This window comes from Pelmatolapia mariae, linkage group LG18, assembly GCF_036321145.2.
Source record: "Pelmatolapia mariae isolate MD_Pm_ZW linkage group LG18, Pm_UMD_F_2, whole genome shotgun sequence".
Lineage (NCBI taxonomy): Eukaryota > Metazoa > Chordata > Actinopteri > Cichliformes > Cichlidae > Pelmatolapia > Pelmatolapia mariae.
The window spans coordinates 12,003,601-12,125,496 of record NC_086243.1 but is presented as its reverse complement, the minus strand read 5'-3'; the positions used below and the strand labels follow the sequence as shown (position 1 = coordinate 12,125,496).

General features: G+C 40.4%; 5 protein-coding genes and 1 long non-coding RNA gene across 13 annotated transcripts; 3 read left to right on the top strand and 3 right to left on the bottom strand.

Annotated features, from left to right (window-relative positions):
• Positions 1–409: 409 nt before the first annotated feature.
• Positions 410–27,191, bottom strand: pik3r2 (phosphoinositide-3-kinase, regulatory subunit 2 (beta)). The gene is made up of 16 exons (XM_063461547.1): positions 27,075–27,191; positions 24,523–25,408; positions 16,086–16,178; positions 14,392–14,466; positions 13,772–13,921; positions 12,513–12,723; positions 12,306–12,391; positions 12,100–12,206; positions 10,874–10,968; positions 10,529–10,709; positions 10,213–10,332; positions 9,903–10,045; positions 9,616–9,792; positions 9,407–9,478; positions 9,097–9,267; positions 410–8,173 (listed from the first exon to the last, which is right to left on the bottom strand). Exons 2-16 carry the CDS (start codon positions 24,839–24,841, stop codon positions 7,966–7,968), a joined length of 2,208 nt encoding a protein of 735 aa, XP_063317617.1. The 5' UTR covers positions 24,842–25,408; positions 27,075–27,191; the 3' UTR covers positions 410–7,965.
• A 6,667-nt stretch (positions 27,192–33,858) lies between these two features.
• On the bottom strand, positions 33,859–67,932 carry mast3a (microtubule associated serine/threonine kinase 3a). Of its 6 annotated transcripts, XM_063461528.1 has the most exons (28): positions 67,779–67,932; positions 64,810–64,841; positions 60,404–60,492; positions 59,584–59,656; positions 56,518–56,538; positions 56,256–56,337; positions 52,254–52,411; positions 49,285–49,360; positions 48,955–49,164; positions 47,944–48,045; positions 47,372–47,504; positions 47,059–47,144; positions 45,116–45,201; positions 44,584–44,792; positions 44,301–44,442; positions 43,894–44,026; positions 43,615–43,780; positions 43,339–43,440; positions 42,253–42,375; positions 41,927–42,036; positions 41,570–41,751; positions 40,260–40,381; positions 39,966–40,154; positions 39,466–39,689; positions 38,139–38,261; positions 37,847–37,983; positions 37,312–37,496; positions 33,859–37,218 (listed from the first exon to the last, which is right to left on the bottom strand). In XM_063461528.1, exons 1-28 carry the CDS (start codon positions 67,815–67,817, stop codon positions 36,368–36,370), a joined length of 4,185 nt encoding a protein of 1,394 aa, XP_063317598.1. In that variant the 5' UTR covers positions 67,818–67,932; the 3' UTR covers positions 33,859–36,367. The 6 variants fall into 6 exon arrangements, with proteins under 6 accessions (XP_063317598.1, XP_063317595.1, XP_063317597.1 ...); XM_063461525.1 differs by lacking the exons at positions 64,810–64,841; positions 67,779–67,932 and adding an exon at positions 62,854–63,332; XM_063461527.1 differs by lacking the exons at positions 64,810–64,841; positions 67,779–67,932 and adding an exon at positions 62,854–63,332 and having other exon boundaries at positions 37,312–37,493.
• Positions 67,933–71,522: 3,590 nt separating this feature from the next.
• On the top strand, positions 71,523–73,153 carry LOC134617274 (growth/differentiation factor 8). The gene is made up of 2 exons (XM_063462482.1): positions 71,523–71,859; positions 72,378–73,153. The coding sequence occupies exons 1-2, from the start codon at positions 71,523–71,525 to the stop codon at positions 73,151–73,153; spliced, it is 1,113 nt and encodes a 370-aa protein (XP_063318552.1).
• Positions 73,154–76,974: 3,821 nt separating this feature from the next.
• LOC134617304 (uncharacterized) lies at positions 76,975–79,270 on the bottom strand. Its single transcript, XR_010091511.1, has 3 exons — positions 78,956–79,270; positions 78,305–78,639; positions 76,975–77,974 (listed from the first exon to the last, which is right to left on the bottom strand). It is a non-coding gene; the product is annotated as an uncharacterized LOC134617304 (long non-coding RNA).
• A 7,478-nt stretch (positions 79,271–86,748) lies between these two features.
• Positions 86,749–109,977, top strand: crtc1a (CREB regulated transcription coactivator 1a). 3 transcript variants are annotated; one of them, XM_063461430.1, is made up of 15 exons: positions 86,749–86,906; positions 90,002–90,118; positions 91,609–91,736; positions 93,108–93,167; positions 93,581–93,675; positions 94,535–94,620; positions 94,706–94,746; positions 95,216–95,406; positions 95,544–95,689; positions 95,822–95,914; positions 98,727–98,822; positions 100,245–100,349; positions 102,983–103,066; positions 103,183–103,360; positions 104,590–109,977. In XM_063461430.1, exons 1-15 carry the CDS (start codon positions 86,781–86,783, stop codon positions 104,793–104,795), a joined length of 1,752 nt encoding a protein of 583 aa, XP_063317500.1. In that variant the 5' UTR covers positions 86,749–86,780; the 3' UTR covers positions 104,796–109,977. The 3 variants fall into 3 exon arrangements, with proteins under 3 accessions (XP_063317500.1, XP_063317499.1, XP_063317501.1); XM_063461429.1 differs by having other exon boundaries at positions 98,724–98,822; XM_063461431.1 differs by lacking the exon at positions 100,245–100,349 and having other exon boundaries at positions 98,724–98,822.
• Positions 109,978–111,835: 1,858 nt separating this feature from the next.
• Positions 111,836–117,124, top strand: crsp7 (cofactor required for Sp1 transcriptional activation, subunit 7). Its single transcript, XM_063462552.1, has 3 exons — positions 111,836–112,281; positions 113,304–113,378; positions 113,470–117,124. The coding sequence occupies exons 1-3, from the start codon at positions 112,210–112,212 to the stop codon at positions 115,138–115,140; spliced, it is 1,818 nt and encodes a 605-aa protein (XP_063318622.1). The 5' UTR covers positions 111,836–112,209; the 3' UTR covers positions 115,141–117,124.
• The last annotated feature ends 4,772 nt before the right edge of the window (positions 117,125–121,896 follow it).

The window sequence follows — 121,896 nt, the reverse complement described above, 5'->3', positions numbered from 1 at the left end:
GACTAAATAACTGACTTATAACAACAAAACTGATTCTAAAAATCAAGCCCACCATATTTGATCCAACACAGATCAAACACAGCATTGTGACACACATCGATTTTCACCAATTGGAACTCTGCATCCTCCAAAAAATGATAAACATTTGTGTTTTAATAATAGCTAATAATTAACTTTTTTGGCATTTCCTTACCTGGATGATTGAGCAAACCTCTCATGTTGCCTCCTGCCTCATCACCTACTTTGTGCCAGTTCATGACATTTGTTTAGATATGTCATGAATAGCATACTTGGTACTTCTACAAATATGCAGTGCCATCACATTTTATGCCAAGCTGAATCAGGACACAGACATGTAAAAATGTACCAGGATAAAACGGGCAGGGAAAAAAGAAGAGGACAACACATGGCATTTTAGATATCTTTTATTGTCTTTTTAAAATCATTGCATTAACCTAAAGAAATAACTGTACAGATCAAAGAGTACCTGTCTGAGGACATACCACTCTGAAGCAAGCCGTACATGAGAGAGAAAGAAAGAAATGCCGCATCTGAGTTAAGACAGATAAACGGAGGGAGGATAACACAAGAGAAGAAGAATAACCATCTTTTCATGCATCTGGGTCGGGCACATTGCAACCAGTAGGACCCTACTGGCTGAAACAACAGTGCTCCCTCTGCCTTCAATTGCACTTTGGTGTAGAGTAGCTTTATCTGACGGTCCATCTGTTCACTGTTTTTGAGTGAGAGAGACGGCCACATCTTTACTAACTATAATTTTTAGCTGTATGTCTGCTGAAGCCGGTGATTCAAGAGGCAACTCGGTGGGCAACGCTGCAATGCAATGTGTGCTCTGATTAGGGTAAAGTTGTGGTGATGCCTCTTAAATTGTTGCTGCTGTGTAACATTGCCCAGCCTGTTGCAACATGGACCACCGTCAATGTTGCCTCCAACATGAAGAATGTGAGGCAATATAAACTACTGTACACCAGTGAACGATACTACAACATTCACATCAGGTTAATCAAACAAATGCCAACTTTCCACACGGAGGAGTGACAGTGTGATTTAAAAAACATAAAGGGAAAGGAAAGTGCTGCTCTTAGCATATATATAGACAAAGAGAATGATAAGATTTTTTTTTTAAGTGAAATAACACACAGGCGGAACAAGCTGCGACTATATTGGCTGAATTTTGGTCTTAAAAACTACTTAACTAACCAAAAGAGCAATCATTTCAGCTTTTTATTCGACTATCATTTGCTGCGTAGTGCAAAAAACAACAATAAGATGCCTTTAGATAGTTATTCCTGAATTCTAATCTTTGCTTATGTACTAATCCGTACTCAAGTATTTTTACCAAGTGGCGCTTTTGTTTTTCCTCTGTTTTTTACTAATACACAATATGAAATTCTTTGAATCCTTTACCGCAGATACATCAGTCAGATTCATAGTCGAATTCACCATACTGTGCACGACAGAAACAGCAAAAAATGCAACAGGGTATCAAGTTAGGATTCAGCACATACAAGGCTCAATGTAAGGTGAAGAAATCAGCAGGTAAAGAAAGACTGACAGACAAATAGTTCAACTACATTGCTGAGTAACTATTTTGCAATAGAGGGAGCACTGTTCACAGGAAGAAAAAAAAAAAAAAAGAGGAACAAAGTGAAATGTGGGGGGAAGAGAACAAGCAGTCATAACATTTTCAAGTTTAAAATGACAGAAGAAATAAAGAAATACAAATCAATCTATCACAGCCGCTTTGAGGGACAGACTGATTCTCAAACGCATATTTACTATTTGGTTAATTACATATTGTAAACATTTGTATTTGTGTTTTCTGTATAGAGGAAAAAAAATTCAAGCTAGCTTATTTTTTCTTTATAGGCTCTGTAAGGTTATCATTAAAGATATAAACAAACAAACAAAACAAAGAACACTTGGACAGACAAATCTATCAGCTTTTTTAAAAAGCCAAAATAGAAAGAATTATACTCAGGCACCATAAAAGATCACTTTCTAATGCCATCATTGTTCCAAGTAGAGGAGCAATCGTGAACCGTTGAGTCGTGTACCTTCCTCAGCGTCAGGTTTAGTTTTTTTTCTTTTTTTTCTCTTTCCTGGCTGTAAGTACATATCCACCCCCCACCCCCAAAAAACCTTCAGCAGCCACTGAGATCTGGCGCAGTAAGACCGAGTGGTAAGATGGATCACTTTGTTACAGCATCAGTGTCCAATCTGTGCCAGATCTCTGCAGCAGCATCGAGTGTATCTTTTGTGGTGCAACTTTTAACACTGCCTCTACTCACAAAAACAAACAAACAAACAAACAAACAAACAAACAAAAAAATCAAAAACAAACAAAAACTGTCTTCCAAAAGACAAAACAAGAAAAAAACAAAACAAAAAAAACCAACCAACAACTAATATTTTATAAAATGCAAAGCAGCCAGGACTGCATTTAACATATAGACTCAGCTCTGTAAATATTAACACATGTACATGAGCTTGCTTCATCCTCCGAACACACCTGATAATCATGCGTAAAAATCATGAATGTCGATCGACTGTAACCAAACCAAGTTTTAACTGGTGATCCTGATGAAGCTCGCTGCAGCGGGTAAGTAAATATGTCTGCATTTCAACAACTGCTCGATTGCAAAGCAGCCACGGAGCTAAAAGTGTTCACATCAAAGCCTCGTTCTGATTCGTTTCAAGCGCCAACCAAATCAGAATTAAATCATCCAAAAATATAGATATCTAAGTATATATTTGAAAATATTTATTCTCTAGTATCTCTCATTCTTCAAACCTTAATAGACAACAAATATGTGTTTCTTTGTAGTCAGTGAAAGATGTGCTTTGTGTATGAGGCCGTTTCAAGGTTTATCATTTACAGTGTACCAAAGAATGATGAAAAAATATTTAATTCCTTGAATGATTATGTCTCATATAGAAAAATGGTTTTTTGTTGCTTTTTTTTCTTTTCAAGAAGCTCCAAGATGCATATCTAATAGAGAAGCGGGATGAAAGCTTTGAGTTTGAGAGTTTCAACTCCATGTCAAAGCGCAATAAAGTCTTCATCGCCTGCTCTTCTCACGCCCGTCTCACTGTGCGACCACATTTCACTGCAGCTAGCATTGCTTCTAGCCAATAAACGTGTAAATAACATGGCGTACCAAAGTGTTTAAGCACACTGCAAAAATGTACATCATAACAAGTGATGCTGGAAGCTGTTCAGTTCTACATTTCTACTTTTCTTTCAGACACTAAAAAGTTGAGCAAAATGAAGCAGAACCACCTTTTTCATTAACTTGTGTCACGCTAACCAGTTCTGGGTTAAAGTTTGACTCCACTAGCATGACTTTCCCTAGAAATGCTTTACACAAAATCACCTTGAAAATCCCCGACACTGCTTTCACTGACTCCTTGTGGCATCAGCCATGCATGTAGTTTCACTTTTATGTCCTCACCCGAATGGAAACAATGTTCCATTGTATTCGTTAGGAAACGCTACAGTTGGCCACCTTTTCCATATCTCGTCCACAATGTAATGTTTTCTTGACCCATGCTTTGGAGAAAAATGGTTTAAGGAGGTTCGAAAATACCTCATTTGTAGTGCTCAGAGAACATTAAATAGGATCACTTTTCTAAAAAAGAAAGTTGTGGGTACTCTGGATAATGTATAGAGTCACTGCAAACTGAAATACACTGAGTTTGTGCTGATGTTAATGCCAGTGGAGGTTTGGAGCACCACAGTAACTGAGTCAGCAGAGTCTCGGTGACTTATGCACTCCATGTGACTCTGTAACTTTGCGTGATCTGACACTAACTTTGGAATAAAAACACAGCTGAATATCATGGACGGAAGAAATTTCACAAAGGTTGTTGGTGTTGTAACAGTGATATCCTCTTTTGGCACCATGGCCATATTCAGTGAGCTCTTTAGAACAACCCATTCTTTCACAAATGTTTGCAAAGGCACACTGATTGGTTGGTTGATTTTATACACCTGTGTCAATGAGACTGAAAACACCTGTGGTGTTGTGCAATACGCTTGTCCACACAGTGTAGAACCAAATAAAAAGGTAGAAAGAGTGACCTTGCAATTATTTGCATGTTTAAATACCACAAGGAATAAGTGAAAACCTGGATGAACTGAAGCTTCTTTTTTTTTTTAAGGAAGATTTATGTTTTTCATGTTTAGCTGGACACTTCTGCTGTGCGGATGAGAATTGCATAATGAGCTAGCAGCTCTCCTTAAAGTAGCTTTGAAAAGTACTACAGAGTTTACACAGTCCACATAGTAAAACTAATTCTATAACGAAAACATTGCAATCAGTCAAAAGCATCAGATTTACAAGACAGTTGTTGACTGCGAAACAACAAAAGCATATACTGTTCACTGTATACTCTGATATCATAATGAAAATGTCAATCATTCCTGATATACTGAATGAATAACTATCAACTAAAAACACTATAAACAACTCAGCATCACCATTGTCTGTTAGTTTACGGTAGTTGGGCGACACACTAGTCTGAGTGTGTGAAACAAAAACAAAAAAAAGTGCAGTCACAAAAGTGTTGGTCCAACAAACTGAATAACGGTGGATGATTTAATCAGATCATCTGTTTACTAACTTAATACAAAACACTGAGAACTGCTGCATGCATTAGCTTGAGAGCTTACCAAATGAGCTTTAAACAACTGGTCTGGGCCACGGATGTGTACTGTTCACATTTCTATATCTTTTCTGAGTTTTATTCAAACACACACCAGACACACAAACAAACAAACAAAACAAAAAAAACCACTGAAGTAGGCTAGCCTGGGTGCACCAAGCTACTGTACAGGCCCCACTACAGAAAGAAGGAATATGTAACAACTATAAATGCAATACCAAAGAGGCACAGCTAATATCTGCCACTCTCTTATCTATAACAAGCTCAGATTTGCTCTAACACGCACACACAGACACTCACAATCACACACAACAACTACACTCGTTTGCCAGATACACCTTTGTTTTGATAAATGACAAATGTGTGAACGGTGGGGCACAAGATGTGGTTGTGGTTGTGGCATCGTCTTACGCAGCAACGCTCCAATGAAAACAGGGAGACGACCACCTCATCGCAACGACTAAAGGCACTTCTAATCTTTCTCACTCGTACGTTTATTTTTTTTTTTTTAATAGCCCTCTAATCAGAAGCACCTCTGTGTCACCTCCACTTTAATTCTTGGGGTCCTTTACTTGCCAAGAACTGTGCAAAGTACAGTACAATAGATTCGTCCTGACTGAAATCAAAATGATTAAAACTTTTCAGGTCAAGGTAGGTTTGATCAGAAGACTGGGTTGGTATGTCTGGGAAAAATGTTGCTACCTGATGTCTGAAACTGAACATTTCAGAAATAGAAAAGCATTGCGTTTGTTTGAAGCTTGGGTCTAGCTCAGATGACTTTTAACTAATCACCAGCAGAGTAGACGAATATCTAATTTAAGAAGAACGTGTAAATTTTTCTCTCTCTCTCAACAAAAAGGAACCAAAATAAGACCAAGATTTTAAAACACATTTTTTTCCCATTTTCTATTGTTAATGACCCCTGACTCTTCTATACCCCACTACAAAAATAGTTTTTCTTCTTTTTGGCTTTCTCAGATTACTAAATGTAAAAATGTGAAAGATTCATATTAATATTTGTTCATCCGGGGAAAAAAACCACCAACTACATGAGTCAAGTTTAAAAGCAGCATCATTTGACGCCTCTTTTCAGCTCCACATTTTCATTGAGAACATCATAATAACTGAGTAACCCTGCATCTACGCCGCTGTGCTTTGAACGTGACATTGAACGGAGGCAGTACTATCTACACCTCGAGCCAACACGGAGAAACAAATAGGAGAAATTCATTGCCACATCACCGGGAGGGAACTGAACCCAAGTCTAAAACATATTATACGCATACAACCGTGTTGTGCATAGTAAGACCACATGCCAGTGAATACTGTATATTCACTACAAAAAGCACAATTTCAACCACTAATCCAAGTTAAAACAAACAAACAAAAAAAGATAAACAACAACCCAAATGAAGGACTCCATGCATAACATACCGGATAATCTCTTAGACCGCCAAGGTCATGCTAAATGGCAAAAAGGACTGTTTCTTTTTTCATTCTTGCTACATGAAAAGACATCCTTCATTTGGCTCACATTAAGATGGATAATTTGCATCCTTAAACAGAATCTAAAAGCATAGCAAATCTTCTGTGAAGGAACCGTATAAAGTCACATACACAGGCTGCATGTGTGTCTGAAATATACTGTACATGATTTATATTACTGCTTTCTTTCTTTCTTTTATCTTTTTGTACATAAATGTTCTACAGCTCTGTGAGTCAAGCTTGTGATGAAATGAACAGTTGAGCGCAAGGGAGAAGAAGTACCGTGAGTAAATTTGCATATAAAAAAAAAAAACCTCCAAAACAATAAACATCTGCAAGGACACTGTACCACGGAAACAGTCTAATCTAACTAGAGATGAAGCAAATACAGTACACGAGATACAATAATCACATAGGTCGATGCTCTGCAAGTGTCTTTAGCATATAGAAACAAGACACATAGGAGGAGCACTAACAGTGCCTTAAGTCAATGGCTACAGGTGCTACAGTATTACAGAGGATGAAGAAAGAAGTCTGAAACGAAGAGACGCAGGAGTATTTCCACCATTTCCATTTTAAAAGGAAACCTGAATCACGTGGAACTGCATTTATCAATGTACCTCTCCATCTAGTGTATTGTGATTAAAAACCAATTCTATATTCACAATACACCAAATATGTACCATGCATTTTTATCCTGTTATACAGCAATCACTGTACGTTGTACCTCGTCAGATCAAAAGGACACCCACTGAGAAAGAGAGCAACAAGCCAAAGCTGTTGGAAATAGAGATCATTTCATAAAAATATACCTATGTGTATGTATTTTTTTTGTTTAAAGCTGTAGCTTTGTCTATGTCGACAACCGTTTACTCCCCCCCCCCTTCTCTTTCGGTTTGTAACCTCGACGTGCCCCCTTATTCTAGTGACACAGGCTTGTGGTCATTCAAAGCTATTACTATGGCACTTGAGCAAGCTTTTAACTGAATCAATCTTTTTCTTTAAAAAAAAAAACCCTGAAACAGCAACCCTCTTCACCCCCTTCCCCCCCTCAGTCTCCAGTGACTACACTCCCAGCCCATTGTTTTTCTCAGCCACCTTTAGGTGTGAAACGAGCAGCCTGGTTTAGGCAAGCCAGTAATTTCCTCGGATGACAGCTCAGGCTTTTGTCTATGGAGAGTTTGCAGGCAGTCTGGGAATGACAGATCGGGCCTTTGTCTGTGGACATTTATCTCGCATTAAAGGCAAAAAAACCCCCAAAACCAACAAACCCAAAAAACCAAATGTAGCTCCTGTAATTTCTACCATCATCCCACCATCTGGTCTCTCCGCTTTTCAAAGATTTAGAAAAAGACCCATTGTGTGTGCCTTCCTTTGATGTATTTTAGTCTTATTTCCTGAATAAATGAATGTTCTTGTGAATTTCTCACTTTTTTCCATAACCGACACTGGACAGTGTGGCTGGCTAATGCACCACTCTCATCAGCTTTTAACTGACTGCATCAGCCAGGCTAACTGTACAGTGCTTCGTTATCAGTAGTAGTGTGCTTATTATGAAGCCATGCTGTTAGCAAGGAGTGCTCTTTGCTGGACTCGGGTCAGTGTGGGAAATTAGCATCAGCTTCTGGTCAAAAATACATGTTTTTTTCTTTTTTTTTTTAATCCTGGCAATTGAGTCTGTTTTACCTGCCACAGGAACAAGCATTGTCCAGAGTTCTTTTTTTTTACCCCCCCAATGCATGTGTCTAATTTTCCAACTCTGGCTGGTGTCCTATGCTGCTGGTGAATAATTCATCTGGGGTGCTGGTTCTGATTCTGGGAGCGGGCCAGGACTGGGTAGGCTAGATTTACATTCAGCTGGTCGTTGTGTTGGACCAAGGAGACATTTTTGTAGTGGAGCACCAGGTCTTTGAGGGACGAATACAGATTGTAGGGCTCGGCGAATCCATACCCCGTTGCTGTCTTGTAGATGACGCAGTGTTTGGAGTCACCGTCCACGCTAGAGACAAGGAGAGAGATCGTGTTTAGAGGTGATCTTAGTCTTAAAAGTCTTTCACAAACCCACCAGTAATGTAACTGTTAACTTCAGTGTCTGTAGAAAATTTACTTGAGTTATTCCTCCTTTTAAATTTTATTTTATAACTTAATGTATTTGAATTGAATTTCTGCATTTCGGTTTTATGAGACTGGATTAATCTTAAAATAGATTTTTCTTACCTTAAAACACTTTGGGTTGTGTATGAATTCAAATTTCTTAATAATTCACCTTTAGAGGTACTGCTCTTAACTACAAAAAAGAGCTACACTAGTGAATTTAGCCTTGTATTTGCAGTAGTGACAGAATAATTATTCTCACATAATTTCTTGAACACGTGGCAAAAACAAGTGTGAAGAAGAAGAAGTGATTTCCAGCCACATTTTTTGGTACAACCAAACATTTTCAATTATAAATAAAAATGTTTTAACTGCATGTTTTCACACCTGTGCTGTTTAGTCCATTTAAATCAAACTCTGGTTCATTTTCCCCCTCTGTGCTCCTCGTTTGTGAAAATAAGATCACAGTAAAAGCACTCGGGGGAGAATCAAAACAACACTGAGACCCTTCGGAGGAGGTGATATCGGTGCGGTTTGAAATAAACTCGGTTTGTTTATGGTGTGAATGTGATTTGACCTCTATTCGAACTATACCAGGCTATACCAGGTGTACGATGCAAGTTTGAGCTTAAAAAATGAGCAGACTGAACATTCTCACGTAGTTGGTAGTCACACATTTTGGTTCACTTGTATTCTTCTCTGTGTGAAAACAAACCAAATCACGGGGAAAAGCTACAAGTTTACAAGCTTGAATGATTCGGACCAGCATAAACAAACCACAGGTGTGAAAAAGCCCTTTAGACCTCACAGGGTTAAATACAAACTTACACTACGGAGCAGGCGTAAGAGCCCTTCTGTGACTGGCTCTCACGGATGAGAAAGGTTCCATCGCATTTGCCTCTCAGCATTTCCTCAGCCTGGGTGCGCTTGATGTCGCCCATGTACCAGGTACACTCGTCATGGTGGGGTGAGCCCTCATCTTCTTCCAGTGAGAAAGAGCTGAAGATGCAATGAACAAAAACTATCAAGCAGGAAAGAAACTCTGGACAGAACAATGAGCTTAACTACTGCCTTCATTACTGTCAGAGGTGCAGCTGCCTCCACTCATGACAGCACAAGCTGCGGAGCCGTCACTTACTCATCAGCATCGTTCTTTATACCGAGCCATTCATTGATCTTCTTCTGCCTCGTCCCCTTCTGCGTCAACCATCTGAAAAACCAGAGGACAACAGAATTAATGACCTACAGATTACTTCCTGTGCACATCTAAGGTTCTCACAACTGTATACAGAATAAATATATGAATGTGTAAAGTTCAATTTCATGCATGGATAAAAGTTTACTTACATTAAGTACTGGTCCCTGATCTTGCGAAGCTGCATGAGATCTGGCTTGAGGCTGTTCATCTTCTTGTCAATCTCTCTGTTATCAGACACCTGCTCTCTCAGGTCTTGCTCCAGCTTACGCTTGCTGTCGTGGATCTCCTTCACACGAGACTGCAAACGCTCCGAGTTGCTCTGGATTCTAATTTGCAAGAATTAGAACATTATACCTTCAAATCACCAAAATGTTGTTTAAATATAGCAGCTTTGTTTGCATCTGTGCTAAAAACAGAATTATGCATACAAACGTACTTTTGTATTTCCTTTTCGTTGCCCTCACGCTGGAATCTCTCTAAAGACTCTTTGCTGTACCTCTCCTGAGTCTCAAACTGCTCTTCAAAGATCTTGATGGTCTCGTTGAAGGCTTCAATGGCTGTGCGTTTCATCTGCAGCTCCTGAGACAGAGAGAGACGTTTCAATCCAGCTCCATTTTATCTTCAGGATAAACCGCATATTGTTACTGATCATATCAACAAACACTATGCACTATGCTAGTTTAGTATTTATAATACTCTGAAATACATCTCTTGTTTGTGGTTGTCAGTATGTGTGCTATTCAAACCTGCGAGGTGCGTGTGTACTCCTCGTACAGAGAGTCGTACTCGCGACTCTTCTCCTGGTACTGCTCATGATAGATCTTCAGTTGCTCTCCCACCTCCTCTATGCTGTTCTCCTTCACCAGCTGATTTTTTACCACATGAAACACAGATGACAGCAAGATCACCACTTACTGAAGATTCAGACCAACTACATTTGTCTTGTTATTAATGAACATCTTTCTCGATTTGTAAATGGAATGAGGGAAAATTATGAGCTGGATGATCCACATCTTGTGATGACAGCTGATTTATTTTAATGTAATGTGCAGCTTCACCCACCTGCTGGTATTTGGAGATGGGATACAGAAGCTTTGTGTCCAACTTGGCGTTGTACTGGGCCAGTGACTCGTGGCGGTAGTGATTGATGAGCTCCACTACAGACAGGAAGGTCAGAGGCTCTGAGAAACCGTACCGCGCATCTCTGTGATAAATCTTTATAAGCTTGTTGTTCCCCCCCTTCCTGCAGACGGAGACAGGAGCCAAGAGAACATGGTAGTAAATAAGACGATGTACTGTAATACATGTTGTCCGTCAAGTAGCAAAGGCCTGGTTTGTTTCTACTATATATCATTTTCTTATCGCTATACTAAATCTGAAGTCAGTATTATACAGCTGTTACTTCACCTGAGTGTAAGAGTGTACTCGCCCTCCAGTTTACTTGAAGCATCTCGGACCAGAAAGGTGCCGTCTGGAGTGTCTCGCATTTTCTCATTCACCTCCTCTCTGGAAATATAGCAGCATATTTAGATAGCTGCAAGAAGCAACGAGGAGGCCAAGCAGGAACTTGGTTTTGTGTGTTGCAGCACCCCCCAGTGGTCATTATTTTCTTGGCTGATCAGATGTCCCACTTTTTTCAGGATTTTGATTGACTCTAGTTTTTAAAGTTAACACTGCAAAACAGATACTTTAAATACTGTCATCATCAAAAGTACAGGTTTAAGCAACTACTGCAAAGAAATGAAAAGGTATGACAAAGTCTGGAAGACTATGGGTGAAGCTTGTGGAAGGAGAGTCTGGCTTTTTTGCTAAATGTTCTCCCCCAGGCTAAGAATATCACACTAAGTCACAAAGAACATAAGGTTAGGGAAAAAAAGATGGATGCTTAGTTACTAAATGAAAGATGATTAGCAGACACATCAGCAGCTGAAATGATACTTTTACTAGTTACTTTTCACCGTAAGCTTATAGGAGCTGCTGCAGACTGTATATAAACTGAGCACAAAAAATAAATTCGTCTATGGGCGACTATTTCTTTGTTGTAACAATACGAATTACACAAAGCCACAACTGCTGTGCGATGCCATCCTGCAGCAGTGTGTGACCAAGCTGGTGACCAGCAAGAGGAAGGGGTGCCAGGCAGCTGTGGCTGTGTATGGGTCTTCCACATGATACTGAGCACCCTGTTTGTTAAATCAATAAATTCTTAAATTACCAATATGTTTCTTCAGCGCTTTCTTCTAGACAACCTCAAACAAGAGTCAGTAGCAGAATAAGCTGTTTGCCATTGGCAGAGAAGATTTAGCAAGTCTGCCACATGCTCAACTCTGCTGCTCGACCCACAAATGTATTTTCATTATAAACGTGGCACCATTTAAGGGAAAATAAACAAGTTTCCAATGGTGTAATATTTATTGCCAAGAAGCATCATTACAACAAAGAAATAATAGACCAAACACAAATTAACTTACTTTTTGTGCTAAGTTTCTAGATGCAAAATACTAACATGATTTCACTAATTTTAAGTATTTTCAATAACATAGAAATCTTTATGGATCTGTCACAAGTGTCCATTTAATCAGACATTTCTTTAAACAATACATCAAACAAAATCAATATTACGAGCCCAAAACTTGCCTGGATATTTCGCCCCAGTACCACTCGGCATCATTCAGCAGGCTGCTCGTGTCTGTCATGGCTGATGGTGTCATTTTTGACTTCACAGGCTTCGCTGGGAGAACTGCAAACAGACACAAACACGTCAGAAACCCGGACCTCCTTCAGCAGTATTTTATAATAAAGGAATGGATCCAAGCAGTCTTAAAACAACATAACTTACCTGGAGGAGTGAGGTCTTGACCTGTAGTTCTCTCTATCAGCAGTTTCTCCACCACCAAGGCGGGGAACTCATCATCCATTGGAAACCTGCCATTCAACAGTTCAAATTTCCAACATGTAGATTTAGATTTGCTAACTCTTTATCATCATTTCACCTTTACATATTTGTTACACATTTGTTTCATGAAAGTAAAAAAACCCTACTTACCAAGCAGTAGAGGGGCCGGTCCAGATAAGCAGGGGGCCAAAGATCTTTCCCAGCGTGTTTGTATCCAGGCCATTGCTGGCCTGTGCCTGAGTGACCTTAGCCAGGTGTGTGAGGAGGTACTGCAGGGTGAGACGGTGATGGAGAGGGACGGTGGTGGAGTTCTCAAGCACCAGGCTGACTTCTCTGTTGTGGCTTCCAGCTACCGCACCATCTGAGAGAGGCATAAACGTTGTGAATAACTGTGTAGGCTTCAGTTGTGTATCTTTATTACAGCTGGCTGAATAAGGAGAATATAAGGAGTGCATTTGACTGTATTTGGTAGTTAAAATGCATGTGGTTAGTGCATTTCTCTGAAAACAGGACAAACATATATATCAAAAATGAAATCAGAGAGTCCTTTGTGTGGAGGAGAATCAGCTGAAGCATATCTAACATGCCTCAGGGAGCTTGCCCTCCTGCTTCCATTCTCTCAATGCTGACATCAGAGTGAACTCAAACAGCAGCGCACAAGGCTGAGTTTAGTCCTTGTGCAATTCTTTCGCTTAAATTATAGTCACTGAAGCACTGAAAGGTGCCTTTCTGTCCACAAAAACAATGGCAGCAGCAGCTCATTTGTGCGTGTGCTGTTCTATAACACTGTACTGCCATTTTGATTACACCCCATAAAATCTCCATCTTAATCAGTCATTCGGCGTATGTTTTTCCTATAGTTATATGTGAGCCCATTTCAATAAAACAAACAAGAATATACCCCAGTGTGAGATGGTTTCACCTTTTATTAATTATGTTCTTTTGCTGATAATAGAAAGAGATTTGGCACAATAAGGTCCTGAATGCAGCTCTTTTGTTCACGTTTAAGCCCATTAAGTACAAACTGTGTGTGCTGCAGATTTTCCGGTGAATACTCCGGGATTTTAGATTCATTTTTTAAAGCTTAAGGCAACACTCATTGTAAGTCATGCTGTCAATGTTTGAACGTCAACTTGTGCAAACTTGACTTTCTCTTGAAACGCCTAATTCATCACGCAGACACCAATGACTGTTTCAAACGGGTCCTAGGGTTGCTTTTCATACTGCACCTGCATAAACCTAACTCCCCTTAGCAGGCAGCTGCAGAATATTTAATATGTACTGTTAACATTATTGTAAAAAGAGAAAAAAAATGCACAAAAGATGACACGCTGTCCCTGTTGGAAAAACTACATGCTCAGTCAATACAAGCAGCAACTTTAAGATTTTTGATCTGTGATTTGATGTACCTGCTGACTGCTGTAGGACCTGCTGCTGCATGAGAGCAGTTTGTAGGTGAGGGTAGATACAGGCAGGGATGACAGGTGACGGAAGGTCTCTCAGGTACTGCAGGACGCTCTCAGACAGGAAACCTAGATCCCTCTGAACCACGTCACTCTCTGGATGATCAATACATAAAGCAAAAGACCAAAAGGTGCAGTTTGTTAGAATAAAAAACTCAAACAAGCATCGGGGAGAAGTTTAAGGAATAAAAAGGCAGTTTAATCAAGGAAAGTACACAAGAGCGAACATATCATGTCAGTGTTTGGTGTTTTTTTCCACTTCTAAGCTATGAAACTAGCCCTGAAGCCTAACACCAACTGTATCTTCTGGAGACCAACAAAAAGGATTTTTTTGGAGGAAATTAGTTAGATTAGTTTGGTATTTTCCAATTAGCTTTTATTTTTATTTTGTTCTGACTTTTTGTGTTATTTCAGTTATTTTCTGGAGTGGATTTTCTTATTTAAATCACTGAATTGGACCTGCTGAAGAGCATGCAGGCTGAGAAACCATCCCAAATATACCCAAGTTCTGTTAAAGAAAAGGATCAAATAATGTCTAAAACAGATAAATGAAAAATGTAACTCACCAGAGCACAGGCTGTACACCGGACTATCTGAACCTGAGGAGCTAGGTGTCCTGTACAATGTCTTGCAATCCAGACCTGAGACAGACAGAAAGAGCAATTTTAGTAAATGTGTTCAGAAGGAACGAAGAAGCAAAGAGGACACATTTAGATGGAAAACAGAGAAGTAGTGACAGATTGTTTTCTGACTCTATGGCTGTGGACTTGCACTAGATAATTTAACGCAGTGCAACAAGCTGGAAATGGAAAAAGAAGGCAAAGTGTAACTATGAAATCTAGAAGTAACAACAACAAGAACAATAATTAAAAATAATAATGATAATGTGTGTCATTACTAGCTGAATGTCTGTAAATACGTGACAGTTCAGTACTGTATCCAACAACAGAGAGAATGTGACCGGCCCACAAAGTTCGAAAGCAACATCTTAAAGACCGAAGAAGGGCTCACATGTTTGTAGTGGTGGACTTGAATTTTCAAGTTATCCATTGCTTTTTTAATTTTGGGGATTCAGAGACTTTTTTTCTTTCCAAACTGTGGTCATCTCATCTATTTCACTCTCAGCACTAATCATCACGTTTCAGTTCAACTCATTTTTGCCAAAATAAAATTTCTTTTTGGACAAACAGCTTATTGTAGATCCCTGTGAGTAGAAAATCTTGCTCTTGCTCCAGGATTTTGTGTTTTTCTTGCTGTGATGATGAAAAAAATTTAATTCATATTTTTTGTTAGTGATAATAACTCGCAAAGGATATATTCAAATTCTAAACATATTAGACTAGGTATAAAATATACTCTGCTCTATACTCTGATACTTTTTAAAAACAGAACAAGCCCGCTTATAAGAGTAAATATGATACAACGAAACTTAGTACTGATTGTATTGTGTGTGTGGATACACTGTTTAAAATTACATGTGAGACAAGTATGTTTTATTTTATTTATCTAGCCAAGAAAATAAATATTTGTTTGACTTTTAATTAGCTGTTTCGCTCTCAAGTCAGTGCATGCATCCCAGTATTTCTGTATAAAATTGTATATTATGTATTTCGGTATACTTATTATATTATTATAACCAGTATGCTGGATTTTTTTCAAGCATACACATAAATGTTGAGTAAATTAAATGCAGCTGTCTGGTTATCCAACACTATGTAACTCAATTCACAGACAAATTGTCTGATTTGTTCCTGCGCCTCCGCCGTCACAATTTAGCTTTTCTTTGTCTTACATGAGGGTAAACAGCTCGTCTTGGACAACAAAAAGCCGTAAGAAGCCGTGAAGCAGTTTTTTCACAACTTTTTAACATTCTGTACATGAAAGAGTTTGTGAAATGGTGTGAATGACACAGAAAGTTAGAAGGAAGAGAGAGAAAAAAAAGGCAAAACTGTGAATGGAGTCCCACCGAGCTCTATTTGTTAATAACACGGTGTGAATCAAACCCACTGCGCAGGACTCTTAGCGGGTCTGCTTGCAGTTAAACCACACTGAACTTATATGTACTGAATGTGAATGCGCATGAGCTTGTGAGAGCACTTGTACCTCTGTGCGACTGTCTGCATGTCTGCACATGTGCAAACGCTGGCATGAAAGCAAGAAGCAGATGGCGAGAGGGAGACAGTCGCACGTAGATGAAAAGACAGCAGAGGCAGCGTGACAGACAACAGATGAATATCTTGGCTGGTTTGTATGAATATACCTCTCTTTTCTATGGCTTGTATGAGGCCGACGAGGGCCGGGGGAGCCGTCTCTGGTGGTGTGAACTGCTCGCTCAGGTCCGGCACAGGAACAGCTGAAACAACAACACAAATCTCAGTCACACTGCTACATTGACAAACCCCGCTGTTAAGTACGAGCACTAAGAGAAGCAGAGCACGAAATATGTTCATAATATGTACAAAACCTATGAGGAACACAATAAAACATAACGGGAGTTTACACTGGGTATTTATTTCACAAGCTCAGCCATTTTCAAAAGCCCCGTAGGATTTATTTATTTTGCATTTGTTTGCACAGTATTTAATAAACAAAATAAAACACTTCTTATAAATAATTAAAAATGGACAGAAATGTCAAAGGCTGGGACACATTGTCCTCCTCAAATCTGAATGATGGGATATGACAATAACTGCAGAACAATTTACTGACTGTACTAAAGGAAGAAAGGGGATTTCATGCAGGAGTGAAAGTAAAAAGGGTCACCAGAAAAAAAGAGGCAGCTAGAAAAGAAAAAAAAAAACTTTATCTACTTTACAATTCCCCACAGACTAAATCAAACATCTTTTCAGTTGGAGAGAAAGAGGAAAGGAGAAAGCTAGAGGGAGAAAAAAAAGGGAGATCCCATTTCCCTCCCTCCCCCTCTTTTTTCTCCCTTTTCTTTTCTCCGTTCTCGTTCTCTCTCCTCCCCTTCACTCCGTCCTGCTCAGTGTTTCGCCTTAGCTCTTTGCGTGAGTGGAGCACAATAAAGGATTTAATCAAAACTCCTGAACAAGCAAAAGCCCTGTGGCAGTGTGCCAGGCTCGGCCCAGCTAGAACAGGCAGGCAGCGCCTCTTATTCGGCCCCAGAACAGGCCTGTGAGCTGGGTCTCTCTTTTTTTCTCCCCCTTCTCTTTCTTTCTTTTTTTAAGGAGGGGTAGTGGAGGGGGGTCTGGGAGCAGGGAGGGCCTGGCCTGGCCGGGGCTTGGCAGTAGGCTCCTGTTCCTGGCACGGCTCGGCTAAACCACTGCTGATTATTAATTTGGGGAGTTCAGACAAGAAACGCCGCGTCAGCACATTCCTTGCTCTCTCTCCCGCTCCTCCATGTCTCTTAGTCTCACTCGCTCTCTCTCATTTGCTCTCCTGTTAGTGGATTTTTTTTCTCTTGCTCCTTTTTGTTTTAACCCCCTTTAGGCCTCTTTAATTTAAGTTTTTATTTGACTTTTCTCTTTCTTGTTTTTTTCTTTCTCGCTGTTTCTTTCGCGCCACCATGTCGGCTTAAACGTGGAAACTCTGCCTAGCGGTGTCTCCAGCTCTCTCGCAGGCACCGACAGCCCTTCGTCTTCTTTATACTTGTTGGCCATTTTGGATTGCAGCCTTGTCCCCCTCTCATCGAGCTGGCTCTTTTTTATCTGGTTTGCAGTCGGGCTTTAGATGTGTGCAAGTGAGAAAAAAAACAAAAACAGTGTTGTGTGTAATGTAACCACCTTTCTATACACAAAGCTGACAATTTGAAGGTCAGATCAGTGTTGCAAATCCAGTATTTGTATGTTTGCACTGACTCACTCGCTCAGTCCGAGGTAAGCCTAAGACAGGCAAGAGTAGGCTGGAGAAAGCAAAGCTATGTGAAGCAAAATATTTGCTTGATATCTTCTCGATCAGTGTGCTTATGTAATATGTAGCTGGCTGTGCTGCGTTCTCCCTCTCAGAGCTCTGTGTCAGAAGCTGAGATTTCTCCGTGTACAGCATGAATTCCCAGGTCGAATTAAACCTCTGGAATTTCCTCGCTTTAGCCTAACACTCATGCAAAACACTTCATGCTGGTTTCAGGTTAATGTCTTCTTGAACAGTGCTTAAGTTAGGGTGTGGCTTTCAAGTACAACAGCAACAATAATATGTGATAAGCTTTACAAAAAAAAAAAAAAAAAAAAAAAAAAGAGAGAGAAAAAGCATTCATTATTTAAAAAAAACAAACAAATGTTATTTTATAACCATTTACATTAAACACAACATGGACAAAAGCACTGGGCCACCCACACGACCGCGAAGTTCCCAGTGCACAGTTCTTGTGCTGATCTTAATGTTAGAAGAGACTTGGAGCTCTGCGGTCATGGAGTCAGAAGAGCGTTGTTGACTTTGCAACTACACCTACTATCGCTATCAACCTGCAAGTAGAAAAGGCTGAACTGCTTCATCCTCGCTTATTGGTTTCAATAAAGTAAAACTGCTGGTTTCAATTAGCCATCGAAACACTAACTCTGCCTGTCTGAGTTTCCCAACATTAGTAAATGTCAAACCACAGATAAACACTGGCCTTTGGTCGGTATGGAAGCCTAACTTAAGTGTTTCCATTCCTATAAAAGGTTTGATTGCCCTCCAAATGCACTTAATATTTGAGGCTAAAATGAAAAAAAACTTTGGGATAGATTTTTGCTCGCATTTTGAACCATGGCAAGTGATACCATGAATGCGTATATTATGTGCAGTGGTGACAGGGCCAGTTGGCGTCTGGCTCACAGATGGTGGGTAACACTGTGTAAGTTGCTGGTCGGGTTTCACCGCTACATGTCTTCACTGCACTCCAACTATGTTGACAGGCAATGCATCATGACTGGGCACACCATCCACTCCTCTGTCACAACATATTTCAAAGCTACACGTGTTGTAGTGAGCCCCTGAAAACTCAACAAATGGAGGTGATCTGTTCTCAGTGCTCAGTCTGGTTTTACTGGCCTCCAGGTATTACTGGGAAGAATGACAAATGGCACTAAAGACACTTTCTGTGAAACCCGTAAGAGTAGGCTGACTGGGAGTTGTTTCATGCAAAATAAACATAGATAGCATAAAAGATGAACACAGCCACCTTCTCACCACTCAATCCTGGGTGTGATGCATTGTAGCTTCAATGTTAGGATCACACTGTTTATTTGGAGCTAGACGTTACCATATTTAGATAAGAGGATGGCGTTCTAAGTTATCAGGTAACGCCAGTTAGATTTGTTACCAAGCTGATTATAACCTTTACAGGTGTACTGCAACAGCACAGATAGGCATGCACAATTATTCAAATTTTAATCTCAATCACAATTTTGGTTTTTCACAAATAAATGAGCATGACTGTGCAATATTTACAATGCATGCTGAGCAAGTTAAAGGACAGCTGAAAGTTTGTACTCTGACACTACCTCAAACAGAGTACAACATCATGTACTAAGAGAAAAGAGACACTATCATCGGGTTACGTCAAATTTTATTGTAAGTGCACACTGCTACAGTTTCTAAAACTGAAAATTATATTTAATGCTTTAGTAAGATCATTTATTATTACATGGCTGTTAATTCATAAAGATACAATTAAACAGATCAATGATACAAAATCATTTATCATTATTAACACATTTTTAAAAAACTGCTAGAATCGACTACAAATACACACAAATTTTTTAACTTTCTATGTCAATCCATTTGCAGCCATCATCGATGTGGAGAGTGGGCACAGCTCGCCAGCTTTTCTTTTTCCTTTCACGTTTTTTATTTTTCCCACAGCACCTTGAGTGACTTCTTTTAGTCATTTACAAACACATTACCACAATTTGAACGACTTTATTATCTTCCTGTGCTTTCACTAGTCAACAAGGTCAATCAATACATGCTACAAAATAAACGAAGGCCCAACACTGAATACATAAATTAACATTTCATTTACTGAAGCCACTGAAGCTATTAATCGTCAATAACACAATTTCGCACCTAAATAAGTTCTCCTGTATGGCAGTAACATTTTCTCTAGCTGCAGAATGCCACAACGATCGGCAAAGAAAAGAAAGTACAGCTGGTTTTCTGTATCTGCAGTTGGATAGGGTGGCCTTGGCTTACCCTATAACCCGTGCCTCCCTCCCTTTCCAGCCTCTCCATAACTTTCCCATTGTCTTTTTCTACTGTCTCAACCCCCCTCCCACCCTTCTCGTGTGGGTTCTTTGAAAGTGTTTTCCTGGTAAGGCGCAGAGAAAGTGAGGAGGAGAGGCCTCTCCTTTCAGAGAACTGGCTTCGTGAACATGGTTTATAGCCGCTCAGAGACACTATCAGACGAGTATGTGAATCAGAGCTGCAGAAATGGAAGGAGGACGAGGGAGGAGAGAGGGGTGGGGGTGCGAGTAGGAGAACAAGGGAGGAGTTTGCAAAAATGCCAAGCCATGGTTCACTTCAGCAGGCAGTTAAAGTGAGGCCAGGGAGAGGAGAGAAGGAAGGCAAAGAGGCGGAAAAAAACCCTTTTTTCAGACTCATTACCGTCGCAGGTTGAGAAATATCTTGAGTCCATTTTTTCTCTGTTTACATTTAATTTCTATAAACTCAACAACAAAATGCAGAGCAGCACATCTGGAGTGTGAGTCAGTTAGTCTATCGAAGTCCCCCTGTTTCTTTTTGGGTACAAAATGCTTGCACTCTATATGACACCCTCTGCTAAGCCTACCCTCGCAATGTCACTTTAAAAAGCAGAAAAGCTGTTTGCATATTTTAGCCAGCAAGAAATCTCCGTTTTGCATTTCACTCGCTACTGCTGAAAAACAATGACGCAGTTTTTGCATGTACTTAAGCCAAGTTGTTGTCGACATTCTACGGTAACCCAATTTCTCAAATGCAAATGCGTAACCTGGTTTCTTTCACCAGATGGAGACGAAAATAATGGTTAACAGGAGGACTTCTGATAAAAGAAATACACTTGGGTTCTGAGAATTTTACAAGCTTTTGCATGAGGCTGAAACATTTCCTCTCCAGCTGCTGTGTGCAGTGTTCAAATTAATTAAATCCAAATATCTGAATAAAACCAAACAAAAAAATACCATACAAGTGTAAATGAACCACTTTGTACACACATGAGGAGAGCAAGGGAGACATATTACAGACTTAGTCCTAAAAAATAAAAGCATAAAAATACAAACATAGCTTTTAGAGCAGGGAAGCCAAACTCATTTTATATTGTGGATCACATACAGGCCAATTTGATCTTAAGTGAGCCAGACCAGTGTAAAATCTCCTTTCTGTCACTGTAACATAGTCTAACTGCATATTTAATTCCGTTTATAATACAGGAAATAGTAGAGCAATTACAACAGCACATCTCAGGTTTTCTACACCATAAACAAATGATGATGTAGTAAATGAAACACATCAACAGCATGAGTCTTTGGGCTTAATTTGTAAGAAATAAATGTGTAAAATTACTAAGACTGCCCTTTAACTATAAAGCAGAAAGCTTTTGTTAATTCACAGAAATTTCCCAGTCAAAAAATCTTATTTATTTTAGTGTGGATACATTGTGAAAACATACTGTGAAAACATGCATTCTATACTAGATAGATAAGAGTTCCTGTTTTTTCACTAAATTATTTGCTTACCTATTATTTAATTCCTTTGATGTAGTAAGAATGACCGTGGGGAAGGTCTTTATCAGTAGGATAAGTTGGAAAACTTATGAAAATACAATTTAAAGTCCATTAATTTATGCCCTTGTTAACATTTTCCAAAAACATCCAGTGAGCTGGACTGGAGTCTTTGCTGTGCCGATTCTGGCCCCGGGCCTTATGTTTGACACCCCTGTTTTAGAGTCTAAAATTATGCTCAAAAATGACTAGCTAGCCACTATAGTAAGTAAACAGCTGTAAAAGTAGGGATTACAGAGAAGAGGTGAGTGTATCGCATATAATAATTTTCACTTAAGCTATGACCTCTCTTGTTGTGCTCTACACAAATAAATTATAGTTTAACAGCTTGTAGTGAGGTTGAATTGTTCTTAGTTGCATTCAAGCCTGTAAAGCAGTCAACTCCCCTAACCACCAGGCCTGGTACTGGTAATGTTACCATCTCTGTGAATAGCAAATGGTGCCACAGCAACAATAGCTCTATTCACAGCAAGTCTAGGGCCTCTGTTCTTTCAAGGAAATGAAGATGATATTTGTAAAGTTTGGCCATTTCTAATGTACAATGCACTTTTGGTGCTGAGCCGAACTACCCCTCCTTGAGCCACTGCCCTGCCTCCCTCTCACCCACACCTCCCCCCTTTCTCTCCCCCTATTTCACTTGCTTCTTCTGCCCCTGTCTCTCCAAATCACAGACACAAGCGCCAGCTGCCCAACTGGTTTGTCTCACTGTCAGTCAAAGCACGGGGATACTTACAGTATGTCCTTACCTGCTTCTGCTTGAGAAAGCCCCCTGCTTATTCCCTAATTCATGTCCTTCACTCAGCCTTTATTTAAGTATCGGCATGAAAAAATATAATTTGATAATTCTGCAGACATTTGTGCTACAGCTATGATATAAAAAAGGAAAAATGAGAAATAAAATCACACTAGTTGAATGAGTCCCCCGTGTATTTGGCCATACACCATGATCAGCCAATTGGATACACCAGAGGTAATTCAGAGTTCACAGCCTACGTGCTCAGAGTGGTACTAGCACATCTGTCATTAAAAAAAAAAGAGCAAAAAGGAATTACAGAGAATAAGGAGAGGAATGTGTGGTTTTATGTGGAGAATGATATAAAATTTTTATTTATCTATTTTGGCTGTGTACACCTTTCTCTCTGGCGTCCCATACAAGGAAGCAATAAATTAACCAGCTGAAGCCAAAAGCAATGAAGTGCAAATTAGAAGAAATTGATGGAAATCTTGGGAGTGTGGAGGAACTTTGGTCACAAATCAAAGTTTTACTTGAACTTGAGCTTGCTAAGGTAGACCAGTGCATGCCAAGGCAATGTTTGACTTGGAAGCTGCTGCAGCTCAGAGCAGATTCTTAGCATTATTAATAAATGTCAGTACTTTAATAAAAGCCATGGGAGTGAAGAGGAGTGTGACAGAGCAGAGCATTATCCGTGAGTAAAAAAAGGCTATTGTATTCCTTTTACTGTTGAATAACTCCTCATTTGTACAAACTAAAAACACACCTATAAAAACGTCAGTTTGTCAAAAGTGCCAAAAATCCTCCCAGTATCCTTAACCCAGGCACGTCCAATTGAAAACAGCATCAACAGGCCCTCCAGCCTTTGTGATTCTTGATTACACTTGGAGGGGTCACAGCAAAAGAGAAGCATGCATTTTTGTGCACTGCAGAGACAAGTTTTCCTGCGTCAAGAGCCGCAAAGACAGACACCATCAATACCAGACCAGTAGAGTCTGATAGAGTCTTGTCAGTCGATGGATTAGCCCTTTATTATTCAACGCAGACTTAAGTTGGCTACGCTTACAAAGAGGTAAAGCTTACTTAGTATAGATTAAAGGGTCAACTGGCGGTCACTGCCAAATGTGAGAGCCTTATCAAAACATCAAGTACACCAAACTAGCTGATGCTAACAGCTGGGCATGCGAGAAGTTGTGGGGGTTTTTTAAAACTTTGGGAGGAAAAAAAAGCGATTTTAACTGTTAGACCTAAAAAAAAAAAAAAGAAAATCAAGAAATCTCTACACTGTAAGGCTAATGAAGGAGCACCAGGTTTGTGTGTCTCCCCCTGGTCTTTCTCCCAGTTTTCCTGTCTTCTCCCCACTGTCTCATCAAACAAAGACCAAAAAGCTCCCCACCTCAAAAAACAAAAACAAATGCAGAAAGCTCAAAATTACCAAACATCTCTTAAAAGGTAAAAGGGAGCAAAATAAACAAACTATTATTTAGCAAATTTCTGCATCAATATTTTCTGCACATTCAAGGCCAACTAACAAACTAACACTGAATATTTTGCTAACTAATTGGCTAGACATTTAAACAAGAAAAAATGAGACTAGCTGACTAAGAGGCAGAAAACCCTTCAGGAAACACTTAAAACTACTTTAAATGGACACATTTAAATTCAGGCCCAAAAAATTCTATATTTTAGGAGTTTAATGAAACCATTTATCATTTCCTCGTAAATTAAATCATATTTTAAATGTCGCCAAATTGTGCGCCCAACATACAGCCACTCATTTTTACATCAAACTACTGCAGAACAGCGCTCGTTAGCATCATCTGTTTATGTTCCACCTTTACTCGTTCACAACTTCTATTCAGAGAGCGCGCAGGATGCAGCAGTAACTGTCTGTCAGGGTGGAGGTCAGCAGCATTGTAACATCTTTGAAACAGTGGCTGTTGTACAGTAATAAAATAAGAATAATTTATTTAATCAGCTAGCATGTCTGGCACGTACGAGTAAGGGGATCAATGATTAAACGCCTACCCGACTAGTCGCTCACATCCCCGTATGTGCAAGTTAAATTACTCTGATATTTAAAAAATGCCACAAAGTAAAATTTAATGATATCTCACTCTTTTCTCATTGTTATTATATTATCTTTTTTACTTTAAAGGCCACCTTTAGTTTACAGTAGTGATGTGCCGTGAGCGTCTCACCACTGGCTGCTAGAAAACAAACAAAAAAACAGAAAAAAAGAAAATGATCTAAATAGTGCCCCCTACCTTGAGGTGACTCTGGTCTGGGAGCTGCAGGCAGGGGTCGCTGGGACCTTGGCTGACTCGATGGGAGTGCCATCTTGATGGGGCCCACATACTCAACATACGTCCCTGGGAAGTCGCCTCTCTGCTTAGTGCGCTCGTTGTACCCGAGGAGCCAGCCCAGACGCTCGGGGTGCTCCACGCAGCCCTCCTGGTAGTTCTCCATGGACATCAGAGAGGCCTTGCTGACTGTAAGGAGGTCTCCAGGCTGCAGATCCAAGTCCTCGTCCTGGTCCTTGGTGAAAGTGTAGAGGGCACGGTACTGGAAACCTTCCACCGCCATTTTGTGACAGAGGCAAAAAGTAAAATGGCCACCGCTTCGAGGATTTAGGATCGGCCTGAGTCCCGCTGTAACAACAGGGTTAGGCTAGACAGAAATCCACCTCCGAAACCAAAATTGTGGCTGAGTTACTAGAGTCTGGTGTTGGTACAGTGGCTTAGAGGGTCGGGGGGATGAAAGGAGGGGAAGTCAGCCGAAGCTCAGCAGCATTTTTAAAAGTTAATAACGAGGAGCTCTGCTGCTTTTGTGTCTGCAGTGGCAGCGGCTTTACACCTGACCGGTGTTGGTGGACTGGTGCACTTTCCTCAGCTTGATACCCCGGTTGAGCCAGATGATGGAGCAGAGGGAGATCGTTGGCAACATGCTTTTTCAAGCAGCAAAAACCTGCTGGCTGGGTGCTACTGGAACAGCCTGGAAAAGGGTTTTCCCAGTGACGGGCCCCGTGTCGTTGGCTCTCCACGGTCAAATCAAGTGGCCTGATTGGCGGACGAGTGCCAGGGTGGGAAGGTCTCTAATCCTCTCTGGCTCTTTCAGATATCCCACATGTTTGGGGCAGGAATAATGACCGACCTGTAAGAAATACAAAGCGCAAAAATTAAGAAAAAAATTAGTAAAAAGACTTAAAATTTAGTCGAAAAAATTAAAGTAAATAAAACTATTTAAAAAAAAACAATTCAAAAAAAGGATTAAAGGTCAAATCTATTCGATAAATGGCAATAATTAACGCGGCTTATATCTATGTGAAACGAAGCCTAAAGCGGTGCATGAAAATGGCGAACTGCGACAGCTCCATGCATTTGTGCAGTCTTCGGTTAGGACAGAGAGCTCGGATGATGCTGCTGCGTCATAACCAACAGCAGACTGGGTCCCTGGACAGGAGCCTCCATTCCCTCCACTCTACATTCACACACTCACAGCCTTAACTGACTCGTCACAGTTTCCACAGGAACAATAAGTTTTCCTGTGAAATGAACGTCCCTTCAACTCACACAACAGCACGTACGATTAACAGAACCCCAAAAAAGAGGTTTTAGCTGAACTGGCATGCAAAGGAAAATAAGGACTGCACCTCGACTGTAGGGCGACCAGAATTTTCTAAGACGTGCAGAACCCTCTGCAACAGTTCACTCTCCATCAGAGAGAAAAAAGGTAGCTCTGTGTTGCCTAAGAAATATTTCGACTTCTGTCAAATTTACTGTACCAAGCCTGCTTCAGATGGGAACGTTGAATGGACAGCCAACTGAGAAACCACAGTGAACCATCACAATTCATATTACACCCCTTGAAGTCACTTATCTCATAGCTTCCACATATAGCAAAAAGGTCAGTCCATGGAAATGTAACGAACATCCTCTGATAAAGCCGATTGCAAGGCCCAATTAAATGCCAAGCGCAAGTGCGCAATATATATCCTATAAAAGCGACACAACAGTCTTAAAATGCTAAATATTATCAGTATTAAAGGTTTGATTAAAGTAAATAAATGAAGTCTGTTGGTCAATCAACCAAAAATTTTAAAAAAAAATCTATATTTTTTGGGAGTACATGTTGGAAACACTTGATTATAAAATCCACAGTAAATCGTGGAAAAATTAATGGGCAATTTTGGCCGAGTTTCGAGCGGCTGAAATTTAAAAATGCTAAATGCTAAACTGCAACAATGCTGGAAGATGAGACGGGGCGGGCGAGAAAGAGAGATTATGGTTTCCAGATTAAGTACGACATCTGTGGTCTGTGGACCAATCAAGGACAATGGTCCTACTAACCTCCCTGGACGTGATGTCAAAGAGGAAAAGAAGCAGGTGGAGAGTGAAGGGGAAAGTGGCACAACGACTGATGGAAGTTTCATCGTGGTATGGCAGTAACAAGGCATTTGGGGCAATTTTCCAAAACGTCCAAATCTCAATAACCACAGGCCTAGTTTGCGAGGCCCGACGTTGTACCAGCGTTTCATAAATGTCCATAAATGGACAGTATTTTGAGTAATGTCCTGCAGACGCTTAAATACAGTTGGGTAAAAGCATAAAAAATTCACCGAAACGTCCAGTTTGCAGCCTTGAATGCCAAAGTGCATGCTTTTGAACCTTAGTCTAGATTATCCTCTCCACCCCCCCTCGACATTCCGAAAGCAAACGCACATTCACTGCAAAGCTTTGTGAATAAGGACATTGTGTTTTTAATAAAAAAGGTTCAAGAGTTACTGTGATAACAGAACGCTGCACAGTGCAAAACTCACCCCACTTTAGGTTCAGAGGGAAGCCGGACAGGCTCAGCCAGACTCTCGGTCCAACATCCTTCGAGTCGAGAAGCAAGAGGTGCCAGGCTAGACACGTGGCACTGGCATACCCAACCACAGCCCGCAATCCTCACACCACCATTACCCCCACCCACCCCCCCAACCCTAAACTCCCTCCCTCTTCTCTCCACCTGCTCTCCGCTCCCCCCCCAAACACACAGAGTCCTGCCTCCAACTGACCCCCCCTCCCGATCCTCAGCCAGCGACAAAGTCCAGCCGTTTTTCCAGTTGCTGTAATAATTTAGTTCTTTATAGTCCGAGTCCGGCTGCAGTAAAGCAGCAAAAACAAGAAGAATAGGAGGTAGAGGAAAAGGCAGAGCGCTCTTATTCACCAGTCCTCTTTTAGTATTTAGTTCCAGAGAAGAAAAAGTCGCACAAGGTGAGAGAGGAGTCATCTCTGTTCCCGTCCTACTCTGGCAGTGTTGTAGTAGCTCACAGTTCAGCACAGCAGCAGCAGCTGGAAAGCTCAGTGTCTGTGGATCCATTCGTTTTTTTAAGACTCTGCGTTCAGTCTGAGCAGACAGCGGCAAAAAGCAGCGAGAAAAGAGAGTGAGAGACGGAGCAGTTTGCTATCAGCAGAGTCCAAACGGCTGAGGGAGACCACAGGAAAATAATTAATGAATAGGCAGCGAGTAACTCACTGTTGCTAGAGAGAGGGAAAGCTAATCCCGGCCTCTGATTGGCTGCTGCTCTGGCCATGTGCTCCCCAGTCACCAGAGAAACCGGGCAAATCAAGGAAATGTTCTAATATTAGAAAATGTATCTAGGCAGTGATAAAACATCTGACCTAAACAACTCCACCTTTTCCAGCACCTTTGACTTTTTTCATCTTTGCAACTGTGATGACTGTTTGTAATATTTATTGAAGTGATGATTTAAATCAAGTGCAGCTACCCTGGGAGAAAGATGTAAAAGAAAACATGGAAAAACTCAAGACTAAGTGTGATTGGAGAAAACTCCATGAGTCACAGTGAAGTTGTGCAATGGGATGAAAGGAGATGATGTTTGTTTTTCTGAGTTCACAGGGAGAGGGATACAGTGAAAAAAAAAATACAATAAATAATACAAAATAAAATACTTATTAAAAACATGCCACTAATAATTTATTAGTCTTTCACTGTGTGGGTTGTTTGTTTGTTTTTGACGGTAACTGACATTTTATATATTGCATTTATTCTTGGTGTGATTAAATCGAGACCTACAAACTGAAGTCTGCTTTCTAAAGAAATCAAATGATGTGTTTAGTCAGCCAGCACAGCGCTGACCTGTTTATTGCACCAGCATGCGCACATAAAATGCCAAATAAGCTATTAAAGGCATCACTGACACTGCTCGAGGATCAAAATGCCACACATCTTACATCACCATTACTTGTAATATCGGTTTGTGTAACCGAATCAGTGGATTTTAAACAGATGTAATCTTTTATTTATTTACTGGTTGTTTTTTCTAATTTTTCTAATGTTTATATACAAGTGCAGAGGCATGTGCTAAAACTCTAATGTGAACAAATATTTATCTTTTTCATGTTATTATCATTGTTTTGGGTTTTTTTGGTCATCAGTTTTAACAAAAGTAAACAAACTTGATGTTCATCATGACTAATTTGCCAATTAAGAGAAAGTGTTTTTGAGGATGACATTTAGAATAGATATGTTCATGTAGAGTATTGCTGTAGCCAATTTTTCCTTAGGACCAATCCATGATGGTGATTTAAATATATATAATAATTGTTAGATTATTAGTAATTACACTGTTTGTAACTGGTAGATTAGTTTCTATGTAGATCTAGATGCTGGTGAGCTTCTTTACACTCAAAATGCAAATTTTGATCACTTCAGTCATAGCAAAGAAAAATGATGATTTCATGATGATTAAGAACTTTTTTATTTAACACAGTAAATAAATGCATGTAATAGGTAATCAGGTTATTTCAGTTGTGGTAAATAACAGACACATGAGGCTAACATTGCCATATGCCATTTTTAGTTTACTACTTTCACCTGAACAGCTCAGTGGTCATGTCTGAGAAAGTGTATTACATTCAAGAAGCTTAACTTTTAGAAGGTCCATCTTTTTGAACATTTAAACACTTCCACAGTGGACACAGTGCTTTAATACTGGATGTGCACATGTCCATGTCCCTTAGCTGGTTTAGTCCCCCCTCAAACAGCGGTGCAGTGTGACATTTTAAGCTGTTACACCAGATGTATAACACCATGTTGCATTTAGTTTCACCTGCAGTGTGCTGATTATGATTTTCTGTAGTATTAATCTTCTTGAGAGAATGAAAACAAAAAGGAAATTTAATGAGCAGTGCAATAAAAGCTCCTCAAAAAGTGATAACCCATCTAAAACTACTTGAGAGATTGTGCGTGAACAAAGAGTTGCTAACTGGCAAGATCCCTCACATCTCCATGTCACCAAAATAAGGAAACACTGATTACATCCATCTAGGCCAGAAAGAAAGTCATTACTACTGCATCTGAGAGTGGCAAGGGAAACCTGTCTGACCAAATAATTATTTTTCAAAAACAGCTAAGGAGTTTAGGATTTTAAGAATGCACCCTAAGCTTAACAAAACAAAACAAAAGATTAACACGTCACATTACAGATCACTCCCTGTTCCACAGACAAAATTCTGGGATTTTTTTATTCATAAGCATTACTATCATTTCTTCTCTTTAAAACTTTCATAATCACAACAATGCAACCAAAAGTTCAGACATTTATGTGAGCACAAACTGTATTTGTGTATGCATGTTTTGGCACTTCACGGCCCTGCTGGGGAAGTACTGACTACAGAACCACCATGCATGCAGTCTGGCCGCAGGCCATCTGTCCACATGGATCTGAAAAATCTGCTGCGCCACAGGCAGATAGGACAGGCCAAAAACACGGGCCTGCAAGGACTAACTTTTCAGACTAAAATTGGTTCTTACGAATTTTATGATTCCAGTTTCGTTCACCTGAATTCTATCTGTCGCAAATGAAGCCGAAAAGCTCACTTTGCTAAATAGAAACATCTGCTAGATTATTTAGCACCAAGACTGCACTGTTCAGGAAAGTCAACTATGCTGCAAGGCTCTAAAGTTAAAGAGGACTCGGTCTATTTATCAGAGGCAATAAATTCAATCCATCTGGTCAAGATTATGGATTTAAACATTTCCACTTCACCAAAGAAATCAAATCTGATAAACCTGCAAAGTCTGCATCACTTGAAAACACCAGACACAAACAAGATAATGTGTGCCTTTATCTCCTCCTCAACTCCTCAAAGAAAAAAAAAGCCCCCAAACCCTTTCATAACCAACTACATTTGACCGAAAATTGGTAATATGCAGGTAGCATACTGCAGCCAACATCTATAACACATTTATGACAACACATCTAATCAAATTCTAAAAGGAGCCACTTTTATTTGGTTGCTGATGCAATAACTCGCCGAACTCCACCTTCAGCAAATTGACTTTGCGGTGAGGGAGTGCAGTTATTCGACTATCATTGTTTAATCTGATACAATACAGAAGTTTTGATAATGCAAGTTATTCCTGGATTGCAGGAAAAAGCAAAAGTCCCAGATAATTGCAAGTGACCAATAAGATTTGTGTCTGGTGTGTTGTGGTCGGAGGGTAATAGATTAGGACTTTAAGTAGACTCATGATTGTCTCTGGGAAGTTAGAAAAAAATCACAACCCCACAAAGCACAGAATATGCAGTATTTCCAGGCAAGACATGACTAAACTGTCCTTAAAGACGAACTCTGCTGCTATTTTGATCAAACAGGACCATTTCACTTTAACTTCGACATCAAACAAAAATAACCACAGCTTTAGTGCCTCTGCTGGAACTTGAGGTTAGTTTAGGTTTTCTTCACCCCCTCTGAGAGGTGTCACTTGGCATTTCAAGAAGCACCACTATTTCCTCTCTCTTTTTATTTTGTGTGTGTGTTTGTGTATGTGTGTGTGGGTGGGGGGGCATTTAAATACAACAGCCCTGCCAGTCACTCAGAGCATTTCAAGACATTTGAGAGAAGAATGAAAGCTTTGCCACAAGTCATGCATCACACCGATAAAGCATATAATGGAGGACTGACATTTGGTTGCATAATGCTCGATTCATAATTACAAGACAGGGGGGTGCGGGGTCTCAGCACAGTTGAGTGGCTTGTCTCATTATGCAAGTGGCACAATTTCCATTAACTCCTCGATGGATGCCAAATCCTTAAACCAGGGATGTAAGAGACGCATCTAGTCAGGCCTTCAGCTACTTTAGGCCTCCCATAGTCTGCAGCCAAGGTAAAGACACTAGTAACACATACTAGCAATGGTATACACAGGGAGTACACTGCAAATATATTACAAATGGGTCTTTTTAGTAGCGTTAAAATACAACTAAACAGTACTAATGAGACACTGACATTACAGAATATTTTAGCACCAATTCTGGCAAACTTGACAACTTTAAGTCATTTTTAATCGTTTTCACGTCAACAAATAAGCCAGGGAAAACGGTTTAAACTTTGAAGCAGCTTAAAAAACTTGCTCGGCATTTGTACGTCAGCGAGCGCGAGCACCGAGCAGCGCGGCGCGAGGGCGAATTAAAGTTAACATTTCACCGCAAAGAGCACAGAAACGCACACGAGCGCGACAAAAAAAGTAGGTCTCCTTTAAACTTTAAAAGTAGGACACAAGTCACCAACGTGAAGCTGCGTGCGCGGGGCACACTTGCAGCGCTTCCACCATTTTCCAGTACAGTGGCTGCCGTACTGGAAATGTGCAATAACTTGGAAAAACTCACCGCGGATATTTCTTGACTCTTCGCACTTTTGGCTTCGGAGCAAAAGTCGCACACAAGATTCCGAGTGGTGGCTTGTCTGCAGACGACGGCTTCTCGGTGAGCTCTAAACTTCCAGCAAGCCTTTGGTTCACTTCTTAATTCGGCGTCTTTCTTTTCGCTCTTTCTTTCTTTTCCCGTTCATAACTCCTTGCTCCAACACACAGCCATTTTCCAGCTCAGCACGGTGCAGGGAAGGAGGGCGCGTGGGAACTATATAAGAGTGCGCGGAAAGTGACGAACGTGAGCGGAAACGTCCGAACCATCAGTGAGGGACTCGGAGACGAAAAAAAGAAACAAAAAAAAACGGAAATTTGAAGCAGACAGTCTCCAAATCGTGTTTTGAGCTGTGTTTAAACTAAAGAAATGTGTTCATGTGAAAAAAGAAAGCGGTGAACCACGCGCTAAATCCATGTCTAATCCCACGGTGGATTAAATAGGGACATATTCCCCCCGTCTCACTTTTTCTCAAAGCTTTCCTTTTCAACTCATCTGCTTGCTTAAACATTTGTAGCTTTGTGACTAGTTTATATTGAATTCATGGCCAGAAAATACTGCGCTATAGAAGTGCTGTAATGTGTTAATTAGCGTAAAATACTTGATCATCATCAAATATAAATTATTCTTCAGCACAGCCTTGACTCTCTTGAGCTGCTTTCTTGTAAGTTCTTGAAGTAGTCTTTAGGAATAGTTCTCCAGGATTCAGAGCTCTTCTTTGGATGTTGGCTGTCTAGATGATCCCACACTGCTTCAATAATGTTGAGGTCCGGGCTCTGGGGAGGCCGATCCATGACTGATAGTGTTCCACTGTTTGCTTTTCTTCCCAGGGATACTTTCACTTTGCATTGGCAGTAGGGGTGGAGGAAAAATCTATACAGTATGGTATCACAATATCTTGCATCCAGGTACACCAAATATTGATATTAAATAAATGAAAATACTCTGGAAATACTATGAACAAGAAGGCTCATCTCACCTTATAGGAGGCAACCTTTCCGCAAAGAGTTGCAGTCTGGCTTGGACGGACTGCAATCACTAAAGGAAGGTTGTTGGACGTTTGCAAAAAACTTCTAATTTATAAATACAGGCAGATTGCCAACATGCTGACATGACTGTGAAGGAGTCTTTATAGATTAGCGCAATTCAAGGGGATTCAACGCAACTCGCTGGCAGCTGGTTGCATACTGGTGATTCCTACCTGTAATTGGCAGGGTGTTTGGGATCATTGTCATGCTCGAAAACGAAGCTGTTGCTCATTAGATGCATTCCAAATGGTTGATTAAAATCTGAGGCTCCTTTTTGCATTCATAATTCCATCAATTTGATCTCTAACACAGCTTCTGATGAGGTTTCAGTGAACAGTGATGGATCAACTGAAGGGGATAGAGGTATCTGAGTCCTGTGTCAGGTCTTTGAGGAACTTTTTCCCGTTTTTAAGGACATGATTTTCAGGTTCATCTGCTGTAGTTTTTAGATTTGCTGCTTCTTATTTTGTCTCCCACTGTCCAGTTTCCTCAAATGTTTTAAGGACCTGCTGCATACCATGCTGAGATGTACAAAGTTTTCAGCTACACAACACTGGTTAGATGTCTTTTTTTTAAATTGGAAACAGAAAACAACCTTTTAAAATGGTCGGGTACAAGGACTGGACTGAAAATGATTTAAAAAAAAGGAGCCAACGCTCCCCCAAAAACTTTGAAAAGACCTTCAGAAATCATGGAGAACTATTGCTCCAGAGCACTTAAAGAATTACAAGAAAGTTTGTCTCCTTGGAAGCAAATAATTAAGAAATGTGTGCACGAAGTCAGAAAAACTATATGATTTTTTTGATACAGTACTATAAATGTGCAAATATTATTATATGAGGACAAATGACAAGTGCAACGTCTTGTAGTCTTGGACTTTCCAGTCCTCTGGAAATTCATTTATTTCAAGCACTGTTGAGACAAGAGAATAACAGACAATGTCACACCAGTCTGCACCAGATACCCACATGGTAGGCATTTCACAAAGGGCAGTTTGCCACGTAGAGACAAGGGGGATGAGTGGTGATGGTGGTGGGGCACACCAATACAAAAACACAAGTGAAAAATGTGAAGGGTGGGGGCTGTTACAGTGAATTTGTCATACACATGAACGCACAAGCCGATCAGAGACAAGGAGTTCACTCTGATGCTTCATTTGATGCAAAATGGGCTGCTGCTGAGACCTGCGCCTGATTTATAAAAGTTTAACAGGGTGACCCAACAAAAGTCATGGGATACTACAATGAAAAATACAACGATTCAACACTAAGAACATATTAAAATGTATATTGCATCAGAAATTTAGTGATAAAACCCACATACAGACATTTCTCCCTAAAGTACAGTGAAAAAAGGTCTACGTTTTCATTCACACAACATAACCTTTATTCAAGGTTCAATATGCTGAAATTCTTTGAGAAATCCCTTATTTAAATCTCCCTTGACTGCAAAACGTAGATGTGAGCCTTCACAAAAAGAGGAACAATCAACAAATTCCTTTTCTCTAACCACTTCGTTTGATTTTTTTTAGTTGCTAATCCAAACAGTTCTTGGAGTAAAACAATACTACTAATAAAAAAAAAAAAAAACAAGTACAGGATTAGATGTTTTTTTTTTTAAAGTAAAAACTAGTTAAAGAGTACATAATGGAAAACCAAATACCATTTGTTTATATCTCACCATACAAAACAAATTTTAAAGCTGAAAGCCTCAAATTCAAGAATTCAAGGCCTATCCAACAAAACTTCCAAGCTCTCAAAATCTAGAGTAAAACCGTGGAGATTTACTGGGATGTAAAAGACGCACAGCTCTTTAAAGTCAATCGCAACTTGGGATTAAAGCCATGCCACTTAACTCACATCTTACACGAGTCCATCCACCCTTACATTTCACTGAAAGCTGTTATAAGGTCCACCATTGTTTATATGATATACAACAGCATAGGTAATTAGTACTGCAACAAGACTGTTTCCATATCAAAATATACAAAAAGGAGATTACCACTGAATCATTCCTTCATCCACCCAGGGCCTCAGGTCTGCCTCTCCTGCGCCTTCCCTCTCTTTTTTCCCCATACAATAATTTAACAGATTCCACTGAAGTCCACCCACATATTTGCATTGAAATGTAAACATTCATCCATAAAACACATAAAAAAAAAAAAAAGAACAGCCAAGTCAGCCAGATTTGTTTGTTGCATCCACTTTACAATTTCTGAATCCCACAGAGAAAGAGATCACCCTGAAATATAAATGTACTCTCATTGTTACACGGCAGCTACGACTTGTGCAAACACTTCTGCTAGACTACGCTTGTAAGGAGCTGGACGGAGGTTAGATTCACAAAGGTATCGGAGGTCGGATGCAGCAGCCGGGAAGGTGGCCACAAAGCTTTATCTACACACCTGCGTGTTGATCAGGTTATAATTTAAACAACTTACAGACGGGTGGCAGCACGGATACAAAAACAAAACCAAAAAACAGGACAGCCAGTGGCGGTAGAGCCCAAGCATACATGAGGCTTCTTATGTACAACTACAGTACCTATTATTAAGCTAAACCACGCTTTGGCGCCACAGCTTAGCTGACAACTGTTGCAATGTTGTTATTTGTCTTTTTTTTGTCTTTTGTCCCGATTTGTACATGCCCTGCATCGAGAAACAATGACTCCGAATCGTCACGATCACAATCCGCATGATAGATTTCTTCAGAGAGGCAGCAAAAAACGTGTTATGGAACTTTTTAGCATATACAGTGCAGGATGAACACTACAGTCTGTATATGAAACAACACCCTGTTACACACATACACGCACGCACACACACACACAACAGTATAAAAAAAGAATCATATGAATATTGCAATATTGACTAATATTATCTTTGTTTTCCCTCCACACCTACTAAGACCACACTGAGAAGTTGTTGCCTGGCTTTTCTCCTGTGCACTTCCTAAAATTAGAACAGCTGAAGCGTCCGAGGCATTTTTAGCAACTTAAAAAAAAACAAAAAACAAACAAACTAAAAAACAACAAAACAAAAACAAATAATCATTAAAAAGTCATAAATAAGTTTCTTCATTTAAAACAACAAATATTTACAATTACATCTGTTAGAGGCGCCACAGTGATTTGAGAACCGAGAGAGAAATCGAGCAACTCTGAAGTAAACATCGTTTGGCAGTCATTAATCTGTTAACAGTGTTGGAGGATGCGTGTAGTACTGGGAAATGCAGACTCTTCTTTGTTTCTGTGATGATGTGGGACTTGGTCACAGTTTTCTGGACACATGCAAGGCCTTTAAATGCAAGTATGATAGCAGGTCAAAGCCTCATCTTCTCTGACCTGTGATCCCTGCAAAATAAAACTGAACAACTAACGCCCTTCTTTGTCTTTAGACTTGGTTTTCTGCGGTCTGGTACCCTGTGATCCCAGCTTGCCGCTGGGTTCCGACTGTGACGAGTTGATCCAGGATGCCTTGAACGCCTGTGACTGTGTGACAGGAAGCGTGGGGCTTAGAGCCGCCTCCTCCAAGTCGTCAAAGTTCACTTCCTGGACCGCCTCCTGTTTCTTGAAGGAGTCTCTGCGCTCTGATAGAGCCAGCTTCCTCATCACCACCATCTCTTTTGAGTGGTTGTTGGTGCTGCGGTGTTGTGGCAAGGCAGCAGAGCGGTGGTGATCGCTGCCTCCGCTGGCTGTGTCCTGGTGGCCTCTCTGCCCTCCAATGTGCAGGCCCTGCCGGCCGTGCTCGCCTACGCAAACAAACCCTGTAGCGGTGTCTCCCTCTAGGTCCTCCAGCCCCTCTCCCTCAGACAAGGGCACCTCCATAGTGTGACGTCGGGTGCTGTAAGCCTTCCTGTCTCCGTGGTAACCCCCAGTCATCTTGTCACCAGTCAGTTTCTCTGCTGACTGAACTCTCTTGAGCAGCGGTGAGCGCGGCGGTTCTGCGCTGCGAGGACGCACAGAATGACGAGCGATTGTAGGAGGTGACAAAGTCTTGCCGTGAAAACTGTGCAGGGACTTGGGGTGACTTGGGAGGCTAGATGGCGAGCATTGGGGAGAAAGAGATTGGGGTGGTGGGATACAGGCCAGAGGCGAAGGAGGGATGCTGCTGGTGGACTTGCAACGACCAGCTTTTGTGTAGCGACCCAAGACGTGAAGAGAACTGGGACGAGCCTGCGGTACGGGCGAGTTTGGAGAGCTGGAGCAAGGAGAAGAACTTGAATCTAACAGAAAAAAAGAGTTTAGATTTAGTGGATACACTTCCTCCAGAAAGAGACAACTACATCACTACAAGAACGATCGTCCTCTTCTCTCACCTCCAGAGTGGTCAGGGGCTGGGGAGCGACAAGGTGTTGAAGGCCCAGGAGAGAGGCTTTGTGTTGGTGAGCCAGAGAGGCTGTCACTAGATGATTGGTGGAACCCCGAAGAGAAGCTACGACTGCTCTGCATGGGTGGAGGCGGTGTATGCTTAGACAGCTTCTTCAAGATGCTGCGTCGTCTGCTACAAAAGTAAATTAATAAAAAAAAAGGAAAAAAAAAAGCAAATGTACATCATTTACATCTGAGACAAGGAGCCAACTCGTGTTACTATAATGCTGATCAAAGCTTCTCTAGGAGCATCACTCCGTCTCTCTTACAAAAAGCTTTTCGGAGGCTTTAAGGTTTTTAATGCAAGAATCAGACTTGCAGAATGAAAAAAAAAATATCACATTTTTTTTTCCATTTGCCGACTTTATAATTGCAAAATCAGCAAATAGGAACTCTGCTATTTATCTGAGATCTAACACGAGGCTTCAAGCAGGAGTAAAACATGTCCGATTCTTCAGTATGATTTCATTCTCGCCCGTGTACCTGTCTTGTCCGTCCTTCCTCTTGCTCTTTTTGCTCCGCCGGGCCATCTTGGCCTTGTAGCTCGCTTTTCTAGCAGGTCCAACCTTGATAGACGTGTTCTCCAGAGCAGTGGTTTGGAGAGTCACCTTGTTGCCACTCTGTCACAAAAAAATAAAATAAAATAAAAAATTGAAATTTCTATTTAAATTCTTTCTTTAATTTGACAGTTTTTATCTTCCATACATTATAATGATCATTTTAAAAAAGCAACAAAAAAAAGAAAAAGAAAAAAAAAAGCACGTTATACACATACCTTAAGCAAAAGCTCCACCACCTCAGTGTGTACGAGACCCTGGACCGACTCTCCGTTGACGTGAGTGATGAGGTCACCTGCCCTCAATCCTGCCTCGTGTGCAGGACTGCCCTCCTCAACGCACTAGATCCAAACAGACACAACCTCACAATTACTGGTAAAGCAACCATCTAAATGGCTGTTGCTGTGTTTCACCTATGCAATTAGTAAAACTAGTGTTTTTGGTTTACTTAGTTTAAAGTTGTTGTGTGAAAAAAATGCCACGTATAGCAACAAAGTATCACGGCAGCATAAAGGTTTCATGAATAAAGGTATGCTTCTTGAAGAAATTTAAGAGAGGTCGCCGAGTCTGCTGACTTGATTTCAGCAGGCAGCTTGTCCTACAGCTTCAGGGCTCTGACAGTGAGTGCACCTACAATTTTCAACCCCACCTCAGGACCAGATGAGAGTCAAGCGTTTGTGAATGTTAAGGTATATACAGACTCATATGAAACTAATTACAGCATCTCTGAACCTTGAAGCAGACCATAGTGGGTGCCACTCCTGTTCCTGAACAGAAAACTGAGGCTACAATTCACACAGGTTTACCAAAACTGGCCAACAGAAGATTGGAAAAATGTTGGGTGATGAGTCTCCATTTCTGCTGCAACGTTCAGATGGTAGGGTCAGAATATGGCCCCAACAAAGCATCGATCCATCATGCCTTATAATAACGGTTCAGTGTGGTGTAATGGTGTGGGGAATATTTTTTTGGTTGCTTGGGCCTCTTAGTACTGACTAAGCATCGTTTACATGCAGCAGCCTGTCTGAGTATTGTTGTTGACCATGTCCATCAAATTATGACCACAGAGTACCCATTCTCCTATAAAGTGAAAGGCTATGAAGAGGCTTTTATAAAAAAGAGTGAGGAGGGTCAATTTTTGGGGTTCTATGAGTCTGACTATTGGCTTTCTGGTTGAGTGAAGCAGCTGTTGTCAAATCACGAGAATGTAAAACGAATCATACCAAATTGCATAAGCTTTGTTTAAAACCTCAGTTCAGTAAAAGAAAAAGTTTGACATGTTCCAACAGGAAACCAGCAGATGGCACAATTTCTTTGCCATGTGTTGGAAACTATTTTCAGTCATTTGGTTTTAAATTATACCTACGCATACCTAAAAACTAGCAAACAGTCTCTCAGTGTTTGCATGTTGCAGAGTGTGGTGATGCTGATTTCACTCACTTTTAGGAGCAGCGCAGAAAATGAGGCCATAAAGTTATTTAAACATCTATGCTTTTGATTCCCAATATAGTATAAATCTAGTCAGAACCAGATAAGATCACATACCCAGACCATGTGATGAACGGTGTAGACGTCACTGTCTCCCATGTAGACTCTGATGGCTCGCAGCGCAAACCCAAACCTTTTCCCAGAGCTGTGGATAACCACCGGAGGCCTGAGGCAGCTGACATTGACGGACAGATCGCGGCTGGGAGACGAGTCTCTGGACGAGGGGTTGGATGATAGGGACAAAGAAGATTTGGGGCTCGTAGGAGGACCTCCTGAGTCATCTAGTTGAGGAGCAAAAGAGAAGCAGGAAGAAACACAGCTGAGTCTTTATAAAGTGTAAGCACTACTGTTTTTAAAATGCTGCATCCAGTAATTAAAACCAAACAAACACAGTTCTAATCTTCACTTCAATATAAATAATGTGTTTTACAATATTTACAATAATTACACAATATTAGGCTGTAGAGGGCACTGTGAACACATGAACACTCGTTTCTTGTCACCATTTTCTTTTAATTCCAAATACTTTCTATAATGCATTCATCCTGCAAAGATACCTGGGGTAATGATGAGTGAAAGGCCAGAGACTGACGCAGACTTGGGGACTTTTCCAGAGGGGGACCTGGGTTTCTCTGGGGTCTCTAACTGATGTGCGATGCGTCGAGATGCCCCCCTCCTGAAGGACGGCCTCGTACCTGTGCTGTTGCTCCGGAGACGGATGCGGCGCAGGTTGGAAACCATCCCATCTACAATAGTGGGTACAGTGTGTGAGTACTAGTGTTTCACAACAGCAAAAAAAAAAAAGTAGACAAGGTAGTTTCAGCATTTATTATACTCTATTATACTCTTACCCTCCTCATCAGCAGGGATGGCAACTCGAGGCATGATGTCAAAGCTCTGGGTGTTGTTCATTACCAGTGGGCTGGTGCTGCGTTCTGACTGTGAGGAGCTGGATGACGCACGTGGACGGAGACTGAGAAAGGTAAAGGTAAAATGCAGGTCCAATAAAAATGCAGATTTTAGTTAAGTTTCTCTTTTAGAAATTGGGCAGTAAGCAACAGTTTCCTTCCTAACTACACAATAAATGTCTTTCAACAATAAAAACAAGAAGAACTACCACTACTTTTTTTAAAAAGTGCATTACTTTTAGGGCTGCAACGAGTCACTGAGTAATGTGAATGATTCGATTATTTAAAAAAAAAAAAAATCCTTGACGCACATTCTTTGCTTCGATGCACACGGCTCTGTGGTAAACGATTTAACATTTAACAAAAGCGTTTAACATTAAGCCAACACAGGGCGCAGTTTTTCAACAAAAAGACTGATAACACAACAACAATAGTGATGATGACACAGTTTAACAGGCTGATACTGAGATGTAGAGCTCAGGTTTAGTGAAAGACAAAAGTGTTTCTAGTGTCCAAAACAGCAGCTCTGTTCCTGTAATCGCCATTAAAACCATTACTGGGAAACAGCTAGCGAGAGTCCTTCATTGAAGCACCTGATCAACAAACATTAAGAAAGGCCGCTTCATCCACCACCATTTATTTTACACAGCAAAAAATCAGCTCTAAAGCTACAGAAGTAAAGTTACATTAAAATAGGAAGATGAGCTGGAGGCTGACTCCAGCCGTCCTTTTATATGGAAGCAGTAAACATCGGCAAGTTTAAAGGGGGGCATGGGGTGTTCTTATGTCAAGGCTTTTACTAAATTAATAAAATAATCAATAGCTGCAGCCCTAAATATTTTATTCGAAAACTGCAGCAAAATGAGCTTATTTGGTATTTTGTGGTTTTTATCAATTTTCTTCTAAGATATCCTGTTTCTCTTTTATGGTTTAATGGTTCACTCCATTCAGCACCACACAGGGAGGCTTCAGTACACGCTGAATGAATATATCACTTGCGTTCACACCCGTGGGCAATGTAAAGGCCTCCATCTGACATGCATGCAAGAAAACATCCAACTGGGGGAACTTTAGAATGGCTCATTGGTTTAATACAAAACGACGTGAAAAGACCTCTATAAAAATTGCCCTTTTGAAATAGGAAACGCTTCAACCCAATACGAGAGAATATTATATTTTGTGAATACCGAGAGGGCTGTGATAGTTTTGTTCTCATAATAAGGACATCACTCTCCCTCGTTCCATGCTCTCACCTCCCCCTGTGTCCATCTGCCCTCTTGTCTCCACTCGCCAAATGTTTGTGTCCGTCGCCAGGGGAAAGAACTCCCCTGCCCTCCCATCGGTCCTCCTTCTCCTCGCTGTGGCTTCGGTCTGATGACGACAGGCTCAGGTTGGATGGAGTGGAGGTGGACAGGTGCTCTGTGCTGCTGTACACCTGGAGTTTAAGAGGAAAAAGGTGGCATGGATTAAAGAAGAAGGGATTTTTTTTTATCCTACAAACAACCAGAGGCATTTCATTAACCAAATTACAACACCAAAACAAAAAGTCTTGCTTTGTTCCATGAACCAGGTATTAATATTGATTATAATTCATGAGTAGAAACGAGTACCTTGCTGAAGCGGTGGGCTACAGAGGAGAACTGTCGTAGCTCCAGAGATGATTCATCATCATTTGTTTCATCGTCATCTGAGCCCAGATGACAGTATCGCTCTGATCGGGCTGGAGGGAAACATGGTGGCATGCAATAAATGATCACAAACTGGGAACAGTTTCCTATCCAAATTAAAACTACCACCATGCTGCACTGCTACAAATTTAGCTCATAAAAGCATTTATTTTCTGAGAGCTCATTTCCAAATGAACGTCTCCTCACAGGTTTTTAACAATGCAGTGCGTCTGCTTCATAAAAGGCCCACAGTCAGTAAATCCACATACTGTCAAAGTAGCTGGTGTCCTCCTCGCTCTCTAGCTGTGGGATGAATTCAGCTTTCTGCCTCAGGAGACCGTTCCAGTCCAGGCCAAGGAAGAAATTGTGCATCTTTACCTCAGTGGCCCCACCTGGAGAAAGAAGTTATTAAACTCAAATATGGGCATCGAGGTCCCCAGACTTGAGTCTGAGCTTGTCTGATCCCCAGCCAGACTCTTTGTTGCACTGAGGTGCCTTGAGACATCTGTTGTCATGATTTGGTGCTATATAAATAAAACTTAACTGAATTTCATTCCATTCTCCTGGTCTCTGGTTTTATGCTTATTGTGAAACTATTTTGCTGCTATTTTCCATAAATTCAAGTTAATTAATAAGAAAATTTAAAAACAAGCATTTAGTGCTGTGCAACATAGGATGCAATAAGACATTAAATGTCAAGTCTCAGTCAGGTTTAAATGTCAAGAGTAAAAATGAGTTTTCAAATAACTTAAGTGTAACGGACTGCTTCAAAGTTTACCTGCAGTTACAGCAAAGGCCTGATCTGTGGTTTAACCAGCTTCCCGGTACAACCAAAAGCATCTGGTCTTAATGATCTTTTGAAAGTGTGCATAATTAAAAGGCCTGAAAAGTAAAGAGGTGCTAACCCATACAGCGAACTAAACACAAACAAAGTATAAAGTGTAAAGAAGTCAAAACAGAGGAAATCTGAAGTCTAAAACATTCAAGTCAGAAAGCTCCGGAGAGCTTATTGATTACTGTGAACTAGTCAACCTCTCTGTCTCTATGGGAAGTCTATGGGAAACAATTTTATCAAGCCTGGTTAATGTAAAATTCTATTAATGAATAATCTGCCAAATAAACACACAGAAGACCTCAAATCCTTCCTTATTCCTGTGTCAACTTTATTTAAATTCTTAAAATTAAATTCCTCCACATGAGGCCTTGTGAAGACTATGACCTCCTGGTAAGACACCCAGTGACACATCTGTCACAAAAAGCATGTTTTTTTTGCCTTTTTCTGGCCACCTCAGAGTCACACTGTCCCGAGGCCCAGAGAAGGTTTTTCATCCATCAGCAATCATGCTGTCACCAACCTGTTCCCAGGCGCTCCAGAGGGTTCTGCCTCAAAAGTCTGGTGATAAGGTCCTGAGCATCAGCTGGCAGGGCATCCTCTCCATCCGGCCAGATAATATCATCTGAACACAGGAGTGAATGCAACGAAGGGAATTAAAGGTATCTACAAAGCCCAGGGGACTGATGTGCCAAAATACGGAGATCTATTGCAGAATTTTGAGCAAGAGGATGACAAATGGATTGGATTTACGTGTATAAAAATAACTAACTATGAGTTCAATTGAAACATTTCCTACCATTAACCACTTGACCAAAGAGCTGCTCTGGTGTGTCTCCAAAGAAAGGCACACAACCCACTAGGAACTCATAAAGGATGATCCCCATAGCCCACCAGTCCACAGGCTTCCCATAGCCCTGCCTCAGGATCACCTCTGGAGCGATATATTCTGGAGTACCACACACCTGTAGACAGGTTTAAAAAAAAAAAAAAAAAGAGTTAAAGAGAAAAGGTGGATTTTAGATAAGCTCAAAATCAGAGGAGATGAAAAAAAAAAGACAAGCGAGAAGAGACAAACCTGCTTGTCAATGAATTCTCTAGTATCCTTTTCAATGTGTCCTTCATACAAGTTGGTTGTCATGTTCATTAGGCCAATCTTTGAAAGTCCAAAGTCTGTCAGTTTAATATGCCCCATGGAGGTGATCAGCAAACTACAAAGGAAGTAAGCACAGAAATGTTTCATGTTACATCAAATGCTTGCCCTCAAAGCACTGGAATTTCATCTTTAGAGAAATAAAATATCAAAGACTCAAAGTTTGAGAATATTCTGCTCTATCTTCAGAAAGATTCCATCTCCCTACAGATCACTGCAAGTTTAAAAATGATGAAAACTTTTAAGTTATTTAGTGCTGCCTGAAGGCGTTCATAAGAAATATGGGGGGGGGATAAGAATATTCTCCTTGTTCATCCGTTTGCCTGACTCACTTGTCAGGTTTGAGGTCTCTGTGTACAATGCCGTAGTTGTGAAGGTACTCTAAAGCCAAGACAGTCTCAGCAAAATACATCCTGGCCATGTCCACAGGCAGAGGTCCACCGATATTCTTCAACAGATTGGCACAATCTCCACCTTAAAAAACACAAATGAGGCCACCATGAAAAACGCTGTCAGGTCAGATGATTTAGACTTAAAGGTGTACCTTGTATGGTAGATATATAAGAGTTTGGTGTGCATGTGTCTCTATGTGTCTACAGTCTGAGCCAACTGTACCTTCCACATATTCCATAACCATGCACAGGTGCCTCCGTGTCTCAAAAGAGCAGAACATGGAAACCACAAATGGGTTTTCAGCAAAGGTGAGGATGTCTCGCTCTACGAACACCTGTTGGATTTGATTTCTAAGGATCAGATTCTGCCTGTAGATCTTCTTCATAGCAAAACGCTGACGAGTCTCTTTGTGGCGCACCAGAAATACGGCCCTGTGTGAGAGAAGAGAGGCAAAAGGAAGGGGAGAGCAATTAATTCAGAGACAATGACAACACAAAGAGAGACGGAATAAAAAAATCAGCAATCATCAACGAAGAAAGCAGGGAGATAATACAAAGAAAATCAATTGTGGGAATCACATAGTGGTAAATATCAGTTCAGACTGGAAATGAAACTGCCCTGACTAATTCCAGCCTGAACACAAAAATACTACAAAAACACATCCACATTTTAGTTTCCGCTTTTATTTAGATCTCTGTGGTTCTCGGTGCGACTGACTCAGTCAAACGCAAACAAAGAAGTCTGTCTTACTCACCCATAGGCGCCGTTGCTAATGAGCTTTATAGTCTCAAAGTCGCTCTCCAGTGGTTTCCTACGAGGAGGGGTGCAGGCTGCACGGCTCTGAATCACGCAAATCCCAACGAGAGAGAAAGAGAAAGGGGGAGAGGAAAAAGAATTACAGCTGCTGTGTTACTTTTGGAGAAATTTTTTCGTATTAACGAGAGCTCCATTCACCACTTAAATAGCACTGAATCAAGAATAATCTGCATGCTCTGCCAAATGGCATTTAATATTTCTTTGGTGCATATGCCACAGCCTTCAAGTCCGTCATCCACCACAGTTAATCCTGTCACAGACACAATTCAGCTCTGCTTTATCAACTGGAGCATCTTTTATGCATGCATGCAACACAAAGTGCTAGAGAAAAATGATTATGAATGAAAAATGAATGAAACAAAAAAACAACAACAAGAATGATGCAGAGAGTATGCCAAATCCACACAGTGAAAGGCTGAAGGCTGGGATTTTGGGAACCTGCTAATACATCCAGTGCTCTGGAAAGGTATTTGCCTATTCCGAACTTCTTAGGTTTTTCACATATGCGTCACACTTCAATGTTTCAGATCAAACAAATTTTAACATTAAACAAAGACAACCCAAATTTTCTTAATTATGATTTCATTCATTCATTCATTCATTAAGAAGAAAAAAAACTATCCAAACTTGCCTGGCCCTGTATTTAATTTAAAAAAAAAAAAGGCAACCCCCCCCCCCAAAACAAACAAAAAACCAAGCACTTGCTCCCTAAACCTAATAACTGGTTGTGCCACCCCTGGCAGCAAGAACTGCAATCAAGTGTTTGCTATAAGTGGCAAAGAGTCTTTCACATTGTTGTGCAGGAATTTTGGCCCACTCTTCTTTGCAGAATTGTTTTATTTTAGCCACATTGGAGGGTTTGAGCATGAACCATCCAATGAACGGCCTGTTAAAGGTCATACCAAAGTATCTCAATCTGATTGAAGCCCAAACTTTGACTAAGCCACTCGAGAGCTTTTATTATGATTCAAGCACTACAAGTGCAAAGGTGCTATTGTATCTGCTCTGTTTATTATTTTGGTTTGGTTTTATTGAGCCATTCGGAGGTGGACCAGCTGGTGTGTTTTGAATCATTGTGCTGGTACATAACTCAGGTGATCTTTAGTTTAGGCCATGAACTAATGGCCAGACATCCTCCTTCAGAATTTCCTGGTAGAATCTCTTTCTTATTGTTGAATCATAACCTCTGACCTTAACTGAGGCAACTGAGGACTGCATGTCTTTAGATGATGTTCTAGTTTTTTTTGTGATAAGTCCTCAATGCAGGTCACTCCTGGGAACGTTCACCATTGTTCCAAGTTTTCTCCATTGTGGATAATGGCTCCCACTGTGGTTCACTTTGGCAAACTTTCCAAACTAGCAGATGTCAGTGACTTTTTTCCCCCTCGGCTGTTTCTTTAAATCGTGACATGACGTGCTACTTTTTGAGATCTTTAAGCCTGTCTCATTTTGATGGACAGCTTCTATTTAAGTGATTTTTTGATTCAGCAGGTCTGGCTGTAACCAGGCCTGAATGTAGCTTGTGAAATGAAATTCAGTTTTTCAAAAAAATGTGGTTAATCAGTTAATTTGTTATTTAAGGGGGCAATTACTTTTTCACACAGGGTTAGGTAGGTTTAGAAGTGTTTAGTAATAAAATTTCTTTGATGATCATTTATGTGTGACAGATATGGAAAAAAACCGTAAGAAATCAACACCGTATCAACAAAGGTTGCCACTCGGTGACTTAAAAACTAGTAAGAGAATCTTAAAGCAAATAAATCTAATCTAAAGGATCTGGAATATTTTTAAAATAGGTGAGACATGAGCGCCATCTGTTCTTCCTGGGTCACTTTAGAGTTCACTGTATGTATTTGATAACCGTTTAATGTAAGCTTATACCTGTGCAGATGTTGCCTCTCCAGTGTCATCAGACTCTCTGCTCGCTGATCTGTGAATCGGGCTAGTATGCTCCAAATGAACCATCTCTGTAACGGCAGCAGACAAAACAGATCCAACTTTATTAAACGCCAGTTCGAATCAAGTTAAAAATCACAAAACTGTCACTGTATCTTACAAGATTAGTTCACAATGATTTATTTAAGCTAACTGCATTAGGGTTTTCAAATTTATCTGAAGTAATCAAGAATGAGATAGAAAGTATAAAAAAAAAAATAAAATATACATTTTTTTTTTTTTTTTTTTAAATCTGCACCTTCCAGGGGGTCTCTGGTAAGGCCCAGCTGGCTGATTATGTATCTGGGAATATCAGTTTTGATGCCTTGTCCTACTTTGGCTTGACCCTCTGCAGCCTCCAAACGTTGGTAAAACTCCTCTGGATCAAACTCCTGGATTAAAAAATATAAAAAATAAAGGAAAGACATAGTTTAGGTTTCACTCAAATATACATTACTTTGTTGACATAATATGTAGAAAAGCTTCAACTATTACATCGGGAAACGATGGATCAAACATTGCAATACAATTAAAAATGCTGAAAAATGACAGAAAAATGTTTCTGCTCCAATCTGGGCTTTTTTTCTGGCCTGTAAAACTGGAGCATCACTGGCACCTTACTAACAACAGACCCAGGCTAGCAAGGTGAACTTGCTGTTGGCTTAGTAAACGGTAAGCTGGGTTATTATTACTGCACAAACTAATCGCTATTACAAGATGTCAACATCATGTATGAGTCAACTTTTACACATGCATCTAAGCTGATGGACATAGTGTTATTACGTCACTCGTAAACCTGTGATTATTACTGCGTCTGTCATTGAGTCTTACCAGACACTCCAACAGCCTGGCAGGCCTGGAGATGATGATGAGAATCTTCTTGACCAGTTTGGTGATGATGGTCACCTCCTCGCTCTCTGAGCGCTCATAGGCCTGAACAGAACAAATAGTGATGGGTTATTATAGTGACCTAATCCATTTGACACAAGCCATGAGCCACCACAACTCATCCAAAGAAGCTGTCTGCACTTGTCGGGTGATATTTTTAGCATCCATTTCATCCCCTTACATTGTCTGGAGGTGATTCAAGGGCTCGAGGGCTTGTATTTCAACATGTTGCATCAATACTCACTGCATGCTCTGCCAGGCTTATAAATAATGGAAAAACATTTGACTTTTTAACACTCATTCTCGCTTATCTAAATCCAACAGCGCCTTGCCTTGATCAAACAGCAGGTTCAGAAAGTGTATGATAGAGGTGGTGAAACAGTCAGGAGCGATTAGTCAGCAGTCAGCTTAAAACAAACTCTTGCCCTGCTAAACATAGAAAAATCCACTCTAAAAAATTGTAAACACCTTTATGGAAAAGCAACACTAGCAAGCAACTCAACATATGCATTTTAGCATGTGGAGAAGGGTCAAAACAATTTCTGTGGCCACAAAGAATATACTAATTAAAGAAATTATTATATGACAAAATAATAATTTAAACCACTGTTTTGCTGTAGAATACACAATCATTACACAACTGAACACTTGACCACTGCACACCCCTATGTAATAACACAAAATGACAGAACATTATTGACTGATGGAGTGGAATCAGCAGAATATTAACAAAGGAAGTGGGCATTTTCATTTCAATGTTCAGTGTCCTCAGTGCTCCTATAGTACAGCATGCAATGTCCCAGAGGGCAATCTGAGCTACCATCAATAACACCAGCTAGAAACATCTTAGAAAGAACCAATACTCCCTGCCTGTTTGAAAAAGAAAAGAAGAGAAAAAAAATTGTCTGTATGAAAAAGATGAAAAATCATTTACTAAAGATGAGAGACACCCACCTCATGCAACAGCTTCTCCAATTTCTCCTGCAGCTCCATGAAGTACCTGGAGGTCACCAGGCCATTCTGGGACTTGTCCAGACAGTCTCTGGCGAGCTCCACCAGCTGGTGCTGAATGAATCCAAGCACACCATCAGCCAGGGGCAGAGCGGTGTCCGGGGAACACTCTGCAATGATGTCGAGCAGCCGACCCTCCATCTGGGCCGTCGCCTGGGATACAAAAATGAAAGCCTTCGTTTAAACCAGTACTGCATACATTTCTAACCCATTTAGTGAGCAGTTGAAGATTTTAACTTTGATTATGAGACTTTCACACAGAAAGGGAGCTACCTTAGGAAAACGTTCTTTGTAGACGTGATTCATCATGACAATCTCATTGTCAAACACCCCACAGGTCCGTCCAGGGCTTCACAGGAAGAAGACAAAGGAGAGAAAAAACAACAACAAAAAAGAAAAACAGATACAAATATTACAAATGTCGATATTTTTTTGCACAAATGCCATTAAGAAATAATGGAGACCAAACTAAAATAAAATGAAAAACAACGGAACTAAGTGGCAAACTGAACTGATGAGAGACATTAGATTAAAAATCAACATTTATAGCTTTACTGAACAGCCATACACACAACAGGCTATAACATTTTATGACTACATTACCAAATAAAGTGTTGACTAACATTCTAGGTCATACAAACAGCGTGTTTGACACAATTCAGATTAGGCTCTCATGTGCACCATCCACAACCACACGTGTTGCACCCAGAGGGTTTCGGTTACACACAGGGGTCGTTTTAAACCTTCCTTACAAGTTCCAAATCAATGTACTGTCAGCACAAATGTTAAAAATAACAGTCCTGGGTGCTCCCTTACACTACGTTGCATACTAAAAATGACAATAATGTCAATATGCGACATGAACTTCACTCGTTCTGGGTAACCACAACAGTTGCACACGCGGTATGAATTTATTTCAGGGTAATGGCAACTGCTTAGACCACTCGGAACTATTTTGAGGCTGCAAGAAATCCTTTTACACAACTTGTAGAGCAAATTTAGAACAACGGCGACACATGTCAATCAGCTGCTGTTGATTTAGATGCATCATTAACAACTATGCAAAGGTCAGGTAAAACCCAAGGGGGAGTTTTCTCTCCGGTGTAATTGCTAGAGTTACCCAGATGTATTTATAGAGTATTAGTGTACTGAATTACTGCATGTGGCACAGGCATGGACACGTCACCAAAAAAGCAACCACATCAACAGGCTGCCAAAATCCTCCCCAGCCTGTCATAAAAACTCTACAGCAACCTCAAAACAGCCTGCCATTGCAGCTATTCAGAGGGATGGGTCCAGCAATGCCAAATGATGAGGAAAAGGTTTTATTCTAATCCAGGGGATCACGCACAAATGGCACAGAGGGTTTTTCCAGAGCCACATTAAATAATTATCCCAACATATTCTTTCCAGACAGTATTTAATTTATCTTTTTATAATCATGTGCGAAATATCTCCTGAAAAACCATTAAGCCTACTTTTGTTAGACTGGGGTGGAGTGGCAGCCTCACCAAACAGGGCAGTGCTCATTCACATACAACTTTACAATCTTCTAAAAAGAGCAACTACAACTACTTAAGGTGCGAGAGGTCGTGTGAGCTTAAACCTGAGCACAGTCTTCCCACATTTGCTGTATTACTGTTTAACAGGTAAAGTTATTTTATTTACTATAAGCTTTGATTACTTGGTGAGTATGTAGTAAAGCAGCAGGAACGGGTAGCATGTTAGCCACGCTAGTTACAAGTTTGAGGTTTTCATTTTATACCCCGTTAGCAGATCTTCTCATTCTGTTGTGAGAAAATGTGCATATTTAAAAAAAAAAACATACTTTTTTTTTTTAAAGGGAAAATTTAGAGCACAGTTCAGTTTAAATATGGCACATATGATCACACCAGTGAAGAGGAACCTTGATTTGAAACTACAATTTAGCAGCACAAGACCACAACACGTGGCACTCTTTTCAACTAAGATCAGGAAACTAAAGCTACAATTCAAATAAGCTCAACATCAGCCGATGAAAAATGATGCCTGATCTGATGAGTTTTGATTTCTGGTGCGAACATGATAAAGAGCTCACTGTATTCAAATGGCCTCCATAATTACCAAACCTCAACTAGGGATGGGTATTGTTTAGGTTTTATCCGATACCGGTGCCAAATCGGTACTTTTGAAACGGTGCCGGTGCTTAAAGAATAGAGAACACAAACGTTGTCCAAAAACCTCTTCTGTTTTTATTTTTAGCAATCTCTTTTTTTCTGCAAAATAATAAGCACCGTCCAGCCCCACACACGGGGCGATCCGCGCTAACTCGCTAATGGAGATTTACCACACCCGCAGCAGATGTGCTCGGTGTGAGGTCTTGCAGCAAGCTATCAAATACGGTGCATTTCTTGGCTTTTAAAAAAACGCTATGCGTCGACAGGTGTTTCATCAGATTCGAGGTGTTACCTCCTTTGCACAGTATTACCTTAAAGCACTTGTTGCAGGCTGCTGAGTTTGCATTTTTTGCTGTGAAGTACAGCCAGACTTTTGACCGCTTCACCTTGGGCATTTTTAATCTGTAGCTCTGCTCTAAAAGAACGTACGTACCTGGGCCCGCCTACTATCCTTGGACAGGTAAAATGATTGGCTAGAATCCAAAGTGTATGACATTGCAGGGGAAAAAAAAAAAAAAAAAAAAAAAAAAAAGAAAAAGCACAGAAATAAAGCAACGAAATGTGCGTTGCTTTTCGGTCTGGTTACTACTGTTTATGTCAGAACCGGTGCCATAATGGCACTGGATATTGGTACCCATGCCTAATCTCAACCCTTCTCAACAATCTCAAGCTTTGTATCATGGCACACAGCAGACAATTTTGCCGCAACGGAGTGATGCTGTCGTGTCAATATGGACACTAAACCATGAAAATTTTAAGGCAGTTGTGAAGGCAAAGAGGGTCCAATGAAGTACTATTAAGGTGTATCTAATGAACTGATATGTAAGGGTATATAGAATGTACAGTTAGTATAATAAGCCTTTAATAGCACAACAGTTTTATCTTTGTGCTTAAGTGGTGTGTGTGTGGTGAGCTGCTGTATACAACTGCTACTGCAGCACATAATTAAATCTGCGAGACTGAAGCCAGTTGGGGGGATTTCGGTTCCACCCTTTCAAAACAAACGGCCCGGTGAAGTATGACAGAAATGTTTGTGTAACAGAGACAGTCTATATGCTGCATCAGCATATAGTATAGGAAAGCTACCTGAGACTGCGTGAGCGGACCCTGACAGGGGGCATGGGGTGGGCGCCTTCTTCATCTGCCACACTTTCTGGGCTCGGAAAATGTTTGAAGAGGAAGTGAAGATCCTCTTGCGTGGGCTGAAAGGGCAACTGGTGCAACAACTCCTGGGAAGAAGAGGACTGGGAGGGAAAAGTGGAGAAGAGAGAAAACAAAAAAAACAAAAAAAACAAAAAAAAACAGGAAAGTAGGGTCAATGGTTAAGTTGGAGTTATTGATTCTTTTTTAAATTAAAGAAATAAAAAACAAAACAAGCAATCAACCACTGCCACTACCACTCTTATCTATTTTTATTTAAATATTCATACGTAGGTGGGGCTGTGCTTTGATTATATAACATCCTGTGTTAAAAGGCTTCCTCTGGTAAGAGTCACACGTCTGCTCTCTCCGACTCACTCTTTATCCTGTTAATACCGAAGTCTTAAAGACTTTCATGTTCCACTGCAGATCTTAATTAGATGCACCACCTTATATGGACCTGCAGAGAGTTGATTTGTGATGTAAAAAACATCATGAATCCCTTCCTACATGAAAAGAAAGACTCAGTGAACTTTATAGATTCCCCAAAGCATTTTTCAGTAGGATTTCGCCCTTTTTTTCACACAGCACACATGGAGACAGGCAGCATGTGTGAATGTTTTGCTTTGTTTTTTTTCCTTTGCAAGTCAGGATGTGTGACACACTGCCTGGAATTTATGAGAACTCCCATTTGGCTAGGATCTTGTGTATCCCAGGAAGAGCAGAGAGAAGAGTGGCTCATTGGCCAGAGGAAAAACAGAAGAGCCAACGAGAAAGAAAAGCAGAGCGAGACAGTGAGAGACACTAAAAGAAAAAAAAAAAGAAAGAAAAGAAAGCAACAGAGCAAGGACGTGACAGAGCAGTGATAGGAAGGTGGGGGTGGGGGTGAAGGGGCTACGCTGAGCAGGAAACTAGAGACTTGTCAGAATCGACTAAGAGCTGCATAAAGACCTCACTGACAGCAGGCCTGAAAGGGGCATTGTACAGGGAGGGCTGACTTCACCGTCTCAAAGCCATGTGGTTGGCCATACAGAATTTCAGCAGAGACGCAGGAGCTGGGTATTGTTTTCCATTTGAGCCAACTGCAGGTTCAGCGATGGCTTTCGAGATAAAATCCTAATAATCACCATAGAAAACATCGGCAAACAGCTGACGGCTATAGCTGGGCAGCACAAAGTGTGCTTGCGGTATTCCTGAAAGGAAAAGCTGAGTAGGGAAATGATGTGGTACAGCCCCTGCTCGTTTGTGATGTCATCCAGGAAAAAGAAACGGCAAATTTCAACAGGACCGGTATTATTGTAATGATAAGCTTTATTATTCCCGTACTTTCCCCTCAGTCAAAAGAGGACATGCTCAGATCAACTCAGTTCGTCTCGGTGTGACGTCATTCATTTAATGATGGACACATGGTAAATAATTCACACAACCTCCTGTGTTTTGGTTTCCCCTTTCCCCAAGTTTTTTTTTTGTTGTTGTTGTTGAATAGGAGGTAGAGAAATATACCATTATGAGAAAACTTTTATGCCTTTTGACTTAAAAAAAAAACAATGAAAACAAAATTTACTTTTTACCACATTTAATACTGTTTCAATAATTCTAGGAAAACTTGGGGAAAAAGGCATCTGAGGATTAATTCTCATATCCTCTCCAAGGTGGAAAATATGACACATGGTCGATGATGGAGGGATTCATCATCCTTGGACGTATCCTGTTATGGCTGCCTGAGTCATTAAAAAGGATACCAGCATCCATCTCCAGACAGCTGCTTTATAAACCAACCGGTGCCCGAAGCTGTCAGTGTGAAGTTTTCCAACCACTTTACTGTATCAGTAAAACTAATTATAATCAAAAATGTCACATAAATTTGTAGCGATAATAACTCTAAAGCGACAAGAATGCTCTGCAGATGTAACGAAAACAATCATCCAATCCCCCCGTAGACTTAAAAGCTAGTTGTAAAAAGTTGGCAGTCTGCTTCCTTGCCAAGGAGGTTGCAGTTAGTCTGGATTTATGTCGACTGCAACTCAATCTGAGAAAGACAAGCTGTCACAGAGGAAATGGCAAAAAAAACAAAACAACCAAAGACTAAAACCACAAAACTTTTCTCTACTACTGTTTATGCCGAGTGACCCGGTAAGTTTAAAGTGAAGTTCAAGTTCTAAACTGTGAGTCAGTAAGATTTTTTTTCTTTTTTTAAAAGCTAAAACACAGTAAACATTCCTTTTCTATGAACAAGATACAGTGAAGTAACTCTGACGAGCTATGCAATGGTGATGCTACTTCTAAAATATCTCACAACCACTGTGGAAGCTTTGTTCTAGTATTCCTTCCTTGTACGGTATGTGCAACAGGCTAAAACTAACCAATAAATAACACAAGCCAATTCTATTAAAATTCATATTTTTGGCTAATTACTGCTTTAAAGTGGTGTTCACGAGACACTAGGACTGGTTTGGTGACCAGTAACCACAAAATACCAATTTTAAAAAAGGTAAAACTTACAGGTAGCAGTGGTAAGATTGGTTCAGTGGAACAGATCTTTTTGCTTTTCACGTGAAAGATCTGTGAAAAATTCCCTGTGGGGTTGCCTCAGGATAAAAACTCCAATCAAACATGCGAGATACCCGCTGTGTGGCGACGCCTTGCTAATAAGGGAGAAGACAAAAGTTGGACAGCTAGCAGACTGTCCCACAGACTTAAACTACTCAACTCTGAAACAAACTATTGAAGTGCCATTCAGTGGGAGAGAGGACACTGACGCAAAAGGAGAGGACGTTATCTACATAACCAAAGCCTGCAGTGTCCAGCGACCAGCTGTCAGCTACAGAGTGATGAGCAAATCTTTACAGACCTAGCCAAACGTTTTGGCAGTTGCACAAATTTTATTATTCATACACTTTTTTTTTATTAATGTAAATTATTTTTCGAAAACTTCTGCCATGTCGACAATCGAGCATTTTATAACTTTTAAAAGGGTTGTGTGTCTATGTTTACAATGTTGACCATTCTTTTTCATAACATCTACAATTTTCAGTGGTGTTCTAGAAATCTTCTTCTAGACCAAAATCCTCATTGATGGCAAACTGTTCCTGCTTCACAGTTTCCGTTTGTCTGTCTGCCTTTTTAAGACCAGAGATTTTTAATTGGATTTTGATTCCCACACTTGGATATCACTTTTGACCTTGTGACATGGCGCTTCATTACGCTGAACGATGCACTGGAAAATGTGAAGGATGGCATATATTTTAAAACGTTATTTTCACAAGTTTTAAAGCTTTAGCTAACAATAAAGACCTACCCTGTGGCCATTCGTACCACACCAAAGTAATTAAGTAACAGACAAACAATTAAATGTCAGATATTTTCCTGTTTTGTTTGTTTTTCCACTATTTACTACAGAGATTTCTTTTTTCTTTTCTTTTTTCAACAATGGGTCCATATTTCTTTTCCCTGTAATTTTAGACTATACGTAAAATTATTATTTGTTTCTTACAATTTAGGTCCAAGAGTCATCCCACCACATTTCTTTCATGTACTACAAGAGCATTTCGTTATCATGTAGAAAAAGAGACATACAGTTGAAATTGCCCCCTTTTTTGTATTCAGAGATTAAATATGTAGTTTAACTTCCCAACTTTAACTCCCCATATTAACAGAATGGGGAGTTTCACTGGTCCGGCCAGCTTTAGATGTGTATGTAGGTCACGATGTAAAATGAATTTGACATCCCTGGTCTACTGTAAAATCAACAATCATTTATAGGCAGATTTATGTCACTGCGTAAGCTGATGGGCTTTACAGCTCAGTTAGTCAGCATCGGAAGTTTACAAGACACCACAGTCCTGTAAAGTGGAGAACTAAATGCCCCCAAGGTAGTGGTTTAGAGAGAGGTTGAATGTGTGATGATGGAAAGAGGTGACAGACAGTAAGAGATACTTCTCCGCTTACAGATACTGATGAACTTGGTGCGTTTGTGCAGTATCCAGAGGAGGGAACAGATGCCACCGACCACCTTCGCCCATCCGCCCTGCTAAAAAACACACACACAAACAAGCACACACAAATAACAAGCTGCTCAGTGGAGGCTCATACGAAAACCTTTACATCCTGTTGACTCATTCCAATCTTCAAAGCCTAAAAAGGCCAACAGACAACATTTGATGTTTGAGTCTTTGCAAGAAGAAGAAACAGCAATTAGTTATTTTCTTACCTTTCAGTCCGGGCCAGTTGACTACACAGATGCAAAAAAAGGGAATGGAGGCGAGAGATGCAGAGAGAAAGAAGGGGCGAATGGAGGCATGAAGTGAGAGAGAAAATAAACACTGTTTAATGACAGTGACAGATTAAGTCTGCCTGTCAAAGTCACAGTCCTGTTAGTCTGACAGAACTCCCCGCCAGTGGCTGTTTGCTGTTTCTGAACACCTGCCAAGCTGCTATCATACTGCAGCATTGAGGCCTACAGACAGTTTCTCACTATGCACACAGACACACAATGCACTCATTAACACTGCAGAAAACCTGAACCTTAATAAATAAATAAATAAATAAATCTCCACTGTCCCAATAGTTTTCCATCCAATACACTCTGAGGAAGTGGCCCAGTTTCCTTCACAGAGTCTATCTGTGGCAACAAAAGATGGTTGAATGCAGTTTCTCTGAGAAACCAGCTCTTGGGGACATGTAGCTAAATTAGAGGTGACAGTGAAAATGAAGGGATCTGAGGGTTAGTGAGCTGTGTTACATGTAAATATCAGATAGGGATAGATAAGAAACCATACAACACTAGAGGTGGGAATCACCATACATCCCACGATACGATATTATCACAATACTTAACGCACGATACGATATTAATGCAATTTTTTAAAATATTTTGAGATATTCAGATTCTGTACATAAAGGTAAACTTTATCAATATTCATTTTATCTAATAACAAAGTCTCACACTCAGTCTTTCTCTCATTTCAGTCAGTTTTATTGTTGACAAACTGAACGGTTTGTATTACAGTCTAGTCCAACTTAAGTGAATGCAACCATCTGGTACAATTATAGCTATTCTGAACTATGAAATTTGTGAAAACTATGCAGTCCCTTCAGCAAATGAAGAATTTAAAAGTAAATTAAAACAAAATATAATTTTACATTAAATAAAAAAGTTTTCAACTTAATTAAAATAAAACATGTCTTAAATTAAAATAAGTAAACTGTCATGTTTATTGCTGCCATAAAAAAAGTTAAACACATTTGGACAGTGAAGGAATGTCAGGATTCTTGCTCAGAAAAAGGAGCTGATCAACATGCTCTGAAGTCAGAGCATGTTCCAGTCCACAAAAACTTTTTTTGTAACAAAATATCGATTTCTGCTGTCCCTGCATCGATACATTATTAGCAAACAAAATATCACGATACTACACAGTATCGATTTTTTCCCCCACCCCTATACAACACGTGCCAAAACATGTTGTATCATGTTACTGTAAGAAGCCACTAATAAAGGCAAAGGTTTCAAATCAATACTGGAATCAATAGCTTAGTTGTGAAAGGAACAAAATAAATAAATCAGAGTGGACCAGAGCGCTGGTCGTCCTTACTCTTCAAGGCTACTCCACGTTCACATGAAAAAATAATTGCAGCAAAAGCAGAGCTACGCAGCTTTTGTGAATAACAAATAAACCCAGTGGAGCTGTCAAAAGTGCAGTCACAGCATCTGTCTACACTATGGCAGCTTAAAAATGTCAATAAATTTAGATGAGCTGCACAAGGCAGTCCTCTAAGGCTACGTTCACACTGCAGGTCTTAATGCTCAATTCCGATTTTTTGATCAAATCCGCTTTTTTTGTCTGCTTGTTCACACTACAAATAAAATGTGACAGCAAACGCTCTCCAGTGTGAACGCTCAAAGCGGCCCGCATGCGCAAAGGAAGACGTCACACACAACGCGCTCTGTTTAGACCCAGAGCAAACAATATTGTTTGACTGATGGCCCTTAATATAAAGACTTTGGACTTTACGTTTCCCAATTTTTGCTTTAAGTTATTTTGTTATTTACATAATAATGTAAATAACCTAATAATTATCCTTATTGCTGTTTTAGAGGAGCGGTGCTTCAAAGGATAGTTGCAGATTTCAGTCAGAATCTGCAGATTATACAGTACAAATAAAATGTTCACGTTTCTCCAATGTTGTCTTCCCAACAGTTTCACTAACATCTACACTGGATGGCCAGGAAGCGTTCGCGATGTCTTCTCGGGCGCTTCTCCGGCGCTGATAACTGGCGTCTGTCTCGTGTCAGTGACGTAAAAGACGGATTTAATGCGACATGACCGTTCAAACAGCAGTCGCTTTCTAAAACATCGGATATGTATCGGATTCAGTACCACATACGAAAGTGACCCAGATCGGATTTGTGCCGTTCACACTGTCATACCATGATCGGATATGGGTCGCATAGGGTAAAAAAAAAATCAGATTTGATGCGCTTTTGCCTGCAGTGTGAACGTAGCCTAAGAAGACTTCCCCTCTGCATCCCTGAGCTCTATGGTGCAATATGGCATACTGCACTGCAGCTTAACTCATGACATTTGGGACAGTCGGTCATCACATACATTTAAACTACAGTGTTCTTGAAAATCCTACATTCAAGTATACATGTTGCTGTTCCTTACTAAAGTCTTCTTAGAGACAGGCTACCACACTATTTTCCGCTGCTGACTGAGGAAGCTGGTTGCAGCTAATGTTCCTCTAAATCCCAGCGAGTCTATAAACGGCACGCGTGATGAGAAGGCAAGCTCTGCAGTTTTCTTCCATAATCACAGCAGCCCTGAGTAATGAGTGCGCGCACCAACTCGCCTCCTTAATTGGGTTGACAAATGCCAAGACCCACGTCCAGTAAGTGAGTGACCCTGGGGGCCTTCAGCTGGTCAGACATGGTTCTCCACTGCCTCGATTTGAGGGGCAAAGGGAACAAGCCAGTGCATGTTCAGTTTGCGTGCACACAGTTTCCACCAAACCAAAGATCCCTTGGTTATTTTTTCTGATTTCATTTTTAGTCGAAGCGGGCCAAGAATAAAAATAAACTTCCACTGACATGCATATCTTATTTTTGTATCTAATTTGCTGCCATTTCACTCCATTAAAGTACTTTTCATTGCAATGTGTCTGTTTTAGTCATTTTCCACTTGATGTTATTACGGAAAAGAAACTACTGCAATGATGTGCCTGAGCCTGAGTGGTTTAAACCAAGACTATATTAAAAAGCATTTCATTTAATTCTTACCTGCGGGCAAACTGGAAGTTGGCAGAAGAGCTAGCAGAGACATTTCTGGGGCTTTCTGAAGGACTGCTACCAGCTGAGGAATCAAAACAAAACAATTTTTTTGAAAATTGAGAGGAAGCTGAAGGAAACTAAGCATATTAATAAATGCAGAATAACTGGACTGGCTTCCTAATGTTTTACACTATCAGTGTTCAACGGTCAACTTTGCAGATGGTTTTCCTTCACAAGTTCAAACTGAAACAATCAAATCTTTTAATGACAGTGATGCATACACAAAAGTTATCTAGGGCCCTTCCTGTCCTGTCGTAATCAAAGAAGGACTGTGTCAACAGACAGCAGGGGGTATGTGGTACAATCACACTATATTACATACTGCTATAAAGGTCATTAAAGGACTTCCATTGTCCCTGAGGACAAATCACAAAAAAAGGGGGATACACGGAATGACACTTTTTAAGTGGAGAGATCAAATGATGAGGAAGCCTAGAGGGGGCTACATTAAAAATTATCACAAGGAAAAGCATTGTATGGCTTTTGCACTCTACTGTGGGCACATTATGAGAAAGAAGGGAAAAAAACAAAACACCAGAGGTAAACTAGCGATTGCTTCACGACATACAGCATCAAAACAAACTTGAGACTGATGATCCTACATGAGACAGCCAATCCTGTGCTCTCCTCACCATTCCACCCTCTGTAACTTCTCTGCTTCACACGCAATCAGCGGTGGCTAAATGCAGGAATTCTGATGAGCTGAGCCAATCCAATCAACCCCGCACTGAGGCGAGCAGACAAATGGGTAAAACCAAAACACAAGTACCTGTGGCGAGTGGGAGAGGTGAAAGCGGTCGTGACAGCGTGGGCGATGGGGTCCCGACCGCCAAACTCCTTCTCTTGTTGTTACGGGAACTGTGAGTGGAAAGCAGCAAACAGAAGAGGGTGAACATCTGTTTTATGCAGTGTTTTAACAAACATGATCCAAGCACACTTTGTTTATCAATCTGTGGAAAAAAAAATCAAACTCGATCAGCCTCTGAATTCATATTTTTTTGATGTGCTGACAATATTAATGCCACTGTAATTATGTATATACATACAAACATACACATGCATACATAACTACAAACATGTTTGCATGTAAATATATAAACAAACCAACTTGAGTGCAACTTCTTTCTTATGCATTAGCGCTAACTACACATTACCTGCTCTAATATTTAGAGGAATTAAACTTTTGTTTTTCTTTTTCTTTTAGCCACTTCTAATCAGTAAATAATGTGAAGTCTGGATTGAGCAGTGTAGTACGATCCAATGACGTCTGAGAGTATTGTCATGTGAGATAAGGGAAATATATTACTTATCAGTACCACTGGCAGAGCCTGATTAGACAATAAGAACTTTGGAAAGCTGTTTTATCATGATGGAAATAAATAAAATGGTCCAAGTGACCCCTGATATAATTGAGAAGGCCATGACACACTGTCCACATGTTTGTACTTCGGTCTTTGTGAGCTGTGAAGTGTTGTTTCACTTCTGCTGGTATTTTTGAAGCTGGTCTGTGTTGTTTGTCCTGATCGGTTTTTTGCTCATTGGGTTGGTTTTCTTCAAATTTGCATATATTTGTAGAGTTTAAAATGCTCTTTTGATGCAGCTTTTGGAGTAAAGCAAACAACCTAATGCCTTTTTGGCTTACCAGTCCAAGTATGACATTACTTTAGAGTACCAGTGTTATCTTGTCCATTTCCTGTACGTTTGTATTTGGTGCCTGCAGGTTTCTGCACGCAGGTGTTAACTCCATGTTTTCATTAAGATTACAGTTTTGGCTTCTTTTCAGTTTTCTTTGTTTTTTTCCCCCCCCATTTGTGATCTCAATGCTTTCTGTTTCATGTCGGTGAAGTAGATCTTGTCTCCCTTTCCTTCTGGCAGTGACCTAAAATAATTGAGGGGCTGAGATGACAACAGAGCCTGACATTTCTGGGTCGGTGCAAAGGCAGATTCACAAAATATATGGCCCCTCAACCCAAAAAGACTCAAAGTGCCACAGAAACAGAGGGATGAGAGGGTCAAGTGTGCCAAGAGTTGGGCTTCAAAGTGTCTACAGTACACCTCCAACCACAGAAACACTGTGAAGGTTCGCTATTTTGCTCCTGTTAAAAAAATAAATATAAGCAAAAACACTCCAGAACCTGTGCCGAAAAAGATATGAGAGCACCACTGTATCACACTGGCACACCACGTGAGCGCTTCATCAACAGCTAGCAGTCATAAGACGACTGATATTTGGGACTAACAATAATGGTTTGTATGGATCTTGCAGGAAGACATGAAACATGATGAATGTAGGCCACTGAAACAGGCCTGCGTGTTAACTATGTCTGCTGCATTTGTTAACTGAAGCCAATTTCATCAGCTCACACTGTGGTGGATCGGCCACATCACTGATTGATGCATGACCCCCCAACAACATTAAAAGAGAGGATAGTTTGACATTCCACAGATAGCCTATGTTTCTGTGTGCTAATGGCGGTCTTCTGAAGCTTCACTCAATAGCAGTACATTTACATTTTAAAATCCTGCAATATAAACTGCAGCTCTTGCGGTTTACACCACTGTAACAAAGGCAAATTGTGCCAGCAAACCAACAATTATGTGTTCAGATTATGACAAAGGGATGAGAGGTAGAGACGCCACAATTTAAGATCACTATGAACTCACTGACTGCCAAAGACATCTTGAGTGCATTAAGGGCTAAGACACCTTAAGAGCTGATTGGATTTATCTGATTGATGAAAGCACGTTTACAACACTACTGTCCCACTAACCGCATCGGTGCACCGATCAGCAGTGGGCCCTGGTGTCGCTTTATGCGACAGCTGGCAGCAGACAATGCAGCCTGCCCGCACACATACACACAACAGTCTACAATGGCCACGTTTCTCTGTCGGAAACAAAAACTAGGGCGGATGTAACCGACACATACAGTGCCATGCTGAGGGGCTATCACAGACCCTCCGGAGGGATCAGATGTCTGAGCTGTGAAGCGGCTATATTAGCAGACAGTGTGGAGGTTGCCATTAGGCGCTTTGAATCAAATAGCTCGAAATTACGACGTTCAACAAATCGCTGTTTCTCAGAGACTGAACGGCACAGCCGATGACAAACATACAACCCCCCCAGACGTTTTGCAGCAGTTTGGTCGAGGCTAATTAACATTCGTCTCCATATTCAAGGAGAATTTTCTAGTTAAAAACAGGCTTTAGGTTTTATTACCTTTTCGATCTTTTCATCATGGCCCCGGTCACAAAACTAGTTTTGTAGCTCGGCAGCACGGTCCAGTAGTAGTTTTGATCAGACATGTTGGAGGTGACCGCTAAATCCGATCCGATATGAGAATTAGTATCCTGTCGTTAAAGAGTGGGCATCGCGGTAAACAGTCTCCCCTGTCGATTTGGTATTATAGTCGCCGTTAGGCTAGTACGTCGACTCCAAAGGCACAAACTCCTTTCTGCTTCTTCGATACAGACTGACCCCAGACCCCGGGCAGGGCAGCTCGGTGGTGCTAGCAACTGCGACGGCCATGGTCACGCTGCTCCTTTTCAATGTCACCAGTAAAATTTCCGAGACAGCCTGTCTCCCACGAGGTGCAACATTATCGACCGATAACTAGCTTCGACAAAACGTGAAGCGTTATTCTGGGGACAGAAACTTTCAACCACAGCAACGTCTCTGGCGCAACGCGCAGCCGCATCGCCGCGCGCCAGCAGGAGGAGGGACTTCTGATGCTTTCACGTCCTGTCGGAAATACTGGTTTAAAACGCTATCACACAAATAATCCATCCGGTACAAAAATCTAAGGAATTACGCGTTTTCAACGATAAATCTTTTTTTCTGTCCTTTTTAATTCTTCTCTTTAATTTTTTTTAAAATAGAAACAATAAATATAACATTTGACAACAAGTTATATCAAAATTAGAAAGACTATTATCAGAGCGTCCGATAGTCTTGAAGGTAACATTTTTTCAACAGAGATTATTGGGACCCTCGCGACTTTTATTGATTTCAAAGCCTATATAAAACAATGGTTCGGAGAGTTTAAGTCTTTTTTCTTACGTTTTAAAATACGGGTATTAACTGTGATAAATATATTAAATTAACTTCTTCACACACACACACACACACACACACACACAAACACACACACACAGACTGCCCCATGTCAGGACTTATATGGTGCTCATTTTTGTTCTGTATAAGGTTAATACAGCAATATATGCATATAGATGTATATTAGAAGACAGAAAAGCCTTAATGAAATCACCTGACTTGGCCAACAGATATCAGAGACAATGGGATACAAAGGATTTTATTGCACAAACATAACTTTGTCTCATAACACTATACTGGCAGTGGGACAAGTGTAGGTAAGCAGCACAAACACATCTAGCTCCTAAAGATCTTTGAAACTGTCAGCTGAGATGAATATATATTATTCAGTGATTCTGATATTTCCTTTCATTCCCAGTTATTGAAACTATCTTGGCTTCAGCTCTAGCCCATTCCAGGGAAAGTCCCTGGACAAGTTGGAGTCACATGTATTTATTTATTTATTTTTAACCAGAACGGCTTCTGTTTGGCAACAAATTCTCAGGTAACTTTCTTCATGCACTCCAATGTGTCACTGCTGTTCTACTCGTAATGTCTGAAATGAGCTGTAACGATGATCTAATAACGTATGAATTTTGTGCAGGTCAAACATTTGGCAAAAAATATAAATAAACAGTCACAACTAAGCGGTTACCTGTTAGAGCTTGCTCAGCTTGCTCGCTCAGTTCAGTTAAATCAACTCTAGCATTAAATACAAAAACGGATTCAAAGCCTGGATTCTTTCAGTAAAAGAAGAAGTGGCTTAATTGATTCTCTCACACTGAGACCTACAATGATGTCTCCCACTCTCTTCCTCTGTTTCCCCCCTCCTAACATTTACATAAAACCAGTCTGGGCAGTGAGCCTGCTCTATCTTTCAGACAAATTTCTTAGGTGCTTTAAGAAGTTCCTGCACTTCAGGATGTGAAGAAGTAAATGTTTACCGTCAGGAAAAGCAGCATGCATGCGCAATAAAGCCCACATGTGACAGACAACTGACTGGCCTGGTTTGAGGTACAAAAAAAGGTGCAAAGGGGGACAAAGAGGGAAAGATGCACAGAATTGCCCAGATGACATACTTACAGATTTCCCCTACGAGGAAGACTCAGTTCTTTCTATAAGAGAAGAGGGAAAGGTTGAATTGAGAAAAATGTGATGGTGGTGGTGGGGACATCTTCCACCTTTGCTCTGAAATTACTGGCTTCAACATCTTAAAGGTCGTCTTTTGCTATCAAGGAGGACACCTACAGTGGCTTGCAAAAGTATTCGGCCCCCTTGAACTTTTCCACATTTTGTCACATTAAAGCCACAAACATGAATCAATTTTATTGGAATTCCACGTGAAAGACCAATACAAAGTGGTGTACACGTGAGAAGTGGAACGAAAATCATACATGATTCCAAACATTTTTTACAAATAAATAACTGAAAAGTGGGGTGTGCGTAATTATTCAGCCCCCTGAGTCAATACTTTGTAGAACCACCTTTTGCTGCAATTACAGCTGCCAGTCTTTTAGGGTATGTCTCTACCAGCTTTGCACATCTAGAGACTGAAATCCTTGCCCATTCTTCTTTGCAAAACAGCTCCAGCTCAGTCAGATTAGATGGACAGCGTTTGTGAACAGCAGTTTTCAGATCTTGACACAGATTCTCGATTGGATTTAGATCTGGACTTTGACTGGGCCATTCTAACACATGGATATGTTTTGTTTTAAACCATTCCATTGTTGCCCTGGCTTTATGTTTAGGGTCGTTGTCCTGCTGGAAGGTGAACCTCCGCCCCAGTCTCAAGTCTTTTGCAGACTCCAAGAGGTTTTCTTCCAAGATTGCCCTGTATTTGGCTACATCCTTCTTCACATCAACTCTGACCAGCTTCCCTGTCCCTGCTGAAGAGAAGCACCTCCAGAGCATGATGCTGCCACCACCATGTTTGACAGTGGGGATGGTGTGTTCAGAGTGATGTGCAGTGTTAGTTTTCCGCCACACATAGCGTTTTGCATTTCGGCCAAAAAGTTCCATTTTGGTCTCATCTGACCAGAGCACCTTCTTCCACAGGTTTGCTGTGTCCCCCACATGGCTTGTGGCAAACTGCAAACGGGACTTCTTATGGTTTTCTGTTAACAATGGCTTTCTTCTTGCCACTCTTCCATAAAGGCCGACTTTGTGCAGTGCACGACTAATAGTTGTCCTATGGATAGACTCCCCCACCTGAGCTGTAGATCTCTGCAGCTCGTCCAGAGTCACCATGGGCCTCTTGGCTGCATTTCTGATCAGCGCTCTCCTTGTTCGGCCTGTGAGTTTAGGTGGACGGCCTTGTCTTGGTAGGTTTACAGTTGTGCCATACTCCTTCCATTTCTGAATGATTGCTTGAACAGTGCTCCGTGGGATGTTCAAGGCTTGGGAAATCTTTTTGTAGCCTAAGCCTGCTTTAAATTTCTCAATAACTTTATCCCTGACCTGTCTGGTGTCTAAATCCAATCGAGAATCTGTGGCAAGATCTGAAAACTGCTGTTCACAAACGCTGTCCATCTAATCTGACTGAGCTGGAGCTGTTTTGCAAAGAAGAATGGGCAAGGATTTCAGTCTCTAGATGTGCAAAGCTGGTAGAGACATACCCTAAAAGACTGGCAGCTGTAATTGCAGCAAAAGGTGGTTCTACAAAGTATTGACTCAGGGGGCTGAATAATTACGCACACCCCACTTTTCAGTTATTTATTTGTAAAAAAATGTTTGGAATCATGTATGATTTTCGTTCCACTTCTCACGTGTACACCACTTTGTATTGGTCTTTCACGTGGAATTCCAATAAAATTGATTCATGTTTGTGGCTGTAATGTGACAAAATGTGGAAAAGTTCAAGGGGGCCGAATACTTTTGCAAGCCACTGTATCATTTTGAATACACTGCTATGAAGTACATTTCATGCTTACAGTCACAAGGTAACACTGCAGTTTTTTCCTGGTGGCCTTGTTCTGTGTCACTCCTATTTATTTTTTCATCGGCACTATGTAAATATCATTACCTGCTGAATGGCCTAGTTTCTGGCGATGACAAGTGGGCCTTGTAGCCATTTAATTGCAAATCCTCGGTCCGTGAGTTTCAGCTAAGAGGACTGTAAAACTGCTCTTGCCAGTCAGGATTTGAAGGACAGGGTGGCACCGTGTCACACTGCGAGAGTCTGTGCACAGAATTTGAGACTACCTGCACTTGTTTCATTACCTCCAGCGGTCTGAAAATTGAGAAAGTGACTATAAAGATGGTTTTAAAAAAGGGAGAACTGTGCACTGAAACAGCATTTCCACCATGACCATTATTTTCATTGTAACTGCATCGCTCCACTTCATCGAAATTCAATGAATGCAAGGTGGGAAAAGGCTAGTTACTATAAACAGAGACAAGGGAATGGGAACACCCAGTTTGGACTGATGAGCAGTGTTACCGCCTCAACAGACCCTGGGTGGAAACAATGCAGCTTTGCCTACTAAATGAATTCAGAAAATACAGACATGAATGGAGCAAAAACAAACACTTAATTATTCTGACTGTGAACATCTCAAATGAACATGGCACCCAGGAGAAGATGTTTCTGACAGTCTTCCAGGAACCATTGGCTTTTGTGCTCCAGATCACCAAGGCAACCAGATTGTCCAAAGCACACAGAAAGAGCTCCAAAATAAACACACAGCTAAGTAGTAGTGAAGTCAGGTCTGATATACACACCTTACATTCATAAAATTTATTATGTGTCCACGTTGCTGCGGTTCGTGGGACTCCACCTTTTCTGAAAGGATGCCCACAGGGCATGGGGAAGATGCTCAGTGCACATAATATTTTCTAACGATGCCACATAATCTAATCAATAAAGCACAGATCTAAAGAGGAACGGTGAAAGTTGTTTTTTTTTTTTTAATGAAAAATAAGCTCACGCCACATAAGCCAGGCTGACATGAATGCCTTGCATCGTCGGCAAATGGCTCATCACTTTGATCTAATCTCGTTTCCCTAGAAACAACCACAACCGCGCGCTGTCATGACAGCCAGCCTCCGTTTACCTGTAGACCGCGGCGTCTCAGGATATTCGGCTCATCCATCACTGAAGACAACGAAAGCACACGGCGGATCCCCGGTCAGTCAGCCCATTCCTGCGCTCCGTTCTCTCCCCGGGAGCGTTGGATACAGTCCTCCTCCCTCCTGCTGCTGCTGCTTCTACTGCACCACCATCAACACCTCCTCCTACTCCTCCTCCTTCTCCTCCCCTGGGCGAGCTGCACGACCTACCACAAAAGGTGGCCACCACCAGTCCTCCAGTCAGCTGATCACCCGACCGGGAAGAGGTGCAGCGTGTTAACCTTATTAATGAAGAGAGGAGTTGGCGCTTTGACCTTCTTATCGACGTTCTATCATCTAGTTGTCAAAAAGCTGACCGCCTTACTGTCTGCAGCTAAATGGCCTTTTTTAACCCCTAAGAACCCAAGATCCCACCCTCATAAATAAAACAAAACAAAACAAAACAAAAAAATAATTCATGAATATTCAACACAGGTGTGAAACAGACACGTTTCTTCATTGCCACCAAAATTCCCATGAAACACGCGCACTCCATTCATTTCCGCATGCTGCCATCCACGCAGGATGTTTCTTGTGAGCTTGTGAAAAAAGAAAAAAAAAACCCCCATCATGCCAAATAACAGCTTGTGCCTGGAGGAATCATGCTTTAACAGTGAGAGGATGCGCAACAACCGAGCTCTCAAGTCAAGCTGAACAGCGGGGACTGATCTGTGCCTGTCACGCAGTGACACTATGATGTTTTTGTTTTTGTGGTTTTTGTTTTTTTCATAGAAAACAATGGTCGATCTCTTCTCCTGTGATGTAACACATGAGTTTACATAAGGGGAGGGGATGTGAACCCTTCCTTGTTCTCCCGTGAAATTCACTGTTGATTTGAAACAGCTAAAAGTGGAAACTTACTGTGTCAGAATAAAGTTTTGGGGTTTTTTCAGCTGAGTGACTGAATACAGTGACTCAATTTATCACACTGTGTGACTGCTTTACGGAGGGAAGGCGTGAAACACTTGACTAAAACATATCCACATTTTTTTCATATTTGTTCGAAACAGCTTTTTATTTAAAATGAAAAGTGTTTCAGAATTTTTGTGGCAGATTTAAAGCATTAGACCTTTGAATTAAATATTTTGAAATTGTTTCCTCATGTTCTCTGTATAAGTCTTCGACTTCAAACCTCTGCGGCCAGTCAGCCATGGTGATCACAGACAAACAGTAATGTGTTTGGGTTTTCTGTTTGCCTTTCTTTAAATCTGTTCTCTTCGGCAAACAAGACTACAGCCTAAGCACACCATAATCCTACAAGGAAGTGATTTCCAACCATGAGACACTGAAGATGGGTGGATTCCCCCTGTGACGCTCGGCCTGCTGTTGTATTCACCTGATTCATTTTTCTTTGAATCTAATATAACTGGAAACAGACAGAATTCCTCTTGTGCATCGGCCTGTTGTCAAGACTGACCGTGAAAGCGTTTGGAGCTCCGTTTAAGTCATCTTTTTACTACCGCACCAGTCGTCCGTGTCTCTTTTTACTCAGTCTCAGTTTATATTTGTTCACTGCAAAGGAAAGGTAAAGAGGAAGAGATAAAACTTCCCGTACAATTGTGAAGTTTGGAAGTTGCTTCTCAGTTTAGAGATGAAATCCCAAACATGTTAGATAAAGAAAATAAAACACATCTGGAACAAAAAGTATTTCTGTATTACTGGTCTGGCTCAACCTTGGGTTCAGGTTTATGCTAACAATTACTTCCTTCTCCTGACCAAATCCAGCCTCACTTAGCTAATTAAATTCTGTAGTGTAGCTTTACGATCACGAGGGGGCGCCACGGTGCAGTAAGTCAATATGCAAGCTGTCTGAAGTTGAAAACTTCTCGTTTTCTTATGGGAATGGTTTCAGTTACAGATATGATTATTAATGTCATAAATCTTGTTAATGAAATATTAACATGATTTATTTATTTTTTAAATTAAAATCTATCTATCTATCTATCTATCTATCTATCTATCTATCTATCTATCTATCTATCTATCTATCTATCTATCTATCTATCTATCTATCTATCTATCTATCTATCTATCTATGATCCACTGTCACGTTGTTTGTGAAAACTTTTTCAAACAAAAACATGTATGACATGGCTGCAGTTCAGTCGAAATGACTGCTGAATTGAACTTTTCTGTGCCTGGAGGGTTTGTAAAACATATAAAAATACATTTTATGTATCTATATATATATGTAGCTATATAAAACAGCTATATATCGTACTGAGAGTGAATTTCATCATATGCACTCACAGCTCGAACCTGATGCCCAGACGTGATGCAACGTGCCATCAGACACATATGTGTGTGTATATATATCACACAGAAGGACACACATACTTTTACATCATTTTCGTCTTGTCTGATGACACTTTGCATCAGGTCTGGGCAGTGTGTGAGATGAAATTCACTGTCAGTACTCTGAAACTCCTCTGTCATGCTGACAAAATGAGTCAGAGGGGTTTTTTTCTATCTCACTTAACAATAAGACCGACAGAGAAGACTGTAAACATTTAATGACAGATTAAACCAGGGTGTCAGTTCAGCGTGAGTCACTTTACACCTTTCACTCGCTTTCATCCGGCAAAAACTCACCTGGGAAAGCACATGATTGTTTCATCACCTTGGTGACTCACTGTTTAGAGATTCGCACACATCTCCGCAATTATAAGGGTGGGGAGAATGCTTGGCAGTGCACTGACCCTTATTACTGACCGAAGTGAGAATTATACGTGCTGATAAGGTCTTGGCAGAGCTCCATGATGTATTTGTTTACTTCTTTAGTCTGTCCTATCAATCACCAGTGATGGAAACTGCAGCATTTTTGCTCTCTTGTTCAGCGCAGGGGACAGAAGAGGCTGAGATCAGATATGCAGATCCATTTCGTGCTAAAAATACCCATTTAAGCTTAGGTCTATTGTGTGACCACATGATTGCTGTCATGGCAGATTAAGAAAGTTCCCTGTTTTGACATTGATTGCCTCTTTGTTCTTTTATCTGTCTTCTATCTAACCTTGAGACATTTACTCTGTAGGGTGCTTGACATTAAGAGCCTTGATATAGACGTAATAAACTGTCTCCCTTTGTTTATTTTATTTATTATCTTTGCCAGAAAATGGCCAGCCCGCTTACACATGTTAGGTGAATCTCTCATCAGTTGGAACTTGCTTTTGACCTTTGACTGTACTGGGCACAGCTGCATTGGAAACATTTAGACACAGACTGGTGAGGGTCATTAAACTATCACATGCATAACTCTGTTGGACTTCTTCGAAGTGGTCCGTGTGGATCATTTATTTGCGAAAAGTAATGAATAACTGGAAATTCAAATGCTTCATCATGCTGAGGTGGACGTAACCAAATCTTATCCCAAAATCTCTTCATCCCATTTCTGCTGTCGCCTCCTTCTGTGTGTTGATAAAACAAAAAAACGTGCAAACGATTAAAAATTTTCTTTCTTACATTTCTGATGTTATAGTTGACATCTTGTTATCACATAACACAAAATGCTACCATATTATGACATATGGCTCTGGATGAGCCCATCACAGGCTCACCTGACCAAACAGGGGTGTGGCAACACAGGAGCACTATAAATGAAGGCATGCCAGGAATTTAGTTCATAGCATAGGCAAACCTTATCCATTGACTGCTGCTGCTCTCACAAATCAGACCTACCCAGCTGGCTCACCATGCGCATCTCCCACACGATTCTCCCACTCGTCACCTGCACGCTGCTGCTCCTCGCCTCCACCTCAGGGGAAGGCCAGCTTCACAAGGCCCACGAAAACACACCTGATATGGAGAGCATGGACAGCCAGGCAGTTCTGCTTCTGGAGGCTGTGAAGACAGGGATCCTCAGCTCTTTGGGTATGGACGTGGAGCCCAGACTGACCCAAAAGGCCTCGAAAAAGGAGCTCAGGAAGATGTATCAGCTCTACAGGAGAAAAATAAGGGAGATAAGAGGAAATTCCAGCCAGCCAATGGGGAAAAACTCACAATCCACCATGTCCACTGTGCTCTTTCCAGGTACAGATGAGAACTCTGTTAGACGGGGCTGCCCACTTGAGCCTTATTTAGCCGCTGTAATAGTGATGTGAAAAGCCAGGTTAGAAAGTTTGATTACAAGAAGAAGACAACGAGGCTTTATTATAGTATAGGTTTAACACTGTGCACTTGCAAAACCTGCTATAGTGATGTGGTTACGAATACTACGAATAATATCTTTCCTAATAGTTCACATTCCTGATAAAGGCTGATGTAGCTTAAAATAGAATCTATAGCCATGAAACAGTGGTGTAAAAAAGCAAACACATTCCTGCAAGCTTTTAGAAATCATGAGCGTGACAGGCACACCTTGTACACAATGCTATACTTTGAGGATACTTTATTAGTGTTATCAATAACAACCAATTACAAGAGAGTTTCATAAAGAATTTCTTCAATACTCTTTTATTTCCCCCTTCCCAATTATTCTATGACACAATGCTAATAATCTAAAGATGTTAACAACTTTGTTTTTTAATTTTTTGTGTGTTTTTCTTTAGTTTCACCAGTAAAAGCGCTTCGGAGGGGTTCACGGTCAGGTCCAAGCATGCGGTGGTACAGAGCTGTTTTCCAAAAGAATACGAATATTCAGAATGACTTGACTGTAGCTCGAGCAGAGCTGAAGATTTCCAGACAGGTTCTGGGTAAACTCACTTCAGTGAGGCCTGAAGCAAGGGAGGAGATTAAAATTAAAGTCAATGGGGGAAAGCCAGCAGTGTGGCCGGCTGCCTGGACTGACTCTTTAGCCCAAACTAATATCTCAAACATTCAAGATGCGTACCTGGACATCATCCCAGAGGTAGAGAAGTGGTTCAAGACTAATGGGAAGCCACTGGTTGTGGATGTAGGGGTGGCTAACAGAGGGCCCCTCAAGCCGACCTTTTCTCTGGAATTAGACCTCACACAAGCCAACCCCGCGCAGAGGACGAGGCAGCCTCGCTCCAACAAGGAAGATGACTGTGATGAACCAGGATGGTGCTGCCGGAAGTCAGTCACCGTGTCCTTCAAAGACATCGGCTGGACAGACTGGGTTGTAGCCCCAGTCGAATACACCATGCATTTTTGCGACGGCACCTGCCCCCACAACTACAAGCCAGCAAGCATGCACACTCAGGTCAAGTCTCGGCTGCACCAGATCACCAAAGGAGGGACACCTCACCCCTGTTGCGTGCCAGCAGCCTACGAGCCCATGGTCCTCATGCACTACGACAGCAGGGGAAAATTGACACTGACTACTTTCACTGACTTTATTGTCAGTAAATGTTACTGTGCCTGAGGAGAAAATGCAACTAACCACTTCTTCAAAATTTAAAGAAGTGTATTTTCTGGAGTGTGTTGTCTTTTTTTTTTTAAGCGTTACATACACAAAAACACAAAAAACGAAGGTTTTCAATGAGTATTAACGAAGCAATTACATTTAAAATCAGAGTTATGCATTAGTTTAAAGAGCAAAAATACCTGTGCCTGTAAACATTTTCTATTAGTTATTTATTTAAGTCTATTTATGGTACTGTTTGTGTTGCCTTGTTTTTGATTTGTTACATCATTATTTAGTACTATTTAATATTTAATTGCACTGGATTGTCTGATTTTGTGAGTTTCTTTCTTTTTTTTTGTATTTTGGTTGATATCTTATACATTTCAGTTCATATGGAAATACCAAATGCTGAACTGCTGCACTTAAAGTTGTGATAATAAAAGTATGTTTTCTTACATTTTTCATTGTCTACGAGCCTTTAAACACACACTGTAACACCTTGCCTCCACTGTAAAAGAGTGCAACTACTTAACCAGCCTGCCTGAAGTCCAGATCTCTCATCTAGCGAAGGCAGTTGGCAAGTTATGAAATGAAAAAAAAGAAGAAGGTGAAATCCTAGGAGAAAACACTTGGCATTTGGAAAGTATGGCAGCTGGGTGTCTCAGTTCCCAGCCACCTGTTTAAAGAAGAACTGATGCAAGACGGGGGCAAACATACCCCTGCTACAAAATGTCAAACTGATAATGTACTATGCAAGTTGTACAAATAACAAAGTATAATACAAAAAAACCCAAAAAACAACAAAAGCTTTCTAAATCAGCCTTGGCTCGTATAGCTCACGGGTAAAATTCAAAGGGTTTTGTCAGTGGAGCTAGTCACTCGTAATCCCTCCTTAGGCTCACAAGGTTCAGCCACGATGATGTCACTCTGTTAGCACTGAGCAAGGGCCGCCCTTTGGCACCCGCACCACACAAGTGTGCGGGGGCTGCCTGACTGAAGGCTTTTGTCTAGGCTTGTCTTCACAGCGGTCAGGATGAAAGAAAAGGGAGCAGGGCTTGTCAAAGAGGTGTATTTACATTAGAAAAGATAAAAGATGAAATAGAAAGATAATATTAAAAAAAGACATCATCTCTTTTCTTTTATAGGCCAAAGGTGTTGACAGTCTCAACATCAAAATATCACAAAAAGCGTTTGAAGTGATTGAATAACCACACAAGTAATGTAATCACTATTCACTGTAAGTGAAAACTATGGAAAACTACTGTTTAGTCATATGTTGTCCATTAACTTAATGATCTGGAGGTCAGTGGATTATGTTTTTTATTTACATTTTAAAATGCAGCAAAACTTCTTTTTTTTTTGGCAGAAGGAGTTGTTACAACACTATCAGCCACTTCAGGTTAGTCAGGTCAAGGCGTGCCAGAGAAATCAGGCTGTAAAGAAGAGATAGTGTTGAGCTCTCCTTAATGACCTTGGCGCTGTGTTTAGTGTCATCTTGTTAAACAACATAAGGGATAAACTTAATATAAAATCCAGTTTGCTTTGACAAGGAAAGTGTGTGTGTGTGTATATATATATATATATGTATATATATATATATATATATATATATATATATAATCTGTTAAAAAATGGATAATGTCCTGATAGAAAAACAAACATTTTCCATTTTTTAAATTGAATTTTTTTTTTTGTTCAGTGTGTGAATGAGTGAAGAGGAGTCAAATCATCAGGTTTCTGCCTGTAATATTTGGCAATAAAATGCTGCTGAGATGAGTTTTTTTCTTTTACTAAAAGATTTAATGGGGACGTGAGAGACACAGAGCCAAGCATGATGATCGAAATAAGAAACATAACTTGAAAAATAACTTAAAAGAAGCTTAAAAAAACCCTGAATTAATAATTACAGCTCAAGGTTTAGGGTGAAAAAGAAATATTAACAGAGCCTGTGGTAAAAAGTGAGCAAATTGACATCTGTAGTAAGCTCTTCTGAAGTATTTATAGTTTAATTATTCCAAGAAATGACACAACTGGCTGTAATAAGTGCTTTATAGTTTGTTTTTTTTATCTCGAAAGGGATAAAGGTCAGTTAAACAGGAGCACATGCTGCTTTGCGATCAATAGACCGAGCTTTTTAAAAAAGTGGGACATACTGAGCTCATTGAGTTAATAGATGATTAAGCAGATCTACTGGAACATCTGTGGGGCCTCTCGATCCTGTCACTGCTCATTCTTTTCTTAGCTTTTGTCCTGTTAACGCTTTGTTTCAAAGATGACATCTTCAGGGTTGCTACACAGTCGTGTGTGAATGGATGGAAAGGCATTCATTCTCATGTGCTGAAAGGTTTTGAGCTGTATTCCACCCAAACGATACAAGCAAGCCGAGCATTTACTAAACCGAGCTCTGTGTGTGTGTGCGTGGCCTGAGACACACAGGCTTTCGTTTGGGCTTTCCCTTCCTTCAGATCCTCAAATAGCCTGCCTGGAAAACAATCAGCGAAATTAATGTCAGAATAACTGGAACCAAAGCTAAAAATAATCCTCCCAGTCTATTTTCACCTTACCGCTCCAAACACAATCACAAACCTCACTTGTTATTCTGTGGCTTTCATATTTCGATTGCTCTCTGAAATCCATGCAGATCTGGACTCGAGCTGTAAAAAGAACGACAGATTTTCACATCCTCTCTGGACCTCCCGCCTGAAAAAGCCAACAACCCACTGACTAGATAAAATAGTGCTGACCATTGCATCTTTTCCTGCCTTTGCATAAACCACATGTTTTCTGCTTTATATGAACGTTTTTTTGTAGCAGTTACTACTAATCATGAGTTTTTTGGTTCCTAATATATTGTTTGTAAAGCCTCATATTGGCTTATCATTTTAAAGGAAAGTGATAAGAATTTTTTTTAAATTCTGCTCTTTGCATCTTATCTCCATGAACTTATCTCAGTAGCGTGATAGCATGAACTGGAGTAATAAATCCCACACATCTGGTTGGTTGCCTATACACTCCCACGCTAGAGTAAATCCCAGAAATATATCACGTGGGAGCCATCGAGCTTCTTACTTAACGCTCTTGTCCCTTTTTTAATTTCTAATTTAAATAAAAGTTTTAGTATATTGAAATATTATTTAACTTTATTGGGTCTAAAGCATGTAATGTTTTCAACATGCAGAGTTGCGTCTGTGTGTAACTGCAACAAACTGTTGAGTCATCTGCTTTAGCAACAGCAACCACAGAGAAAAGTTTGGGTGCCGTGTGTGTCTGCCCGTCCGTGGTAACGTGTTTGAAAGCACCCATATTTCTTTATCTAGGGTAAATATACTATGATATCATGCCCATGATATGAAAAATGATTGGTGTCGCCGCTGGTTGCTATTCCATAACAAGATGACCTTTAGTTTAAATTGCTGCTGAATTTTATGATGACTTGGTCAGCAAAATAGTTTTCCTTATTCAAACAGAAAAAAATTCAGAGAAACCACTGCAACCTGTGTTTGGCCAGGGGTGTCAAACAGAAGGCCTGGGGGCCAGAATTGGCACGCCAAAGACTCCAATCCGGCCCCACTGGAAAATGTGAAGGAGAGCATTGATTTTGGACTTCTCACTGTATTCTTGTAGGCTTTACAGCTTTAACTACTGATAGAGACCTCCCCCATGGCCATTTAGACTGCACTAAAGTAATTAAGTTATAGAAAAACAATTAATTGATAGAAATTGAGAGGATTTTTACAGTGGGTCCACAATAAAAAACAAACAAACAAAAACAACAAAACTAAAAAATAAAATGACTTTGCTTTATTATTGCAGGACAGTCTTTGCAATAATCTGCCAGAACCTTTTCAGTAATTTTACACATTTATTTCTTCATGTTAGTATATTTTTTTCTTTACTCCAGCAGAAAAACTGAGATGTACTGTTGAAACTGCACTTCTTTTTTTTCTCATATGAAGATATCTGAAAGATTCAGTGTGCAGTTAAACATTTTTGCACAAAAACGGGAATTCCAAAGGTCCATAACTATGTACTGTCCATAGTACATATCTGTAGTTTGATTTTTAAAACCGTGGATTTATTTTGGACGCATTGTTTAGCAAAATACTAAAAACATAACATGATGTCAATATCTACGCAAGTTAAATGTTTCTAGATTTGATTTAGGACCAAGTGAAGAATTTCCAGTGAGAGAAAAAGGACAATACTGAACACACACGACTCACAAAACCTCAGATAGACTGCCCACACTTCTCTCCAAAGGTCAAAGTAAAGCCTCATCTGTAACTACAAGAGAACACCATAAAACAATCTAATCTAATCACAAAGTTGATTACCTTGGACTGCTGTCAAAATTTGTACAGTGTTTTCCAGCATGGTTGTAATATGAGATGTGCCAATAATAGTAGCAATCAAAGATGTGTAACATAGATAATCGTACCAGGAGGGAGTGGATTAAATAAAAAAATAAAAAAAGGTTTGTTACTCTCCTCCAAAATGGGAGATAACAGATAACACTGACATGTTGCTACCATCCAGTAATTTCTGTTTACAGTCAGTCTGTATCAAAAAGCAGCAGTAGCAGTATGCTGACTTTTAGCTGTACATCGTCATACAAAAACAGAGACAGAAATCAAAAGAGACAGCTTGCTGCATACAACAACTGGAGCAAAATACGCAGGCCTTTCTACAAATGTGTCCCGTGATTAATCTGGCACAACGTACACGTCTTCTTCTTGACAGTCTGTGAGAACGATGTCATGTGCTGGGTCATTACTGTATATTCCCTCATCTATGACGTCGCACTGCAGGTACACGTCATCATCAGGTTCGACTGGGAACCTTTGAAAAAACAGTAAATGTGATGGAAAACAGTCTCGTTAGGTAAAATCGCTGAGACACAAAATAGAAATCAAACTGTAAAAGTCTTTGGGTTTCTGTATTTGTCTATATTACAACAGGATTGTGCAAAATGGGGAAACTGACACACACACACACACCCACACACCCACACACACACACACACAAACACACACACACACACACCCACAAACACACCGTTTCTTAATCCACTTCCGTCCGTTGCTTTTGAGCTTCTGCAGTTTCATAAGTGTTCCAAGAAATACATTTCATGAAAATCTACATGTAGAAAAAACAGTTAATGCAGCTCACCTGCTTTGGTTTGAAGCTGCCATGCTGTAGCCACCAGTTTGAGTTTTCAGGTTTTCATAGATAGGAGACTGTCCTATTGACTGCTCTCGAATCATACCAGTATATTCATGGGGATCAGCTTGTGGGGTCTCTGAGTGATCCTCCTTTTCTTGCGCTGTTCTTTGTCTAAACGGCATCACATTGGCGATTATACCGTAGAATTTATAAATGATTACACCAACTATGATCGCAAGCAGCAAAAAGAAGACCCCAAGCCCGACTCCTAGACTTGTAGAAGAGTTGGAGGAACTGTCACTGCCTGTGTTATTTCCTCCTGTGCCATTGGTATACATGGTCTGCAATTATGGATAAAGAAACAAAATGGCTCAAAAAGCATGGCAAAAACAATAATGTGATAATCTGTCAAACTACAGCACAAGACAGTGTTTAGCAGTGTAGCTGAGATGGAAAGTTAAAGGTTGATTCTAAACTAGAGACCTTCCACTGTTAAAATGTAACATTCTAAATATATGATTAAGAATACAAGTTTTAAAAACACAATAAAAATGGATTAAAATGAACAAAACAGTCAAAGTTGACATGTTAAATCAATATGATTATGTAAGCCAAGTCAAGCAGCAGAGGTTAAGTCAATAAAAACACTCATATTACCTTGGAGTGCTGCTTCAGTGTTGTGGGTCAAGGTCTGCGTCGTGAGCGTAATCATGTAGCTTATCATAAGCACCGTTCGCTAGCTTTGTTGAAGTTCCCTTTATTGAAATCATGGAACTGAGCAAAAGAGACGAAACTAGAATATTTCCTGTAAAACCTCAGGCTGAAAATAGATAGCTGCTGACAAGAGCTTAAAAAAAGTGTGATAGTAAACTTTGTGACTCAACAGGCGAACACTCTTCCTGCTTCCTGACTGCTGAAGTACATCCAACTTTAGCTTCACTTGGTTGATTATGACGAATATTGTTTTTTGAACAGCAGAGAGTTTAGGTTAAATTGATACTTCTTTCTTTCTCTTTCCAAAAAGTCTCAAATTCACCCAACAGAAAAGTCTTTTTTTGTGTGATTCAACTTATCAGAGAAAAACAACTTTAACTTTTTTTCCCCTTTTCTCTCAGATGGAAACCCTTCAAGGTATGTTGATAAGGGATTCTCATGATGCCGTTAAAGTGAAACTGTGCTACCAGCACACTCTCTAACAGACATAAACAGGACCAGATATAAAACTGCCACTTGGTTCAACAGGACCTTTGCCTCCCCCTGCTGTCAGTCTTAGTCTCCACATACAGAACACGCTCATGCTTCATAACCTCTGCACTTTAATTCTGACTGTGGATCTTTGACCATACACCTTAATAACTTGTGAATTAATGACGCTTCGTTAAGCTTCTGCTGATACTGCTGTTAGTAACTCAACTGGAAGATCCTTTATTTGTCTCTCTCGACCAACAAAAGTCACGCTGCCTTAAAAAGCTCTGTTGAAACACTTTCTCACACCACTTACAAGTTTAAATTTGTGTTCTTGAATCAACACAAACACTTGGGACAACACAGTGTTCCTAGCTTTGCCTTTGCCTGCAGTGCCTTACATGACAATTTACTCTCTTTAAGGGTGCAAATGTGTGCTTGTGACAAGGATTTAAAAATGGGAATGTTTATCTGAGTCAGTCTCAAAAACTATCCGATTACTTTTGTGTTACCCAGAGGAAGAAACCTATTAACATTTGTGACCTGCAGAGGAGGGAAGTAACAAAGTACAAATATTTTGTTAGTGTACTTAAGTTGACTTTTCAGGTATCTGTACTTGAGTAGTTTTTTTATTTTTTACTTTTACTCCCTACAATTTTAAACTAATATCTGGACTTTCTACTCCTTACATTTTCAAACGACACTCGTTATTTTTGGTTTTAAGGCATTTGAGGGGTCACTGGCCTTCAAACATCAAGCCTAAACAGTAACACATGAAAATCCTGTTCGTTTATTAGTCACCGGAGGATAAAAAGAGACCAAAGAGGGACAATCGTGTGCCAAAGTCAGGGGTTAAAGTGGGTTGTATTTTCTTTTTCTGTTTTTCTTTTTTTTGGTACAGCACCGGGACAACTGCAGATGTCCATAGGTTGCTGTACTTCAGCATCTGGCTACTCCCACAGAAGACAAGCGAGCATAGAGGTAGTAACATTTTTTTAAGTGAAAGGTCATTTCAAATACAGCATTTCTATCAGGAAACACGCAGACTGTTTGTGTGCAGATTATCTGCACACAAACAGATAAAAAGGTCCAGCTGCTGTTTTTGACAGGGAGAGAAAAGAAAGAGAGCTAACCACTCAAAGATGGAGAAAGATAAGAAAGACAGGAGAGGAAGAAGAGAGGTTATATTTAAAGGTAAAGATGGCTCAGTGGTGTTTGATAAACTGGAAAGTTAAAGCCTAAAGTAGCTCCTCATGTTTTTAAATCAGATACTGGGTCTGTACATGTGACATTATGGTTTTTCATATTGTAAAACATTGTGCAAAACAAACTGAGTTAGGCTGTGTTATTTAAAGGTTGCATGAACATCCTCTGCAGGTTAGTGCAGGTTAAACAGGTTGGTTTGCTGCACTGTGATGGGTTTAAAGTGTGTGTGACTTGTGCCCTCTGGGCGTCTAGGAAAAAGTTACCACTTAACAGGGAAACTCTACAAAGAGCAGCAGGTCAGCTGGACACAGCATGTAGATTAAGAAAATCTACTGGAGCTCTTAGTAGAAATTATTGTGACTTGTGCTTCTTTTCCCACGCTGAGTCATTAAAACAGATTTTTCGGGTTTCTCCACCTGCTGAGTCTCACTTTAACCCCTGACCGTACCAATGTTCCTGTTTAGAAGCAAAGAAAATAGAGCTAGTTTTTAAATTTTCCTTCTTTTCCCCAGATTTTGTTTTTCTAATTAATTGATTCAAGCTAAGTTTTTATTCCCATCTTCTGATAGTATTTTATTATTACATTAATACAACACAAGGTTCAGTTAGCTTTGCAAAAAAAGAAAAAAGAAAAAGAAAGAATAGCTGGTAGAAAAAGAGCTACTTTTACTTTCTTACTTTGAGTAGATTTCACAGCCTGTAATTTTTCATTTTTAGTTGAGTGAAGAATTTGAATCAGTACTTCAACTTTTACTGGAGTATTTTTCAACACTAGTATCTGTACTTCTACTTAAGTACAGAATGTCTATATTATTGCACCTTGGTGACCTGACTTTTTAAGTGAAAACAAAAAGATGCTTTCACTTTATTTTGGAGAGAGCAAGTCTCATTTCTTTACATTTTCTTTCCAAGGAGCCAGATTTTCTTGTAGTTTAAAGTGGTCTTGAGCAATAGTTCTTCTAGTTTTCTGAGTCTTTTAAAGTTTTTTTCTGGTAATTGGTTGCATTTTCAGTCCAGTACTATTTTTGGAGATCCTTTTTACGCCATTTAGCAGTGACCTATGAATCATTCAAGCACAAAAAGCCATCTAACTGAAGGGATGAACCAGTGTTGTGTCTATATATAACAGCCAACAAAACAAGGAACCGCTTTTAAATTGAATATTTGGGCAATTTGTTAAAAGCAGCCTGTTACAAAAACATTTTTTCTAATTTCTTTTGTTGAATCTATGACATTGAATATACAGTGGCTTGCAAAAGTATTCGGCCCCCTTGAACTTTTCCACATTTTGTCACATTACAGCCACAAACATGAATCAATTTTATTGGAATTCCACGTGAAAGACCAATACAAAGTGGTGTACATGTGAGAAGTGGAACGAAAATCATACATGATTCCAAACATTTTTTACAAATAAATAACTGAAAAGTGGGGTGTGCGTAATTATTCAGCCCCCTGAGTCAATATTTGTAGAACCACCTTTTGCTGCAATTACAGCTGCCAGTCTTTTAGGGTATGTCTCTACCAGCTTTACACATCTAGAGACTGAAATCCTTGCCCATTCTTCTTTGCAAAACAGCTCCAGCTCAGTCAGATTAGATGGACAGCGTTTGTGAACAGCAGTTTTCAGATCTTGCTACAGATTCTCGATTGGATTTAGATCTGGACTTTGACTGGGCCATTCTAACACATGGATATGTTTTGTTTTAAACCATTCCATTGTTGCCCTGGCTTTATGTTTAGGGTCGTTGTCCTGCTGGAAGGTGAACCTCCGCCCCAGTCTCAAGTCTTTTGCAGACTCCAAGAGGTTTTCTTCCAAGATTGCCCTGTATTTGGCTCCATCCATCTTCCCATCAACTCTGACCAGCTTCCCTGTCCAGAGCATGATGCTGCCACCACCATATTTGACAGTGGGGATGGTGTGTTCAGAGTGATGTGCAGTGTTAGTTTTTCCGCCACACATAGCGTTTTGCATTTCGGCCAAAAAGTTCCATTTTGGTCTCATCTGACCAGAGCACCTTCTTCCACATGTTTGCTGTGTCCCCCACATGGCTTGTGGCAAACTGCAAACAGGACTTCTTATGGTTTTCTGTTAACAATGGCTTTCTTCTTGCCACTCTTCCATAAAGGCCAACTTTGTGCAGTGCACGACTAATAGTTGTCCTATGGACAGATTCCCCCACCTGAGCTGTAGATCTCTGCAGCTCGTCCAGAGTCACCATGGGCCTCTTGGCTGCATTTCTGATCAGCGCTCTCCTTGTTCGGCCTGTGAGTTTAGGTGGACGGCCTTGTCTTGGTAGGTTTACAGTTGTGCCATACTCCTTCCATTTCTGAATGATCGCTTGAACAGTGCTCCGTGGGATGTTCAAGGCTTGGGAAATCTTTTTGTAGCCTAAGCCTGCTTTAAATTTCTCAATAACTTTATCCCTGACCTGTCTGGTGTCTAAATCCAATCAAGAATCTGTGGCAAGATCTGAAAACTGCTGTTCACAAACGCTGTCCATCTAATCTGACTGAGCTGGAGCTGTTTTGCAAAGAAGAATGGGCAAGGATTTCAGTCTCTAGATGTGCAAAGCTGGTAGAGACATACCCTAAAAGACTGGCAGCTGTAATTGCAGCAAAAGGTGGTTCTACAAAGTATTGACTCAGGGGGCTGAATAATTACGCACACCCCACTTTTCAGTTATTTATTTGTAAAAAATGTTTGGAATCATGTATGATTTTCGTTCCACTTCTCACGTGTACACCACTTTGTATTGGTCTTTCATGTGGAATTCCAATAAAATTGATTCATGTTTGTGGCTGTAATGTGACAAAATGTGGAAAAGTTCAAGGGGGCCGAATACTTTTGCAAGCCACTGTAACACAGTCTGATAAACATAAAATAATATTTTGCTCCAACAAAGTGATTCCCAAAACACTATTAGCCAAAAACAGCATATCTCAAAATGGTGTGTAGTGCTTCCTTAAAAAAATTGAGGAAACTGGGGGAGATGAGTACGAAAGAAGAAGTAGCAGGAATTTAAAAAGACAAAACAAAAATATCTACAGCAGATAAGCAGTATCTGAAAGTCATGACCTTAAGAAATAGTTTAAAAAAATCCAACAATGACCTGACGCAGGACCTGATAGATACAGCTGGTCCTTGGCAGACCAGTCCAGTTGATCTATCTACTGTTCATTGAAGTCTCATCAAAAAGGGCAACTGTCAAGAAGCCATTCTTAAGGAAGGGAAACAGAGAGAAAAGGCTGAGGCCTGCCAAATTTTACAACACCTGAGCTGACAATCAGAGTCAACAGGTCTGATCAGTTAATTCAAATGTAACATTTGTGTTTTAAATCACCAACAGGATAGACGCACAACAGTGTCTACAGCCATCTGTAAAACATGGTGGAGCCTCTGTCATGGTTTGGGGCTGAATTTCAGTCAATGTTGTTGTGGATCTTGCCAAAATGGTTGGAAATATGAAGGGAAAAAAATTGCCACCAATTTTGATGTACCATACACTACCGTCTGGGAAAATTCTGAATGGCAATGACTTCATTTTTCAGCACAACAATGATCCCAAACGCTGTCATTGCAGTAAAAGCATATCTGTATAGAAAAACACACAGTGCAACACTATCAGTCACGGGCTGGCCTCCTCAGAGCCCGGACCTCAAGTTTATTAAAAGCGTGTGGGATCATCTTGACAGAAACAGGTATTGTGGCATTGGCATTGTAACTCTTCATCTACTAGATGGACTGAGTTCAGATATAGAATATTATTATAGTCAAAGGTTTAATCCATTTGTCCACCAAGACCCAGTCATGAACTAGTGACCCGACCAGACTGTTCATGCGGATCACCTTGTGTTACCTGGCACATGCCTTCATATGTAAAAGATTAAGGTTTTTGGAGGTGTTTCGGAGGCAGATTTGGTAACATTTAAAAGGCTTGGCATACCTGAAAAAAAAATGAAAACATTTCTTATTTTATTGATAATTAATATTTGCCTTCTTAGTACACTCTGCTGGATCAGCATTATGCTTCGGGACAGGTCTAACTACATTAAAGGAGCAAAGCACAAAAGACAGAAAAATGTTACTTATCAAAGACTATGGGGTTCACCAAACTCTATATCATTTATATCTGTTACCATCTCATCAGCGTTTTGTGAACAACACGGAGCCAGAGTGTGAAATTTGGTGTAGATGTTTAAATGACTTTCAGACTTTGAGCTCGGCCCGATAAAGTGAAGTGAAACGTTCTTTCAGCTGTGCACTTAAGCTGAGATGTCGCTGCATGCTGGGCTGTTATTGTCACCGCAGCATGTTTGCATTAGATAAACATTAACAATATCTGACAAAGGACAGCTGGATACAGAAATCCTCCACATGCATTTCCCCCCATTTTAAAAGGGAATTACATACAGGCTCAACATAAAGCCTCTTGCCTCTCGGAGGCTTATTGAGCAATAAAAATAAATAAATAATAATAATCCTGTGTTCAGACTCCTATCCTCCACCTGCCCTGGAGTCACTTCTTTTCCTATGTTACCATGGTTACATTACAACCAAATTACACTCAACTTAATGGCAGGTGAAACATCTCCACTGTGTCTTTAGTGCCTGAGAACAAGAAACAATAATTAGGTGCGTTTATCCTTAAAACAAAACAAATGCTCCAGATGTTTTGGTTTCGTGCGAACATCAATCTGCAAGTATGCTATTTTCACTGCACTCCATACGGAGTCATAAATGAAAATCAGAGGGTTTTGTTGTTGTTTGTTTTGTTAGGGGGGATGAAAAGCTGCTGCTGCAGCAGTGCAAGTGAAATTAAAAATCCCAATGCAGCCAAGAAACAGGTACGGACACGCAAAGACCTTTTCTTTTTCTCTTTCCCCTGCAGACTGATTCGTTTGTCATCGATGGCACAAATACCACCTCTGTTTTTCACAAAAAGCTCGTTTGTCTTCAGCGAGTGTGTAGTCCATACAGCTTTTGTATTTGCTCAGTGGGAAAAATAGGAGGAGAGAGACACGGCACACTCCCAGGGGATTCAGAGACTTCCACATTCTCACTCAAGGCTCAAGTCATGAACACTAAGGCCAACCCAAACTGAAAATTGTCTCTCCACAAATGTAATGTGGAGAGAGAATGTAATGTAATGTAATGTAATGACATAATAATAATAATAATAATAATAATAATAATAATAATAATTCTGTAGATTACACTGTCCTCAGAAATATAAAGGGACACGCACACAATGATGTTTTCTTAAATAGAGAATTTTTGCGGGGGTTCCGCAGTCCAGATGTGCGGTGCGCCTCCACAACACCCCCGCGCAGCGACGTGACCACGCAAAGCCTACCTAGGGAGAAGCGTCAAGTTTGTCGTTCTCTTCCCCGAGTACACCGGAACCAGCAGATTTCATAATAAAAGATGTGTAAACCGTTTGGTTTTAATCAAGTAAAAGTAAATGTTTGTTCGGTTGTCTGCCTGCACGGCTTAATAGATAATGAGATAAAAACACGGCGGCCGGAAGTTGATTTTAGGCTCACATGCCGTCCCTTTCTTGCCTCGGCAGGTTAGTAACGACGGTTTTAGGATCTTTGAAGCTTTTAACACTAAAAATGGCTGTATTTGATTTAGGTAGTCCCAGATCCCGGACGTCATTCCCCACACACTAACATGTTTAATAAGTGTCAGCAGGATCACGCAGCGCTTTATTAGCACGCTGGAGAGGCTTCATGGGATCCTGCACATGTGGCCTTCCTGTAATAAGTCACACACTGGCTCCTGTTGTTTTAGTTAGAGTCAGTCCACAGACTGTTTTAGCTGTAGACTATAGGTATCACCTGTGGTCAGTAAATTCAAATATGGGAAGCCCACTTGGCCTGCACGACACTGCAAATACCTTTTTAAAAATAAGTTTAAAGACTTTTCATTCAGGATAAAGGAAAAGCAGGTAAACGTTGCCTTTTTTTTAAGTATTCCGTTTTTACGCTTTGCGTTGTGTCCGCCTCTCTAACCGGAAGCTGTGCGTCCTCCCTCCGTGTTACTTGACGCTGACCATTGAAGGAAAACGGAGCAGAAGAGCGAAACATGGCGACTTCGAACAATCCGCGGAAATTCAGCGAGAAAATCGCTTTACATAACCAGAAGCAGGCGGAGGAGACGGCGGCGTTTGAAGAAGTGATGAAAGACCTGAGCATAACCCGAGCAGCGAGGGTAACGACACCGGTTCTTGCCTTTTCCTTCCCTCCCTCCTGTCTGCGCTCCGTTTGTTTTCAGCGAGCTGTCAAATAGGCATTTGTAGCGCCGCGGCTGCACGCAGAACAGGTAAACAATAACAAACGACGCTTCCTGCCAGCTGTGGCCGATTTTCTCCTGTCGGTGGACTGCCAGCTGAGCCGACACGATGTGTCGGTCCTCAAATGTAGATGCGTGCTGCGGGGACCATCTTTCCTAAAAGTTATTGGCTACAATTTTTGTCCCACGCAAGTGTAAAGCAAAGGGGCGTGCATGCGTGTTTGACAGCGCGCGTCCAGCACCGCGATTTTCCCTTCATCTCGTGGGCATAGATACGAAGCGATTAACCTAAAGCATATGATATGATCCGTGAACGCAGAGATTGACATTTTAAAAAAAATGAATTAGAAAATCGTGGTGCATATAGGGATATATGTTAAGGTGTGTGTGTGTGTGTTTGTGTGCATATAAACCGCGGTGAACTTGTCTGACGGGTCCTTAGGCCTGTGTGCACTGCAACATGAGTGACATTTACGGCAAAGATGAAGGCCAGCAGATTATGTGGAATTTAAGCCACATACAGCACAGGCCTCCAGAATAAATCCTATGGAGGCAGGGCTTCAGTGGAAACCGCTGCTGAGTGGAAATATGATGGACTTAACATCATTGCAAGCATCAACCACTAACGGGATCCTATCTAAGCTCTGTTTCTCTGAATCTGAGTGTTTGTGTGTCTGCTAAGAAGACGATAAAAGAGCAACTTAAAGGTCTTTCTAGAATCAGAAAAGCAGAAGTATCGATAATAAAATGTAAAAGTAGATATCGTGGATGCTGGTTCACAGTCACACAGCAATGGCAGACTGCAGTGCAAAACTTCTAAACATGTGCATTGCTTTTAAAAAAAAATATTATTAGAAATACACGCTCACCCGACACTTTGTTAGGTACACCTTACTAGTGATGGGTTGGCCCATTAAGAAGTGCCTTAAATCCTCTGTGTGATTTTTTTTTAACTGCAGTTTCCTGTTCTTAGCTGACAGGACTGGCACCTAGTATGGTCTTCTGCTGCTGTAGCCTATCTGCTTCAAGATTCAAAGATGTTGTGCATTCAGAGATGGTTCTTCTTCTTCTGCAAGCTTTGGTTTTAATGAACGTTTTTTCGGGGTTATTGTATCTTCCTATCAGCTAGAAGCAGTCTCGCCTTTCTCCACTGACCTTTGACATCAACAACGCGTTTTCACCCAGAAAACTGCCGCTCACTGGATGTTTTCTCTTTTTCAGACCATTCTCTGTGAACCCTAGAGGTGTTTAGAAAATCCCAGTAGATCAGTTTCTGAAATACTGAAATACCAGCTCACTTGGTCCTGACAACCATACCACATTCAAAATCACTTAAATAACCTTTCTTCTCCATTTGGTTTGAACTTAAGCATCTTGACTTGACAGGTCTACATGCATAAATCCACTGAGTTGCTGCATTGTGACTGGCTGATTAGATATTTGCATGAACAAGCAGTTGAGGAGGTGTATCTTAAAGAAGTGGCCAGTGAGAGCACACACAAAAATCGCTTGGTATAAACTGAATATATACCAATCAAGTACATTTCATTTGAACAGGTAACTTAAATGTAACGTTTTACATTGCACTTATGCAACATAGTTACATGGAACATTTACATGTAACCAAATGACCAAAAATAATCAGTTTGGGAATACATGTTAAGAAAAATGGCCTCCCTATGCTTCACCTTTAAACACGTCCTTATCTGGAAACTAATAGAATAAGTTGCATCAGAGTTATGACTTTATTATTATAGTTCCATATTTTTAGACGATATGTCTAGACAGGTTGGTCCCCTTTGAGTGGAGGTCTGTGGCCTTATTTTTTTTTATCTAGATTTCGTTAAGTATGCAATCAGTCGTTTGTGTGTTTGGCTGTCAGTAAGATTATGCAAAAACCTCCAAGCTGAATATAATTAAAACCCAGTGGAGAGGTGGAGTATGAGCAAACCCATTAAACAGAGCGAAGCCGGATCGCTTTCTTCAAAACTGCGAGATGGGGCAGTGAAACTGGTGAAAGGATGCACTTTTCCAGTCATTAATGGAAAGACAAACATTAGGTAGCTCTTGTTTGAGCCAGAGTTAGACATGCTGGAAGGATGCCTCGGGTTTAGAGTTTCACCCTTTCACACTGTTGCCTCCCTTTGTGCTCAACTCTCACTCTGATTTTTCTTTTGTGCTTCTCTCCGTACATGGCTTCTTGTGATTAAAGTGACCCAGACTTCCTATTCTGTTGTTACAGTATCTAATCCGTTGCATCAGAGACTGCGTTCATGTAGCTAAAGAAATATACTCTGAGGTTGGAGGCTTATCAAAATACACCACTGATGCAGGCATAGTAATTGTTATTATTAGATTTTCTGCCCTGCCAACAGTAAGCAGTGGGCTTGCATAAGACAATTTAATTGACTGGTCATGGGTTCTCTGATTGGACATGGAAAAGGAGGCTGTTTTGAAATAAACACTGGAGTGACAGTTTGGAGGGTTTTCTTTTGAAATGAAGACAGGCACATTCAGTGATATTGAATTATATCTATACTGCTTTGCTTGCACCTTGGCATTCATATAATCTATTCACATTAAATAAAAAAGAAACCGTTAAATTTGACACTAAATTAGCCGTAAACATTAGAGCTTGCAACTAAATTTGTCACAAAATTAAACAGCTTTTAGTTTCCATCACTTCGATCTTCCTTTCCTTTACTGCTAAAATCAGCAAATCTCACTTTTAGCACTTCAAAAAATTTAAGAAAAATCTGCAAACAGTCCTTTAATGTAAATTAAACAATCATGCAACTTAAAAAGAAAATGTCCTAACAGGATATCATATTCAGCTCTCGTTATTAACAATATCACGTCCTGGTCTTGTTTTTAGGCGTGTGGGGTGTTAATAGCTAATTTATTACATCGCTGTAACTGGAGCGTGGACTTAATGCGAGCGAGAAAACCTTTTACTTCTTTTCTAAATTTCCCATAAATGCCTGCTGATTTACCTGATGTTGTTCTGCTTGCAGTTGCAGTTGCAGAAGACCAAGTATTTGCAGCTGGGGCAGAACCGTGGGCAGTACTATGGAGGATCCTTGCCAAACGTCAATCAGATTGGAAACAGCACTATCGACGTGCCTTTCCAGGTACACGATTGCTTGTCTTTCCTTTGCCTTTCACATTACAACTAAAATATACCTGGTGTAGGTCAATTAAATCTGTGGTCTTAACTGCAAAAATATATTGTGTGATATAAATAAATAAATACCCCCCATTTTTTCCCAATCTCTATGGGTAAGTAATATCCTGCAGTATTGACTGGTCGCTTTTTTTAGACATCCTGAGGTTCTTTTTCCCTGGACTAAATATTCTTGTACAGGAAGTCACATACTTTGTGTAAGTCACTTATGTAAGCAGTATATGAACAAAAATAATACTTTATTTAGAGTAAAGAGTAGAAGGCAGTGTAAGTATCCAAGGCCACAGCCTACATTAGGTTTGTATACGGTTGTAGCGTGGCTCGGCGCAGGCTCTGTCCAATAAACACTGTGTACACAGTCCTGCAATAACTTTGAACTTTATGTGTTGCTGCCGCAGCGTAATAAGAACGTTCGTGAAGCCGCGTCTGTCACACCAAATTTGAATTGTGTGTTTTATGTGCAGGGAGCCACAGCTTCGTGCTGGGGTTCAGTGCACTCGGCAACAACGTGAACAGAAGCAGAAGTTCTTTTATTGCTTTGAATTGTTTTCAGGAGCAGCTTCAAAGGTGGCAGTAAAGGATTTGCATTAATTGTCGAAAGAAACATAAAAGAAATGTCAGTCTTCAGTGAAAGCCTTAAAACTGATATTGCATAATAATAAATGTTAGAAATTGAAGGGAAAACGGGTCAGGAGGTTGTGTGTAATTTGTTCTGAATAATAGGTTTCATTTTATTTGGGGAAAAAAAAAAAGAAAAAATCATTGCGTTCAGTGCTATCTGCAACGCAACTGCTGTGTTGCTTAGTGTGTCAGTCTGTGTATATGAGAAAGAAGAGCTGCTCCATGTTTCATTCTCTCAGCCAGCGCTGGAAACAGTCTCTTGCTTGAAAGGCACTGAAGCTGCACACCAAGACAGAAAACATCTGTCATGTGGGCTAAAAAGCCCTTGTCCTTGAAATTTCCACGGAATAGCTTTCCTATCAGACAAATGGAACAAGATACCAACCTTAAAAAAAAGGAAAATGTAATGCAGTTTCGTAGTTTTAATTTTCTTTGCCAATGAAATAACAACCCACAAAAAAGCAACAAACAAACAAGCTGAAGAACACGCGTAGAACATAATGCACACATTTCAGATTTTCTTTTTCCAGTCTTCCGCCATCCTTTTCACCCCGGGCCACTTTACCTTTCATTCCTGTGCTACATGCTCATAGGAAATGTTTATTCTCTGCTGGCCAAGAGCAGTGTAACTGAGGTAAAGTGCTGACTACCGTGGCTGCCGCAGTGCTTTTTGTAGATTAATGACCTCAAAAACTCTCTTGTTATTGTTACACATTCAGCTCTGTCTAATACTGCAGGCTGGTGAGGAGCTGAAAGGTGATGTTTGCAATTTGCCCAGTTCATTACGCATTTTTTTTCCTTGTCTTTATTTGTCAGAATTCAGGGCTCGACATGAACAGGTCGACGCGACACCACGGATTGGTGGAAAGAGTCTACCGCGATCGGAACCGCATCACATCGCCGCACCGGAAACCCCTGTCTATTGACAAACACGGACGACAGATATCCTTTTATGCTGCCTGTTGGGTGAAGTGTTGTTTAATGTTGGTTTTTATCTGGTTTCTGAGCTTCAGTTTAAATCAGAGTGCTTGGTCAAAACTTCACTTGGTCAAATTTTTCTTTAGGAGCAGTAGAGTGGCATTTCTGCAGATTATTAGGAATTTGCACAGATGTTATCCTACCAATGCATGCCCCATGCTACAGTATTTTTTTTTGGCCTGTTCATGCTGTTGGAAGCCTGATATACTTAATCACACTGAGAAAAAACAAACAAACATGTTTATATCCTAAAAATGGGTCAGTTTAACCCATTCCTAGGTGCTTACTAGGCATGAATATTTCAGCTTTTTGTGGATTCAAATGAGAAGTAGCTTTGAAATGAAAAACAATAGGAATCTCTCATAAACTGCTGTAGGTGCACGAAGCCTAAAAACAGGTCATTTTAGCCTGTCGCTAGGTGGTTGCGGGGCAACATGATGCCATCATAATGTGTCATGCATAATTTAGCTTTTGCGAATACAAATTAAATGTTACTGTTGTAAAATACAAACGATACAGTGCTTTTATAAGGTGCATAAGTGCGAAAAAATGGATCATTTCAAACTGTTGCTAGGTGGTTGCTAGGCAATGCGATGATGCCGCAGTATCTGATATAGATAAGAACCTTCCGGGGCCTAAGATGAACTTGTGTGCACAGGTTTGGTTGTTCATCTTCTAATGCTCTCGGAGGAGTTGGTGGACAAAGAAACCAACGCACAGACAGACAGACAGAGATTTCATGTATTATGATAAATATTCAGTGGGAGGAGTTTGGCTGGGAATAACATGGTGTCAACAGCTGAACATTAGCATCGTGGAGATGTTAATAAACCATAGTCTGCACACACCCACACAGTTCTGAGAACAGGACTAATCACACAGTATAAGTGAAACCACCTGCGGGCTCTCATCATTCTCCAGCAGAAGTCAATGCAAATCTTTAAACTGTATTATTGTTTTTTAAAGCTTAATATATGCATAAAATATACATTTGTGTTTAAATGCTCCTTCATGGTAGCATTATTGAAAAATACACAGTGCAGAACAAGCAATTATTAACACCTTTTCATTAATAATGCTGTTGTATTCAGACAGCTTTTGAAGTGGAAGTGCTTCTTGATTTCAGATTTTTAGATCTTAATCAAACTGTTTGTGGGCATTTTTGTAAAAGACTTCAGCCTGTAGATAATGAAAGTGTACCCTGTATTGTAGAAGATCACCAAGCACAGTGCTTTTTTCATTTATTTATTTATTTTTTGAATTCACAGAAGAGAGTACACTGATTCTGCCAAGGCTTTCATTCTCCAGCTGTTATTTCTTAACCTGCGATGTCACATTGACAGCTGTCCATATGGCTCAGTATATCTCTCGCCGCCACCTGATACTAGTTGGAGGAGGTAAGACAGTCTCTGATAATGACACAATGTCTCGGCATGGCCTTCTTGCAACTAAATACATTTTTTTTTCACCTGTCATGAAGAAGCGTGTTCAGATAATAATGCAAGACACATTCAGAGTGGCAAGACCCACAAGGCTAACACTCTGACTGTGAAATCCTTCTGCATTGTCACATATTTAATGACTTTCACAGATTTCTGCCATTGAGAAAAATTATTGAAATGTTTATATTTACACTGCAAACTATTCCAGTGTCCTTATTCCAGTATTAAACATTTAAAAATAACTGACTGCTGCACGTAATGTTGTTGTCACGCAGTGCTGTAGTTGCCCACTATGTACTTTTTTGTGCTATTCGGGTAGATTTTGTCTATAGATCGCCTTATGTGAGTTTAAAATTCTTGTGCTGCAGGACAAACTCTGACTCAGCACTGCATCAGAGCACACTAACTCCTGCCCAGCAGGCCTCCTTCACTGGAGGATCACAGGAGCTGCAGCCAAAACGAGGTACACAAGATTTCAAAGAAGTTCTCGCCATGTAGTGTGAGAGACATGTTCATTAGTGTGGTGCGTGTCAGCTCACTTCGTACAGACACCCTGCATGAAATGAGCTGTTAGCTCTGCCTTGAATTAGTCTATTTGTGCTTTTTAAATGAGTGTTTTTTTGCATTATCTGCAGTAGTCAGTGGTATTTGGCGGTTTTTTTTGTTTTTGTTTTTTGTGATCCTGTTTAGCTTTTGTGGTATTTTGTTGCTTTCTCCTGACGACTCAGTGGAAGCGCCCTCCAGTGTATGATGAAAGGGTTTGAATGCGGCTTTGAAGGCAAGAGGAGGAAAATTGATTGCTGTGAAGATGGGGTGCATTCAAGTACCATGTGAATTTCGCTCCTAATGGCCATGTGAGGGGAATTATGTCAATTTTAGAAGCACTTTGGTTGAATTTGTATGTATCATCTTGGAGAAGTGTTTGTGCTTTTACCCATTATTTGCATTCAGAATTCTTTTTTCTTTTACTAATGTCACACTTCTTGTCTACTTTCTTTTTTTGTTTTTGTTTTTCCTCTTTTTAATGGAACCCTTTTCTTCCCACTGTCACCAAGTGCTTACTCAAAGGGAATTGCTGGGTACCTTGTTATCATTTTGTACCTTACAATGCAATAGTGCTTGGATATATATAAATTTATGTATATATATGTTGTAACTTGACCCTACATACATTAACGACTGCACTTACTCACTTGATCTGATTAAATGAAGGCAGTTATTATGAGCTTCAACAGGCGGGACATCTGTAGATCCAAGAGATTGAGGAGATTTATTTTTTAATTTCTCCATCTCTCTCTCTCTCTCACTCTCCCTCTCTCCAGTCCTCCTACTCACCGTACCAGGGTCTGAAGCAATTAAACAAGAGGTGGATGAAGATGGACAGAAACATAACTGGGACAGCAAAAAAGTAAATCTTCACACAAAATGTTTTTCACCTGAGTATCTTACTGGTCTTCCTGATACACTAGTTGTCTTTTTTTCTCCCACTTTAGAACATTTCAAGATCCAAGCCCTGCAAAGTTCCTGGAATCCAGTGAGTTTTACTGTCTTAGGTTGTCTAAGGATACCTTCCTCTATAGTCTGAGTAACACAATGAAATTATGTTTCAGTGTAAATAATTTTGAGGGGCACTTTGGTCACATTGTTACGATATAGTGTTTAAATCCAGAAAGGAAGCTTCGGCTAGGTACATATTTACACAAATCTGATGAATGGGTGTGAATAAAGCATAGTTTTGAACTGAAAGCATCTGACTGTAGTTCGAGATTTTCATTTTAACTCACTCAACTGCCAAAGGAATGAGAGTGTGGCGCCAAAATATTTGCAAAAATACCCTGGGCCAAATGCATGAAGTCCAAATATCTCTGGACTTGTTTGCCTCGGGAGACATTTCCAAGTAATCTGAATAAGCTACTGGTGTTGGCGGTTCTGCTATTTCATCACCGAGTATATCAAGGATGTCATCACTGGAGAGTTTACGGCACCCATCTGTTTTTCTGCAGCATTTTCCCGTCTCCAGAACAGCAGCTGACCGCTTCGATGAAACCAGCAGCCCACAACACTGGCGGTTCTCTTCCCGATCTGACCAACATCCAGTTCCCTCCCCCGCTGCCCACCCCGCTCGACCACGACGACCCAGCTGCCGCCTCGTTCGGCTCCCAGAGCAGCACGCAGGCTCTGGGTAACACACAAGGTGGTAATAAGCACTCTCTGCTCTGTTCTCTCTGGGCATATCTTAAAGTTATGTGCAGGATATGAAGGATCTTGCATTTCAGCATTGTTTGGTGCCAGGTTGGGTCTTTAAGGAAACTGTTTTCTTGTGCTGGGTAGGAGTGAACACGTCTCAACCCACAGTAGCCATGGAAATCCAGGCCGGGCAGGATAATGTGATTCCTCTCATCCTGAACGCAGGAGACTCCCACCAGCACCAGAACCTGCAGCTCTCCCCAACAACTCCACCTCTCACTCTCTCCCAGGTACTCAAGAGGAAAGCGTTGTACATTAATAGACATACAAACAGTGTCATGATTTTTAATAAGGCAGGCTGCAAATACTGAAATGAATGCTTTTTGAGGTTTCTGTCATATAAAGTGCTTTGCTCCCAACAGGCAGCCATTAATGCCATGAACCTGGAGCAGCAGCTGTCCCAGTACGCCTTCTTCAGCCAGCAGCCGTCGTCCCAGACACACCCAAACCAGCAAGTGAGTTTCTATCCAAAGCCACAGCTCAAAACATAATATACTTCATCTCATTCATATGTACGAACATCCAGTTTTATATAGTATTATGACCACTTGCCAAAAAAATCAATGAATGAGTCAACAGCAGTTGTTTAACTCAGACGTGTGTCTCCTTTTGTTTTCATTTACCCGTTTTAAACATCCAGAGGATCGCTGCGCGTTAGTCCATCTGCATATGAAGCAATTCGCTCACTGTCTGCCGCTTTACAGCTGACAGTTGGCCGCCCTGCCCTGTTGTTAGTTACTTCAAACAATCACCTCAGAGTTGAGAGTAGTTTAACTTGGTTTCTGCCCGCAGCTAAAGCCACATCACTGCTAGTCACTTCCTCTTAGAATGTCTATCACCTTAGGTCAGAGTTATTTGAAGCCGAAGCGATAAAGGGAAACTTTCAGCACAACACAAAGCAATGTGCTCTCCTACACAACATGCTGCCAGTGCAGATGTTGCATATCGCTGCCCCCTCCCCCTGGCACTGACTCACTTTCTCTCTCACTCCCTCGCTTTTACCCGTGGTTTGTGGACATCTTTTCATTTTCTTCGCAGTTTTGGTTGCATTTCCTCTCCGGTTTTCACTTTTCTGCCGCAGCCGTTCCTCAAACTTTTCCTTATAAGGAATTATATTTCTTGGGTCCGCTATAGTAGCTGCAGTGGATTCACACTCGAATCACACTCTCGGACTTGTCACGCCTTTAAAATTGTAGTCATGTACAACATACAGAGAAGCATCTGATCATGTTTGTTATTGGTAGTAGTAGAGAATGAGTCATTATCATCTGAAGTTAAGTCTAAATTTTGGAATTGATGAAATAACTTACCTAGTAAAAGTTAATCTGGGTCTTCCAGCCAATCAGAGTCCTGAATTTTCAGTGGCCGTGGTATAGACCTCAGGAAGTTTCACTGGAAATTAGGATCGAGTCCATTCCTTTACAAACCTGTTGCTGTGTTTCAGTTTGTGACTCTGGCGTTGTGGTCTGCTTTCTATTTCATCAGTCTGTCAGCTCCCTAAATCTCCAATCTCGGGATTATGTTTATTAACGCAAGTACAGCTAATCCCAATCTCCAAGTCTTTCCAACTTCTTCCAATATTTTGGGATTTATGAATGTTTTCATTCTTTTCATTCTAAGAATGTTCATACATATTATCTCTGTTTATCACATGAATGCTAAATCATTTGAAACTATAGCTTTATGTTAAATGTTACTGAACACGTGTCCTAACAAACTGTAATCATGAAGCCGTTCATGTTTAACTGAAATGAAAATGCATTTTTGTGTTCCACAGCCCATAAAAAAAAAAAGAATATTACAAAACTTTGACGTTAGGCAGACTTTTAAGATCTCAGACTTAATGTTTATCTGCAGCTGCTGCTGCTTTTTAATTAGACTGATAGCATCCAGATTGTGAATGAGTGAGTAAGATGAAAAATGAGGGGAAAAATAGATAAACTGCATTTAACGACGATGATGCGTTTTGGCTCTCATGGGAACATTCGACTTACTAAGACTTACTTACTTTTACTCGTCTGTGATTCAGTCACCTCTCTATTGTTGAGATGTTTAATGAGATGGAATTAGAGACTAACCACACCAGAGTTATAGCAGCAGCAGTTCATAAATGAATTATTATAACCATATTTTTTTAATAAGGTTCCAAATAAATAATAAAACCTATGATGATTTCACTTACCAGTTAGTTGGAAGAAAACTTGGCAAACCCTTTGATATTCCTGTCACGTCTGCTTTTATTTCATTTACTTTGATTACATTTTGAGCAGATCTTCATTTTTGCCACAGTTGACTAAAAGTAAAAACACACCAACAACTGTGCTTTCCACGTCTTTATTCAACATACTGAGTTATTATCACAGAGTCTGTAAAAAAAAAAAAAGTGAATCTCTGCTAATTGCTTCTCCAAAAGCTGTTTGGATTCAGGTGTTCCAATTATGAAGATGAGACTAGAAGTGTGGGTTGTAGAGGTTGTGCTCAGTAAGAAAGCCATAGAGAGTTTTCTCTTGTGATAACTATGACTCAGTCACAAGAGCTTTCTCGCTAGGGCTTTTGCACAAACACCTTAAAAGCTACAGACACATTTCTAAGAATCTAGGCGTTCATCGGTCCACAATGAAATAAACAGAGGAGATAATGACGTGGGGCTATTGGGATCACAGCAAGTGCAAATACACGTGGTCCTGAAGAAGGTACAAAGAACCCAAGGCCAACTGCAAAACACCTGCAGAGATCTCGCTAACTTGCTCAAATCTTTGTTCATGTATCTCAACTCCCAGAACAACAGATGAGACGCAAGTATAACATTTTGACAAAAAATACACAATGATTTACTTAGAGGGTCAAAAGGAACCGGATGCCAAAAGTAAAACCATATCCCTGCTGCCTCGGGGTCTGGGAAAAAAGAGATTTTACAGGAGAATGTCAGTACAGCAGTCCTTGTGCATAGTCAGGTCAGACTCTTCATCTTTAACTAGAAAGTTTATGTGTGTGGTTTTTTTTACATTTTGGCATGAACTTTGACAATAAAATTCAACAAAAACATATAAAACTCTAAAATCTAAACTCCTAAAAATATCACATAAAAGGCAACTTGTAGCCTTTTATGTGATTTTTTTTTTTCTTTTGATGTGTTTTCATATCTGCCAAGATGTAATAAAGTAAGATATGAATATAATGCGTGTGTGATAAGCAAGCATTAAAATTATACAGTGGTGCTTAAAGATTAGTTATCTATTTATGAGTCCACTGCTTATTTTCCAGCAGGCGGGTCTGGTCCAGCTGCCGTCCTCGGTGAACTCCTGCTCCCCGTCAGACAACCAGGCGTCCTCGCAAACCAACATGACCATCGACATGAACGCGGTGAGCAGTTTGTGTCTCGCTGATTTGTTGTAACAACAACCCAGTGATGACTGGTTCTCCTTGGCTGGTTCCCAGTTTTCCCGAAGAACTGTTTTCAGATGGTGTTAACGTGTTGGGGTCGGGGTTTCGCAAACACACTGCCACGTCGAAGTAATCAGAACTGATATCGTAGACGTTCAGCTGTGACGTGAAGTTGTCCAAGAGTGTGTTTTGTAACAGACGTTTTGCTTGGGGAAAAAAAAGGACATGAAAATAGGACTGTGTGTGACAGTGCAATTGTTCTTTCTTTGTTATTTTAGCTATGATACAAAACCATAATTTTGCAGTCCCAGAATTTCTTTGTTTCTCTGCAGAGTTCAAGTCCCCCCCAAAAATCACTAAAGCAGAATGTAAAAAATGCACAAAGAGATTCGCAAAACATCAGTGAATCTGAAAGCTTCTGTAAGGCGCTGCTTTTCCTTCAGATCTTGGCTCTCGCTGCTTCGCTCCACTGTTGCGATGGGAATGTGTTTGGATTACTGCAGAAATGAAGTGGCCTACATTCTCTTCATCTCCGTAAAAGACTGTGCAGTGTGAGGTCACGGAAAACGCATAGGAAGCTCGCTGGGATCTGGATCCTAGACTTGTATTCTTGTTATTAAACCGCTAATAAGGAAATGTTTTTATCATTTTACAGTCAAAGTAATGTCACGGAAAACATCACGTTCTTTCATTTTCAGGCGAGTTCAAACAGGTTTATTCGACGCCACTGACCAGGTCACCGGTTTATAGCTCTATCCACAGACCTTGAACTCCTTTTTATCACTCTCATCTCATGCTACCATTATTTTGGTAACTTATCTTTTAATAGTTTAGGAGTTTAAAGGTTTGAACTCCTCGTTGACGTGTAAATGATTACACATTATCAGCCTCATTTGATAAATCTTAATTACTTGATGGCGTATCTGTTGCTTACTTGGAAGGTTTTATAGTACTTTTTAGATTTTTTTTATTTTGTTAGATAGTATAAAAAACATCTGATGATAGGACAGAACAAGAGATAGCAGAGTGGGTTTTCCCTGGTCACTATTTTTAAAATATTCACTTGCTCAGGTTTAATTTCCAGCGATATTCTTACTAATTAATCCCCTATAGTTTTCAGTCTTTCACTTTTCTTTTTTTTTTGCTACTACTCCACTGACGTGAGATCTACACATCACTCGTCACATATTGTGATCATACTAATGACATTTCAGCATTAGCTACAAGTATGTACAGGTTCAATATTCCTCTGATCCCCAGTCTCCTGCAAGAAAAACACCACAGACATGGTTAACCAAAGCTCCTTGTTCAATAGGAGAAGAGTTACACACAACGAACGAGGGGGGGAAACAAAAAGACGGCCTCCAGTGTGAATAACTCAAATGTATCCTCTTGTATCAGGCCTCGTCCCTTCAACAGTACCGCAGTAGGGTTGGATCCTCTGCCAATCAATCTCCAACCTCTCCCGTCTCCAATCAAGGCTTCTCACCCGGAGGCTCGCCTCAAGTAAGGGCGTATGGACTGAACGAGCTGCTGGCTCGCTTTGTATAAACATCACCGTCCCTTGCATCGTAGTGCTGTGGTTATCTCTGCTGAGTAGGACTCCGTGCAGCTTTTTCTTGTTGATACAGATCTGGGCAAAAAAAATAAAATAAAAAGCGAGCCCTTCAGCAAGACCCATAACATCAAAACAAGCATTTCACCCCCCCTTAAGTTAATTGTATTGTCATTATTTATGTATTTACACATGATTACTTTCTGTGTTTTATAAGCCAAAAAAAGAATAATATCTATTAGTATCTCATAAGTAGATAAAACACAGTGCAGCCTCTATTAGTTGACATTTTAACGAGCAATAGCAGGAAATCCTGGGGTTTCTTTGAGCCTGAGTCTACCAACATGCACAGCGGCATCATTAACCTTATGAATCACTGATGTGTTTTCCATGCTTGACATAAGAGGAAGTGAAACCGCGCAGTGAAGGAAATACTCTGGGAGAAAGCTGTCTGTGTGTACTTAAAGTTAATAATATATACATAGAAGATGTGCATTAAAAAGTTTGTTATATTCCTGATCTGAATGATCACATTAAGCGCTGACAAACTGTGAACCCTAAGCAGCTCTTGTTTTGCCCAGATCTGACCACCAGTCTCTTTAAGCAGTCTCTCAGTGTCATTGATGTGTTTTGTGATGTAGCCGTGTCCCTGACCTTCCTCCTCCTCTGCTGCTTTTTGTGGTATTTGCATCGCAACTCCACCGTTTCCCTCCCAGTCTTGCTTATTAGACTGTGAAGTGGAGTTTGTTTTGTTCTTTCCCATGTTTGTCAGATCTCTGTGTTTATTGTGGGTTTGCACCAGCATGGGGGGGAATGGGTGAGCATCAAGGGAGGTATTAATCCCCTTTGAAGGATTTTTCAGGAAAAGCTGCTGATCGGGGTTTAATCTGTGCAAACTGAACCTTGCTTGCAACGTAGTGCATTAAGATAAACTTAACACACCCAAGGTAAACATGGATTAGGGCTGTCGGTGATGTGTGTGAGACTTAGTAAAAGCATGTAAGATTTGCAAAAGGTAGTGCTGATAATCTTTTAATCGCCTATTGCTAAGTGTTCTTTCTTAAATATTGTCTGGAATTACACATTTAAAAGTGGCATCTAGTAAGCCTTTACTGGTCCAAAGATTGAAGTTATAGTTTCTGAATTTTAAACGTGCCATTGTGTGTTTGAGATGTGGAGAGAGAGAGGAATGTGACGAGTGACAGAGTTGATTCATGCTGTGTGTGCATTTCTATATGTTTGCTTTCCCAACTCGGGTCTTTCCAGAGCTGAAGTGGCTCACTCGTAGTCCCGAGGTTATCCACGGGCCAAACCACAACCGACAGTCTGTGTTCTCTTGTTATCCTGCTCTGCCCCGTGGGGAGTTGTGCAGCGCACACAGATAATGTGGTTTAGAACTAGGTGGAGCACAGACTGAGAATATGATCCAATTACTTATACATTAAGAGGCCACAATGAAACGGGAGAATTCCTGCTGCTGATTCGATGAGGACATTCAAATGAGGAATTTCAAGAGAATTAGCTTGCGCTGGATGAGTCGGTGGTGGGGAGAATAAAGCCACAGAGGGGATTACATTTTCAGTGATTCCCTTTATTTTAACGCACATTACATCCTGTTTGGTTTGTCTTAATTAAAACGTGGAAGCCAGAAGGCAGGAGAGGAAGCTCCTTTTTCATGTAAGGCTTTCCTTTTGTTGTCCTTACGTAGGCGATTTGGGGCATTTGGCAGGTTTGCATTTCAGTGTATTATGTATACAGAGAGCTGTAAGATATCGGCAGCTGATATTGAAAGATTTTGCCTCGTGTGATTAATTAAGCCATTTATTTGTTTCTTTTATCATATAATATATTTATTTACATATCTGCAGATTACTACAACTGTTTTTTTCTTTTATTTTTTGCAGGTTTTAAATCATTTTTGTGCAATTAAAATTAATTCTGTAAATAAGAATACATGCAACCTGTGCTAAAAGAAGGTTTGTGCTGCAGTAATGTCACACAAATGTGCAAAACGTTATGGCAGATGCTCAAAGACTTGTGATGGCCTCCTCAAGAAAGAAAATCAGCTATAAGCATTTTATAGAGGCATATAAAAAAATGCTAATTATTCTAAGCCTTTGTATCTGGTTGTTTAGACCCGAGGTGTCAAACATGCAGCCCACTTTGATTGTTAGTGGGTCAGACCAGTGAAACTACATGATAAATGTGTAAAATTCCAGTATAACATCTGGTAGTTTATTGCCTAGACAGTGCTGTAATTCCGAGATTTTTTCTTTTTAAAACACAAAAGATAAAATAAATACACTGATGGTGCATCATTCACGTAAAAACACTAAATGTGTTGGCATATGCAAACTGGGTGGGCATTTGTACATTAAAAACCTCACACATTTCCAGACGTTGTGACATGTTGCAGTGTTCCAGCTGCTTTGACTGTCTCGTTTTGTATATCCCGTGTTTTATGTTTAATGTATTATGTCTGAAGCCTTGATGCAATATATATAGATGCTCATATTGATGGTGCGCACTTGTAATTTTGACCTGCATCTATAATAAACAGATCACTGCTTGTTTGTTGTTGCAGCATAACTCCATACTGGGCAGCGTGTTTGCAGACTTCTACGACCAGCAGCTGCCTTCCATTCAAGCCAGTGCGCTCTCACAGCAGGTACAGGCTCTGTCTGTGTCAGATAGAAACCAATCATCTTCGCATGTTTTTCCTGCATTTACCTTTCTCCTACTTCAGGGACTTGTTGCATTATTTCTTTCTTTTGGGATTGACAGTTGGAGCAGTTCAACATGATGGAGACCCCCATCAGCTCTGACAGCCTGTACAACCAGAACTCCACCCTCAATTACTCCCAGGCTCTTATGATGGGTTTGACTGGCCACTGCAACCCTCAGGACTCGCAGCAGCTTGGATACAGTAGCCATGGCAACATCCCCAACATCATTCTCACAGGTGCTGTTTCGACACTTCACACGGCTTCTCAAGTCATGCAGCAAGTGGCCTGTTAAGGCAGAGACCCAGACTCTAAAGTGTAGAACTGGTAGATCCAAGTCTGGAGGAACGCTTGTGATTCACGTTTTCTTGTAGGTCTTGTGACAGTAACTGAACAAAAGAAGCTTCACAATGATTTGGTTGATTACTGGATTGGTATAATGCATCACACTGGATGGAAGCAACAGCACTTTGAATTAAAATGCTAAAATGAAGCATGTTAATAATAACACGCTAAGGAGAGAAAACTTTCGGCTGCTCCCAGTTTAATAGGCAGTAAAGAGAAAGAGCTCAGGATGATGAGAATGGCATTAATTTTGGCGTTCATTATTCTTTCTACCAAACAGACACACAAAATTCTTGTAATCTTTTGATGATTTTATGCACTATACATGATGAGATATTCAAGGTCTTCACAATTTGACACTGAGGAACGTTATTCTGAAATAGTTTGACAATTTCCTGAGACATTTCTTTGCAGATTATTGCATTTCTGCCCCACTTTACCACTGAGAAACTCTGCATCCTCTCTTTTTTCGCTCCCATATCAAGTCTTTTGTGATATGTTGCTACGATCAAATTCAAAATGCTATATATTTTTCATGAAACAGTAAATATGTCTTTTTTGTCATTTGCCACGTCATTCAGTCGTTGCGTGCTGCCACAACCCGACGTGTTGTTCCATTTCTCACGAGTTGCACATCAAGGATAAAAAAGGTGGTTGCAGTTATGACGGAAGTTACGACGTAGATTTCCCACAGAAGTCTAAATCGGGCATAAATCACAGGATAAATAATGAAAGTCCAACTTGATTATTTATGCTCTGAGCAGTATGAAAGTAGCGGGCTACCAAACTGTCATACAATCACTAGAATGTTACCTTAATATGCTGCACAGAGGTATAACACTTATCTGCATGTAGATTCAAAGGTAACCATCCTCTTAAGGTTTGCCTTTAATAGTTTTTAAAAAATTAGCCCTCCTAATAATCAGCTTCACTTAGATATGTAATTATGATGCCAAGCTGTCCCCTTAAGTTGTTATCAAATCATAACCCACACTCCTCTGCATTCTTTTGTTTTCATTGAAGTTGTCTCTAATTTTAGCCTTCCTTCCCTCCCTTAGAAACCTCAGTGAGATGAATAGTATTTGATTTTTTCAATTTTTTTTTTCTTGTTGTCTTTCCACAGTGAGTGGAGAGTCTCCACCCAGCCTGCCCAAGGACCTGTCTGGCTCGCTGCCCACAGATGTCAGCTTTGATGTGGACTCTCAGTTCCCGCTGGACGATCTGAAAATCGACCCGCTGACGCTCGATGGCCTGCACATGCTCAATGACCCGGACATGGTCCTCACCGATTCCGCCACCGAGGATGCATTTCGCCTTGACAGGCTGTAACAAAAGTAGCGGGTGTAACAGGTGTGTGAACTCTGCTACCTAAAGCCGAGGGTCTCTGAGGAGAAGATATCTAGAATCAGGCTGATCAAGGGCCTCATCTGGGCTGAGCGTCAATTCCACATCTACCAACCCAATCGACTCCCACAAATGAGCTCTTAAAATGTTTCTAAAGACTGCTGCCAGCTTCCCTTTAATGGTTCTCTCACTACCTTTTGTGATTGATGGATCCTGTTGCGATTTAGATGATATACCCGGTTTTTATTCGAGGAAGCTTAATGAAAATTTGAGGGCATAAATGGCCCGGTCTCTAATTCTCCATCAATGACTGACTAAACTATGTCTGTAGAGCAAACCCGTAATAAATCACACTATAGCGATCGCACGGCTGTTAACATAGAGTAGCTTGATGACTCAGAGGAAACACCTGTTGAGCTTAACCTCCCTCTGTCCCAAGCTGTAATGGAAGCCCCGGTGAGGCGATGAGTCACCCTTCTTTTGCAAACTAATTTATTTTTAGGGAATGCTGAATTTTGATTTTTATCATAGTCAGTGGCGGTCATCAGTTTATGCATGAAATCACAAATCACTGTGCATACTTGTTTTGCCTTAATAGCGTCTACATTTTGGTTTTCATGCAAAGATGACTCTTATGTAGATGAGGAAGAAAGAGGGAAAAAAACAAAGAAGCATTTTAGGGATGGAGTAATTTTTTACAGGTGGTTTGGCCTACGTAATCCGCCGTTGTGTCGTCACTACCATATCATTTTTCAACTTCATTTATCGCACCTAAACGGATAAATGAGGAATACGAGCTAGATGTTTACAGGCTTTGTTTTATATTTTACATGTACAGAATGTGATTAGAGTTTGCGTAACGGTATCTATGCAAAACTACAGTGATCGATTTGGGACTGTAAAATGAAACACACACATCGAACCCTTATACGCAGGAAGGCAGCGTGCAGGATTCTTAGAGGACGCACGGCGACCGTGCCATGTTACTTTTGAAACTGTTTCCGTTCTTTCAGACTAGTGAGGTGTAGAGATGGTGGGGGAAAAAAGGCACACTGAGCGTGGCACACAGGATTACTCCCAAAGATGTGACCTCAGCATAGTTGAAATATATATATATATGTATATTTTTCCAGACAATTGAACTGCCTCTATAATAGAACAGAATTGTTGATACAAAGAGAATGTATTTAGGTCACATCTGTACAACCATGTTGTTGCCATCCTGTCATCCTCATTGCCTCTCATAACTAGCCTTTATGTCCTTAAGGACACATATTGTTTCCCCAAAGCGGATATGACATCCTACTTTAAGTTTTATGTGTTGCTTTGCTCGTTTCCCTGGCACTACAGCGACTCTATGTATCCGTTTTCTCGTAGCGCTCGTGTTGTCCGTGCCCTTTATCGGTTCGTTCCGTATCGCTCTGGTCGCTCTCGTAGTCGTATGCTTTCGTGCTTTAAAAATCCTCCGTGAAAATCAGTGCGTGTTTCAGTAGATGGGTCCTTTGAGTTCATTCAGAAACGTGTCTCATTATTGCACTTTATGCATTTATTTAAAACACTGATTTCTCAGAGTGTATATACCAAACCCCCCGTCCCCACCTACCCTCGTGACTGTTATGTGCACTGGACCTGTCTGTCCTGTCTTTGATAAAACTTGCCTTCTTGTAAAAAAAAAAAGAAAAAAAAGAAGAAGAAGAAGAAAAAAGAAAAGAAAAATGAAAAAAGAAAATTGAATTATAGTTATTTTTGAAAACTTCTATAAAAAATCTATTGAAGAGAGCTGAGTTTTTACTCAGTCAGTGAGTATTTTGTTATAATGTTACACATTTTTCTTTCCTAAATTTTTTGCACACAGGTGTGTCTGTCGAGTCGCTGCAGCTCTGACTGCATCATGTCGGAATAAAGAAAACCCAACAATGCTCGAAGACGTTTGTAATAAATTATTAATTAGCAAAAAAAAACAAACAAACAAATCACAGTTCAAGTTACAAAAATAGTGCATTGGACATTTGCAGTAAGTGTTATTGTAATACTGTGCCAGATGGGATGAGTCAGTCCCTGAAAAGTATTTTGCAGAATTAATATTGCAGTTCAGTGCAGGCAGAATAAAATGTAAAAGGCTCTTAAAATAGATATAGATTCATTCCCAGGACACTATTCCACACTATGAAAACGGCTGTTATGTTCCTGAAACATTGTGTCTGTCGATGTGTGTCGAGGACCCCTGTGCCAGCATATTTATTTTCATGCAACACAAAACTATGATTGAATCTTAAAATTAGATTTTTAAGCTTTTTCCTTTAAAAAACAACAACAACAAAACTCTAATATTTCAGATGCATCATGTTTGTCAGTGATCCTGCGTTCTAGTTATCACTGTGGGAAAGTGGGGTGGTTGTTTTTCTATTTTAATAATTTTGTGACTGCACGAATCTCCTTAAGTGTTTTCTCTTTATGGCTTGGTTTTTTTAAATTTATTTTATTTTATTTTTAATGGTTAGGTCGGTTTTGTTTGTCTGAGCAGCGTGTTGTTTTTTCCCCCTTGTTCGCTAAACTCGTCTTTTGTCTCTCTTTGATTCTGCATCGTGTATAGGCTACGTAACTGCTAAGTGAAGCCTAAAAGCATCAGATATGTGGTAATCAGCCTTTCACGCACATGTAGAAGCCGTTGTTTGATACTGTGTTTTATACCGCAATATCCAGTATGCGCTTATTTTCCTGTGGAACACCCACACAGAGTTTTGATTATGTCATGGTAAATCTATAGACTAGCTTTGTATATTGCTGTATGGTAGGAACAATGTTTTTCGTGCTTTATGTGATATGATGTCAAAGTAAGAAAATGCACTGAGAAATACTGTGCTGCAATATGTCATTGTGGCTCTATATTCTCTGCTGGACCTCCAGACTTTATAGTGAGCCTGACATCTTTTGTGGGTTCTTTATTTCCGTTTGTTTTTTGTTTTGTTTTTTTTAAACACTTTTTGTGCTAATGTAGATAAGCGCTGACTGATGTGTCGCCTGTTACTGCCACCTTTTCAAGCAGTAACGTTCAGGTATCGCACCAGTGTTTACAGAGACAAGAGTTTACAGCAGAGCAACGTTTGTTTTCCTCTACCTTAAAATGTTTCAGCTGAGTTAAATACTGTATCTGGAAAAACAGACTACATGCATGTAGAACCACTTGCAGTGTAGATTAGCTAAACAATTTTGTGGTTTAAACAGTGAATCAGTAATGTTGAACAGTTATTTCAATATTATTATTTATTAATTCAGAGTTATCTGACATTTCTTTTGGACCTCGTCCATATGCATTTCAAGGCCCCTGAAGCACTTTTCATTTACTTGAAAAACTTTTATTCTGCAGGAATTCCACTTCCTGTTACATATTAGACTATTTAGATTCTATTGGTCTTTACTTCAGAGCAGATTTGTCTACAGCACTGTATCTTTTTTCTCCTTCTTTTTAAAGTAAAATCAACAGTTGAACCAAAGGTAAAAAAAAAAAAAAAAAAAAGACAGCCATAAGTAAAAGAAAATGTTTTAAACTGTTATAAAACATCCTCTTTTTTCCTCAAATGATCCCATTATAGTTCAAATTATTTCATATTTACCTACAAAGTCATTGTTTAGGTTGGACACAATTACTGATTTCTACAACATGAATTAAAGGGGCACCTGTTATGCATCTCCTTCCAGTTATATTTCCTCTTAGAATGGGAGACACTAATAATAAACAAGACCACAGTAATTACTTTATTGTGTGTTGAAGTAATCTAAAGCCTGTCCTAAATGTTTAGTTTTTTTCTACTCTTGGCTCTGTATGATGTCACTGAGAGTGGATATTCTTAGTATGCTCATCAAAGGTCCCAGTAGGATAGGCCTAGAGATTGTTTGGCAAGTGAAGTCACTATGAAATTGATTTCTAAAACGTGTCTGTGGGTCTTATACTTTATGTCACTCGGGCCACTTGGTTCCCAGTGACGCTACTTTCGTGAAGGCCCGTGCAGACGCCTGCATGCCTGCTTGTTTTTTTGTTTTTTTTGTGACTTGTCCAAAGAGAATTTACAATACAATGCACCAACTACTAGGCCTGAACTCCACCCACCTTTCGTTCAAACCTTCTGTATGTTTAAGTGGAAAGAGCTAAAACAGCCTGTTGCATAAATTAAAGATGTCCTGAGAAGCCGCACCAGGGCCCTCTATAAGATACGTGGGGGCTATTCTGTACTGTGAATCCTGCACGTCTACTCTAGAAGAGTCAGCAGTTGTTTGTTATTTTAAATTTGGTGCTGGAAATGAGCATAACAGGTCCCCTTTAAAGAAATGACTGCTATATCCTGTCCACTAGATGAGAAATCTATTTTCTGCATGATGCCGAATTTCAAAGTATCTTGACATATTGTATTTTGCTTTAAACTAACCATTTAGTTTTGCCTTTGTTTTATAAATTTGTGGTGAAATCGTATTTTGTAGTGAAAAAAAACCCCACTGAGACATAACATGGACACGATGAGAAATAACACGAGTAAGAAAAACCACATACAAATACTGTACAGTCAGACTAATAGTGGCTCTGTGACACAAGCTGTTAAAACACAAACTGAATCAGGAAGATGAAACAGAGTCATGGTCATGTAAGGTCACTCAGTGTGTTGCCCACAGCTATGAATCCTGTGAGTGCATTTTGAGGACGGCCCCGTGCTGGTTCAAGCCTCACACAATGGCAGCTAAAACGTTCTACAATGTATTTTAAGTTGAGTGAAACTATTCCACACACTGCAAATGCATTTTACTGCCGTGAAGAGGTGCACTATGTTTCTGTAGTGCACTCGCAGCAACAGGAAACATTATGCTCGTATAATATGCAAATCTAGCATTCTGCAGCAGAGCTTGGCGGGTCTGTACTTTTTCTTTTTGAGCTAACCCTTTAAAAGCGACTGGTTCAAACCTTGTTCTTCAAATTGTGCGTTTTCTATTTTAACTGTTAAAATTGGACCAAAATAATCCAAGTTGGCTGTAAATGTGAGCGACGTTATAGATTTGGGGCGGGGCTTTCCGTTTGAACTGTACCTGATGTATTTTTCTCGTGTGAAGGCTTCTGTCTTTGTATCTTTGCATTATTATTTGTAAATGAGATGAAAATAAATATATCTGAATAAGCCAAGACACTTGATTTCTCGTATTGTGTTTTTTTCTCATTAGCTTGACTCCAAAAAGTACTAGAAAACAAAGACGTGCAGCAGTAGTTTCATGGTATTTGCAGCCCCCATAACTGGCATAACTTAGACTTTCTCACCCACTCCAGGACTTCAGTTGCCCTGCCTCTCCCACTCTTTCCGCACCAACAGTTTTAATGAGTTTCTACTTTTTTTTTTTTTTATGTGGGATGGATACTAAAGCTAAGACTGGTGGTGAGAGGACAGTCTTCTCTATGAGTTAAATGTGTTCTGTTTAAAAGGCTTTGCGTGGATTGGATTATGCTGTGGTTGTCAAGAAATTAGTTTGAGATGAAATGTTTTAATTCTATTTGGTTACAACAGACAACCCTAAATGTGTCTCCTCTTATTGTTGATTATCCTTAACTAAAACTAAACTTAAAAACTAAAACCAAATCTGAAATAAAATGTTCATTAAAAATTAAAAACTAAATACGGAGGAAATGCCCTTCCTATTTGTTTATTGGTTAAGCTTTGTTATCCTAACTTGCCTACAGTCTACAAGACTGAGTCAACTGCTGTGTAAAAGTGCAGTTTTTAAAATGATAAAACCTATACTGATTCTCGTAAATTTTGTCTCTGGGATACGCCCTTCATATAATATTACTTAAAAATATTAAGACTAACTAAAAACATTTTCAAAATGCCCAAATGCTAAAATGCCTTGTTGGCGTCAAAGGTTAGAGGAGAATGACCAGACCATCTTCAGGATGAAGACCACTCATTGAAGCCAAAGTGTGCAGAAGAGCATATCTGAACACACAGCACATCAAACCTTCAATCAGATGGGCTACAGCAGCAGAAGATCACACCGGGTGCCACCCCAGCTAAGAACAGGAAACTGAGGCTATGATTCACACAAAATCCCCCAAATTCTATAATAGCATATTGGAAAAATGCTGTCTGGTCTAATATGTATTGAATTTCTGCTGCAGTGATTGACATCATGGATGTGCTGTTGACAAATCTGCAGCAACTGTGTAATGCTAGTATGTCAATATGGATCAAAATCTCAGAAACCTTGATGAGTCTGTGCCGTGATGAAATACGACAACTCTGAATGCAAAAAGGGGTCTGACCTGGTTCTAGAAAGGTCTACCTAAGGAAGTGAGTGAATTTGCAGATATTTAGGCACCTTGGGAGACACCTTACAACTAAGCATTACTGATCCCCCCCCCATTAACCAGGCAGATCAACTTCAGTGGTTCACATTTAAAGCAAAGTCATTCTTGCATCATATCTGATGCCCCCATCAATCTAGCACAGCCTGTCCTGGTTTGCTCCCGTGGACAGGGACAGGCTGTGCTCTTTGATGTATCCTTTGTTGTTTTAGAAACTGCAGGACTCCATCTACTGGTGAAATGCTGTAATATAGAAGGATCGATTTTAGGCATGAGTAACTACTGTACTTCGTTGCGATAAACAGACACATATGTTTCTTTTATTTGAATGCCTGACAGAATGTGTGCAGCTTTGGCGACAGAATGTGTGCAGCTTTGGCGACAGAGTGCGTAACTAATGCTCAAAACAAAACAAAAATTTAGACACTTTAAAAAAGGATACTAAGTGGTTGTGGTTAAATCTGTCTTGGAGAAGTTAACGTGGGGGAGCTTTGGTATTTTTGGGATGTGGCTAGCTGGCTTCTGACAACAACAACAATTTTGAACAAAGCACGAAACTGTTGGAAAAACATTAGATTTTGCGCTACAAGTCACTTTTATAAAAGTATCATTATTTGTTATTTAGGGGTCACTTAAAGGGCAGTGCGTAATTCGTTTACATACTACATGATCTGCTGTACAGTGTTTACTGTGTAACCACAAGTAGACGGAGTCCTGCAGTGGTGCACATCCCTGAGTGTATCAGGTATGTTTATTTGAGGACGTGCAGACGTCAAAGCGCACACAACGTATCCCGGCATGCAGCAGGAGGCCGTGGAGCGATCCTGCAGCTGGTAGTGAGTTGCAAGAGCGCCGAGGAGGCAGCAGCAAACGGGCAACATAGCTCACACGTTTCCCCACTCCATGTGAGATAAGCCGAGCCGTTACCTTACAGGCGACAGAAAATATGCTGTACGGACGCCTGACGTGTTCCCGAAGCGGCTTTTGAGTCATCATTGTCACCCGGTTTTCATTTTGGAGGATTCCTCCCTCCATCCTCCGGATCGCACCGAACAGGCAATGACAACGGTCTCAGCAACCCCGCAGCAGATGAGGGAACGGCTGCTGCAGGCCATCGACAGTCAGAGCAATGTGAGTGCGCTAAAGCGAGCAGGCTATCTAGCTGAAGTTAGCTTGTTTCCCTGCACTCAGGGGCAACTCGACTTGAGAATTCGCCCGACAACTCTTATTTAATTATATTCCTGTGCCCAAACTTCTTATTGTATATTTTAGGTTGGAATTAGAGATGGGGGTACTTGAGTTGACAGCTTGAAAGCTAATTTAGCTACCAGCGTTACCCTGGACAGACCATAATCTGGCGTGTAGCATGCTAGCGGCTAACTTAGCCACAGCGGGTTTTGCGTATACGTTAAAAAGACAAATATCTGCTTAATTTCCTTCCAAATTCCTTTTCCATTCTGAATTTATTTTCAACTCGTACTTGGTTTTCACCCTAAACTGTTTCATCTTAATAAAAATCTTGTGTTACTAAGCCATGGACGGGAGCTAGCAAACTCTTAGCTCCAGCGGCTAAAGCTACGTTTTTGAAACAGTCCACCCTTCCTTCTCAGCTGAAATGCTAGCCGCGGCTAAATCGGCTAGCACAGGCAAATTCACAGACACTTGAGCTCCGCTTGACTTTGTCAACAAGATAAGGAACTCGCGTAAAGTTAATTAATTTGTGCTCTCCGTTTTGGTCTATATGCTACCCTATTGTTATAATGATTACAAAGGGGAAGGTTTTGTGAGTTGACACTTCCATCTTTACTTTGCAACGTCGTTTTGTCGCTCTTGAAGCAGACAGACAAGCTAATGCCCCCCTCCCTCCCCTTGCTAACTTCTAAGCTAACTTGCCCCTCAAACACGTTGCAGGCACGATTCAGTTCCCTTGAATTTGTCTAATTTCTGGGGAGTTTCCATGATCAGCATTAGTGCAGGGCTCTTGGCTAATCACTGAATTGTCACCAGCATTGGCCTTTCTAGAATATTATAAATGTGATTGTAATTCTCATTAACAGCTTCTTTTGTTATTACTTAAGTAAGCAGTAATTTTTGGGTAATATACACTTTGTGTGACCGTGATGTTTTAGAAGCTCTATATATCGTCCTTGCAGATATGCAATATGGTGGTCGTACTGGAAGTAATTGCCTGCCTTGAAAAGTATCCTATCACCAAAGAAGCACTTGAGGTAAGACAGTTGACTGAACTTAGCTACTGCTTTATATCAAACTGTTTAACTGAATAGTGTTTCTAATCCTAGTGCTTGTTTTTTAACGTAGGAAACTCGACTAGGAAAGTTGATCAATGATGTGAGGAAGAAGACGAAGGATGAAGACCTGGCTAAACGAGCTAAGAAACTCTTGAGGAACTGGCAAAAACTGATTGAACCTGGGCCAGCTGTGGCTGGAAGTGTTCCTGGCTCTACCAATGGCAGTTCTCATCCCTGCAGAACCGATGCCTCTCCTTCTGACATTTCTGTGCCAGGGAAAGGTGTCCCTGAAGTCAAAATCAGAAATGACGTTCACAACACGTACTCACCAAAAGCTGAGAAATCAAGCAGCCGCAAGCGGCGGGCAGAGCACAGAGACAGTGGAGTGTACTTGCAAGAAAAAATCTCCAAAATGTCCCCATATGATAACTCTGTTTCAACGCCACCCACCAATGGGATTGCAGGCAGTCCGGATGCCCTCCCTGACCAGGAGGTTGTCCCGTCTCCTGACAGATCTCGAGTTGAGCACCTTGATAATGATAAAATGAACAGAATTCCTGTTAATGCTGTCAAGCCTCGCCCCAGCTCTCCCGGGGTGGCCAAACTACCCAGCACTTCCTCTTTGATTAAAGTTGCTGTGATGCAGCAACAGGCCAGATTGGATGAAGGAGGCGGGGGCTATTATCAAGCCAGAAGTCCTCGTGGTCTCACTACCAGCCCAAGGAGTACGAAGCAAGATACAATGACAAAGCGCTCTTCAGCATATGCACCAAAAGGAACGCCGGTCCCAAGCCCTTCCTCCAAGGACTCTCCCTTATCTTTTTCCCACACTGTGTCGTCCCCGGCCTCATCTTATGCTGACAAGCTGCCACATTCTTCTAATAGGTCTTCAATGCACTGGGCCAGCAGTTCAGAAGCCTCCTCTCTTTGCCCATCACAAGACATATCTGCAACACTGGAATCCCCATCAGTCTCCCCCTCACCTTCTCTCTCCCAGCAGAACTCAGAACCACACAGACAGATTTCTGAGGGAGCTATGGTTGTGTCTGATGACGCAGATGGGACAACGGTACCGAATTCGGAACATAAAAGGAGGAAGTACAGGTCTAGAGATTACTCTGTCAACTTAGATGGCCAGAAAATGGAGGACACCACTAAACCCGTTCGGTTAAAAGAACGCAGATTAACGTTTGACCCAGTCACAGGTCAGATTAAACCTCTGGTGCATAAAGAACCTTCTCAAACAGATGAAGCACCCACTCCTGACCCCGCTGAGTCTAGGCAGAGAACTGAAAGCACTGTACAACAGTGCGCTGCCACCGCCACAGTCCCAGGTCCTAGCCCTAACCCCTTCCACCACACAAACTGGAAGGAGCTGTCTAGAAATGAAATCATCCAGTCCTACTTGAACCTTCAGAGCAATGTCCTCAACTCCTCGGGGGTTCAGGCCCCTAGTGCACACTTTTTCATGTCGGAATATCTGAAAAGGGAAGAACAGGAAATTAAGGAGTCACGGAAGATGCACGTTCTCCAAACGGACAATTTGACAGGGGATTTACCGGGCGTGAGCCGGGACGTGACAGATGAGGACTTGGACAGGATACACACACAGCACTGGCAGGGGGTGAATGGCGTTTGTGACACCAAGGGCACCTGGTACGATTGGACAGATTGCATATCACTGGACCCTCACGGGGATGAAAGCAAATTGAACATCCTGCCATACGTTTGCCTAGACTGAGGGGGTACGGGAAGGTTGCAGTACTTTTCCACTCCTTTCCTCATCTCGCCACAGAGACGAGATACTTTGTGATTTAATTTTTTTTTTTTTGTTCACTGTGAGTTTGGCAAAAATCAGGCCTGCTAAACTCCACTCCCCCACGCCTCTTCTTCTTTCTGTGATAATCTATTAAGATTTTGGTATAAAAGAAGTGTAAAGATTAAAAGACTAGTTGAGTTTGTAATATCAAGGGCTGTTTCTGTTTTATTTTTCAAACTGAAAGCCACAGGAATGAGGCCCGTATTGCAGAGTACTGCTGCTAACCATAAAGGCAAAAAAAGAAGACAGAATTATCCCAGGTCACCCAAATAGGTGTAACAATGTGAGGTTTTTCTTTTTTCTTTTTTTAAACATTATGAATTGTACCCCTCTTTGAGGCACACTGGGATGATGCTGTTTCTTTTTTTTTTTTAACCTGTTTAGTTTCTAACAAGAAGTTTTGAACTAGGGTTAAACCTGAGGGAAGGCTGGGGTTTAGCTGTCCTGCACAGACCACCATGTTGGTGCCCAGAAAGATGTTGATAAGAGTTCATCTAGCACAGTTAGAGCCGAACATGTCCAGGGTTTGAAGTTACTGGAACATATTTGGCAGTTACAAGAAGCTTTATGTGAGATATAAAAGAGTAAATTATAAACTTCCTATCATATATACATCTATTTATTTTTGACCAGTTCATTTATGGGATGTTCATCAAAACAAATGTTAAAAAAAGACAACAACTATAGATTCTTTTTGTTTTCTCTTCTGTTTGCATCACTGTGCTCTCAGCTGAATCTTAAATGTTAAAGGAAGCCCACGTGCTGTCCTTTCTTTAAGATTGGCCGGTGCGGATTTGTTTTGTTGTTTTGGTTATTTACATTCCAGACTCCACCCTCCAACCAACTTCCGCTCTCTCTGTCTCATCAGCTCAGCTCCTAAAAGGTTCCAGGTCATGAAGATTCTTCTGGAGATGTAACCGTTTCAAATCAAAGTAGTGTGGTGCTAATGCAAAAAGGAAAAAAAATACTGCAGTCAAATGTTTCCATCCACTAATTTTCTCTGAAATATTAAAGAATGTCCCAGCTGCTGGTGTTGTTCAATGACAAAAGCAAGGACATGTTTGAATGCTGGAACTTTTTCTGTTTCTTTAGATATCGTTTGCCTTCTGAAATTCCTTGCTAATATATATTTTTTTTCTGAGTTTATACCGCCTTAGTGAATGTACAGAATTGAGACCTCTTATGCACTTGTACATAAGTTGGCGACTTGTTGGTCATTTTCTTTACTGATTCATTCATTCAAGTGTGAACTGACTGATTCTCCCACAATGTGCCCATGGATTAATACAAATTTCAGACACATTTACGGCTCTCGAAGCTGCTTTTTCCAGGCTTTAGAAATCATTTAAGTTGCAGAATGAGGGTGGCACTTCTTTTGCTCCCATTCAAAACAGTGATTCAAACATTTAAGAGAGAAATACAGAGCGAGCTGTGTGCATCCGATGTTCTTGGTGTTTTCCATGTGACAGTACTTCAGTTCGACTCCCTTTTTGGTCGCTACCACCATTCTCACATGATTTAAATGAAGATTGGCTTCTGTGTAGCCTCTCTGTCCATTCATTCTTTTTGGTCATCCATTCCTACCTACCAATGTGCCTTGGTTTAAAAACAAAACGGTAAATCTGGATTTGCTTCCGCCTAAAACACGCCTGCCTGGAGCTGGATTTGTACGTAAGAATCCCAAATCCCCACGATCAATCTGACGCTGGTATATGCACCGTTTTCTGTTACTTTTTCTACGCGCTGATCTAGTGAGGGGGTGAAGCTGCAGACAACGAGAAACTGCACGTCGTCATCAACAACACCACTGGCAATAATGGAGAAGTGCTACAACTGGTTGAAAAGAATCTGTTTTTTCTGGAGTTTTGACGGGGGCTTCTTTATTTGTTCAGTGTTTAACATCTCTCAGTTGTTTGAAAAATAAAAAGATCTAAATCTTGGCTGCTGTCGGGTCTTTTATGGTTTCGTGCATTGGGGAGAAAAAGTAGTTAATCTAAACTGTGCCTTTTGTTTGAAGGCTGACTTTTAATTGGTGCATTTACACATGTCGTCCATGTGGGGGTGCACATTGTCCATGTGTGTTCTTTGTCTGCACCAGAGATGTAAGATGATGAGAGTAATATCGGTTCAAATTCATCAATCATTCTTATATTTTTACTGGGCCCACGCTACAAAAGGTCCTCTGTTATTAAACAGTACATTTTACTAGTCTAAAAGTACAATCCTACCCTTTTAAACTGGCCATATGTGTAGTAAAGCTACAGTTTTTCGGCACCTACTGGTTGTAATTCTGATTGCCTTTGGGTTGCAACATGTTCAATAGGCTAAAGAATGTTTTGCCTACGTCACTCCTCCTATGACTCAGTCAGCTGATGTAATCACATAAGACAGCAGGATGAGTAAGTGCCCTCTGGTGCGTTTACCCTCGCACTGAATCAGCCTGCCGCACACCTGTATGACGGTATCATCTGTTACATGTACAAAGAAATCCAGCTGTATTTATTACCAGGAGGATGCTCAGACACTGAGGAGATACACCTGGGCTTAGATCACTGATATTTTATGGGGCTTTCTTCTGCTCAGGTTAAAATAGGATAGTTTCAGCTTGGATTTTAGAACAATTTTGCATTAAATGTTGTAGAGTTATAGCCATTTTTATACCCTCTCCCCAAATTTCTCAGCTTCAAAATTAATTGGACAAATAAATAATTTTAAATATCAGGATAGTTTTTAATATGTGGGTGAAAATAGTTTGCAGGGGATGACTGTCTGAAGTCTAGAAACCCTGGATATCACCAAATCTTATGTTTCCTCCCCAGAGATGTTCATTACTGCCTTTAATCCAGCCGCCTTCAGTTGTAGCTTGTTTGTGGGTCTCTGCATTCAGTTTTGTGCTACCTGAAAGCACTCATTGTTGGGTTGAGATTAGGTTACTGATTTGAACATTGAAGACTATCCTATGTCCTTGGCTTATCCGTTTGCACTGTAAAGTGCTGCCCAAACAGTTTTGCAACTGAGACTATAGCCCTGTACATTTCACCCTGCTACTGCTATCAACAGTCAAATCATCAGTACACACTAGCAACCCACTTCCATTGGCAGACATATTTGCCCGTGCGCTAACCCTGCCTCCACCGTGTTTAACACATGGTGTACTTTGGATCATGGGCTGTTCTTTCTTTCTCCATACTTCACCCATCATAAAAGATGAATCCAAACAACGGTGAAGGCTTTTTTGGGCAAAGTCCTCCCTGTTCTTGAGTGTAACCAGTCGTTTGCACCCTGTGCATTCACATTACTTGGACAATGACACACCTACTTCCTCGAGAGTGTTTTCATGTGTCTAAATGTTGTAGTGGGTTTTTTTTAACCATGGAAATAATTATCTTATCATGCACTTTAGATGTCTCCTGTGGTCTTTCTGACAATGAATTCCTTCTTTTTAAGGACTCTGTTTATTTGGCCACTCCTAAAGTTTCTGCTATCTCTGACTGGTTTGTTGGGTTTTTCAGGCGTGCAAAATGAAAGATCAACACTTGAAATCAACTCCAGATCTTTTATCTGTTCAATTTGCCATGAAATGATGAGAAAAAAAGGCCTGGCCTGAAACTCCTTTTCAGTCAAACGTCCAATTACGTTTGAGCCTCTGAAAATGGGAACTATATAAAATATAATGAACTGGAAGAAACTTGTCTCATCAAACATCTAAATAAATGATCCAAGTGACCAACTGAGGATTGGTTGGTTCCTGACCAATCCCACTTGGATTAGAATGTTAAAAAAATTCCAAAGTATTTAATCTGTCATTGTAGTTCACAGGCTACATACGACACAATTTCAATGAAAACCTTTATGACTTTATAACCCACAGATCTTCATCTTCAATCGCATATGCATTCTAAAAATTAACCAAACATCTGTTTACAGCACAAATTATTAGGAGGCACATCTTAAAAATATTTGTACTTTCTACATTCACTGTACTGTCATTGCAAGCACGTTAATATTTATGGATCACAATGGAAAGGAGTTTTTAGGAATGAAACTTTTTTTTATAATCCACCCGCAGTGGTGCATATTATTGAAATATTTCAGGTATTAATGATTTAACTGCAGTTTTGACAAGAGTAAAGCTTTGGTGGATTAATTTGGGTCATGGGCCGCATATTCATACTCATAAATCAATGCTCTCTTCCACAGTGTGTCATTTGTCCTGTCTCCCTCCCCTCACCGTTGCAGCAGTTGGCTGCCCCTCTCTGAGCCTATGCTGGAGCTTTCTTCCTGTTAAAAAAGAGTTTTTCCTTCCCACTCGCTGAAAGGAAGTAGTTTCATACTGGATGGATAGCCGGGAAAGATGGAGAATAGTGTCAGTGGGATTGCCCCCAGTCGGTGGGCCAGATTTCAAAACTTAAAAAGAAAAAACAACAACAACAAAAACATACTTTTACAATATTTATTACAGTATATGTTGGACAAACTTTTCAAGGGGCTGTCACAGACATCAGCTGGAGAAGAAAGAAAAAAAGTGAAGATGTATCTGATGAGTACAGGTAGTAACACTGATGGGCTCCATCATGTGTTTATGTCGGGAGGAACCGTCGGTGTCACATGGAGTCATAATAATCTGATGTACCACTGTCATAAAGCGGCCTATTGTGCGGTAAAATACCTTTTCCCCTCTTACATGAGCTTCTCTTAGAGCTCATCTATTTCCCAGAAAGACTCAGAGGAGTTTCTGTTCTGCTCTGTGGGTATTTTGGTCGAAATAAGATAAAGAAAGAAACCCCCTGACCTGTCCAGCTCGCTGCCAGCTTAAATTATACCATGCGCCACTAATACATTGTCTTAGATACGTCTTACATAACATCCTGGACTTTCACACATGCTGGCATGTCAGGAGAAGTTTTGTTATCTGAAAACCTCACACCACCGACATTACGTCAGCCCAGTAGCTCATTCCCAAATAACTTTTTTCTCCCCCCTGACCGTGACTCAAAAAAGTGCGACAATTTGTCTCGTCCTCTCTCCATGTCTGGTATGCAGGGTGGGACCATAGGTTCACTCCCACTATTCAGGAATTTGGGAAGTTTCCTTCCATATAAGGAGTTTTTGATATAAATCGCGACCTAAGGAAGAGAAGGGGAAAGGTGGAGCTTAGGATCGATTAACGAAGCGTGGAACGAAGAGTATACAGGACTATCAAGAGAAGTCCCCTCTCTCGCTTTGTTGCTTAAATTTTTTTTTTTTTTTACTGAGTAGTGCAGTAGTGCGTTTTGAATGGAGGCCTAAAAATACATTTAGTATGTAATTTTCTAAACTCATGACAGGCATTGCTTAATTATTTATATATGTGCTCTTTATCTAATGGGTCGTTTTTACATATTAGTTGAAAACTGTTTCATGCAGTTGACACTGTCACTTCATAGCAAGAGGGTCCTGCGTTCAAATACAGTCAGAGGCCTTTTTGTGTGGAGCTTCCTTTTCTTTGTGGGTTTTCTTTGGGTACTCTAGCTTAAACCCATGCCACATATCACTGTCCTGTTCCGGTTGTACCCTGCCTCTCACCCCAAGACAGTCATGACAGACTTCAGTCCCCACGACCCTCAACTGGATAAGTGGAACAAAATCGATAGATGTTTCTGTTATAAGGATTATCCATCTTAAGAGCATTACAGGAAACTTAAAAAAAATACAAATTTATAATAAATAAATATAATAATTATAACAGCCACATAACACAGTTTCTAAGTGTAGGATACATGCTTATAAAATGTCTGTTCACATAGAAAAAAAATCTGATATGCATACAAGGTGACCAAGATTTTAAAAAAGACTGCACTGGTATTTTTCGGGTATGAGATACAGTAGAATAAATAAAAAGTGAACTGAAACAATGCTGTAAACTCGCAAAACTAAAGTAAAAAAAAAAAAAGTATACAGGAAATATCTTCATTTTCAATCTTTGTCAGCCTGGCCACATTTGTTGGCATAACCATCTTGAAGAGTATTTGGTGCGTATGTTTACTGAGATTTGGACATGTACCTGACTTTGAGTAAAGGGTTTTGTTATGACATTTATTCCAAATATCACCTGAAAACAGCAGCCATGAAAGAAACTAAAACTAACAGCACAGCTAATGAAAAATGAAACTGAAACCTGATCGTGTTTAGAGAATATGAGCTATACTAAAATATGTAAAGCCACTTTGCAAGACAAGAACAACGAAATGAAACTGGAAATCCAAAGTTAATCCCCCCATATTTAAAGTATTTAGTTACCTGGTTTATGCTTTCAGTGAATTATATTCTCCAGCGCACACACACAAAAAATGCTAAAATCCTAAAAGTCTTTCTGCAAGCTCAAGCAATTTAATGCCGGCTAACCCAGACACGTTGCAGATACAAACAACAAAACACATAAAATTAAATAAAAACAAAGATAAACAAAAAATACGACTGTGTTACGTAACCAAGGGCACATGAAACTGAACTCCTTCTTCACCTGTATGAAATTGCGCTAAATATTCACTAATAACCTTTTTCAGTTAGTTTGCATTTAAAAAACACAAAACAAAACAACCCCCCCCCCCAAAAAACAAAACAAAACAAAAAAAAAACCACACCTAGAAACTTCGGAGAGTCATTTCCGGGACGGACTGTTCAGGGGTGAACTATCTT

What these genes read in the sequence shown, in the direction of transcription:
- pik3r2 (XM_063461547.1), bottom strand. Translation starts at nt 24,841, where the DNA reads ATGGCGGTGGAAGGTTTCCAGTACCGTGCCCTCTACACTTTCACCAAG. An exon ending in ACAAGCCATAGAAAAGAGAG is followed by an intron (nt 14,467 to 16,085) that starts GTATATTCATAC and finishes TGTCTGTCTCAG; the next exon opens with GTCTGGATTGCAAGACATTG. An exon ending in GAGTACACTCTTACACTCAG is followed by an intron (nt 10,710 to 10,873) that starts GTGAAGTAACAG and finishes CTCCGTCTGCAG; the next exon opens with GAAGGGGGGGAACAACAAGC.
- mast3a (XM_063461525.1), bottom strand. Translation starts at nt 62,939, where the DNA reads ATGTCTGATCAAAACTACTACTGGACCGTGCTGCCGAGCTACAAAACT. An exon ending in ACAAAGAACGTTTTCCTAAG is followed by an intron (nt 49,165 to 49,284) that starts GTAGCTCCCTTT and finishes TTTGTATCCCAG; the next exon opens with GCGACGGCCCAGATGGAGGG. An exon ending in TGGTGGAGCTTTTGCTTAAG is followed by an intron (nt 37,984 to 38,138) that starts GTATGTGTATAA and finishes TTTTTGTGACAG; the next exon opens with AGTGGCAACAAGGTGACTCT.
- LOC134617274 (XM_063462482.1), top strand. Translation starts at nt 71,523, where the DNA reads ATGCGCATCTCCCACACGATTCTCCCACTCGTCACCTGCACGCTGCTG. An exon ending in GTCCACTGTGCTCTTTCCAG is followed by an intron (nt 71,860 to 72,377) that starts GTACAGATGAGA and finishes GTTTTTCTTTAG; the next exon opens with TTTCACCAGTAAAAGCGCTT.
- crtc1a (XM_063461429.1), top strand. Translation starts at nt 86,781, where the DNA reads ATGGCGACTTCGAACAATCCGCGGAAATTCAGCGAGAAAATCGCTTTA. An exon ending in TGCAAAGTTCCTGGAATCCA is followed by an intron (nt 94,747 to 95,215) that starts GTGAGTTTTACT and finishes GTTTTTCTGCAG; the next exon opens with CATTTTCCCGTCTCCAGAAC. An exon ending in CCAGTGCGCTCTCACAGCAG is followed by an intron (nt 103,067 to 103,182) that starts GTACAGGCTCTG and finishes TGGGATTGACAG; the next exon opens with TTGGAGCAGTTCAACATGAT.
- crsp7 (XM_063462552.1), top strand. Translation starts at nt 112,210, where the DNA reads ATGACAACGGTCTCAGCAACCCCGCAGCAGATGAGGGAACGGCTGCTG. An exon ending in CCATCGACAGTCAGAGCAAT is followed by an intron (nt 112,282 to 113,303) that starts GTGAGTGCGCTA and finishes TCGTCCTTGCAG; the next exon opens with ATATGCAATATGGTGGTCGT. An exon ending in TCACCAAAGAAGCACTTGAG is followed by an intron (nt 113,379 to 113,469) that starts GTAAGACAGTTG and finishes TTTTTAACGTAG; the next exon opens with GAAACTCGACTAGGAAAGTT.